The 106708-nt window shown below is 34.1% G+C and overlaps 5 protein-coding genes, 3 long non-coding RNA genes and 3 pseudogenes across 8 annotated transcripts; 8 read left to right on the top strand and 3 right to left on the bottom strand.

Annotated features, from left to right (window-relative positions):
• The first annotated feature begins 313 nt into the window (after positions 1-313).
• LOC126701223 (disease resistance protein RUN1-like) lies at positions 314-8586 on the top strand (annotated as a pseudogene).
• A 7465-nt stretch (positions 8587-16051) lies between these two features.
• On the top strand, positions 16052-17227 carry LOC126701222 (putative pentatricopeptide repeat-containing protein At3g25060, mitochondrial). Its single transcript, XM_050399331.1, has one exon. The coding sequence runs from the start codon at positions 16052-16054 to the stop codon at positions 16664-16666; it is 615 nt and encodes a 204-aa protein (XP_050255288.1). The 3' UTR covers positions 16667-17227.
• Positions 17228-28587: 11360 nt separating this feature from the next.
• LOC126701221 (uncharacterized) lies at positions 28588-29643 on the bottom strand. Its single transcript, XM_050399330.1, has one exon. It carries the CDS (start codon positions 29641-29643, stop codon positions 28588-28590), a length of 1056 nt encoding a protein of 351 aa, XP_050255287.1.
• A 7390-nt stretch (positions 29644-37033) lies between these two features.
• LOC126700121 (TMV resistance protein N-like) lies at positions 37034-37626 on the top strand. Its single transcript, XM_050398141.1, has one exon. It carries the CDS (start codon positions 37049-37051, stop codon positions 37556-37558), a length of 510 nt encoding a protein of 169 aa, XP_050254098.1. The 5' UTR covers positions 37034-37048; the 3' UTR covers positions 37559-37626.
• Positions 37627-38018: 392 nt separating this feature from the next.
• Positions 38019-39564, top strand: LOC126701220 (disease resistance protein RUN1-like). The gene is made up of 3 exons (XM_050399329.1): positions 38019-39026; positions 39169-39510; positions 39559-39564. The coding sequence occupies exons 1-3, from the start codon at positions 38019-38021 to the stop codon at positions 39562-39564; spliced, it is 1356 nt and encodes a 451-aa protein (XP_050255286.1).
• Positions 39565-39613: 49 nt separating this feature from the next.
• Positions 39614-40070, bottom strand: LOC126700136 (uncharacterized). The gene is made up of 2 exons (XR_007647043.1): positions 39992-40070; positions 39614-39781 (listed from the first exon to the last, which is right to left on the bottom strand). It is a non-coding gene; the product is annotated as an uncharacterized LOC126700136 (long non-coding RNA).
• A 6469-nt stretch (positions 40071-46539) lies between these two features.
• Positions 46540-48587, top strand: LOC126700132 (uncharacterized). The gene is made up of 4 exons (XR_007647031.1): positions 46540-46684; positions 46819-47087; positions 47480-47600; positions 48330-48587. It is a non-coding gene; the product is annotated as an uncharacterized LOC126700132 (long non-coding RNA).
• Positions 48588-49875: 1288 nt separating this feature from the next.
• On the bottom strand, positions 49876-50583 carry LOC126700128 (uncharacterized; annotated as a pseudogene).
• Positions 50584-66779: 16196 nt separating this feature from the next.
• On the top strand, positions 66780-70181 carry LOC126700114 (receptor-like protein 33). The gene has a single exon (XM_050398130.1). The coding sequence runs from the start codon at positions 66870-66872 to the stop codon at positions 70038-70040; it is 3171 nt and encodes a 1056-aa protein (XP_050254087.1). The 5' UTR covers positions 66780-66869; the 3' UTR covers positions 70041-70181.
• Positions 70182-90884: 20703 nt separating this feature from the next.
• On the top strand, positions 90885-95011 carry LOC126701219 (putative pentatricopeptide repeat-containing protein At3g25060, mitochondrial; annotated as a pseudogene).
• Positions 95012-96041: 1030 nt separating this feature from the next.
• LOC126700142 (uncharacterized) lies at positions 96042-100289 on the top strand. The gene is made up of 2 exons (XR_007647047.1): positions 96042-96527; positions 100118-100289. It is a non-coding gene; the product is annotated as an uncharacterized LOC126700142 (long non-coding RNA).
• The last annotated feature ends 6419 nt before the right edge of the window (positions 100290-106708 follow it).

Below are 106708 nucleotides of genomic sequence, written 5' to 3'. Positions count from 1 at the left end.
CATGCGATATTGCACAAAAATTCTATATGCCTGTCCCCCATTATAAACCAAATAATACATTTTAACAATTTACTTTTAAATTTACGTAGTTGTTGGGCCAGGAAGATAACTGGAAGATGAGGACGGCCACTTACACATAGAAAATGAATTGTTGACTCATGATTCATGAATGCCGGAAACTTAATTTGTCTCACTTAGTTACAGTCCACTCCACTGCCCAGTGTTATTTCAACAAGCTTTCTTCAGTCATAGCTACAATTTTCTGTATCTGTAAACTAAAAGCGCTCACGGTTCAAGCTCATCCATTTATTTCATGGCTTGTACTTCATCATTACCATCTTCTTCTTTTACCCCTAGGTGGGCACACGATGTGTTTCTTAGTTTCAAAGGTGAGAGCACTTATTTTACAAACGATCTATATTTTGGTTTGAAACAAAAATGCATATCCACTTTTAGGGTTGATGAAAAACTCAAGCAGGGAGCAATCAATACTTCAGAACTCTTGAAAGCAATAGAAGAATCAAGAGTTGCTATCGTTATTCTCTCAAAAGACTATGCCTTTTCGAAGTGGTGCTTGATTGAACTAGCAAAGATTGTTGAGTGCATGGAGAAGATGGGGTTGGTAGTTTTGCCAGTTTTCCACTATGTAGATCCTAATGACGTGCATCATCAGAGGGGGACTTTTGCAAATGCCTTTGTAAAATATGAAGTGCACCTCCAAGATAATATAGGGAATGTGCAAATGTGGAAAACTGCTTTGACAAAAATTGGTGATCTCGCTGGATGGGATTTAAAGGAAAAGTAAGAATTTCTTTTAGAATAATTCTATCCATCGTTAATATCTTTGTTCCATCCATATTACAAAATTAGGAAATTATAAGCTCAAATTGAACTTTGGTTGAAGAACCACATGGTAGTCACTTACTAAATCACCCAATATGGACAAACATAGACACAAAATTGGTTAATCCACATTCTACAAATGACTTGTCGAATCTATAAAGCCTTCCTCCTTTTTATAGTTTTAGTTTCCTTAAGAATTGTTATGATAAGCAAGTTAGAATGTCCAAGGTGGGTGAAAATGGCCAAATACCACCATTTTCAGAAATTTGTAGCAAAAAAGCACTGTTTTGGAACTTATTAGGAAAATACCACTTTTATGGTACTCGAGTTTGGCAAAATCGAGTACCATTTGGAACTCGAGTTCCTAGAAGTTTTGCCACCGTGGCATTGTTGAGGTGGAAATTAGGCGATTAAAAAAAATAATGTGGTACTCGAGCTTGGTATACTCAAGTACCATGCAACACAATACTCGAGTATACCAGGCTCGAGTACCTTTTATAAATAAAATGCTGTTTATTTTATTTCTACAGTACTCGAGCTCACCAAGCTTGAGTACCTTGTAACTTTTTTTTTTTTTTGGATTATCGACAAATAAACATAAACATAAAATGCTGTTTATTTTATTTCTACAGTACTCGAGCTCACTAAGCTCGAGTACCTTGTAAATTTTTTTTTTTTGGATTATCAACAAATAAACATAAAAATAAAAATAAGTAGCTTGTTTATGTTCTTATTTATTCAAATAGAAGCATTGTAAAATATAGAGATTTTAATTTCAAAATATTAATTTAATTTCTACATTAAGTAAAACTTTTCACTGTTTTCTCATAAAAATTGTTCACTATTTTCTGCATAAACTATTTCTAGCATTCTGCATAAAAATATTTTCTGTTCAACATTATTTAAAAAATTGTTCACTCTCTTTTCTACGTAAATTATTTTCTATTCACTATTTAAAAAATTGTTCACTGTTTTCTCATAAAACACCTAGTGAAATCATGTTTTCTAAATTTAAACGCCAAATCTAAATGCTTTTTCATGTTGAATTTCACAATAATCGAATCTATTTTTCTGCATTGATAAAATCTGTTTCTACATTAATAAAATTTGCACTCTGCACATCATGTTTACTGTATATTCGAATCTGCTTACTGCATTCATAAAATCTATTTTTTGCATTAAGTAAAACAGTTCACTGTTTTCTCATAAAAATTGTTCACTTTTTTCTGCATAAACTATTTCTAACATTCTGCATAAAATTATTTTATGTTTAGCATTATTTAAAAAATTGTTCACTCTCTTTTCTGCGAAAATTATTTTTTGTTCACTATTTAAAAAATTGTTCCCTATTTTCTCATAAAACACCTAGTGAAATCGTGTTTTCTAAATTTAAACGCCAAATCTGAATGCTTTTTCATGTTTGAATTTCACAAAAATCGAATCTATTTTTCTGTATTGATAAAATCTGTTTCTACATTAATAAAATTTGCTCTCTGCACATCATGTTTACTATTCGAATCTGCTTACTGCATTCATAAAATCTGTTTTCTGTATTAATTAAAACTGTTCATTGTTTTCTCATAAAAATTGTTCACACATAAACTATTTCTACGATTTTGCATGAAATTATTTTCTGTTCAGCATTAATTAAAAAAATGTTCACTCTCTTTTCTGCATAAATTATTTTTTGTTCACTATTTAAAAAATTGTTCACTGTTTTCTCATAAAACACCTAGTGAAATCGTGTTTTCTAAATTTAAAAGCCAAATCTGAATGCTTTTTCATGTTTAAATTTCACTATAATCAAATTTGTTTTTCTGCATTGATAAAATCTACTTTTAGCCATATAGTCTACCTTTCTAGAGCATCAAGTAGCTAAATGATTGTGTCTGTCTATTTGCCTACCTTCAAGCTTTGCAAGTAACAAATCTACTTTTATAGGGATGCATACACCTCCCATTGTAGTCTTTTGAAGCTGGCCAGCTTGCAGATTGTGCAGCCACTTCTTTCATACTCATGGCCTGGGTACCTAATCATTAGTATTGCACAACTGCATTGTACAAACACTACAAATTGCACATTTTTAATTACATTATTATGCCATTCTCATAATTTTTTTAAAGTATTTTTCATGTGTATTATTTTCATACTAAGCTACATTGTATTTCTACAAAATTTAATGCAACACAAGTGCTAAATGTCTCTTTTAGATTTCTACTGCCTATTGCTTCCATGCTTTAGAAACCTAAAGGTTTTCTAGCTGATTGCTGAATGGGGAACAGTACAATATCTGGTCCAATCAGAGTCCACTCACATAGGCTTAATTTATGCAATAATCTTCCAATCAAAAGTACGAGTTGACATTAGAACGTAACCATTAGTAGAGGAAAGTCAATTAAATTTGAAACAAGAGGTATAGAAAAAGTCATGTTTCTTTAGCAATTTTATGAAACAAAGTCTAACAAGATACATAGCTATAGTTAACACTGAATTAAATAAACTGTCTATTACACGTGGAACAAGAACTTGGAGACAATGTCACTTTGCAAGAAATAGAAGTGGTATCAACTAAAAACATAACAAAAGTGAAATGTCCTATGATATTTAAAAGATTTTTTGTTTAAAAGAATTTTGTTTTTCATTAAAAAAAAATGATATTTGTTTTGTGATACGTTTGGATGGCTATCAAACTATCTATCATTTTTCCATTTTGGAAGGAATGTAATAGAAAGATTATATATATAGAAGGATTCTTTCAAAATTTAAATTGAAAGAAATGAATCAAATGATATCCTTAAAGTGTGGATGAAATGTTTTATAATGTTGAAATTTATAAAAGATACTTGTGAAAGTTCCATGCATTGCATGGCTTTAATCCTGAATTTTCTTTATATATATTTTTGAGAAATTATAACTAAATGAGTTATTATTACATAATTTTAAGTTCCAAGTTTTGGAAAGCCTTTTGTAATAGCCTTCCCTCTCCCTCGGAAAGAATTTTGTACTCTCTCCCCATCTTGTAATCTTGTAACATTTCTCTTCAGACAGTTTTATTTTCAAGCTTGTATCAAAGATAGCAGTTTGTTTTCAAGTTTATCAAAGACTGAAGTTTTTATTCAAGTAAGATTTTACTAGTTTCTATTTTCATATTCCATACTTCATTTTAACCTTATTTTGAATATATCTATTTTGCTATTTTCTTCTTTAGTATCAACTTTATCATTGTTTATGCTTCCATATTACTACTGTGCTCTCTCCTGGGTAGTCATTGGTATTAGAGCATCCGAATCATAAAACACCTAATGAACAGTGAATAATTTATGCAGAAAAAACAGTGAACAATTTTTCAAGTAATGCTGAATAGAAAATAATTTTATGCAAATGCTAAAGATAATTTAAGTAGAAAACAGTGAACAATTTTTATGAGAAAACAATGAACAATTTTAATTAATGCAGAAAACAAATTTTATGAATGCAGTAAGTAGATTTGAATATAGAGTAACATGATGTAGCACCAACTGTGGCATGAGTAGTTTTTTGAAGACACATCACCAGCCGCTGCTGTAGCACCAACTGTAGTCATACGAACCACATGCGCCAACAAACGCCACTGTTTCACACGTGCTGCTCACCAGCTAGGCACGATTTCACACACCGTCCAGTCATATCATCCACATTCATGAGAATACTTAAATATATGAATAATCATACCCTGATGCCAGGGACATAGTACTGTGTCAATTAAATATGATGCCCTGTTCAAGAACACTACAACTACCGCCCACATCTTCAAATCTCACTGTGACATTGGGAACATTTAAAATCCTATTCATGTAGTGTTTTTCCAGCTTGTATTGACATGACAAACCCTAATAATTGAAATTATAATGCTTGGAACATGAAATGAGGTTATAAATGCACCACAATAATGATCTTATTTCTACCCCACTAACTTCGTAGATTGACTAAGCTATGAGTCGCAACACATCAACATCAAATCATACAATGCGAAACAAGTTTGGATCTACTTCAACAAATGGATTATCACAAGTTCCAGCAGATCAATAACTACAGACATACACAAACCACTATGGAGGGAAATGGGTTGGAAAGAAGAGAGATTTCCTTAATATGCCAATATACACGTACGAGAGTCTTGGAAGAGTCGGGCACATCATGGTCGGCAAACCTACAAAACTAAGTATAGATATCTCCGCAATAGAGTTCACCGTAGCAGAACCACCATGGTCAACCCTATACGAGAAGAGGTGTAAGTTAGAGGTGTATTGTCGATGGCATGGGTTACGAGTTCCTAAGGCATGCTCAACCGAGTTACCTAGAGTTGAATCTGCCAACATACTTGCTCGTCTTGAATAAGAAAATAATCAAATGCAAAGGTGATTAGACCGTTTTCATGTAATCCAAAAGGCTAGGAAGCATCTAAAGGGGAAGGCACAAGAGCGAGCCGTCAAGTCTATAATGCAAAAAACAGATTTTATGAATGCAGTAAGTAGATTCAAATATACAGTAAACATGATGTGTAGAGTGCAAATTTTATTAATGTAGAAATAGATTTTATCAATGCAAAAAAACAAATTCGTTCATTGTGAAATTTAAACATGAAAAAGCATTCAGATTTGGCTTTTAAATTTAGAAAACACGATTTCACTAGGTGTTTTATGAGAAAACAGCGAACAAAAAATAATTTACGTAGAAAAGAGAGTGAACAATTTTTTAAATAATGCTGAACAGAAAATAATTTTATGCAGAATGCTAGAAATAGTTTATGTAGAAAATAGTGAACAATTTTTATGAGAAAACAGTAAATAGTTTTACTTAATGCAAAAAACAGATTTTATGAATGCAGTAAGCAGATTCGAATATACAGTAAACATGATGTGCAGAGAGCAAATTTTATTAATGTAGAAATAGATTTTATCAATGCAGAAAAACAAATTCGTTCATTGTGAAATTTAAACATGAAAAAGCATTCAGATTTAGCTTTTAAATTTAGAAAACACGATTTCACTAGGTGTTTTATGAGAAAACAGCGAACAATTTTTTAAATAGTGAACAGAAAATAATTTACGCAGAAAAGAGAGTGAACAATTTTTTAAATAATGCTGAACATAAAATAATTTTATGCAGAATGCTAGAAATAGTTTATGCAGAAAACAGTGAACAATTTTTATGAGAAAACAGTGAACAGTTTTACTTAATGCAAAAAACAGATTTTATGAATGCAGTAAGCAGATTCGAATATACAGTAAACATGATGTGCAGAGTGCAAATTTTATTAATGTAGAAATAGATTTTATCAATGCAGAAAAATAGATTCGATTATTATGAAATTCAAACATGAAAAAGCATTCAGATTTGGCGTTTAAATTTAGAAAACACGATTTCACTAGGTGGTTTATGAGAAAACAGTGAACAATTTTTTAAATAGTGAACAGAAAATAATTTACGCAGAAAAGAGAGTGAACAATTTTTTAAATATTGCTGAACATAAAATAATTTTATGCAGAATGCTAGAAATAGTTTATGCAGAAAACAGTGAACAATTTTTATGAGAAAATAGTGAACAGTTTTACTTAATGTAGAAATTAAATTCATATTTTGAAATTAAAATATCTATATTTTACAATGCTTCTATTTAAATAGATAAAAACATAAAAAAGCTACTTGTTTTTATGTTTATGTTTATCTATCGATAATCCCCCCCCCCCCCAAAAAAATGTTACAAGGTACTCGAGCTTAGTGAGCTTAAGTATTGTAGAAATAAAATAAACAGCATTTTATGTTTATGTTTATTTGTCGATAATCCCAAGAAAAAAAAAAAGTTACATGGTACTTGAGTACTGTAGAAATAAAATAAACAACATTTTATTTATAAAAGGTACTCGAGCCTGGTATACTCGAGTATTGTGTTGCATGGTACTCGAGTATACCAAGCTTGAGTACCACATTTTTTTTTTAATCGCCCAATTTCCACCTCAGTAGTGCCACGGTGGCAAAACTTTTAGGAACTCGAGTTTCTTAAAGTCGAGTTCCAAATGCTACTCGATTTTGCCAGACTCGAGTACCATAAAAGTGGTATTTCCCTAATAAGTTCCGAAACAGTGCTTTTTTGCTACAAATTTATGAAAATGGTGGTATCTGGCCATTTCACCGTCCAAGGTGTCTTATTTTACACTTTTAAAAGATTCCTTTTACTAGTGAACGTAGCTAAGATTGTACTTATGTTGAATGTTTTGTCTCTAAATGTGACTTTACTCTATCTCAACAAAATTATTGTTCTGCTCTCTTGTTTATAGGCATGACTCAATAGTTATCCATGAAATCCTCATAAAGATATTTAGTGAGTTGAATCATGAATTTCCGAGTGTTTGCGAGGAACTTGTTGGAATAGACTCCTGTGTGAAGGAAGTGTTGGATTTATATTTAGGTGAAGGGTTGGGTGATGTTCGCTTTGTTGGGATTTGCGGGATGGGTGGAATGGGCAAAACGACTCTTGCAAAAGAAATTTATATAAGAATTTCAGGTAATTTTGAAGCTAGCAGCTTTATTGCAAATGTTAAAGAAAAAACTAAAAATCAAGGTCTAGTTTTTTTACAAAAGCAGCTTCTATCTACGATCCTCGTGGAAAGCGAAATAGATATATGGAATTTTTATGAGGGAATCAATGTTATAGGGACTATACTACATAATAAAAAGGTTTTGATTGTCCTCGATGATGTGGATGGAGATGAACATCTAAAAGCATTAGCTGGGAGGCATGATTGGTTTGGTCTAGGGAGTAGAATCATTGTAACTAGTAGAGATAGTCATTTATTGAGAAGATGCGGTGTGAATGATATATATATATATATATATATACACAATTAAGGGGTTGAATAAAGATGATGCCTTGCAACTTTTTAGTTGGAGAGCTTTTAAGAAACCTCGTCCTGAAGAAAACTTTATGGATTTGTCTAGGAAATTTATGCGTTACGCCAAAGGCCTTCCTTTAGCTCTTAAAGTTTTAGGTTCTTCTTTGTTTGATAAGAAGATTAATGAATGGGAAAATGTCTTACAAAAACTAAAAGTAGAACCTAATGAAAACATTTTGGATATACTTCAAATAAGTTATAATGGGCTAACGGATATGCAGCAAAAATTATTTTTAGATATTGCATGTATTTTCAAAGGAGAGAGCAATGATTGCATTAGAGATATACTAAAAGGTTTTGGTTACCATCTGGACTACAATATTGGTGTTCTTATGGAAAAATCTCTCATAACTGTTGATGACAATAGAAATTTGTGGATGCATGATTTGCTACAAAAAATGGGTCAAGAAATTGTTCTTCGTGAATCCCCTAAAGAGCCTAGTGGGCGTAGTAGGTTGTGGTTCTGTGAGGATGTTCATCATGTATTGAATAATAATAGTGTAAGTTGACTAGTCTAAACTTGAACTTAGAAATACATATATTCTTACAGTTTTTCTAAGAAATTGCCAATTATTCTAATTTCATTACTTTTTGTTATTAGGGAATAGAGGTAGTTGAAGGCATAGCCCTAATAATACCTGTTCATAAAGAGGAACAATTGAATGCTGAAGCATTCTCAAAGATGAAAAATTTAGATTTCTCAAAATTGGGAAAGCATTCTCAGACGTGCAACCTCCAGAAGACCTCATTAGATGTAATGTGCAACTTCTGCATGGTCTCAACTATCTTTCTAATGAGTTACATGTTATAAATTGGCATGGATATCCTTTAAATTACATCCCAACTAGTTTTCAACCAAACAAACTTGTTGAATTGAGAATGGTCTGCAGTGGCATTAAACAATTATGGAAAGGGATTTTGGTAAGTTTTTCACTTTTGCAAATGTGTATTTTCTTCGTTTTCATTAAGGCTTAAGTTTATCTAACTAAATATTATTTTATAACAGATTTTAGATGAGTTAAAACTCATTGACCTAAGTGAGTCTCAAAATAGATATTTCCATAAGAACACGTGAAAGTATTGTATAATCTACCTTGAATAGATATTTCCAAACCTTCACCACGTTGATTGCATGAAGGAGAAAGTTGGTAAGAAAAGGCTTTTAGTTCATTAGAACGGTTTACTGGCATTGGTACTATCTGTTATTTGATTTCTTTTTTAGTAAGGATAATGGGAGATTCATTTTAATCAGCGATGATATTATGTCACAAAACTTTGTAGTGTTGAAAGCTCACGCTGAACGCATTCTAACAGGAATCAAGCCATGAAGGCTGGTCGGTTGACTTGACTGCTTAAGGAACAAAAGAAAAAAAAAATGTTTGAAGCAATGATATACTTTTTATATTAAGAAGGAAAAGACCTCAAGGTTTAATATATTTTGTAAATAGCAAATTGTGATTGTAAAATCACTTTTATATGTACTTACCACTTATAAAGTTTTTTTTTTTTTATTTGTTACCATTACCACTTATAAAGTTACACTATCATTATTTTGCACCAATCGTACAATAGATCATATTAGTATGTATGAAAAAAGTTGTGCCCATTAACTTATTGTTTTGTAAAAACAAAAACCAATCATCATATTCCAAGCAATACTCAATTAGATGAATATGGATAGGTCATTTGCCTCAAGTCTTTTAACTTTTTAATTATAGTTTTACTGCCTTGGAAATTTCTTGCTGCACCCATGACCCATCTAACAAATTTCAAAACAAATACATTCTGTGACTAAGTGTTTGATGGTGCATTTGTCATTCATTCAATTCATTAGTGATTTGTCAAATGTTTTCACTTATTTTTACCATTCTTTGAACAAATAGAAAAATTATTCGGTCCTCATGGTGGACCACGTCACTTGTTCACCATTCTACTAAAATACTCCTTATTTAAAATTCTTGAGTCAGTAATCAGTTTTTGTTTTAATTTTTTTTTTGACTCAACAATTCTAAATAGATGGAAGTTTTTTATTAGTAGAATGATTGGCCACATTAGTTCTCCACCATGAGGACTTTATTTCTCGAACAAATGAACTTGGAGTCAAAATGGACTTTATTTCCCCCTTTAAAATGTGTGTATATATATAGTTAAAAATTAATAGGTTAGATTTCCTACTCCTCTCTTAAGATTTTATTTACTTACTAGCTTCATCACTTGCGCTCCACATATGTGATGAGCCTCTTTTTTTTTTTTTTTTTTTTTTTTTTTTTTTGAGTTTAATTTCAATTTGAATTTATCTATTTGTTAGTGAGGTTACACAGGAAAGGATTGTTATAAAACTAAAATTTAGGATTTAAAATGAAGTAATCTGTTGAGTTTAATGTGTGCTAGTTTTTAGGGAAAAAAAAAATGTATCAAACATACATATCTATAGAGAGTATGCTAATTTTTAGGAAAAAGTTTGTCAAGTAGTTCTTTTTACTTTTCTTTTTTAATTTTTTTGAATTACAAATTTAACTATATTTTTTATTTTTTAAGAATAAAAATTATCTAATTAGATTAGGGGTATTTTTGACATTTTTTAAAGTTATAACTTTCTGAGTCTTTTTAATATATAGAGATTATAACCCCCTCCTAAAAAGTACTGTATTTAGGAAAAATTACAATTTAAATCCTAGAGTTTAGGGATGTAACAAATTAAACTCTACAATTTCAAAAACTACAATTTAAAGCTAAAGTTTTAAAAAGTAGTAGATTATAAAATCTTAATAAAGTTTCAAAAGTAAAAAAAATAAAGATATGGAGGTAATGTGCAGAATAACTGTGTAAAGGGGTTGTATATAGTTAGTTAAGCAACGTTTGAAATAATAAAGGAAAGTAGCATCTCGAGTTTTAGAAACTCGAGATCCATATTAAAACTTGAGTCCAAAAGACTCGCTTTGCAAGTGTGAAAATGCCACATAGATCTCGAGTCTTTAAGACTCGAGTTTCATGCAAAAAAATTTCACCTATAGTGGCGTTTTAAGCCTTACAGTGATGTTTTAAAGCCCTATAGCGGCGTTTTCCTGTAAAATTTTTTTTAGTGGTTTAGGGAGCTCTATAGTAGCGTTTTTAATCCCTATAGTGACGTTTTAAAGCCCTATAGCGGCGTTTATACGTCAATTTTTTCTCAGTTTATACCTGATCCTCTTACAAATCGAGACTTAAAAACTCGAGTTTTATCTTGGAAATCGAGTTTTAGACACTCGAGATGCTAGTTTTCAACATTGTTTTGAAACGTAACAACTAATTAAATTTTTTAATATTTATTGTTATTTAGAAAAAAATTTATATGGGCTTCTTCGACTTTTACTTGGAGAGGTCAATCACACCAAATTGTTTGACAGGAAAATTTATCATGTGTGTTGTATAATGAAGAAGCCGTATCTTGTAATCACCTATTTTGGGACTGTAAACACAAAGCACCCATTTGCTAAAACCCATGCACTCATGCTCTTGACCGGTCTCTTCAAGCACGGAATCTCCAATGGTGGACTCATCGCGTTCTTTGTAAATATGGGCAACATTGAAACTGCCCGAAAAGTGTTTGATGTATTGCCTCAAAGAGGCATAGACGCATAGAATGCCATGATCATTGTGTATTCGCGTAAAGAGTACCCAGTTGAAGTTCCATGTCTCTATCATCGGATAATCTTGGACGGTGTAAGACCTGATAGCTCAACTTTCACTGTGGCCCTCAAATTTTTTCGGTTTTAACTAGCTTTTTTTTCTACTCATGCCATTTGTTCTGGCATGTGCGGGATGTGAAGAAAATTTATCGTAGAGGCTTTGGGTTTGTGACCTTTGCAAATAATTCTTCAGCTGCCTGGGTTGCCTGACGCAAAAATTTAATACAAGGTCAAGAGGTATCCTTCACTAGTTCTTTGGGCTTTGCCCATATCTTTGCTTTGTGTGTGTATGTGTGTGTTGGAAGGGTGGTGGGGAATATAGTACCATTGTTTTCTTTATTGGTAGGTTACTCACACACCTTGTGAATCTTGAACCCACAACTTCCCCTCCACCTTATTCTAACTAGTTGAGGAAGTGCCATTCAAGTCGGAGCTTGTTGATGTTGATCTACTGGTTTATGTATATACAGAAGCCAATCAGTATAGAAAGGAAAGAAGTAAAATTTTCTGCTTTACACAGATTTTCATAGCTCATTTATTATGTACTAGTTGTCAACCTTGATGGTCACATTAAAAATTTAAGAAAATGAAAAGGAACATTTGGATTTCCCAGTCTAAACTAAACTTAAAAAATGGTTAATATTTAGAATTTGTTCTGATAAATTCTTGAAGCATATATATCTTGATTTACTGTTAGGTTTCATGAATTTATTCCACTTTTTAACAGCAATCATTGATTGGTATTGGTAATGTTTAAGAATTGCTTTCTCAATAGACTTCCACTTTCAGGATTCGACACCGTTAATGCATGATGGTGATGTTTATATTAATTTTCTTGAATCTTTACACTTTCTTTTAAAACTAAATTACCATTTTTGATAATATGACCAACTCCTTCTATGATCTTAACCCTCTAAAAGTGCAGTTATTGAGTTCTATTTTCAACCTGTGGGAGGAGAGGGAATCGCTGAACCATTGTCCCTTTGTCACATTTTTTATTATAAAATAAGTAAGAGAGAGTTGATAGCACATTTGAGCCTGGAATTTAAAAGGGTCAGGATTAGCATTTTGGGTGTGGGTGAAGTTTCGAAAACATGGCTGATCTAGTCTACAGACACCGTGTTCTGTGAATATGGCACTTGTATTGTGATAGTTATAAATACTTCTCCACAATCCCTATACCAAGTTGCTGTATTTGATTGCAACTCTTAAATTGACTTAAGAAAGACAACTTGTGATTGAAGACTCATCATAGTTCTAGTAGTGGAAGCAGAATCTTAGAAATCAACTGGCCTAATTGGCTAGTCCCAGTTGGTTGGAATGTGAAATATAAGAAAGAAGTAGTCTGACTTAATTAATCTAGTGAAAGCTTTTGTAAATTCCTATTGCGTTTTTCTTTGTGCAATCTCTGTTGGGTTCGAATTTCACTTTAATTTGAAGAAAACTCTATTAATCTAATTGAACATGTGAAGTATACAGGTCCTATACTAGATGGAATGTCATTACATTGAAGACAATAATAAAACAACTTGTTCTCATTTTATTGTTGGTGCACTAGTTTTTTTATCAATTCTGTTTCTTGCAGATTGTATTAGAGAATGCTGCTCCTATTGTGAATGACATGGTGGCTGCAAATCCCTCTTCCACTGTGGTGCATTCTTTGAGAAAGAAACAAAGTTATCTTCATTTACAGTTCCAAATCAATCAAGTTTTAAATGGTAGCATGCATTACTTTTTTTTTTTGAAAAGTTTGAATGTCTGCCATGTGTCCTGCTTATTTAAAAAGGAATCAGAATGCTTCTCATTTAGCTTGTTGGTACCAGTACACATTTAGGCTTTTTGTCTTCATCCTCACACGTGACTTTTTCACTACCTGACTCCTATTCTCATTCTTCTTCACTTCTTCTATTAGTGCTAGATTACGTATACAAAAGCAATAGCGTGAACCTATCAAAAACACGGAAGCAATAGCATGAAGAAGGCATGGTTAAACTCAAAGTTCACTGCTCTACTAGAAGATTCTATTCTCGCTGATGTCCTAATGAATCCAAACTTATCAGATGTGGACACTCTCCTCAGCCAAATCAGTCACCACCATGGACATCTTTAACCTTGACTTGAATGGCACTACCTATGGTATTTTTTTTTTCTCCCTCCTTTCTTTCATTCTTTCACATTTTTTCATGAATTGGCACTTGCATAGAGTTATTTGTATAAACTTTGAAAGCTTTCCTTGTGTTAATATTTTTTTTTGGAGAAGAACTTGTGTTAAGGTTAATTGACTACAATGTACACATTGTACATTAAAAAACACAAATTTAGAATCTTCAAAGGAACGACGATTACGTTCTGTCCAAATAGTCCACATCAAACAACCTAGAATTAAATTCCAAATATTTGAATTATGTTTCCCAAGCCAATAACTCCAACAAAATAATAATTCCGCCACAGAGCCAAGCAAGACCCACTGAATACCGAGAGCCTGAAGCATAAATACCCATAAAGAATGTGCTACATGAGATTGAAGAAGGAGATTATCCACAAATTCCCCACTGCACCGGCACATGCAACACCGATTTGCCAAAGAGTGACCCCTAAGCATGAGATTGTCCAAAATAAGAATGTGATCATGGGCTGCTATTCACGATAAAAAGCCACCCTTTTGGGAACCTTTGCTTTCCAAATGCCCTTCCAAGGGAAAATAGAGTTGGGGGCCTCCCTTAACTCATTATAAAAGGAATGAGTATCAAACCTACCACTTCCATTAAGGTCCCAACACAAAGAATCACAACCTACTCCCTGGAAGATGAGCTTGAATAAAATCAAGTAGAGAAAAAGATGCAGCATGCTACCAGTCTTGAAAATCCCTATAAAATCTCAAGTTCCAATATCTAACATTTTCCCCTCCTATTGACACAAAACATCAGAGATACAAACTTCCTTGTCTGCCGAAATCACATAGAACTCAAGGTAGAGGTTTTTATGGGGATCAACCCCAACCCATCAATCATGCCAGAAGAGGATTCGAGTACCATCACCCACAAAAAAAGAAAAACTCGTAGAGAAGCTCTCCCACCCTTCACTAATACTACGCCACAAACCACACCCATGAGCCCTCCTACAAACTTTAGTTACCCCTTTACCCTCCCCATATTTAGTGGATATAACCCTCCGCCAAAGATGAGTAACTTCATGCCCGTACCTCCACAACCACTTCCTTAATAAATCTTGATTAAAGGACACTACATTTCTTATCCCCAATCCACCCATTTCAATAGGTGAACAAACCTTGTCCCAAGCCACCAAAGGGTATTTGAAACTCCCTTCAGAAGATCCCCATAAAAAGTTTCTCTGGATTCTTTCTAATCTAGCAGCCACAACTTTAGGAATAATAAATAATGATAAAAAATAAGTTGGAAAACTAGAAAGAGTGCTCTTCAATAAAGTGAGCCTACCACCCTTTGATAAATAGAGGCATTTCCATGCCGATAATTTCTTTTCCATCTTCTCTAGAGTGGGATTCCAAAAAGAAGCTATCTTAAATGAAGTACCAAGTGGCATCCCCAAGTATTTCATAGGCAAATTGCCCACCTTGCAACTAAGGATATTAGCCAAAGCATCCAGATTATTCTCCTTCCTAATGGGGACAATCTCACTTTTCCCCACATTAACCTTCAAACCTGTAAAAGCTTGAAAACATGACAAGGCCAACCTTATAGAAAGCAGAAGCATTACAAAATAAAATAGTGTCGTCTGCAAACAACAAATGAAAAATGCGCACACCAATAGAGTTCACCGGTCCCACATGAAAACCATGAGTCAGATCACATTCCTTAGTCTTTCTCAGAATCCTACTTAAGACCTCCATAATCAAAAGGAAAAGGAGAGGGGATAAAGGATCACCTTGTCTCAAACTCCATGAGCTTCCAAAAAAACCTTCAAGGGATCCATTCACTAGAATAAAAATCAAACAGAGGTGACACATGCCTTAATCCACCCACTCCATTTCACCCTTACACCCATCCTATCCAACAGATAGAACAAGGCATTCCAATTAACATGATCGTAGGCTTTTTCATGGGTATTTGATTTGGTAAAACCTTCAAATGGACGTTGTAGTTCAAACTAACCTTGTGGCTATGTATGCCAAGAGTGGAAGTTTGAAGCTTGCTTGTCATGTTTTCAAGAAGATGCCTTATAAGAGATGCAGGGTTATGGAAACAGACAAGATTTAGTGTGTCTTTTGAGTGCACTTCTAGCATGTTCACAAGTTGGGTTTTCAAAATTGGGTAAATCTACACAAATATATTGTGATAAGGCTTGATTTTGATGAAGTTTTTGGTACCGCAGTGATTAACATGTATTCAAAATGTGGAGCCCTTTCTTGGGCACGCACTCTGTTTGATCAGATAAATTGCAAAGGCTTCAATCTCTTGGAATGCAATGATAACCAGCTATGGAATTCATGGGCATGGAAAAGAAGCTCTATCACTCTTCGTAGAGATGACAAAAACAATTTGAAAACCAGATCATGCTACTTTTTCTTCCATTCTCTCAGCCTTCAGTCACTCAGATCTTGTGGAAGAAGGGCAATACTGGTTTAATCACATGGTTAGTGAATATAAGGTCCCTCGAACTGAAAAACATTATGTTTGTATGGTTGATCTTTTGGCTTGCACAGGTCAAGTTGAAGAGGCTTGCGAGCTAATAGATTCCATGAATGCTGAATTGGGGCTTGCTGTTTGGGTTGCTCTCCTGGCAGGTTGCTGCAAAAATAACATGTTGTTTATTGGAGAGATGGCAGCAAAGAAGGTTCTTGAGTTAAATCCGGATGACTTGGGAATTTATTCTTTGGTCTCAAACTACTATGCAAAGGCGAGGAAGTGGGATGATGTAGCTAGTGTTAGAAAAATCATGAAAAAGACAGGGATGAAGAAAGTGCCAGGGTATAGTGTAGTAGAAGTGGAAGAGAAACTTCATGCTCTTCTTATGGAAGATAAGAGCCATTATCAATATGAAAATATGATGCAACTTTTGGATAAGTTGGATCATGAAATAAGAGCTATTGGATATGTCCCAAAGATTGAATTTGTGTTGCATTCCCTTGATGAGGAAGTCAAAAAAAAAAAAAAAAAAAAAAGTTATGTAATCACAGTGGAGGCTTGCTATTACTTATGGTCTCTTAAACACAGGGCCAGGAACCAAATTATTGATCATAAATAACCTTAGGGTGTTTGGGGATTACCATGAAGCAAGTTCATTACGAAAATTTTGAACAAAGATATTGTTGTGAGGGATGTGAAGTGATTTCATCACTTCAAAAATGGGATCTGCTCATGTGGTGACTACTAGTGAAGCTGATGTGCATAGAATTCCTTTCCCTTTTCTGGATTTGTCACAGCTTATGTGTTGAAATATGAGGGTAAGATCTGAAATCTCTTCAGGGAAGTAAGTTCCAAATATTATAATGGCGGAAATGGAAGAGATAAGCAAGCTAACGTCTCTATTGCATACTACAATCTTTAAGGAGTGTATAGATGCAGCTTGGTAACCAATACAGTGCTTCCAGATGGTCCCATCCAACATATCCATATCCAGCTGGGTTTCTGGCAGAATTTGGGTGTTGATATACATCCACCACTTTATCAATTTCCCCATTATACTATATACTTCAGCCAAGTTCAAAGAGCTTTTGTCAAAAATTATACACTTTCTTTATTGCTCACGGTAGATGCAGATTGTTCGAAAGGATTTATCTATGATTGAAATGCCAAAAAGAAGGACTTGGGGGATTTTTTTAATCCGAATGTCTTCCTGCATGCTTTGCATCAGCAAGCATGATTTGCCTCTAACAGCTCCAGTATTTAATCCTTTTGAAACTTTTTTTTTTTTCCATTTCTCTAGCTCCTAGTGTCAAAGGCGACACTTTTTTTGTTTCATCTCATAAATCATAATATGGTGGGTTTTATTTCTGCTGCATGAAAATCCAAAATTTTTGAGGATATTATTTGGTTTGACATTTAAAACATGGATTCTCTGACAAAAGAAAAATTGGGAGTATAAACACATATTAGGGGGTTTCATGTGTTTCTTATTTCAAGATACAATTCACATCCTCAGTATCTACTTGAGAATATAGACCATTATAGAAATGGTTCAAAAAGCAGCCCTTTTCCAATTGTGTCTGGTAACCCATTTTAGTGCATCACTTGTCACACTTTGGCTACATACATACAAACACATATAATTGTATAATTGATGGTAGTTGCTAATTGAGGTTGTGAGCTCTTCAGATGAAAACTCTCTGTATTTTCTTCCTTGTTCTGAGGAAGAATGCCGGAGTTTTGTGCTTCTGCAAGGGGTACAATTCCCTTCTCCTCTTGTTGTTATGGACTGAAGGATAAGTGAGGAATGGCATATGCTCAAGTTTCTAGACATGTTCATTGAAATTCTGCGCAACATCAAGAAGTTCTTTTGGAACACTTGATGGTTGATTGTTCATACGATTTGTCATTTCAGGGATGCTAAGGGTTTGTTTTCACTTTTCCTCTACTTTTGTTGTGTTTATTCTGCTGAATAAGATCTTCTGAAGTAACTGTGACAGCATGGACAGAGGGCTGGGTCGGTGTACTGCAATTTCCTAAATCTGTGAATTACATTTCAAGAACCTCATAAAATTCTTGCACTTTTCAGTTACCGCTTCTATTTCCTTTTCCTAAATCTCTCAACTCACTTTTCAAAATCGCATCCCTCTCCTTAATTTCATTATTGTCATTCTCAAGAGATAACACTTCATCAAGTGGGTGCTTGATTGAACTAACAAAGATCATTTCTGGATGGGATTTACACGCTAAGAAAGATTTTATTTTTGAAAAATGAAACTTATCGTTAGCTTAATTTCTTCATAGTCCAAAGTTGGTATTTTCTGGAACCTAATAGGTTAATAATACAGAGCAAAAGCAAACTTAGGTGTCAACGAGCTTAACCATTTATTTTTCATTTTTTATTTTTTTGAGTTGGGAATAATGAGTGTACATTTTAATGCAATAGAAAAACAAGCAGCTTAAGCTGCAGAAAGTAATTATAAAAATAAGAGACAAAGCCGAATCTTATGGCATCCTTTATGAATTCAAAAATGGCTTCTTCATCTTTGAAATTTTGAGAATGGCATCTCTGATTTTCTTCTATATACGATAGATTTTAGCTAGGTAGGCTACTTTTAGAAGTGTTGGTGTAAAGCCGCTTCCTTGCATGGCTTTTATAGCACATTTGAACTCTGCTTCCCAATGATCAATCTGTCTACATTTATTGAAAATGTAGGTACAAAAAAATGTTCTCTGCATTTTGGAAAATTATTCATTACACAGTATTTCTGTAATATCCCCTCTAAACTTGGCTGTACTTGGTAGTTGATTTTTAAAAAAGTTATGGTCAACTAAGCTATAAAAGAATTCTTTTGCATTTGAAATTTAAAAAAAAAACCAATCTAGGACTGGAAGAGAATTTTTGATTGCATACTAAGAACCTTTAAAAATGTCTTTGTAGTAATGAAGTAGTCCAAACGAGAAAATATATTTGTTGATATATTTGGAAACCTTTACGCATCTCTAGTGATTCCAACTTGATTCTTTGATCTAGTATGTGGTGTTCAACTTCAAGGCTATGTTCTCCTGCAGGGTAATACAATTGTATAATTTTGACGGTTTTAACTAACTTTTTTTTCTACTCATGCCTTTTGTTTTGGTATGTGCAGGATGTGAAGAAAATTTGTCATAGAGGCTTTGGGTTTGTGACCTTTGCAGATGATTCTCACCTACCTGGGTTGCCTGACATAAACATTTGATACATGGTCAAGAGGTATCCTTCACATGTTCTTTGGGCTTTGCCCATATGTTTTGGCTTCAAACTAATATCATGATGCATTTTGCTTCAAGTTGAAAGAAAAACTTGTCATAGAGGGTTTGGTTATATGACATTTGCTGATGAAATTTCAGCCCAATATGCTTCTCAAAAAGTACATAGGATGCTTGGGCAGGTGTGTTGCCATTACTGCTGGTAATGTCAGCTATGCCTCCATGTCAGTTCTCATCTCCAATTAGGTGGAGCCAGGTATTTTCCTTGCTTTGTGTGTGTAGGTGGAGCCAGGAGTTTTCTTTATTGGTAGGTTACTCACACACCTGGTGGATATTAAACCCACAACTTACCCCTACTCCTTACTCTAACTCGGTGAGGAACTGCCATTAAAGTCGGAGCTTGTAGATGTGGATCTTCAATATAAAAAGAAAAGAAGTTAAATTCTCTGCATTACACAGATTTTCATAGCTCAGTTATTATGCACAAGTTGTCAACCTTGATAGGCACATTAAAAAATGAGCACCAAAGAAAATGAAAAAGAACATTTTGGATTTCCAAATCTAAACTCTAACTTTAAAAATGGTTAATATTTTGAATTTGTTTTGATAAATTCTTGAAGCATAAATATCTTGATTTATTTTAACAGCAATCATTAATTAGTACTGGTAAAATCTCATAGGATACCTGCAATGTAGTTGGCACTTCTTTATTAAATCTATAAACTTAGCGGTAGGATAATGTTTAAGAGTTGCTTTCTCGACAGACTTCCACTTTCAGGATTCCACACCGTATATGTAGACACCTTAATGCATGATGGTGATGTTTATATTAATTTTCTTGAATCTTTACACTTTCTTTAAAACTAAATTACCATGTTTGATAATATGATGAACTCCTTTTATGATCTTAGCCCTTTAAAAGTGCAGGTATTGGGTTCTAGTTATCATAATGTGGGAGGATGGGGAATTCGCTACCCCATTGTCCCTTAATGACATTTTTTATTTTAAAAAAAGTCAGAAAGAGATAGCAAGTTTGAGCCTGTAATTTAAAAGGGTCGGGACTAACATTTTGAGTGTGGGTGAAGTTTTGAAAACAGGGTTGATCTACTCTATGGACCCCACGTTCTGTGGATATTGCATTTGTAATATGATAGCTATAAATACTTCACCACCATCCTTATACCAATTTGCTGTATTGATTGCAACTCTTGAATTGACTTAAAAAATACAAAAACTTGTGATTGAAGACTCATTGTAGTTCTAGTAGTGCCAGCAGAAACTTAGAACTCAACTGGCCTAATTGGCTAGTCCCAGTTGGTTGGAACTTGAAATATAAGAAAGAAGAAGCAGTTTAACATAATTAATCTAGTTAAAGCTTTCATAAATTCCTGTTGCGTTTTCCTTTGTGCAATCTCTGTTGGGTTTGAAATTCATTTTAATTTTAAGAAAACTCTATTAATCTAATTGAACATGTGAAGTATACATGACGTATACTGGATGGAATGTCATTACATTGAAGACAATTATAAAACAACTTGTTCTCATTTTATTGTTGGTGCCCTAGTAATCTTGAATTCTGTTTCTTGCAGATTGTATTAGAGAATGCTGCTCCTATCGCGAATGATATGGGGGCTGCAAACAAAATTCTCTTCAGTTCACATTCCAAATCAGCTATGTTTTATATGGTAGCATGCATCTTCTTATTTTTTCCCCTGTAAAGGTTGAATTTCTGCCAGGTGTCCTGCTTATTTAAAAAGGAATCAAAATGCTTTTCATTTAGCTTGTAGGTTTTGTGTCCTCACCCTCACACGTGATTGTAGCACTGCCTTACTCCTATTCTCATCATTCTTCTATTAGTATTAGATTATGAATACAAAAGAAATAGCGTGAACCTATCAAAAAAAAAAACACAAAAGCAATAGCGTGAAGAAGGTATGGCTAAATTCAAAGCTCACTGCTCTACTCGAAAATTCTATTCTCGCTGATGTCCTAAAGAAACCAAACTTATTGGACATGGACACTCCTCAGCCTCGAATCGGGCACCCTCACGCACATCTTTAACCTTGACTTGAATGGCAATACCTATGGTATTCTTTCTCTCTCTTTCACTTTCTCACGTTAGCATTTTGACAAGCTTTGAGTGTAACTAAATGTATATTGAAAGCTACTACTCATTTTGATGAGATGATATTGTTTTTTTTTCCTCCTTCCTTTCTTTCATTTGTTCTCATTTTGGTTATGAATTGGCACTTATCAAGCATACAGAGTTATTTGTATAAACCTTGAAAGTTTTGCTTGTGTTAAGATTTTTTTTTGGTGAAGAACTTGTGTTAAGGTTAATTGACTACAATGTACACATTGTACATTAAAAAGCACCTATTCAGAATTTAAAGTCAATAAAGAATACTTGCTAGATGAATCAAACATTGCCTGTCTGCAAAGATCAATCTGAATAATTGACCATTTATTTTGGATTAATTAGAGTTAGTGAATTGAAGTCAGAACATGCAGAAATAAAAGTGAAGTAAAAAAAAAAAAAAAAAATCTTAATTGAATGGAGTTAGCATGGGGATGAGGGAACCTGTAATGGAAGAGTAATATCAGTACATGCTACATAATTAGTTGAAAATAACAACTAGTTTGAGGAAAATTCTAACATTAAAATGATCTATTTTAATGTTAGACAGATTTCTTACTATGTTTTCTCTTTATCTCTAATTTTTGTTTCAATGAAAAAGTTTTCTCAATTCTCCAACCTTCACACACACAGATAGAGAGAGAACTTCGTACATACCTAAATGAAAGTTAGGCATTATGTTAGAACTATAGTTAAGTGATTAAATATATCATTTTTAATTGCTTAAGCTTTTTGGAGAATTGGCAATTTAACACTCTAAAATGGTAATTTAACGCTCTAAGATGATAATGACTAAAATAAAAGAATCATTGAACAGGTTTTCTCTCTTACGGTTGTTTGATTATTGTATTTTGAATTGATTGTACTTCTCTCTTAGTACACTGCCCGTTATACTAGGTTTTTGTTTATTTGTTTTTTTTTTCTAATAAATTTTTTCTTTGCTTAAAAAAAAAAAAAAAAAGGTTTTTAAGTTAGGCGGAGACTGAAACCGAAAATCCTTATTCAAGAATAAAAGGTTGAGAAGAATGGCATGTTAAATAATGTGATGTAACACAACTATGGTTAGTGCATGTGGTTAGCAGATTTCTTTTAACGGCATGGACTGAATAAAATATATTAATTATCTTCTACAAAATGCTTATACTTTTATAGTTTAATTTGTTTTTGCAAACGATTTGAGATCGACAAAAAAAATTGATATTCGGTGCTTGCAAATGCCATTGAGGGCAAATCAATGTGTTGCTAGTAGTGGTTGGTGGTGACCCAACACGCGCAAAGGCGCAATAACTTGGCCTCGTGTCAATGGAGGTATTATTCGTCGAGACAATATTGAGTGGCCTCAGTACTTAAAACATATTCAAACTTGTTTCAATTGCATTATGGTGGTAATCATAGGGTTTTAGAAATTGCCTATCATTCATAGGATTTGTCTTTTTGTATTTTTATTAAAGAAGAAATTATTTAGAATTTGTGACAATTAACTTTTGGTCTCATGTATAATATTTGTAACATATTATAATTGATTATATTATCTTCTCTACACATTTGAGTTCCAAAGCATAGTATTTCATCATTTGGTATTCTTCCTATGTAAGCCTTCCTTGATTGTGATCACAACAATAATTACCAATAGTTGTTATTTGGGGTTAGCGAAAGCACATTTATACAAAAAATAATATAAAATAACCATACAAAACAAAAATATTTAATGTAATTTGGCCAATTTCAAGCCTATGTCCACGAGTAATGCTTAACAAAATTCACTATCAACAATATGGATTACAACTACATTCAAAGAAATGTGAGTTTTTAGCTATATATATAGTTATCATCGTGCTAGTTTGACTAGTCTGATGCGAATGCTCTTACCAGAAAAACTTAATAGCGAAACCAAAATACAAATAGGATATATATATATATATATATATAAGTTGAAGCGTAGCATTTAATGTTACTGTGCTTCTATTGAGCCACATTAGCTTTACATCATCAACCTATTTTCAATATTTTCTCTCTTTTTTAATTATCTTTTTCCTTATTAATTTACCACTTTACAATTACGTATTCTCCAACATTTACTTAATTTTACCTTTTTTTTTCTCCTCACTACTCTATACCTTAATCTTACAATTTCTCCATCCCTTCATCTTCCTTTTATTTTGACCCTTCTTCTCCTCATTTTTTTTACTATAAAAATTTGTTATTTTCTCTTCCATTCAATCCATATTTTGCTTACACAAAATGGTGAATACTCTCTCTCTCTCTCTCTCTCTCTCTCTCTCTATATATATATATATATATATATATTATTTCTTTTGGTGGATGTTTAATTCTTTAGATTGATGAATTTTTATGTTTAACTCAACTTTAGGTTGATATGATTTGGTTATATTTTTATTTTTTTATCTTTTTAATTTTATTTTCTTTGTTTGTTACATGTGATCCTATGAAATTACAAAATGATTTAAAGTTATTTTATTACATAACATGACTTGGATAATTTGATGTTTACAACTATACATTTTTTTTTAATATTCTTCAACTCATCTTCTTTTATATAATCTTGTTATTTGTCTCACATTCTCTTCCAAGAAATGTAATTGCTCTCTCTCTCTCTCTCTCTCTCTCTCTCTCTCTCTCTTATTAATTCTTTCTCGCAACTCTTTTTTTTTTTTTTTTTTTTCTACTTTTGGATGATACACTTTGGTGGTGTGTTTTTTTTTTTTTTGAGTTATTTAGCACATGTACTCTCTATCCCTCTTATAGTTTTGGTTTGGGTTAATTTTTAGATATTTTAGAAGTGAGATGATTATGTATTTGAATGTCTCTATAAATTATTTGAGTAATATCAATTATAAATTTGTGACGAGGTCTGGTTATCATGATAATCTTCTTAAGAGAATGAGAAATTCAAATAATTAATTTTGGAACTTAAAAATTTTAGTTGTAGAAAAAAAAAAAACCATAACACAACATACAAAAAGTTTGAAAAATATAGATCACTTGAAAAAAGAATGGTATATCTATCTTTTACCTATAAAAAAGGGAATAATATCAATCAAATGCACCTAAGTTCTTCAAAAAATAAAAAAATCAAAATAATAGAACGATATATTTGTAGAGATGGAGAGATGAAAAATAATTTTAGAAATAATATATCCAGTATGTTTTAGAGAATAAATCATACATTATTCCACGTTACAAAATAGTTGTATATTCCCACGCATCGCGTGGGTCTGCAACTAGTTTGAGATAATTTCTAACACCCTAAACCTATAGGGATCTGTATTCTCTTGGGCATTCATAGCTGGAAGAGGAGGAGGGCTAGTTGACTTGTAGCCCTCCTGTTCCATATGCTTATAATTGTTAAGACTAAGCACATGCGCAGTTCCATATGCTTGTTTATTGTTGATTTTCAAACAAAGATCTTCTGTTCCCAATCAGCTGCTCTAAACATAGACTTCCATATTTTTTGAGTAAAGTCAACAATTCAATTTTTGAACAGTGTAGGCATGCACCTTGGCCTCTCATCTTCAAGGCAAAACAAATATTTGAAATTATCAATTGGATAGTGTTATTACACATTTCATTTTTTGAACTAAAATTGCAACTTGAAGCCATGATTTTAGCTCAAAAAATAAATTGAAGGTATGATGTATGCAACAAAGTGCGTGTGAACTAACAATTACCCTTATCAAATTACATAGGATAAAATAAAGAGGAAGATAATTATGGTCAAAGGAGAACAATGACTATTGGAATCAATGAAGGAGGAAGATAATTATGCTCAACTACTGATTGTTGAAACAAAGTAGGTGCTCGTGCAAGTGGCAAAACAACGACCAAAAGTATTCAACTAAGAATAAAAAAAATAAAATAAAAAAGGAATATAATCATGACAGCTGGTAGCAAAGTCGTGCAATAGAAGAGGATTTGTTTTCTAATTGATGAATTGTTGACCTGTGCATGCCGGCCTTTTGAGCTTTTTCATTCACATCTGCAATTTCCTGAATCTAAGGTCTCTTCTTGTTATTCCTATATTCCTCCAATTCTGCTACATCTTTTTACAAGCTAGCAAATTTCCAGTTGCTTCCATGGCCACTCAAATTATTTAGAATTTGTGACAGTTTTTTTTTTTTTTTTTTTTTTGAAAATGGAATCAAATTTCATTCATTGCCCGAGGCCAAGAGAGTCAAGGTACAAAGGTTCTAAAGCTGGCTGTGGACACTCTTCCAGCCAAACTAGTTCATCATCAATTAGTCTAGCATACTTAGCCAACGCATGAGCCACTGTATTAGCGCTGCGTTTGACAAAACTAACTGCAAAACGATGAAGACCTGCTGATATACATTGAATCTCTTCAAATATATGACCCAAGCGCGACCTATTAGGCTTTAGAGAAATGAGAGACTTCATGACCGTCAAGTTGTCCCCTTCCAGAATCAGCTCCGAGAAGCCTGCTTCCACAGCGAACTCTAATGCTCTCCAGCATGCCAGCGTCTCCGCTTCATCACTGTCTCTCACCGGCGGACCTCTGGCTGCTAGAGAGGCCATAACTTCTCCCTTATCGTTACGCACAACCATCCCAACACCCGAAGCATCCAAGTCCGCAAATACTGCTGCGTCAAAACTCACTTTGTACATTAACCCCCCTGGAGGCTCCCATTTCTGCACCCACCTGGTATTGTTATGAACGGCCAAACGCTCCTGTGCTCCTCTAAACTCTTCCACCATATCCATTGCACGCTTGACAAGTTGGGCTGGTTCTTGGAGCACGCCACCATGCAAAACAGAGTTCCTCTGGTTCCATATAACCCAGCACTGAACCAGAAATATTTCTAACTCTTCCCTTGCTACTTTAGCCATCAGCTCCTCCACCAATTGTACAAAATCAACTTGACCTCCCCCACACTTCTGTAACCGTCTGTGACTGTCAGCCCACACTCCCCGAGCCACCCCACAACCCCACAAAACATGCAACACCGACTCTGTTTCTTGCTTACAGAAGTCGCACAGCCCATCTTTGATGATTCGTCGACGAGCCAAGTTTTCTTTCGTAGGCAGAATATCCTGGCACGCCCTCCATCCAAAAACCTTTATTTTACTTGGCAAATGGAGCTTCCATAACTTTGACCATAACAATCCTCTGTTCCTTAAACCCAAACTCTCCACCCTTCCATCCAACTCACTTTCCAACTCCCTTGCAGTGAAGTAGCCCGACTTTACCGTGTATTCGCCATCTTTATTAGGCAGCCACACAATCGAATCAGGTATGTTTCTACAACTCAAGGGAATCCGAAGAATGGCCTCCGCATCCTCTCTATGAAACTTCACCCCTACCAATCCACGGTCCCATCCATGTCCATCCCCATCCAGCAACTCGCAGACACGCCACTCTTCCTCTGCATCCAAAGGCCGATGAAGAACTTGATTAGTGTGGTAATTTGGAATCCACTTATCCTGCATAACCCGGATTGAACGGCCATCTCCAACCCTCCAGCAACACCCTTTTTTCAAAATGTTTTTGGCTGCCAGCAAACTCTTCCACACATAAGAGCTATTAGGTATGTCAACTGCTTCCAAAAAACAACTACGAGGGAAATACTTAGCCTTGAAGCATCCATACAGCAAGGAATCTTTCTCCTGTAATAATCTCCATCCCTGTTTGGCCAACATAGCAAGGTTGAAATTTCTTAAGTCACGAAACCCCATTCCGCCTTCATTCTTTGGTTTAGTTAACACCTTCCAACTTTTCCAATGGATCTTTCTTTCATTACCCATCTGCCCCCACCAAAACCTTGCGCACATCGCGTTAAGCTCATCACAAAGCTTCACTGGCAACTGGAATACCCCCATAGTATAAGTTGGAATGGATTGTGCCACTGCTTTGATAAGAATTTCCTTCCCTGCTCGAGACAATAATTGCCCCTTCCACCCTTGAATTTTCTTCCAAACTCTATCCTTAAGAAAAGAAAAGGTTTGGTATTTGGCCCGGCCAATCAAAGTCGGTAATCCCAAATAGGAATCAAACCGCTCCACCTCTCCCACTCCCAAAATCTCCTTAATTCTCTCCCTCGATTCCGTTGTTATGTTGCTACTAAAGAAAACTGAGGACTTCTCAAAATTAATACATTGGCCTGAAGCTGCTGCATATGTCTGTAGGGTCTCTAAAATAACCTGCACCTCCTCTTGATTAGCCCTACAAAATAAGAGCGAATCATCTGCAAATAATAAATGGGATATGCATGGTGCTCTTCTACATATAGAAACCCCGTGGAGCCGCCCACCATCCTGTGCTTTGGCTAACAAAGAAGAGAACCCTTCTGCACATAAGAGAAACAGATAAGGTGATAGTGGGTCTCCTTGACGAAGCCCACGGGTAGGTAGAATATTACCAAATGCCTTACCATTAATACGGACAGAAAAAGAAGTGGAAGTCACACAACTCATAACTCGATCAATCCATCTTTCAGGCAAACCCAGCTTAGTCATAATCCCCTTCAGAAAATCCCATTCAACCCTGTCATAAGCTTTACTAACATCCAACTTCAACGCTAAAGAACCCCTTTTACCCACTCTCTTACTATGCATAGCATGTAATGTTTCATAAGCAACCAACACATTATCCGTAATCAAACGGCCAGGAACAAAGGCACTCTGTGATGGGGATATCAACTTGGGAAGAATTAGTTTTAATTTGTTGGCCAACGCTTTAGAAATAATTTTGTAAATTACATTGCAAAGACTAATAGGCCTATAATCTGTAATTCTCTCCGGTGACTTTATTTTTGGTATCAGGACAATATGTGTATAGTTTATTTCAGGCAACATCCTACCCGAATTTAAAAATTCTAACACAGCAACAATCACATCATTCCCAACAATATGCCAAAATTTTTGATAAAAAAGAGCATTCATACCATCAGGTCCAGGCGCCTTTGTTGGTCCCATTTGAAACAGGGCTGCTTTAATCTCTTCTTCATCAAACTCCCTAGACAACAGTTCCACCATATCCCCAGTCACTTTACAAGGCACTGCATCAATACATTCCTCCAACTGGTCACAGCCACCTGAGCTATAAATAGATTCAAAGTATGAAGTTGCCACCTTAGCCATGCCATTAATCTCCTCCACCCAATTCTGCTGCCCATCTCTTAGGCCATGAATAAAGTTTCTCCTTCGTCTCTGTGAAGCCTTAGAATGAAAAAACTTGGTGTTTTTGTCACATGTTTGAGCCAAGAAATCCTGGATCGTTGATGCCAATAAACTTCCTGCTTAAGAAGCATATCATCTAGCTTCTTACTTGCCTCCAAAAATTCAGCCTTAGTCTCTTCCGTAGGCACACATATGCTTAAATTCTCTACCAACTTTTGTAATTTTTTAATTTCTTCTGTCTCCGGGTTTGTTCTGGATGTGCCCCATGCAAGGAGTTCTCCCCCACAAGTCAATATCCTCTCCTTAACTCTAGCCATGGCCGAACCTGCTTCCTCCCCCTTAGCCTTCCACGCTTCCTCAACCATCTTCTCACAATCCGCATTCAATAGCCAAGCCTCCTCAAACTTAAACCCACGAACACCTCTAGCCCGCAAACCACTATCATTCTTGGTTTGTAATACAATGGGGCGATGATCTGAAGCATGAGAAAACAAGTGAAATATTGTACTCGCAGGATATTTTTCTCTCCAACCCGAGTTCGCAACCGCCCGATCCAATCGTTCCTTAGTATTGGCCCTCCCTGGACGTTTGTTGTTCCAAGTGAATGGATAGACGCCAAACCCCAAGTCGGTCAGATTACATGACTCCAAAGCCAAGCCAAACTCTTCCATTTGTTTGTATGGTGGTGGGTACGTGCTCTGTTTCTCAGAGGATAGTAATATTGCATTAAAATCTCCTATACAACACCAAGGCCCATCCACAAAGCTTGATAAGTGAGACATTAGAGCCCATGATTTTGGTTTTTGACTAGCCTCAGCCCACCCATAAAAGCCTGTAAGATACCACTCAAACCCATCTTCTTCGACAACCTTGGCCAAAATATGATGCTCTGTATAATTAATAACGTCTAAGTGCACTTCTGGCTTCCATAAAAGCGCCAATCCCCCTCCTGCATCTGGTTTCTTCACTATCAATTTATTCTTAAAAGGTAGCTTCTTACAATGTTTATCAAACCCTTTCCTGTCCAGCCTAGTTTCCATAAGGAAACACACCATGGGAGCTTGGTCCTTCACAAGCTTGCGAAGGCTTCGAACTGTCTAAGGGTTCCCAAGCCCTTGGCAGTTCCAACTTAACAGCCTCATTGTGCTCGGCAAGGGTGTTCATGCACCCCTGCCGTTTTGCTTTCAAGACCATCAACCTGCATCTTCTCCCGCTTGCTCGTTCTTTCTTCAGTCTCCTTTCCTCTGTTTTCATCACGTTGCTGCACTCTACGTTTGCCCAGTAAAACATTAGACTCAATTATGCTTGAAGAGTCATGCCCATCAGTCATACGGGCTAGCCTAGTCCATTTGGGCCTTGTTTTAAAGTCTTTAGGCCCATCACTTACCCCTTCCACGTGCTCAAGACCCCCATGCATCACGTGCCGCTTCTCATGCACCGTTATATCCTCCTTACTAACATTAAAAGACATGTTTCCCTCCCAATTGTTATTACGTTCACAACTCTGCTCTAGCCCATCCACGCCCGTTTCAATTTGCGCGGAAATTCCGGTATCATTAACTCCATCATCATGACTGTTCCCGGATTTACCGCCCTGTCCATTTCCGTTACCTTCTTGCACCTTAGGGTTTGCTTGGTTGTAACTATCCGCCGCCTCCGCCCCACCACCACCAAGTTTCTCCCCTTCATCCCCCACCGCCATAGCACGGCGAGAAAATCTCCCCTATCCTTGTCCCAAACGACTCCCATTAGCTTTCAACCACTCACCGTACTGGAGAGGAGCATCCTTGCCATTCTTCGTTAAGGCGAAGTAGCTCGCACAGTGCCTAAGATCGTGTCCCAGCAAGCCACAATGGTGACAAAACATCGGTAGTCTCTCGTACTTAAAGGTAGTCCAAGCCTTTTCCCCCTCTGAGCCGGCAAGAAATCCTCCCTGTCTCAACGGTTTGGATATTGGGATAGCCACCTTTACTCTCATAAAGAAATTTTGTTGATCCTGCCTTCGCCTCCTCTCGACTTCTTCCACTACTCCTAACCTCTTCCCAACCTCCTCGGCTACTTTGGGGCAGACCATATCAAACGGAGCTCCCCATATTTGCACCCACAGCGAGACCGCCTCGAACTGGACATTCTTTGCCGTCATCCCGGACTGCCATCTACGCAGCATTAGGACTTGTTGTCAAAAGTCCAAGGTCCTCCTTTCCACACCTGCTCCAACTCATACTCAGATTTAAACTTAAATTGGAACAGGTTTGATCCAACCTTGATAATTTGCAGCCCATCACTCAGACCCCATGCTCTTCTCAACGTATTCTGCGCTGCTTTCTTGTTAAATGTTTTGCATGTCAAGAACTTACCAATTAGACTTAAGGAGCAGCTTTTAATCTCTTCCTTCCGCCCCTCATCTGATATAGCAATTACCTCTTCTTCTTCTGTTGTTAGCTTCATATTCTGAAGACAATTTTCTAGACTATTGATTACTTCCTCCGCCATCGTAATTGTGGACGTAGAATGCTAAACAAAAAGCAAAAGACAAAAGACAAACCCCCAGGCGAACTGAGGGAGATAGAGAGCTCGTAGTCACACGAGAGAGAGGGCTCCTAATACAGGAGAGTTTTATCTTCACTTGCTTTAACTCGAAATAAAAGTTTTTTGTGACAGTTAACTTTTGGTCTCATGTATAATGTATGTAACATATTATAATTGATTATATTATCTTCTCTACATTTTTAAGTTCTAAAGCATAGTATTTCATCATTTGGTATTTTTCCTATGTAAAAACTCTTCGCCTTCCTTGATTGTGATCACATAATGAATTAATTACCAATAGTTGTTATTTGGGGCTAAAGCACATTTACATGAAAAATAATATAAAACAACGACACAAAATAATAATATTTAATGTAATTTGGCCAATTCTAAATTTATGTCCACGAGCAATGCTTAACAAAATTCACTATCAACAATATGGATTACAACTACACTCAATCTAACCTCAAACCAACTCCTAGACTCACAAACAACGCTCACATACCTTACAAAAACAATCATAAACAAAATCTCTCAGAAAAAAAAAAAATGTCATAAACCTCACACACACAAAGTAAATAGATAAAGCACTCAAATTACTTTTCAAAGAAACCTACTCTATGTTCCTCTAAAAGAGTCATTTCTTCTCTCAATGCGAAAGGACCCTTATCTAAAAGTCACTCAATCCTTTCCAACAATATTGACAATACCTATATATAAGGCTCAAATTCTATTCATTGATGGACAAAGAATATCCAATTATTTTTTTAATAGGGAACATTTTTTCATTCTATACCAAGGAGAATTGTTTTCTTCTACAATAAGGAAAATCTTTCCTGCTCTCACCAAAGAAACCTAATAGCGAAACCAAAATCCAAATAGAAATTTGAGATAATTTCTAACACCTTAAACCTCTAGGAAATCTATACTCTCTTGGGCATTCACAGCTAGAAGAGAAGGAGGGCTAGTTGATTAGCAGCCCTCCTGTTCCATATGCTTATAATTGTTAAGACTAAGCACGTATATAGTTCCATATGCTTTTTTTTTTTTGTTGATTTTCAAACAAAGATCTCTTGTTCACAATCAATTGCTCCAAACATAGACTTCCATATTTTTTGAGTAAAGTCAACAATTCAATTTTTGAACAGTGTAGGCATGCACCTTGCCCTCTCCTCTTCAAGGCAAAACAAAGACTTGAAATTATCAATGGGGTAGTGTTTGTTACACCCATTTCATTTTTTGAACTCAAATCATAACTTGAAGTTACGATTTTAGTTCAAAAAATAAATCAAAGGTATGATGTATGCAACAAAGTGTGTGTGAACTAACAATTACCCTTATCAAATTACATAGGATAAAATAAAGAGAAAGATAAGTATGGTCAAAGGATAACAATGAGTATTGGAATCAATCAAGGAGGAAGATAATTATGCTCAATTTGCACTGAGGCCAACTACTGATTATTGAAACTTAAAACAAAGTAGGTGTGCGTGCAAGTGGCAAAACAATGACCAAAATTATTCAACTATAATAGAAATAAAATAAAAGGGAAGATAATCATGACAGCTGGTAGCAAAAGCAAAGTCATGCAATAGAAATGGTCATGTGTAATTTTACAATGAAAGAAGGAGGAGACTTCATTGTAAAGACTAAGCATATTACTTACTTGTATTCAACTGTAAAATATTATATTGAAGAGCTACAATGTAAATGACTAAAATTCAGATAAAATCCATTTTATTTTTATTTTTTTATCATCCTGAAATAACTTGTACTTTTGAATGGGTGCAATGAGATGGAGGGATTAAAATTCACAAGTAATTCATTCAAATAAATCCAAGAATACATTCAATTGTATACTCAATTTTAAAACATGTTTAAATGGTATGGTGGAGACTTTCTATTCCCAACTTTTTTATGAACTTATCATTTTTTCCACAACTCACATAAATTATTTTAACTAGTTGTGGACCTTGCGCGTTGCATGTGATAATATTTTTAGGATAGTCTCATCAATATATATATATATATATATATTAATTTGGACTAATTTAATAAATAGTAATGTGATTCATAATCATATTTTCATTTATTATAGAAACAATCACAAATGTAATATATAAAATATTTATTGTACCAAAATTAAAACAATACAATTTTTCTTAAGAATTCAAAAGGTAAGTTAGTTAAATTTTTAATTTTTAATATAAGTTATTTATAATATTTTGTGTTTCATTAAAAATATATAATATTTGGAAATTATTCTTTTAGTTTTTTGAAAAAAAGAAGAAGTATTGTGTTAATGCTGTCACAATCTAATCTAACATTAATATGTGAAAAATAAATAGATAAATAAATAATTTAAAACACAAAATTGAATTTGTTTTCACTATTACATCAATTTATAAATTTTTTGTATTAAAATTTGTAGTACTTTTAACACTTTTTAAAAAATAAAGATATTGTTGTTCAATTAAGTATCTCCAAATTACAAAGTGACATTATTGTTCGATAAGAATAAATAGAAATACTACGTCAATGAATTAATATGGTAAAATTCTCTTTACTATAATCCAATTTGTTGTCTTTTCTACGAGGAATTATCTTATTACGATCACCTCACATATTAGCACAATAACATATTTGCATTTACTTTCATTTGCTATCACCATTGTCTTTAGATTGGCCAAGTGAAATTTCACAATGGGAGAGGCGGGGACTTCATTGTAATGACTAAGCAAATCACTCACTTGTATTCAACTTTGGATTCTTGTATTGAATAAATTATAGCTACAGTGTGGATGACCACTTCATTAATAGAGAAGTACATATATCATTTCATCTTTATAGTTTTGTCTTGTTAATCATTTCTTTTTTCTTTTAAGACAAAGTTTGTCAATGGCTATAACTTCACTAATTATCTTTTTATTATATGTGAATTTTGACTAATCTACTATTGGATTATATTTTCTTCTTATATCCTTCAAGCTTGCAAAATTTTCAAAAGATAAAAAATCAATAGATATGTCATCAATCAAATACTTAAATTTCAAGTTTTTGTAGACTAAAATTAAACATAAAAAATAATTCTATGGATTGAATAGTAAATAACATCTAATTGACATAAAATTTGATATGTTTGTTAAGAACATTAAGAACACATAATCTAGTGGTTAGATTTTTAAAAAATATATATATATTTTTTAGAGAGATTTTTAAAATATATAACCATATTAATTTTTTTTAGTGGGAGTTGCAGCCATTGGATATCACTAAACCTTGTCCTTTATTTTTGGAAAAAAGAGAGAATTATTTAGCAAAAATAACCTATAGAGGGACTAATATTCACAAGTAATCCATTTAAATAAATCTATGTATAAATCAATTTTATACTCAATTTTACAACATGTTTAAGGTGATTGACTATAAGTGATATGGTACAAACTTGTTCGCTATTTTTTATATTGCCTTATCACCTTTTATTTTCTTTAAATAAAAAAAAAAAAACTAATAACTTTTTTTTTTACTACTCACGGTAGACCATTTTAATTAGGGTTTTACTAATATATATGCTTAGGGCATACATTAGTAAACCATTTTATGAAACATTTTATTAGAAAAATAAATGATTAATATATACCATAAGGGTAGATATTAATGACAGCAGTTTGAAAATAACTTATCTAGTTTTTATTGAAAACATTTACTGAAAATATACTATAATATACTTGTATCTTGAAATAAATTTAAAAAACTAAAAAAAAATGCATAAAAAATAAGGTTTAAAAAAATTTATAAAAAAACTACTGAAAATAAAAATAAATAAATAAGCTTACATGTGAATCAAACACGGAGTGCACTTCTCATCCAATCGTTTTCCTTTTATTTTATTTTGGATAGCTTCCACGAATTTTCCTGTGCATGCGGAGGTTTGCGCCGATGGAGCCTACGTTCCCGTGAAAAAAGCAAAAGTTTGTTGGACAATATTTAAGGAAGAAAGACTTTATTGGACAACCTATAGTGGGTGCCCTGCCCACTTGCCCACCGACTCTAATAAAAGACTAATTGATGGGTCATAGAAAATGAACGGTTGACCCATCTTCTCACTCTTATCACAAGTAACAAATACATCTAGATGCGTTCACCAAGAGGCTTTTTTGAGTGTTTTCAATCAAACTCGCAATTTCGGGAATCTGTAACCTCACTGTTTAAGCTCATCCATTTTTCTTATGGCTCTTCTTTCATTAGCATCTTCTTCTTCCTTCAAGAGATAGAAATACGATGTGTTTCTTAGTTTTAGAGGTGAAGACACCCGTAAAAAATTTACAGATCATCTATATATTGGTTTAAAACAAAAATGCATATCCACTTTTAAGGACGATGAAAAACTCAAGCAGAGAACATCTATTGCCTTAGAGCTTTTGAATATAATTAAATTCTCCTCAATATAATTCAATATTTTGTCTTTTCTATGCAATACTTATTAAATTAAAACCACCTCACATATTGGTACTGCAACATAATTGCATCTACTCCCAATTGCCATCACCATTGTCTTTAGAAATGGTCATGTGTAATTTTACAATGAGAGAAGGAGGAGACTTTATCGTAAAGAATAAGCAGATTACTTACTTGTATTCAACTGTAAAATCTTGTATTGAAGAACTTATAGCTACAATGTCGATTACCAAAATTCACATATAATCCATTTTTTTTTTATTGTACATCATCCTGAAATAACTTGTATTTTGAATGGGCACAATGAGATGGAGGAATCAAAATTCACAAGTAATTCATTCATATAAATCCAAGAATACATTTAATTGTATACTCAATTTTATAACATGTTTTAGTGGTTGACTATATATGGTATAATGGAGACTTTTTGTTCACAATTTTTTATATGAACTTATCATTTTTTTTTTCTATAACTCACATAAATTATTTTAATAAATCTTGAAATTGAGTGTGCAATTTTTTATTTTTTGGGTAAAAAAACGCATATATTAAAGAAACTAATTCCTTACAAAACGACTCCAAAGAGCATTAGAGTTTTCAAACTCTATAAAAAAATTTAAAAAAAAAAATTAAAGATGAGGATGAGATTCCTCATACAAAATTGAGTGTTTTCCTCTTTCTTTCTTTTATTTGATAGCTTCCAGGCATTTTCTTATGCATATGGAGGTCTCCACATATGAAGCCCACTTGGGAAAAAGCAGCTAAAGTTGGGTTTGATGGTCAAAGAAAACAGAAGAAAAAGAAAGTTAGAGAAAAAGGAGAAAAGAGTGAAGCATATAATCTTACAAATTACTGATCACAATTTTTTTTTTTCAAATACTCATTTATTATCTCGTTAAATTAGCATAAATTACATTCATTATCATATTTTAATAATAATTTTTTAAATAAAATTTGTATTATTTTTAATACTTTTTTAAAAAAATAAAGATATTATTGTTCAACTTCAATTAAGTATTTCCAGATTACAAAGTGATTATTGTTCAATTTTAATAAATGGTGAGATTGAGTGCATTTTGACTTTTGTATTAGATTCCGTGTGCAATTGGCCCTTCCATTATGGTTGTTTTCCTGTGCATACGAAGGTTTGCCCAAATGGAGCCCACGTCCACGTGAAAACTTAAAAAAAAAAAAAAATAAAAAAAAAAAAAAAAAAGTTGGTTTGACAATAAAACAAAGAAGAAAGACTTTATGCAACAATTTATGGTAGGTCGTGCCCACTTGCCCACCGACTAAAATAAAAAAATTAATTGATGGGTCATAGAAAATGAACTTTTGACCCACTCTTGTTACAACTTTCAAACACATACTTCCATATGTGTTCACCAAGACGCTTTTTTGAGGGTTTTTTTTTGTCGAACTTGCAGTTTCATGAATCTGTAACCTCATTGTTTTAGATCATCCATTTCCTTCATGGCTCTTCTTTCATCTGCATCTTCCTCTTCTTCTTCCAAGAGATGGAAATACGATGTATTTCTCAGTTTCAGAGGCGAAGACACTCGCAAAAAATTTACAGACCATCTATATGCTGGTTTGAAACAAAAAGGCATATTCACTTTTAGGGATGATGAAAAACTCAAGCAGGGAACATCTATTGCCTCGGAGCTCTTGAAAGCAATAGAAGAATCGAGATTTGCTATCGTTATTCTATCAAGAGACTACGCTTCTTCAAAGTGGTGCTTGATTGAACTAACAAAGATCGTTGAATGCATGGAAAAGACAGGATTGGTAGTTCTACCTGTTTTTCATTATGTAGATCCTAGTGATGTGCGAAATCATAGGGGGACTTTTGGAGAAGCCTTTGCCAAACATGAAGAGAATTTCAAGGATAACATAGAAAATGTACAAACATGGAAGGCTGCTCTGACTAAAGTTGCTAATCTTGCTGGATGGGATTTAAAGGATAAATATGAATTTCTTTAGAATAATGCTATATATTGTCAAATTTTTTTCTTTTTCAGAATTTATTTACTACTCATTACTTACCATTTTATACTTGGCCACCTGATAAGAGTGTATTTAACTATTTGTAGAATAACCTAGACTAACCCTATTCTAATTCTAGTAGGACTAAATTCTAGTCATGCAAGTTTAAACTTTACATAGACCTTGCAAAAAATTTGGCCCCTAATATCTCTTAAATTGCCCCCACAATACATCTCGTAATGAATTTTGAAATATAATTAGGCACTGGTTAAAGAAAGCTAAGATTAAGTTTAATATGAATGTTTTGCCTCTAAATGTGGTTAGCTCTATGTCATCAAAATTATAGTTTTGCTATTTTCTTTGTAGGCATGAAACAATAGTTATTCAAAAAATCATTAAAAGGATATTTAGTGAGTTGTATCACAAGCTCCCAGGTGTTTCTGAGGACCTTGTTGGAATGGACTCTTGTGTGGGGGAAATGTTAGATTCATACTTAGGTGAAGGATTGGGTGGAGTACGCTTTGTTGGGATATGTGGGATGGGCGGAATGGGCAAAACAACTCTTGCATTGGAAATTTATAGAAGAATTTCTGATAACTTTGAAGCTAGTAGTTTTATTGCTAATGTTAGAGATGCAACTAAAAATCAAGGTCTAGTTTCTTTACAAAAACAACTTCTTTCTAAAATCCTCATGGAAAGTGAAATAAATATATGGGATCTTTATGAGGGAATCAATGTTATAAGGAATACATTATGTAATAAAAATGTTTTTATTGTTCTTGATGATGTGGATGGAGATGAACAACTAAAAGCATTAGCGGGGAGACATGATTGGTTTGGTCCAGGGAGTAGAATTATTTTAACAAGTAGAGATAGTCATTTCTTGCAAAGAAATGAAGTGGATGATGTATATAAAATTAAAGGGTTGAATGATGATGAAGCTTTGAAGCTTTTTAGTTGGAGTGCTTTTAAGAAACCCCATCCTAAAGAAAATTACGTGGATTTGTCTAAGTACTTTGTGAACTATGCTAAAGGCCTTCCTTTAGCTCTTAAAGTTGTAGGTTCTTCGTTGTATGCTAAAGGAAGGAAGGAATGGAAAAGTGCCCTAGATAAACTAAAAGAAGAACCTAATAGAACCATTTTGGATATACTTCAAATAAGTTTTGATGGGCTTACAAATTCTGAAAAAGGACTGTTTCTAGATATTGCATGTTTTTTCAATGGAGAAAAAAAGGATTGCATAAGTGATATACTGGAAAGTTTTGGTTATTATCCAGACTACAATATTGGTGTTCTTAAGGACAAATCTCTCATAACCATTGATGACCATGGAATTTTGTGGATGCATGATTTGCTGCAAGATATGGGTCAAGAAATCGTTCGTCGCGAATCCCCTAAAGAGCCTGGTGGACGTAGTAGATTGTGGATTTATAAGGATGTCATTCATGTATTGAAGAATAATACTGTAAGTTGATTAGTATAAATCTGAACTTAAAGATATGTATGTGTGTGTGTGTGTGTGTGTGTGTGTGTGTGTGTGTGTGTGTGTCTATTAAATTTTCTAAGAATTTACCAATTATTTCAAATTCATTGTTTTTGTTTATTAGGGAACAGAGGTAGTTGAAGGGATAATGCTAAACCTACCAATTCAAAAAGTGGAACACTTGAGTCCTGAAGCCTTCTCAAAGATGAAAAATTTGAGATTGCTTAAAATTGGTAATGAGAAACTTCCAGAAGACTTCATAAATGGTATTGTGAAACTTCCAAAAGACCTCAATAGGGGTAAGGTGCAATTTCCAGAAGGCCTCAGCTATCTTTCTAATGAGTTACGTGTTATTGAATGGCATGGATATCATTTAAAATGCCTACCAACCAATTTCCAACCAAACAAACTTGTTGAATTGAGAATGCATTGTAGCGGCATCAAACAACTATGGAAAGGAAATATGGTAAGATTATTACTTATGCAAATGTGTATTATATTCCTTTTCATTAAGGCTTGACTTTATCTAATTATTTATTGGTTTACAATAGATTTTTGATGAGTTAAAGCTTATAGATCTCAGTGACTCTCAAAACTTGATCAAGACCTTGGACTTCAGTAGAGTCCCAAATTTGAAGCAGTTGATTCTTCAACGTTGTATAAGACTATCTAAGATTCATGCATCTCTTGGAAATCTCAAATGGCTTACTCGATTGGATCTAAATGGTTGCAAGTGCCTTGAGAGCCTTCCACCCAAGATCAACTTGGAATCTCTTGAAATTTTTATTCTTTCTGGTTGTTCAAGACTAAAGCAGTTTCCAGAGGTTGTGGGAAATATGTCAAATTTGTCAGAACTTTATTTGAACAACACTGCCATAAAAGAACTACCATTGTCAGTGGAGCATTTAACTGGCCTTATTAAACTAGATCTAAGAGACTACAAAAACCTTTCAAGTCTTCCAAATGTTTGTTGTTGTTTGATGTCTCTAAAAATTCTCACTTTGTCTGGTTGCTCAAAAATTAATGAACTACCAGAGAATTTGGGGAATATCAAAGGCCTTGAGAAGTTAGATGTGAGTAAAACTGCTATAACAAAATTACCTTCTTCGTTAGTTCTCTTAAAAAATCTCAGAGCACTGTCTCTTCATGAATGTGAAGGCTTATCATCTATATCATCAAATAAGCTCATCGGTTTTCCTTTAATGCGAAAAAGAAGAGAAGACCCCACGGGCATGTTAGGGCGTTCTCTTTCTAATTTATGGTCTTTGACTGAATTGAATCTAAGTTATTGCCATCTTCAGGCAATCCCTGATGGTCTTGGTTGTTTGTCCTCTTTAGAATATTTAGATCTTGGTGGAAATAATTTTGTATGCCTTCCTGAGAGTACCACTCGACTATCTAATATGAGTTTTCTTCTTCTGAGTGGTTGCACACATCTTCGATCTTTGCCAGAGCTTCCATTAAATATTAGGCTTGTTAATGCAGATGGTTGTACCTCACTAGAAATATTACCATTAAGGCCTGAAAATGGTCCTTATCAGGTCCTCCGTCTTCTCAATTGTGTTAAATTGATTAACAATGAAGACTACAATGACATGTTATTAACAGCGCTAAGACATCACATTCAATTTACGGTCTCTCTCTCTCTCTCTCTCTCTCTCTCTCTCTCTCTCTCTCTCTCTCTCTCTCTCTCTCTCTCTCTCTCTCTCTCTCTCTCTCTCTCTCTCTTGCTTGTGAGGTTCTAAATATAATGATTTTGTAATTTTGTATGTTTCAGGGAGATGAACCCATTTATGAATTTATAATTCCTGGAAGAGAAATTCCGAAATGGTTTAGGCATCAAAGTGTGGGGACTTCAGTGAATTTGCAAGTGCCTTCTTCAGATTTATTATGTAATAAATTGAGAGGAGTCGCTGTGTGTGCTGTTTTTTTACTCCGCCAACTTCATTCAGGTTATAGATTTACGCATGAGCTTGGGTGGTACTTGAAAGCCAACGGGTATGAAAACAAATCGATATCCGGTGGCTTTCGTTTTTCGGAACAATTTGGTGAGATTGATTTGTATCATCTTTACCTAGGTTACTATCCCTATAAATCATTCAATTAGAAATTGAAAGAAAATTGGAGTCAAGTAGATGCTAATGGATTGGGTCAAATTGAGATTGGATTTAAAACCGACGGTCCAAGATTAGAGGTTACAAAATGTGGGGCCCGTTTGATATTCGAACAAGAAATTGAAGATCTGAACCAAACTATGAGTGGGTGCAGCAGCAGCAGCAGGTGTAGCATCACTCCTTATGAGGATGATTTGGAAGATTCAGCAAAAGATACCAAAACTGAGTGAAAGCCATGATGAGTATGATAGGGATGACAATGGAACCAGTGGAGAAGGTATCTCTAATCTAATTGAAAGATTCATTCCATGTTTGGGAAATTGGATTGTGAATTTAAGCACACAAGGAAAATGTAACTTTGATTGAGAGGAAGAGAAATCCCAGTGAAAGTGGTGGCTTTGATGAATTTGTACAGCTGATAATCTTTTTCCCCTGAATTTTTTGTAAGTCACTGATATCTTTCTCCATTTTACGCATCTTTTTTTGTAGCTATATATCTCTTTTTTAAATTCATTGGCATATGCTTTCATTTGAGTTCAACCATTAGCATTTTTTGATTTTTTGTTCACTTATGTAGTGGGAAAAAGAAATCACATGGCTAGCCTGAGAAAAGGTGACCTCTCTGGTGAAAAATGGCCCAAATTTACTTCTTTCCATTTGATTTTACAACAATACTGGAATTGGAAAAATTTAGTAAATGCCATAAAGAGAAAACACACCCCATTTAATTCTTTTTGATTTTTGATTTTTTAATGAATAAGAATAGTGTTACAATGCGAATGCTTTTAACTCTTAAGCCATCTTAGTGGAAAGATTTTGTGGACGAGGGTGTTCTTGTATAAGGAAAAGGAAGTGGAGGAACACATAGACTTGAAGTTGGAGACAGTGAGAGGGGTGAGGTGGCAATAGAGGCCAAGAATGAGACGGCCGAAGAGGAAGGATTCGGTGCAGAGAGGAGTGGAGGGGTCAGGGGAGAGAGTTGGCTTGGTGTTAGGGAGGAATGTGGTGGGGCAGAGGCTAAAGTCCGTGAAGATACGATCGGTGATGGTGGTGTTAAGTGGAGGAGAGGCTAGTGAGGGTGGTGGAGGAGTGGTGATGGTGAGTGAGAGTGAAGTGGTGGAGAGGAGAAGGGAGCGGCGGGTGATTATGGGGTTGAGGTGGAGAGGAGGAGGAGGAGGGTGGTGGGAGAGGAGGAGTTGGGGTTGGGATGTTAAAGAGCGGGCCATGATGGTGGAGTGAACATGTTGATTTTTGTTTGTGGATGGGAATCATGAGGGAGGGAGGGAGGGAGAGTGAGATTGGTTTTTGCTGGAGGCTTGGGGTCTACTCATTTACAATTTGGATAGAATATGAGCTGTTCTAAACTTCTAAAAATTACACTTTTTTTTTTCTATTCAAGTGTGGCATTGTTTTAATTTTTGGTTTAATTTTTGTCCATAAAATCTGATTCTGTTTTCAAAATATTCTTTTTGTTCGTATCAATAACTAATATAGCTTAAGAGTTAAGAGTATTTGCATTGCGGTTCCAAAAATTTCTATCCATCTAAAGAACCCTTGTTTTATTTTCATGTTTGCTGTATTAAGAAATATAGAGCCTAAGGTATTTTTTGTTGACAATTTGGAATTATAAACTTTTCATCGTCTTACTTGTCTGTCACTAGGAACTGATGTCATGCTGTTCCATCTAGGTGAATGGATGTGGGTGTCCTATATATCGTATATATGGTGTGCATCACTTTCAGATTGGTTAAATCAATATAGCTTTCAGTTGCCAGCATTTGCCCAAGCTTTGCAGTAAAGAAGTGTGGGCTTTGTCTCATAAGTCATAACAACATGATGATATGCAGAGTTCTAGCAAACAGTAAGGCGTTGCATGGCTTCTTTATCTTACAAATGGGGTCTCATTTATTATTTTATAATTCATATTAGGGAAAGAAATAAGCAAAACTGTAATGGTGTAATAAGACCAAGTAGAACTAGAAGTTGTAATCGAGAATTATAACCTGAAAGACTGAAGATATCTGTTGATCCCATGCTTAGGGAAAAAGGGAAAACAAGAATAATTTTTCCTCTACTTTCACTATTTCCTTTGTGACTTTTGAGCTATTCTTAAGTTAATGGTATGTCATCCACCTCCTAGTCTTCTGTCAATAGACTTATTTAAAAGAGTTTTTATTTTTTATTTTTATTTTTTTTTTAGTAGAATGGTAAGATTTTACAGCTTTTCTCTGTGACATGCTACAAACAAAAAACTGGTTGTTGTGGCTTTTCCAAAAAGTGTATAGAGCACCCTAATCTAATTGAAAATTGGCTTGGGAATTTATGCACAGAAGGTAGTTCTATTTGTGATGAAGAGGAATCACAGTGAACTTGGTAGCTTTGATGAAGTTACTGGACTTTGTTGGGGAGGAAAAATTGTCAAACTACTAGCAGACAAGAAGAGTGCAACAAATTGTGTGCTAATCATTTTTGTTCAATTATGTTGGTGAGTAAAATCTGCACTCTTGTTACTCTCGCAATGCCTATATATATATAAATAATGAAATTTGCGTTTGCTCAATTCAATTTTCTTGTCAATCAAAATTTTCAAAGTTGAAAACTGTCCTACATGATCTGTTATTTTCTGTTTTGATTAGATCTTATATGTGTGCTCTTCTGTTATGGACATCACAATTTGATTTTTGATCATAGACTCCAGCACTTTGCCTTATCGATTAATCATTGGTAGGATATGGATGTTGGTTACCAAAGATAAGAAGTTTAATAAAATGGGAAATTTTATTGCAAAATGGGTAACCAAACTAGATAGATTAATATTGGCTATATTTATATATTTTCTATTCTTTTGGATAAACATTGAAAACTTAAAGAGGTTTGAGATCATTGTTATTTGTAGGTTATAGTTGAATTAGATTTGCACAAACATAAAAGAAAATGAATTTAGAATACATGATTACTAGCACTTCACTTTATTTTGAGTGGTCATAGGAAGTAACAAATGAGAGAAGCATACCATTTTTGTATATGATCTGTGTGAGAGAAGCATACTGCTTGCGTATATGATCTGTGTGATACTGTCCACAGACATTTTATGGGACAATATCCCAATTTGGATTGATTGATCTCATGTGCATGATTTATACTGTTCTCTGTATGTCAACCTATTCCAAGGACAGAGTCAGGATTTTAAGCTAATGGGGGCCGAAGTATAAAGGAAAAAAAAGATCCAAATAAGTATCCATATAGTATTAAAAAATTATAAATACACAAAATAGTTATTTCTAAATACATTAAGATGCAATCATCTACCAAAAAAGACAAAAACAAAACAAAATAATGTTTTATTTTTTTAATACTAGGTTGGCTAGGAGTTCTATTTTTTTATCACTTCATTTAAAATAATATAAACAACTCATTAAAATAATAAAGGAAGAGAGAGAATTTGAGTTTTTTAATAGAAGGAAGAGATATAATTTTAATAAAATATTGTATTTTATTTTTAACAACTTGCTACAGTCAACTGGTATTTATACCAGTTTACTATAGTTGCAAAAAATTTAGCTTTAGCTTCCCCTATAACACATGTTTTATTGGTTCTTTGGTCGTAAAATATATATATATATATATATATATATATATATATATTCTTTTGCTAAAATACAATCACCATTGTGAATGTTTTTATTGTTTTTGTTAACTTTTTGGGTTGAATAGTTGCTATCTGGGTTAGACTAGCTAGGTTGATTCGTGAGAAGAGAGGCCTAAAGTTTTGGAAGGGGATCAACTACAGTAATAAAATATATAATAACTATATATATATATATATAAATAAATAATTGGACCCAGGGGGGGTTTATGCCCCACTTAGGTCCGTCCCTAACCTGTTCTATATGTCCACCTGCACTAGAAAATATATCCTTAAGATTTAAATTAGCCCTTAATATTCCTTAATTTTCTTAAACTTAAACAATGATTTTTTCTAGTAAGTAAAAAAGTATATATAATGAGGAGCTTTATACTAGCCTTGATGCTAGTAAAACTATTGTTCTTAATATTCTTAATGTTTTGTTTCTTTCATGGTTTATTGAACATACTTCAGTAAATGAATGATAAGTAGGGTGGTTATTTTGGCTTGGTGGATTAATTAGGATGCAAGTTGATTAGAGAAGCTTATAGGTGGATAACACCTATGCAAAAAACACCTAGTTCTCTCAAATAGCACTCAAGGCTACATATTTCATTAACTTCAAAACTACCTGATTACAGCAGAAGGTTAAATGCCTATTTATAAAGGCTGTATCAGAGTGCAGCCAAAAAATCAACCTGATATGATCTTATCTACTGTTGAACTAGACTAAATAACCACTTAACATCCTGACTAACGTATTACAAAAAGTTCTCAATGTTTACTTTTCTCTAGCAACCTTTAGCCTACTGTTTGGTTACAAGTCTAAACAACTTGCCTCTAACTTGACTGTTACAGCTGAGACTTCCAGCCCTCCAAGCTCCTTCCAACTGCTTCCATATGAATTGGCAAAGACTCAGACACTCAGTTAATCTCCTTAAGTGATCACCAGCTGGCTGCTGCAAATAACAAGTTTCATTAGGCTAGGCTGCTGGCTGACTGAATGTACTGTTGAACTAACCTTCCTGCTGGATTATTGTTGCTACTGCTGTAATTGAAATCGGACCTTTTGATGCTCCTGCATCAATGAAAAAGCCAAAGAAACTTTGTTGCATATATATATATATATATATATATATATATATATATTCTAACTACAATTAATTTCCCAAGCATCTTTGTGTTTTCTGCTTTGGTGCTCCATTTTACAGGACATCGAATGGTTCTACTTGCTGTCATTATTGATGTCCATGTTGTAAATTAGAAAATATTTACAATGTTATTCTAATATATTGGCTCTTAAGCTGTCAATTGTTTTTGGTTTGGGGCGGGGCTGTGAAGATTGCTGTTGACACTGCCTCTACTTTAGATCATGCTCATGTCCATTTTGTATAAGCAAGAGGAGTGAAAAACCATACTTGAGGCAGGGAATCCTCTTCCTCTAGCCACTAGTATTACTAACATTGGAAAAGGGTGAACCATGAATCATTTGTTCATGGATGCTAATGGATTCGGTCAAATTGAGATTGGATTTGAAACCGAAGGTCCAGGATTAGAGGTTACAAAATGCGGGGCCTGTTGGGCATACGAGCAAGACATTGAAGATCTAAACCAAACAATGCATGGGTGCAGCAGCAGCAGCTATAGCATCACTCCTTATGAAAATGATTTGGAAGATTTAGCAAAAGATACCAAAACTAAGTGAAAGCCATGATGAGTATGATAGGGATGAGAATGGAACTAATGGAGAAGGTACCTCTAATCTAATTGAAAGATTCATTCCACGTTTGGGAAATTGGATTGGAAATTTAATCACACAAGGACAATGTAACATTGATTGAGAGGAAGAGAAATCCCAGTGAAAGTGGTGGCTTTGATGAATCTGTACAGCTAAATTTTTTGTAAGTCATTGATATCTTTCTCCCTTTTACATATTTTTTTTTTTGTAGCTTTATATTTCATTTTTCGTTTTAAAATTCATTGGCATATATGCTTTCATTTGAGTTCAGTAATTTGTGATTCTTATTTCTGCTAGTGTCCCCGTACTGGATACGATGAAGTTGTTGGACTTTGTAGTTTATTGGTAAGGAGAAACTGTGGCATTGTCTGGATCAAAGAAGATATGTGCAACAGATAGCACACTCATGATTATTAATTTTGTAGGGTAAAGTAGATGCTCTTGTTGCTCTCTTGGTATTCAAAAGGAAAGAAGAAAATTAGGGCTGTTTTTCACCAGAGGTTGCCTTCTCTCAAGCCAACCATGTGTGTGTTATTTTTTTCCTCACTTCATCAATCATTTCAAAGGTAGATTCAAGAGATTTTTCCTTTTGCTTCTTCTAATTAGTTTTTATAGAAATAGGTAGATTCAGGCGATGAAATTATTTGCAAAGTTTTCTTGTTGAATACAATAGACCTTGATTCATTATGCTGTTATATTTGAATACATATGTGAAGTAAAGATGCACTTAAACCAATAGTTAAACTAATGCAACTTTTTGGTTTGATGAATAAGAATAATGTATTAAGAAACAGGGGGAAGGGAAAGGGACCCAACTTTTTTGTTTGATTTATTTTTAAGTTTGTTGTATTAAGAAAAATAGAGCCTAAGGTATTTCTTGATGACAGTTTGGAATTAGAAACTTTTCATTGTCTTATTTGTCTGTCACTTAGAAATTGATATCATGTGTTCCATCTAGGTGAATGGATGTGGCTGTTACATTGAAGCTGAAAGGTGCAAGTTGTTGCCTAAGCTTGGTAGTGCAGAAGTGTGGGCTTTGTCTCATAACAGCATGATAATACTCAGAGTTCAAGCAAACAGTAAGGCACTACATGGCTTCTTTATTAATTGATGATTGATAGTATTGAGGAAAGAAATAAGCAAAGTTGTAATTGAAAAGGTTACATGTGTAAATATAACATTAGGCTATTGATTGTTGAACTAATATACCATCCTCCACACCATAGCGTTACAGCCCTTCTTTGTGACATGCTACAAACTAAAACTGCCTATATTCTTAGTTCATTAGCCCCATCATATCAGGACAACCAGTTGGGTTTATCACAGCTGGCCTCGCATGTTGGCTTGCTGGGAGCCTTTCAGTAAACTCAGTCCCACTTCTAGAATTTCCCGCAATGGCGTCTGCGTTGGCAGATCTATGTTAGGGCCAGGGGGGCAAAATTCTAATAAAATCTTATGTGTGTGTGTGTGTATATATTAAGTATTTAGAATTTTTTTCAAAATTTTGATGGACAAATACTTCTAGTAGTTACCAAAAATTTATCATATCCAAATTGATGTATTTGCTCTATTTAACTTTCTTTTCAATCAAAATTTCCAAAGTCTACATACTATCCTTAGTATCCTATATTACCTTGGACTAAACATTGGTTGATTTCATATGTATGTCATTTTAATTAAGAAGTGGTTTTGGCTGAGTCAATATGCATTTGAGTTTTTATTCAATCTAAACTTGATGTTTGTAATTAGATATAAGTCCATTTCTAGACCCACTTTTATTTATTAACTTGTGTTATTTCTTTCTGCAGGTTTGCAATAGGGAGGATTGAAGTTGTAGTAGTTATTGGTGTTGCTGGCAAGGACTAGACACACAGAAAGCATTGTCATTGATTATGAACAATATACTTCTTCCCTTGTAATCAAATCTATTGGGATGGACCATGATAAATTTAGAGTGATGTAGTTTGTATTTTTCTTCTGTTTGTTGTCAAATGCATGCTAATCATGTAATCACTTGAAAGAGTTGTATAATACTATAATCTATCTTGGGACAGATATTTCCTACCCTTTACCACATTGAAGTTATACATAGCTGTAATTAATTAGAAGAATAGAGTATTTTAATGTAAAATTAAATTGAATTTTTCAAAATCTCACTTGATCAAGATTTAAATTTTCTCTGGCAAAATTTAGTTTTGCTCAAGTGATTTAAGTTCTGCTCTAGCAAAGGACAATCAACTTTCTGTAAAGATCTTGCTTGAGTGAGAGATAAGTGAGACTTTTAGTCTAAATTTTTTTTTCTATTATTGAAGAATTTACTCGAGTAAGAAGGGTCGTTCACTCAAGAAACAATTGCAAAAAAAAAAAAAAAAAAAAAAAAAAAAAGTTTACTAGAAAATTTTGTAGAAAAACAAGAGGGCCTTGGCAACATTTTAGAGTATTTGTTTCAGCATAAGTGACCTTTCAAATGTGCATTTTCTTTGGCAATGAAGGTATAAGTCACGTTTCAAATTTTTTATTTATTTATTTTTTATTATTACAACTCTTCATTGCTTATAAATAAACAACCATATTTAGGGGATCAAATTTTGCTTTCCATATAATTAAATTGAAAAAATTCCCCAATTTTGTTATTTGTAGAATCTTGTTGTCTTGAGATGCTAGGATGCATGATACATAACACCTAGACATGCTAATATGCTATAAATATCTTGGTCTCCTAAGAGAAGTTAAGGGAGTTATAAGGCCTTTGGCCTGATATATACTATATAACTGAAGATAAACTACTCATATTTTTCATAATTTCATGATTGTAAGTTAGTAACAACAACTTTGATAAGATGATTTTGTGGAAAATCATATTACAAAAATGAGAGAGAGAACACATTAAGCTTTAAGCATCATCAAAACAATTTTTCTCTTATATCTCCATCTACTCATCAGGAGGCTCTTTGATGGTACCTATGACTATGAGAGGTAGGGTGCCCAATTTGTTCAAAAACGTTATTTCAGGTTCTTAGCCTTAATTTTTTTTTTTTAAATATTTATAAAGATGTGATAAAAATTAAAACATTTGAAAATATATCATACCCTCAAAAAACACAAAAAAATAAAAAATAAAAAATACCAAAGATGTTTCTTTTATCAAAGGAATAAGTCTGGTGGCATAGATTTTCAAGTACTTTTGCGTTCTACACTTGGATACCGATAGGTCCAAGCACAAAATCTACCATAATCACTTCTTCCATTGATGCAAGTGAATTCATTCTTTTCAATTGTTTAATTACATTTCTCTTTCATTTTTTGTTCCTTCTATTTGCATTTGTTGTGTTAAATCACTAACACACTTTTAACTGATACATGACCAAACCTCAGACTAGTAACATTTATCTCACAGAAAAAAATTAGTAAACAAAATTATGATATCTGTTCCAGAAAACTGAAAGAGAAGAATAGTGGCTATCAACTAGAACAACATTGAGGTGGACTAACTAAAATTTCAAGAAAAGTGGACCAAAAAACAAACCTATTCCATCCACTTTTCCCAATGGCAGGGCCGAATAAATAAAAGACCATTTCCTTGAAACATGGGACTTTTCATCAACGTCACTAGTGACCAAAATTAACTGCCAAGACTAAACCTTGGTGTCTTTTAGAATTAAGTCCTATCTATATCCCACAGCCTGAGTCCGAAGATTTTGGTTGTCTTCTAATTGACGGTCGTATTCAAGAAGTTGGTCTGCGGCTTGTTTTTGAAGGGCAGCAACATGGCTTTCAGCAGATTCAACTCTCTTATCTTTCTCTTCAGATTCTAGCTTCACCTTCTTCAAATTCTCTGATAGAGAAGCTATTTCTTCTTGCACCCGCTTTATCTCCTTGGAAGCTCTCTTCTTTTTCTTTGAGTTCCGTCTTTTCTTTCTGAAGCCTTTCAACTTCCTCTTTTGAAGCTCCCACGCTACTCCTCAATCCAATAAGCTTTTGGAGAATCCAAGATATAGGGTAAAACCTGCAAATCAAATTCAGGCTTTCAGAAAACACTGGTCGGACCAATCTGAAAGGAAATTAAAGCATACATCACCGCAAGAGAAGCATTTCTTTCTAATGAAGGAAAATTTACAATCAGCTTATTGCTCAATGTATTTTGGTCAATAAGAACAGTGTGCTCCAAAACATGTGCTATGCTCTGATTGGTGATTGTACAAAACCAGAGAAGCTCAAATTGGCAAACAGCGCTCAAAACTAAGAACAGTTGCCTCTAACCACAACTTATGTTTTACGGATGTTAAGCAGGGACGGACCCACTAAGGGGCAGGGGGGGGGGTTCGAAAAAATTTAGTATATTGGAAGACTCATATTTTAGAATTTATAGTTGGCCCCCCTCAAATTTTTGGATTGGTCCAAATAGCCCAAAAGAAACTAATCACCTAACCCTTTCTTTGGGCTTGTGGCCCCTCCATAGTCTAAATACAACACAATAAAAAATCTACAAATCACCAATATCATAATTCAATTATTCATAACCAAAAAAATCTCATAGAAAAAAAATTCCCTTACGGGGGTGACAATAATTTATATGACTTTTTAATTGATTTATAAATTATGGGAAAGTCAATTACAATATTTAAATTTTTTTCAAAAGATAAAATGCAAAATTCTTTTAGAAGCCAATATTAATGATGTAGCATTGCCAACTCTTAATATTAATATCCAATTTTTTAAAATCCTCAAAAAAAGTTTTGAAAACTTCATTAGTATGATTTTTAGTTGCATTCAAAAGTATGGGTTTATCATATTGGTGAGTTGGTCAACGTGATAAAATCAACATTTTTATTCAAATTACCCAAAATTTGGTGATCCGAAATCCTCTTCTTTTTTTATTCTTCTTCTTTGAAAAGGTTAGAATATCATATTGTAACTTTCAACTTTTTTTATTCATATTATTTCCTTCTTGACTTAAATATTTATGGTAATAAAATGCAATTGTTTTGCCTACCATGATTTTTTTTTTTTAATAAACCATGTCACTTAAAATTTTTTTGGTTCATGCTTTGCCCCCCCGGGTTCAAATCCTGGTTTCGTCCCTGATGTTAAGAAATTACATTAACAGATGTAATGGAACTGCATTATTCAGTCACTTAGCCAATGGCGAAAGAAAACATCCATCATTATTCAAACAAGATTTTAGTTATGTAAACCTCATAAATTTTGAGGAATGCAATCATCCAAAAGTAAGCAGTAGACAGTAACTTCAATGAAACTAGTCATTTCCTAAAGCCAAATAATAGTTTGCATAAATCAGAAGCCACCAGCAATCAATTTGTAATCTAGATGAGCATATGGTCATATAGGTAGCCACCTAATTTAAATCCTCACAAGTAGATGTGGCTAGTCCCTCCCTGTATAGCTTTTATAATATTAGAATGTCAAACAAGACATCCCACCTAGCTCCAACTTTTGTCTTTACTATATATATTTTTGAGATCATTAGATTGCATATGTAGGGTAGTATCTTCACTATCAATTTATTTTTGCACCAAATGACTATTGACTCCTTAGTCATATGCATATATGCACACATATGCCTTATATACAAACATGCAAATGAACGAATAGCATTAAACTAACATTTAGCATTTACATTCTTGTAAATGTTTATTGGCCTTTCATATTGTGACCACAGAACCCTCACATCAAACTGATGGAAGTAAGATAAATAACTTTTCCTTTTTAAGTTAATTATCAACCAAAAAAAAAGGGTATGAAATTTCTGGTGGAATCCTTTGAAGGAACATTTAATGAGTGAGGTCATGGGTTCAACACCCACTGCATGACTGTGTAATGCGCTGATAAAAAATTTATGGTTGACACCTCCCAAACAACATGTGTGGCCATCTTGCTAAGATGTTAGAATAATGATGTATTAACATTTATTTTAGAGTGTCACAAAAAGGACTCCTCATAATCGCTTATATAAATCTACCTAGCACATGCCCGATAGGGGACTCACCACACATCCACACAACACACTGATACAAATCAATCTAGACAATTCAAACAATCTAGGATATCACAATCTCCCCTCACTTAAAATCCATGGCATTCTAGTCAGGGCTCACGTCATGTTGTGGTTCAACCAAGCCACATAGCATTATTAGGTTCATTCTGCTACCATTTGTCACTATTCTAGGAAAATATTAACATCTGTGCTATATCCTAAAAGAACTAGTCAAATTACAATTGAGACCCCTCGTAATCACTTATATAGCCTAGATCCACTTAATACAAGCCTAATGTGAAACTTAATACACACACTCAAACAATTAAATACAATATAAGCAATCCAGGGTATCACATTAGCCATATATGATAGGTGTTATGTGGCCTTTCAACCAATTAGTCATACACTCTAGCTTTCATGACCATGACTAAAACGCATTTTCAAAATAGTACATACACGCTGCAATTCCACCATAAAGTTAACAATTATTTTTTTAATCATGACTTTTAGACTGATCTAGCATCACTGCAGGTTGTAACCATTTACAGTTAAGAGTTCCTTTGACATGGTTAGACATGAATGAAAGAACATCAATGCTTTGGAGATGAAAGCATTAAGTGGGAAATGTAAGTCAAGGTGCAGCTACTTTAGCTGGTATGGACTCTTTGTTATTAGAGACCTGCATTAAATTCCCATTTTTACCAATGGTCCCACAGGGGCGGCGCGGGGGGGGGGGGGGGGGGGCGGGGGGTGGGGGGTGTGGTGGAGGGGAGGTTGATGGGGGGCTTAAGGTTTCCTTGGATTACAGGTACATAGAAGTAGTTTAAGACAATCATAGAAACAATAGTTACTCTTTGAATTTCAGTGTCCGAGAGAGAAAATAAAGTAAAATAAAAAGAATGACAGGTAATTTATATAATAATTGGGGAACAACAGATAATACTAAGAAATTGCAATCAAATTTACATAGTTGAGAAAAGATTTTTCTTTTCCTTTTTTAGAAAGTTCAAATAATTATAAGGAATAAATTGATCCTAAATTACTCATTAATTTTCCTCTTAAAAATAAAATCACTTGTTAATTTAGTGCAGTGATATTTGCTTGAAGTGAATATAAAACAATCATATATTTACTTGAGAAGCTTATTTTTGGCTTGCCTTAATGATATAAAATAAAATAGAGTTTGATTATCTCATAGGGTTTTAAGTTTAACTCAAGCTTCGTGGGTTCAGTTAGCTCAATTGGTAAAATCTCTGATGGTTGTATAAGAGATCTGGGGTTCAATCCCCGCCTACACAAAAAACTGATTGGTGTCTTGGTCTGATGATAAAGAGCAATCATCAGGAGCGGATGCCATAGGTTAAAACTCTCTCTACAAAAAAAAAAAAAAAAAGTTTAACTCAAGCTTCTCCATTTATGCAACACAGGAACACTACCTACAAAAGTGGAAAATACAAAGTATATCCTCATGTAGTCATGGTTACATCACCATTTCTACCTACAAAAGTGGAAAATACGAAGTATATCCTCATGTATTCATGGTTACATCACCATTTCTAATCAATTATCAATTGTATTAAAAACTTAAGCTGTTAGAAAATAGTGAATTAATCATTTAATCTAACGCTCCCCCTTTGTGTGGCCTAAACTGAACTTATTAAATGGGGGCCAAACACATGAGAATTCTATAAATGGGATTTAAGATGGAGACAGGATTTGAATCCAAAACCTCTTGTTTTGATACCATGATAAAAAATTTTGATAAGTAATAAACTTCATTGAAATTGAAAAAGGTCAAAAAGAAAAAGAGGAACAGGGCACACAGGCAGTGTGCTAAGAGACAACAAAGAAAAAATCTAAACAATAATGAAGGTACAAGAATCAAGCATGTCAGGAAGAGACATGAAGGTAACAAAACCCGAAGCATTTTGCCCATCCTAACAAAGTCTGAAGGAAGAAAAGCTTCAACTCATGAATTCACCTTTCACCCCCTTTAAAAGTACGTGTATTCCTCTCCCTCCATATGACCCACATAAGAAAATGAGGAATCATACTCCAAATCAACTTAGTTTTGAGTCTACAACTCTTGCCTGACCAACTTGCTGTAAGATCCACAACCCCACATGGCATGACCCAATGATACCATGACAAATTACCAATTTTCTTAAATAATTAAACTAGTACAAAATGGTGAATTTGGTCATTCAATCTAAAAAAAATTCATTAATACATAATAGCGTACTGCACATGTGACATAACATAACATAACGTGCAAGTACAAGGGAGCATTACATGGACAAATTCATGACTTACGTTAGTCTGGTTACCGCTTTTGGCCTCTATTTCCAAATCATAAAATTAATATTAACTAAATTTCTAAAACATAGAACAAAAACACCCATGTCCTGCCAAAAAAACATGGAAATCAAGAGAATTCAACAAAATAGGAACACTTATAAGAAACAAAACACATGGTATACGTGTTTCACTTAACAAATCCATGGACAAAGATACCAACCAATTCACTATTCACGAAGATTCAAACAAAAACCAAGCTTAGATGGATAAGAAAAAGGATTAAGCATAAAGCCAATTCCAACCAATTAAATCCATCATCGAGCAGACATTAAGAGAACCGGGCTAGTGCAAATTTCACAGGAGGTACAAGCTGTTGCTACTGCAATTAAAAAGAAAAAACCAAATAGTTTTGCTTTAATTGTTTTTGGTTAGAAATTAGAATGCTTTACTAATTTTATAATAGTTTAGGAACAAAGCATTAGTACTAGACCTGTTTCTTTTTCTTTTCCAGACTTCCAGTTAAAATATCCGTCTTGCCCTTGGAATATAGCCCATGCCATATTTTCATCCTTAAAATTTAAAATGTTCTACATTTCATCCTTCCATCCACTCTCATTAAGTTTTTTGCCAACATGTTTGACAGAAGGGATAAAATTATAACCTTGATGATATTTCAGGGTCAAAAATAAAACCTAAATTATATTCATTTTGTTCATTTTCTTTTTCCATCTCTAAAACATGTATTCTGTTGGCCACGATAACAAAAACCTTAACAAAAGTGGACAAAATGACAAAATCACAGGCATTTTAATTTTTCAAGGACATAAATAGAAATTTTTAAATTTTAGAGATGAAAAAAATTGATTATATTTCAAAGATGAAAAGAATTTTCTGCCTTTTTTTTATAAGTAACTAAATTTCATTTAAAAAGTGCAAAAAGGGTACCATTCTAATACGTTGGAAATATAGAACTAAATCTTAGGGCATGTTTGGTAAGAGCAATAAATTGAAAATAGTAGACCTCACAAATTTGTCCAAAGTCTTCTATCTCTTAAATTAAAGAGTTTATCTTTATCACAAAAATATTGTCACACTTTAAATTTGAAACTTATCATTATTAAAAAAAAAGGTACATGAGCTCTATTCTCTTATCATTATCATAAAAAAAAAAAAAGTAATCTATAGATTCTATAAATTACTTTTTAAATTTTTTTTAAAAAATCTCAAAAATAGAAATAATCTTCCTAACATTTTTTTTTAAATTGTTTTTAAAAATGAGAACCAAACATGTGTAATGTAAAATTTATTATCTAAAAACTAGTTTTAATTTCAATTGTTTTCATACTGTTTTGAAAATAAAAACAAAAATCCTCCAACCAAATAGGCCCTTATCAAAAAAAAAAATAGGCCCTTATTATTTCTACTATTAGAATTTTGGAACTAAAACATTGCTGCAAATTTATAAAACATTATTCTAATTAGGTAAATATAAGGGCTCAGTATTTTTCCTCTCAGCTTCTCATGTATGGAGTTGGTAATTATGAGGGCCCAGTTTCAAGAATTAGGAAATTGACTACCAATTTAAGTATCCATGACTTAATTTCCCGTCTCTTACGCTTAATAAATTTCAGCCCAGTCATGATGCCTCCAAAACCCCACCAATTAAGACAACTGAAGAATCTCCTAAAGAGAAAGGAGCTTGTCATTGGATGGAGGTTTGTATGGATATAAGGCCGAGAGGGAGGATAAAAATTGACAGGGGAAGAAAATTGAGCAGGGGTTTCATTACATTCACTAAACCTTTTGTCAAGAGGACTTGCAGACAAGCTAGTTAGTCTTTAAAGTCAATATATTACCTGTCAAAATTAAGGCACTGCAAATTGTTGATGAGAGATGCAATAATTGAGTCATTCTTTCTAGGAAAAAGTTTTACTTTTGTGTAGTGTTGTTCGCTTCACGCTACTTCCAATATTATCAATTCACTATTTATTCTTTTTTGACGAAATGAGACTGAGGAAAGATAAGTAAGACGAAACTTTCCACTAATTTTTTCTTTTCTTTTTTTGAAAAAAATATTATTATTATTATTATTATTTGCTGTTTGTTTTTGATGGAGTGAGAATGTTGGTACTTGGTATAGGTATAGCTTATAATTATTTAAGTAGTATTCATGGTGCATGTAGTAGCTTGCTAGGATATAAAACGAATCATTTCCTAAATCTACATGTTGCCTTAGAATACAATCAGAGCAGGGGCGGCCCAACATAATTTGGGGCCTAAGGCGAAAAATTTATATGGGGCCTTTAATATGTAAATATTAATTAAACAAAATTATTTAATACTAATCAAATTAAGGTTAATTTGATACATTAAATACATAAATAATACCAACTAGACTAATGTTAATTTCATATAGAGAATTGAATATCATAGTTGAATTATAAATATTAATAAAAAGAAATAAAAATATATTATGATTGAAAAAGATACTTTTTTTGGATATAAGACGATGCATAGTTAAATAAAGTTGTAATCTAATTTTTAATTTTATATTTTGATTTTAAGAGAGAGAGAGAGATAAATATTATTTGGTGTATGGTTTTGTAGGATATTAATTTACAAAAATCAAAGTCTCAAACTCTTAGGGGAGATTAATCTATAATTGATGATTTAACACATTTGCAACATCTTTTTGAAATATTTTAGGATTTCAGTTGACTTAAGGTTCTATTGGTCTCGTACTTTGAGAGTCTTAATAGAAATGAAAAAGAAAAATGCGCTAATTAAAAGCACTATAAAATGTTCAAAATATAATGTGATATTGTCTCTCATTGATAAACTTCATCAATTTAACTAATGAATGTTTATATCACGTTTTTTGTGATTAATAACATGGCAATTTGTAAGCCAATAGTAAAATTTGTATATCACTAATAAAAAAAATGTACAACATTTAGAAAATATATATGATTGTATAAAAATTTGGGCTTTTAACTATGAAAAGTGGGGCCATTTTTTCCTAAGGAATTTTTTTTTTTTTTGGGTGGGGCCTTAGGCCTAGGCCTTGAGCCGGCCCTGAATCAGAGGCGGGATTTGTGGAAGAGATTGATTTATGTACTCAATCCCGCGACCACTGAGAAAACATCTAAGTTTTTTTTTTTTAGAATACTAAGTATTTTTAACACACATACACGAAAAGAGAGAAGAAGGTTTTTTTTAAAAACTTACAATGGTATATATCCAAAAAAACCTAACTCTTGGATACACAGCACAGGCTTTAAATTTCTTTTACTCATACTCATTTTCCAATGTGGGATTAACCCACTATTTTTTCTTTTGAGAATATTAAGTATTTTTAACACACACACACAGAGGGGAGAAGGTTTTTAAAAAAAACTTAAAGTGGTGTATATCTAAAATGGCCTAACTCTTGAATACACAGTACAAACTTTAAACCTTTTTTACTCACACTCATTTTCCAACGTAGGATTAACCCACTATTTAAGTTAGTATGTTTACCAAATATATATATATATATACAAGTTGAAGGGTAGATTTTGTTGTTGCTACGTTTTTATTTAGTTACATCAGCAACTACATCATCTACCTATTTTCAACACTCTCTTATATTTTAAAATTTTTTCTCTTTATTAATTTATCACCCTATAATTACACTTCCTTCAACATTTTCACTCGACTTTTACCTTTTCATCTCCCCACTACTCTATACCTCTTTTTTTTTTTCTTTTTTATGTGAACTACTCTATACCTTTTTTTTTTTTTTTTTTTTTTTTTTTTGAGAAGAAATATAGAACCACTTTATTGATCAATGAAAAATTAAGAAGTTACATCAACATAAACTAAGTAGGAAATGTCCGGTGGAACAGATTCCATCCAAACCGATAACGGGGAAGAATTTCTCGCTCTCCGAGCTAAAGCATGAGCTACACTATTGCTTTGCCGCCTAACATGAGAGAAAGTGCAGATTTGAAACAAACCCATTAAAGGCTTGCAGTCTTTTACAATATGTCCAATGCTAGACCGGACTGAAACATCACCCATTAAGGCTTTGACAACGAGTTCCGAATCTCCTTCAAAAATGGCCTGTCTCAAGCCCAGCTCCATAAAAATCATTGCTCTTCGTGCAGCCAACGCCTCAAGAACTTCCACTGTTGAAGGCATTTCAATTTTTTCTGCTAGTGAGCCCATTACTTGGCCCAACTCGTTTCTTATCACAACTCCAATCCCAGCCTTTTCCTCTTCCACAAAATATGCTCCGTCGTAGTTCGCCTTGTAAACGCCCTGTTCAGGTGGTGTCCAGCGCTGAGGCTGTATTTTTTTCCTCCCGGGTTTCACTTCAGTTCTTCCTTGAAATTCTGCTAGTAAAGCTGCTGCTGCTTCATAAAGCTTCTCAGGTGGCAAGCTTGGCTCATTAAAATGGCATTTGTTTCTTCTGCCCCAGATGAACCACGCTAATACCGTGACCAGCTCAACATTCTCCTCTTGCTGCCTTACGAAGAACATCAAGTCTGCAAATGATCTGAACGGAAGGTGTTGGTCCCTTAATTTCTTAAAACCGAGATCCCAGCACTGTCTTACGTTATCACACTCCCAAATAGCATGAATGACCGTTTCGTTTGCTCTCCCACAGCTGCTACACAGAGGTGAGTCAACAACTTTCCGCCGATATAAATTTGCTAAGGTTGGGAGGGACTCCATGCAAGCTCTCCAGCTGAAATGCTTCACTTTATTCGGAATCCGCAAACTCCAAACTCCCTTCCAGAAGTTCTTCAACTCATTTTTGTTTGACCCCGATGCAACCCCACTATTCTCCACTTCACTAAGCAGCTGATAACCCGTTTTTACCGAGTAACAACCATCTCGAGTCCGCGACCATACCAGGCAATCACTCTGCACCGTTCTGCATAAAGGAATGGCCTTGATTCTGTGAGTTATAAATGGAGCAATTTTTTGGTCAATCATTTGCTTATTCATTCTTTTGTTGTCTGATCAATGAGTGAATAAACAGTTAAATCATCTTCAATGCCTTGTGTGTGTGGAACTGCCTTTGCTGGAAAATACCCAGGAATCCAGTTGTCATGGAACACCTTAATCTTGGACCCATCACCCACTCTCCACAACATCCCTTTCTCAATAACATGCCTTGCTTTGAGGATGCTCTACCAAGCGAATGATCCCTTCTTGCTTCTTGCTTCAAACACCGAACCTGTGGGGAAGTATTTTGTGCTAAAAACTTTATACAATAGAGAAGTTTGGTCTATTTGTAGCTTCCACACTTGTTTAGCAAGCATAGCGTCATTAAATCTCACCAAATCTTTAAAACCCATTCCGCCTTCTAACTTCGGTTTGCATAAAACTTCCCAACTCTTCCAATGGATTTTTCTTTGACTACCACGTTCACCCCACCAAAATTTTCTAATTTGCATCTCTATTTCCTTGCACAAACCCACTGGCAATTTGAAACAACTCATTGCAAATGTAAGGATTGCTTGAACCACCGCCTTGAGCAAGATCTCTCTCCCCGCTTGAGATAGGATTTTTTCTTTCCAACCTTGGAGCTTGGCCCACACCCTTTCCTTAATAAAATTGAGGCTCTCCTTCTTCTTTTTTCCCACAACAGCCGGCAACCCAAGGTATTTTTCATACTCCTTAATTTCTGGAACCCCTAAGAAATTTAGAATCTCCTCCTTCTTGTCCTCTGTCACTGCTCTGCTAAAAAAGAGAGTTGTCTTTCCACGGTTTATTTGTTGACCGGATGCCCCTTCATATAGTGATAAAATGTGTTGGATAGCTTGCAAATCCTCCATCCTTGCCCAGCAAAATAATAAGCTATCATCTGCAAAAAATAGGTGAGTAATCTTTGGTCCATTACTGTTACAATTTCTTCATCTTTTCACATTACTTTTACCTTGACTCCTCTTCTCCTTATTTTATTTACTATAAAATTTGTTTTTCTTTCTTTTATTCAATCCATATTTTGATCACACAAAAAAGTGAATAATCTCTCTCTCTCTCTCTCTCTCTCTCTCTCTCTCTCTCTCTCTCTCTTCTTTTTTATTTGTGGATTTTTAGTTCTTTATTGCATCTCTACTTTAGATTGATAAGTTTTTTGTGTTGAGCTCTATTTTGGGTTGATGTGATTTAGTTGTGTTTTAATTTGTTATATTTACTTTTCTTTTTCTTTGATTAATAGATGTTATCCTATGACATTATATAATGTATAATGATATAATGTTATTCTATTACATAGCATGACTTGGATAATTTGGTATTTGCAACTATACATATTCTTTGGAGTATTCTTCTATTCAATTTCTTTTATATAAATTTCCTATTTCTCTCACGTTCTTTCCAAAAAAAAACTGATTATTCTCTCTCCCTCCCTCTTTCTCTCTTATTTATTCATTCTTGAAACTTTACTTTAGATATTAATAATGAGACAGTAATGAAGGTACAAAAATCAAGCATGTCAAGTAGAGACATGAAGGTAACGAAACTCGAACCATTTGCCTATTCTAACAAAGTCTGAAGAAAGAAAAGCTTTTAACTCATGAATTCACCTTTTGTCTCCTTCAAAAGTATGTGTATTCCTCTCCCTCCATATGACCCACATCTTATGTGGGATCATACTCCAAAGCAACTTAGTTTTGAGTCTACAACTCCAGCCTGACCAACTTGCTATACGATCCACAACCCCACACAGCATGACCCAATGATACCATGATAAATTACCAATTGTCTTAAATAATTAAGCTAGTACAAAATGGTGAATTTGGTCATTTAATCTAAAACAATTTCATTAATACAACATAGCGTACTGCACATGTGACATGACATAGCATAACAAGGGAGTATCACATGGTCAAAGTCATGACTTTCGTTACTCAGGTTACGGCTTCTGGCCTCTATTTCCAAATCATACAATTAATATTAACTAAATTTCTAAAACATAGAGCAAAAACATCCATGTCCTGCCAGAAAAAGCATGGAAATCAAGAGAATTCAACAAAATAGGAACACATAAGAAACATAACACATGGTATACGTTGTTCACTTAACAAATCCATGGACAAAGATACCAACCATTTCACTATTCACGAAGATTCAAACAAAAACCAAGCTTGGATGGATAAGAAAAAGGATTAAGCATTAGGCCAATTCCAACCAATTAAATACATCACCGAGCAGAACTTATAAATGAATCACATTAAGAGGGGAAGGGCTTGTGTCCAGTGGAAGTTTCCATTGGACACGTCAGGATTCTGACACGTGTCCGTAATCCAACGTGTACAGCGGAAATTTCCATTGGACACAAGCCGCAACCCATTAAGAGAACCGGGCTAGTCAAGATCCCAAACTCGACAACATTGAAGCCACTGTACTATGGGGAACGAATATTCCTAGGATTTACTACAAACATCAAGGGAGGTACAAACTGTTGCTACTGCAGATACACTCCAACCAAAAGGCTCACTTAACACACTCCCTATGCCATTGAGCCCTTGTAGCTTTTGACTAAAACCCATATATATAGCTTCAATAATACTACCCTAGGAACTTGAGACCAATTTCCAACACTATGGATACAGGAGGTTATAAACAAATTGATCTGATCATATAAATTTAGAAACAACCCCAGTTTTTTCACAATTAAAAAGAAAAAACCAAATTGATGCGCTTTAATTGTTTTAGTTAGAAAAATTAGAATGCTTTACTAATCTTATAATAGTTTAGGAACAAAGCATTAGTACTAGACCTGTTTCTTTTTCTTTTCCAGTTAAAATATCCGTCTTGTCCTTGGAATATAGCCCATGCTATATTTTCATCCTTAAATTTTAAAATGTTCTACATTTCATCCTTTGGTCCATTCTCATTAAGTTTTTTGCCAACATGTTTAACAGAGGGGATAAAATTATAACCTTGATGATATTCCAGGGTCAAAAATAAAACCTAAATTATATTCATTCTGTCTCTGAAATTTAGTTCATTTTCTATTTCCATCCCTAAAACATGTTAGCCACACTAATAAAAACTAAGTAACAAAAGTGGATGAAATTACAAAATCACGGGCATTTTAAATTTTCAAGGACATAAATAGAAGTTCTTAAATTTTAGAGATGAAAAACATTGATTATATTTCAAAGATGAAAAGAATTTTTGCCTTTTTAAAAAAAGTAACTAAATTTCATTTAAAAGGTGTAAAGAGGGGTACCATTCCAATACATTGGAAATATAGAACTAAATCTTAGGGCATGTTTGTAAGAGTAATAAATTGAAAATGTGGACCCCTCTCTTAAATTAAAGAGCTTATCTTTATCACAAAAATATAGTTTCACTTCAAATTTCATTATTAAAAAAAAAAAGGTACATAAACTCTATTATCTTATCATTAAAAAAAAAGGTCATCTACAAATTCTATACTTTTTGATTTTTTTTTTTTAAATCTCAAAAATAGAAATGGTCTCCCAAATAATTTTTTTAATTTTTTAATTTTATTAATTTGAAAATTATTTTTAAAAGTGAGAGCCAAACTGTATAATGTAAAATTTATTATCTTAAAGCTAGTTTTAATTTCAATTGTTTTCATACTATTTTGAAAATAAAAACAAAAATCCTCCAACCAAATAGGCCCTTATCATTTCTACTATTGGAATGTTGGAACTAAAACATTGCTGCAAATTTATAAAACATTATTCTGATTAGGTAAATATGAGGACCCAATATTTTCCCTCTCAGCTTCTCATGATGGATTTGGTAAATATGAGGGCCCAGTATCAAGAATTAGGAAATTGACTACCAATTTAAGTATCCATGACTTAATTTCCCGTCTCCTACGCTTAATAAATTTCAGCCCAGTCATGATACCTACAAAACCCCACCAATTAAGACAACTGAAGAATCTCCTAAAGAGAAAGGAGTTTGTCATTGGAGGTATGTATGGATATAAGGCCGAGAGGGAGGATGAAAATTGACAGGGGAAGAAAATTGAGCAGGGGTTTCATTACATTCACAAAGACTTTTGTCAACAGGACTTGCAGACAAGCTAGTTAGACTTTAAAGTCAATATATTCTGTGTCAAAATCAAGGCACTGCAAATTGTTGATGGGAGATGCATTAATTGACTCAAGGAAAAAGTTTTACTTTTGTGTAGTGTTGTTCACTTCACGATACTTCCAATATTATCAATTCACTATTTATTCTTTTTTGACGAAATGATGAGACTGAGGAAAGATAAGTAAGACGAAACTTTCCACTAATTTTTTCTTTTCTTTTCTTTTTTTTGAAAAAAAAATTATTATTATTATTTGCTGTTTGTTTTTGCTGGAGTGAGAATGTTGGTACTTGGTATAGGTATAGCTTATAATTATTTAAGTAATATTCATGGTGCACGTAGTAGCTTGCTAGGATATAAAACGAATAATTTCCTAAATCTACATGTTGCTTTAAAATACAATCAGAGGCGGGATTTTTCGAAACTAAAAATCATAAAGATCATTGTATTATATGATTTTGAAATGCATCTTCATATATCACGTATAATAAGTTATAACCCTAAGAATACCATCTTAAATACTTCCAATTTATGGAAGAGATTGATTTCTGTGCTCAATCTCACGACCAATTGCTTTTGGTGGATGGCACTTGCCATAACACTAAGCTGACATCTAAGTTAGTATGTTTACCAAATGTATATATATATAAGTTGAAGTGTAAATTTTCTTGTTACTACATTTTTATTAAGCCACATTAGCAGTTACATCATCCATATATTTTCAACACTTTCTCTCTCATTTTTTAATTTTTTTTCTCTTTATTAATTTATCACATTACAATTACACTTCCTTCAACATTTTTCCCTCACTTTTACCTTTTCATCTCCCCACTACTCTATACCTTTTTTTTTTTTTCTTATGTGAACTACTCTATACCTTAATGTTACAATTCCTTCATCTTTTCGCACTACTTTTATTTTGACCCCTCTTCTCCTTATTTTATTTACTATAAAATTTTGTTATTCTTTGTTTTATTCAATCCATATTTTGATCACACAAAAAAGTGAATACTCTCTCTCTCTCTCTCTCTCTCTCTCTCTCTCTCTCTCTCTCTTATTTGTGGATTTTTAATTCTTTTATTGCATCTCTACTTTAGGTTGATAAGTTTTTGTGTTGAGCTCTATTTTGGGTTTCTGTGATTTAGTTTTATTTTAATTTGTTATCTTTTCTTTTCTTTTTCTTTGATTGATAGATGTTATCCTATGACATTATATAGTGTATAATAATATAATATTATTCTATTACATAGCATGACTTGGATAATTTGGTATTTACAACTATACATATTCTTTGGAGTATTCTTCTACTCAATTTCTTTTATATACATTTCCTATTTCTCTCACATTCTTTCCCAAAAAACTAATTATTCTCTCTCCGTCCCTCTTTCTCTCTTATTTATTCTTTCTTGAAACTTTACTTTAGATATTGATAATTTTTTGTAGTTTTTTTTATCTCTACCTTGGGTATGTTTTTTGAGTTCCCCATCACATATACTCTTCCGCTCTTATAATTTTGGTTTGAGTTAATTCTTATATACCTTTTTTTTTTCTTATGTGAACTACTCTATACCTTAATGTTACAATCTCTTCATCTTTTCGCATTACTTTTATTTTGACCCCTCTTCTCCTTATTTTATTTACTATAAAATTTTGTTATTCTTTCTTTCATTCAATCCATATTTTGATCACACAAAAAAGTGAATAATCTCTCTCTCTCTCTCTCTCTCTTCTTTTTTATTTGCAGATTTTTAATTCTTTATTGCATTTCTACTTTAGCTTGATAAGCTTTTGTGTTGAGCTCTATTTTGGGTTGATGTGATTTAGTTGTATTTTAATTTGTTATCTTTTCTTTTCTTTTTCTTTGATTGATAGATGCTATCCTATGGCATTATATAGTGTATAATAATATAATGTTATTCTATTACATAGCATGACCTGGATAATTTGGTATTTACAACTATATATATATTCTTTGGAGTATTCTTCTACTCATTTTTTTTTTTTTTTATAAATTTCCTATTTCTCTCAAATACTCTCTCCCTCCCTCTTTCTCTCTTATTTATTCTTTCTTGAAACTTTACTTTAGATATTGATAATTTTTTGTATTTTTTTTTATCTCTACCTTGGGTATGTTTTTTGAGTTCCCCATCACATATACTCTTCCGCTCTTATAATTTTGGTTTGAGTTAATTCTTATATAGTTTTGGTTTGGGTAATATCAATCGATGAAATTTGATTATCATGATAATTTCCTTAAGAGAATAACAAATTTGAACCAAGAATTTGAAAATTAAAAAAGTTTAGTTGTACCCAGAAAGAAGAAAAGAAAGGAAAACATAGCACACTATAAGAAATGTTTAAAGAATATAGATCAATTCTAAAAAGAATAATATCAATCATACACACCCGAGTTTCTAGAAGAAAAAAACACCAAAATAATATAATGATATATTTGTAGAGATAAAGAGATGAAAAATACATTTAGAAATAGTTCAATTTTTAAGGAGAACAAATTATCTTCAATAAATTCAGATAGTCAATTATACATTATTCCACATTACAAACATTTATTTATTCTTTTGCATTGCTTGGTTTTGCGACTTATAAAAATTAATAGTAAAACAAAACTTGAACGGTTTATGCAATTGCTATATCAGCCCTTTCTTCTTCAATTTTTTTTTTTAATAATTATTTATATCAAGTCCTTTAAATTCAAGAAACCGACAGCATCTATAATATCCATTGAGGGTCCCAAAATCTGTTAATGGAATCGCACGTTCACAACCATGTATGGAAAGAAATTCCAGTCAATACTGACGGCTCTTAAGATTCAATCATAGCCCTTGAAAATCCAATTCGATTAAGGCCACATAAAAAAAAAGGGTGACTCCCACTATCTGCATTACTTCTTTGTGATTATAAACATCCTCTCATATCGATAGTTCTTCATCTGCTAATAAGATATTCAGCATTTGAAATATGAATCAATTCCTCCCGTTATTGCTTGCCTCTTGTTTGTTTTTCATTTCTCATTCTCAAATTACTTCTAATACTTCCTCTCAGCATGCTTGCCTCCCTGACCAAAGCTCTGCTTTGCTGCAACTAAGGCAAGAATTTATTGAAAAGAGAATTTCATTTGATCACGTTCGTTACTTTGATCACTCTGATTACATAAATTACTACAGTATTTCATATCCGAAGATGAAGTTTTGGAAGTCAGATACCGATTGTTGTAGCTGGGATGGGGTCACTTGCGATGCAGAAAATGGTCAGGTGATTGGCTTAGACCTGAGCAACAGTTGGCTTTGTGGGTCTCTAAAGTCTAACAGTAGCCTGTTCAGCTTGCCTCACCTTCAGAAACTCAACCTTGCTGTCAACAACTTCTCCTCCTCCACAATCCCATCTGAATTTGGCCAGCTTGTAAGGTTAACACACCTTAACCTCTCTCATTCCTTCTTATCCGGCCAAATCCCGTCCGAAATTTCATGGCTATCCAATTTGGTTTCACTTGATCTCTCTTTCAATTATAATTTTCTTGGTTATTTTTATTTGAATTTCAGAGTGATTGATCTTCAAGAATTTGTCCAGAACATTACAAATCTAAGAGAACTTCATCTGGATAAAGTGGAATTTTTATCGCCACTACCTCATTCCCTCACAAACTTGTCTTCCTTGACATCTCTTTCTCTCCTTGATTGCTTTTTGTTAGGCGAATTTCCCTCAAATATATTCTTGTTGCCCAAGATTGAAGTCATTGATGTGTCATATAACTTCATGCTCTCTGGTTTCCTTCCCAAATTTCAACATGGTAGTTCCCTAAAGCAATTGCATCTTTCCTTCACAAATTTTTCTGGAGAACTGCCCAATTCAATTGGCAACCTTAAGTGGTTGAGTGTTTTAGATCTTTCTCAGGCAAAATTTTCGAGAAAACTTCCCAATTCAATCGGCAATCTCAAGTCTTTGAAATATTTAGATCTTGATTTAAATAATTTTTCAGGGGCAATTCCACCTTCTATTGGGAACCTATCACAACTTACTTATCTTTCACTCCAATCTAACAGTTTTCATGGTCCACTCCCGTTTACATTGGCAAACTTTGCAAAACTCATTTCTCTGAAACTTGGCAGGAACCTTTTTCATGGGAAAATTCCATCATTCCTAGGAAATCTTACACAACTAGAGGTGTTAGACATTAAATTTAACAATTTTGAAGCCGGATTTCCAATTTCACTAACAAATATTACTCAACTCCATGCTATAAATTTTAAAGGAAATAAGTTGGAAGGATCAATCCCATCTGCAATAACTAGACTTTCTAATTTATCTTTTCTTGGCTTGTCATATAACTCACTCACAGGGGCCATCCCCTTGGTTTTGTATACAATGCCTTCATTGTTTGAACTTTCTCTAGATCAAAATCAACTTTCTGGCCCTCTCAAATTCCAAAATATCTCTTCATCACCATTAAAAGTCCTGAGATTGAGTGGAAACAAATTGAATGGACCGATTCCAAGGTCAATTACCAATTTCACAAAGCTACAAATTCTATATCTTTCTTCGAACAACTTAAAGGGCAAGATGGAGTTCAACATTTTCTTTGAGCTTAAAGAGCTTCAAGTTCTCGATCTTTCAGGTAACAATTTATTTGTTTCAACAAGAAATATTAATTCAACCCTCCCCAAGTTTTCAAATTTGCACTTGTCTTCTTGCAATTTGCATGAATTTCCTCATTTCCTACAAGCCCAAAATGAATTGCAATATTTGGACCTTTCCTACAATAACATTAGAGGTAAAATACCCAAATGGTTCTGGAATGTTGGAAAAGACACATTGCAATACCTGAATCTGTCTTTTAACCTTCTAAGCAGTTTTGAGCAACCACCAATAGTTCTTCCTTGGAAAAAATTGTTACTTTTAGACTTGAGATCCAATATATTGCAAGAGTCATTTTTTATTCCCCCATTGTCTACCGTTTACCTTTTTGCCTCAAAAAATAAGATGACTGGAAATATTTCTCCAATGATTTGTAAGTTGAATCATTTGCAAGTCCTTGATCTGTCTAACAACCAGTTCATAGGTCACATTCCACAATGTGTAGGTAACTTTAGCCGTTCTCTTTCAGTATTAGCTATGAGAAACAACAACTTTCAAGGAAACATTCCTGAAACATTTGTGAATGGATGTAGTTTGAGGACATTAGACTTGAGCAACAACCAAATACAAGGGAAGATTCCACGATCATTAGTTCGATGTAGAATGCTAGAAGTTCTGAATATTGCAAAAAACAAATTGAACGATACATTCCCTTTCTGGTTGGAGTCTTTGCCAGAGTTACAAATTCTTGTCTTGCGAGAAAATGGATTTTATGGTCCTATATGGGATCCTCATACCAAGTTTGGCTTTTCCAAGTTGCGTGTCATATGCCTTTCTCAAAACAATTTCTCTGGCAAGTTACCAACAGAATACTTCAGAACTTGGAATGCAATGTTAATGGACCCTGGCAAAAACAAGTCGCAATTTGTATATATGGGAACTAAGTCCATTTATTACAAAGACTCATTGACTTTAGTGGCTAAGGGAAGAGAAATGGAATTGGTAAAGATCTTGACTGCCTTCATAGCTATTGATCTCTCCAACAACAGGTTTTATGGAGAAATTCCATATAGTGTGGGGAATCTAAAGGGGCTAATTGTACTCAATTTATCCAACAATAGCTTTGTGAGCCACATTCCGTCATCATTGGGGAACCTAATTTTGCTTGAATCGTTGGATTTGTCTCAAAATGGACTCTCAGGTAAAATCCCTCAACAGCTAACAAGTCTGACATTTCTTGAATATTTAAACTTGTCTCAAAACCAACTTATTGGTCCCATTCCACAAGGTGGACAGTTTTTGACATTTCAAAGTTCCTCTTTTGAGGGAAACTTAGGATTGTGTGGCTTTCAATTGTCAAAGGAATGTGAAAATAATGAGACACCAACTTCTCAACCGAGCCATGAGTCATCATTTGGAGAAGGTTTTAATTGGAAAGTCGTAGTGATAGGATATACCTGTGGATTGGTAATTGGACTGGTTATTGGACATGTTGTCATCTCAAGGAGACCAAGCTGGTTTATGAGAACTTTTAGAGTGAATCTACATATGTGGTAATGTGAATTGACTGATAACTACACTTTTTTCTTTCTTTCTTTTTCTTTTTCTTTTTCCTTTTTTACCTTACTTGTTTTGGATTTATACCTATTGCAATAATTATATCTTTTGTGTCCAATAAGATAATCATAAGTTGTTTTAGTGAAATAATTAAATAATTACATTGATTGTAATAATTGGATTGCATTGTACAATAAGATGAGCATGCAGACTATAATCAATATTTTACTCAAGTATCTTCTCAAAAAATAAAAATAAAAAAGGTTACCACAGTTTAATAAAAATCACTAATTCTTAGGATAAAACTTAAGGTAACTTAAATGCAATATATTACATTCTCCAGTTAAAATTAAACACATCAATGTATTGAATTTAATTGTTATTGAAAAAAAATAACATTTATATTTTATGTTAGGACAAGTGTCCTAAAATCCAATTGTATGACATTATTTTATAAATAACAAAAGTTGTTTTATTTTCCAGGGTTATTTTTACATGAATATTTTTACATTATATTGCAATCCATGATATGCTTTGTATGTGATCTAGGTATGGGAACAAGATTCGCATACAAAATGTCTAAATTACAATTTTTTTGTAAACTCATGAACCCTAGTTCATAGTTGGTGATGAAATTAGGAATTTAATCTGTGAAGACTATAACGTATTTGAAATATGCTATATTATCCCTAGCAAGTATATAGAGCCCTTAACACAAAGTTTTACAGCTAAGTTGATTTTAACACTAAACTAATCAACATAGTCCAATTGTAAATGACTTAGCAAATTTCCAAACTAACTACACTACACAAACATAGTAGTATAGTAAGGTAAAGGAAATATAGAGGAAAGGAAGCAAACCACATATAACACCACAAAGTGTTATGGAAGAGGAAAACCCGAGCCTTGGGCACAAAAACCTCTCCCTCGACCACCCATCAAAAAACTCCACTAAAATGAATAGTTGCAGTACATGGATGACTATAAACCCTCTAAGCCTATATCTCCATGTGTACTTTAGCCCTCCAAGTTTTAGCTAGCAACAAACTCCCTAAGTCTTTTCTTCACCTAGCTTCCTAGAGTCACCACCGTTGAGCCGCCAACAGACAACCACCAAAGGATTAAGATTTGGATATGACTTCTCATATTTCCAATGCCATTCTCTCACTCACAAGGTCTATGTTTGTGAATGAGGAAGGTTTTTACAAAATCTCTATCAATGCAATGAAAGAGATGGAAAAGAAAGGTGGGAACTTGGTTTTTCTTAAGGAAAAAGCTCTCTCTTTTCATACATAGGCTTGCTTCAATTTCTCCCTCTTTTCTCATTTTTAGGGTTTGTTCAAACCTTATTTGAAGCCCCTTACCACGCCTCACAGCTGTGTGTGTGTGTGTGCTGGTAGATTGACAGTGGATAGTTTCAGTGTAGAGTACAGAGATCACGCAACTCACGACTTGGTCATCCCCTAAGGTTGTGTGCTAGTAGATTGACAGTGGATAGTTTCAGTGTAGAGTACAGAGATCACGCAACTTGCGACTTGGTCATCCGCTAAGGTCGCAAGATGGTTGTGAGGTGTATGATTGCACTCTCAGCCAAAACCCAGCCACATGGATTTCGTAGGCAGTCTGGGTCGCGAGATGGTTGCCTCTAGGCCACGAAATCTCTATCTAATGCTACTTCCAATCTTCAAGGAGAGGCTCAAGTACTCTACCCTAATTAACATGTAAACCCAGGAAATAGTATATTAACAATAAAAACATTACAAACAACTTAGGTAAATTTTGAGCCAATTAATCCATTGGATTGGATTAAGGACTTATATAAATTAAGTTACCAAATGATGCTCCTTGGGTGGAGAAAATACACCAAGTTTTGGGTGTATGTTTCTCTCCACTCAAAGCTAGTGAGACCCACAATTGATGGGACACACTAACTGTGAGGGGAAGGAAGCATACACTCGAAACAAGGTATACTTCCTCCCTTAGGTGGGTCCTTGGATTCTAGGTAAACAAACGGGCCTAGGCCCACTTGGAATCCTAACCACAGGCCACAAACAAACAAACACACCAACTGAATTTTATTTTAATTTTTGTATTTTGGGAAAACAAAGATGAGCCTTTCATTAAAGGGGTTTTGAAAAAGATGTTGGCCTTTTATTAAAAAGATTTAGGAAAATTTTTAAATTGGACTTTTTGGGAGAAAAAAAAAAAAAGGCTTTAATTTGAATAAAATCATGCTTGCACATAATTGTTCATGTATCTATATATCACCGTCTATGTGCATCTGTGTGTATATGCATATTTAGCCAATCAATGAGATAATTACCATGACATCAATTAAACATATGGCATAATCAAAGGATAACCACATTAAGCTTATGACCTAATCCGAAGAATAACCACATCAATCCTATGATATAATCAAAGAATAATCACACCTATCATATCCCGTAGTCATAGGATAATAACATCAAGCAGAAGACATAATCAATGATAATCACATCAAGCATATGACATAATAGATTTAGACGCATTAAAAAGATATATTCAAATTAGCCAAACAAGCATAGATAATTGTCACATATCTCAAACAAATATGTGATATGAACATGAAACTAAAATGGAATTTCATAAATCAAGGTGTGTATATATATATATATATATGCAATCAAAATTCAAAGCATTAAATCCATAGCATAAAACATTTCAATTCACCATTCAAAGCATTGATCCTAATAGCTACAATGGCTAATCAAAGAATTTGAACATCCAAACCCATTTGTTGTTGGGTTCTTGGATTTCCACGTTGATGAAGGAATCATTATGAGAAATCCTACCCACAATTATAACCAAGAAGTAATCCATTGGTAATTTTAATCAACAATCATGGAATCACAACTTTTTTTTTTTTTTTTGTTGAGAAAGATGGAATCACAACTTCATTTAATAGAAAAAAGAAAGAAGTTAATGAATACCCTAAGGGCACTGGTTTAGGGAATCTATAATCTACATCTACATATATCTAAAAGCTAAAGCGTAATATTTATTGTTGCTACGCTCCTGTTAAGCCATATTAGCGGCCATATCATCCACTTATTTTCTACCTCTTTTTAAACTTTTATTCTCCCTATTCTATAAAAAAATTAAAAAATTAAAAAAAAAAAAAAAAAAAAAAAAAAAAACTCTATTAGTCCACATTTACTATTACATTTCCTCTAACCTTTCCCTTCCATCTTTACCTTTTTATCTCCTCACTGGAAAATTATTAGGTACTCCCGGAGTACCATAAATACATACTCCCCCCTCTCATATGAATGGTGGGTCCCACCATGAATTTAATTAGTGGGACCCATCATTTATGTGAGAGGAGGGAGCACGCATTTATGATACTCCGGGAGTACACAATAATTTCCCCTCCCCACTACTCCCTATTTTACCATTACACTTCCTTCATCATTTTCTCTTTCTTATAGTTTGAATATTCCTCTCCCCATTTTATTTTATATAAATTCGATATCATTTATCTTATTCAATCCATATCTTTCATACAAAAAAACTGTGATTACTCTCTCTCTCTCTCTCTCTCTCTCTCTTTTGGGTGGATTTTTTTTCTTTCTTATTAATCTGAAAAAATATGTGCTTTGGTAGTTTTTTTTTTTTTAATTTCCCATCACAAACTCTTCTCTCTCCCTTTTATATCTTTGATTGAATTTTGGTTTGAGTTAATACTTAGTTTTTTTGGGAAATAGAAATGTGAGTTTATATCAAAACACAATTTGTATATGGCTATGAATTTGAATATGCCTACCAATTGTTTGAGTAATAAATTATTATAAAGTATGTCTTTTATTCCTTTGGTTTCAATTTAATTTTGGTTAAGATAACATTGTAATTTTGTAATGAATTTTTTATTATTATAATAATCTCTTAATTCCTTAGACGATGAGAAATTTGAATAATAAATTTGAAACTTATAAAGTTTAGTTTTATATTAGGCAAATATAACACACAATAATAGAAGTTGAAAGAATATGATTCACCTTAAAAAAATATTAATCAAACATACAAAAAATAATAGTATGATATATTTGTAGAGATAATTAAAAGATAATAAAAATACTTGCAGATTTTTTTTTTTAAATAGATAATACTTAAAATAATTGTTACTTTTTATATATTACTCCCCATTACATAATATTTATATATTCCCACGTATCGTGTGAGCTGCGGCTAGTATATTATAAAAGTTGGATCATCAAACTGAAGGATGCACACAAAGGTGACACGTGTCCTTTTGAAAATGCCCATACACCCCTTGAACTTTCAACCACTAGCCAAAACACCCCCAAACTTTTTATTGGCCAATTTACTCCATAAACTATTCACATTTACCAAATCCATACCTCTATTAGTTTGGTGTTAAAAAAAAAAAAAAAAAAAAAAAAAAAAAAAAAAAACATAATAAAATCATGTGAGATGCATTTGTCCTTAAAAATTAACTAAACCACACATGATAGAAAGAAGAGAGATGAGAGACCAGAGGTCTAACCGAGAGAGAGAGAGAGAGACGGTAGAACTAGAGCCACCGTAGAGCGTCTTTCTGTCATCTCACCGTCCATATACTATCATCGCTTTTGTTTCATTTGTAAATTCTATTAACTTCTATGAAACAAACAAGCTCACAGAAACCTAACCCTAAAAAATTAAACCAAACCAAGAAATTCCAATAAAAATTCACACATGGTAAAAAAAAAAAAAAAAACAACTGAGGGTTCTATGTGGATTTATATAACAATGCCAGTAAAAAAAGAGAAGAAGAAGAAAAAAAAAAACATATCAGGTGGTGGCTGTCAAACGGTGGTGGAAGCACAAACTATCATCGAGACACTGGCGGCGATATGATGGGGTTACCAGTCATGGTGGCTCTGGTTCTATCGTCTCTCTCCACTCTCTGGTGCTCAGACTTAGCTTTCTCTTCTTTCCATCACTCAAATTGAGTTTGCTAATTTTTAAATCTCACATGCATTTATTTTGTTAGTTTTCTAACACCAAACTAACAGAGGTATTGATTTGGCATATGTATATAGTTTATGGAGTAAAATGGCTAATAAAAAAGTTCTATGGGTGTCTTGGCCAATAGTTGAAAGTTTAGGGGGTGTATGGGCATTTTTCCCACAATAACACATATAACATTAGAAAGATAATGCCACGTAGCAGACAATTATTGGTACATATCAATTTTATTTGCCATGTGTCAATAATAAATTCCACCATTGTAATAAATATCCACCACAAGCTCTTTTAAACACTCTAAATTGTCCTTAAATACACATTATAAATTCCACCTTTATAATAAATTCTTAAATAATATGTAGTTAAATATTCACTATTAGCTCCTTTAAATACTCAATCAATATTTTTTTTCCAAAAAACTTTACAAAGAATTTTTATTAAAGTGGGTATTACTATTACACATCATTTAGGGGGGATTCTAGATTTAAATACGCTACTCTTACACCTTTGTGTTACACACCTATTCATTACCATTTATATTTAAGTTTCAGGAGAAAAAATTGTAAATTTGAATTTATTCAACTATGTGTTAGCTTTATTCCGTACCAAATTTGCTTGTAATTCAGTATTTAGAAACCTTGTATTCAGGTGGGAATAATGTAAGATTTGTGTGTGAGAGAGTATGAAGTGTACGTTTTTAGACCCCTTAAAACACAACCAGATTAACCTAGTTATTTAGCCAAGTGATTAACTTAGGTAAATTATGCAGATCTAGGTTAACAAAATATCATATCAATGTAAAGTGCGGAAAATAAAGAACACAGAGATATGATGACCCAGGAAAACCAAACCGGTAAAAAACCTAGGGAGGATTTAACCTAGCTATCCTCAAGGTAAAACGAATTCACTATGAAAGAATTGAAGTTTACACAATAGCGACTTAGACCACTAACATCCTATTGCTACCTCGAGTAGGAAACTTATTACCACGACCACGTGATAGCTCCGAGTCCATGGACTACTTCTTTCTTGAATTCCCAGCAAGCACAAGCATTCCCGCTTGTATATCTTTAAGCTCTTGAATCTGCAACTGAATTGATCACCAAGTTGTTGACATAATCTTGAACCTTGGAAACCCTAAGTATGTGTGAGGCAACCACCTCTAGATCTCATAGAAGATTCACACACACAACATAAAGAGCAACCTCAAAACAACGCTAGGGTTTTCCCTTTTATACTTAAGACAAAACATAAAACCCTACACGTCAAACGGGCTTGGGTTGAGTTGGAAAATTCTGCAAAAAAACAATCTGCATGAGCTTCGATTGATCGAGCCTAATTTTTGATCGATCGAGCCAAGCAGATTTACACAGTAAATCCTGCAGCAACTCGATTCCAACTTTATATAAAAAGCATATACTTTGAGCAAGTTTAAACAAGACTAAAACGTTTTGATCATGGTTTGCCAACATTACAAAATGAATTTCTAATACATTAGTTCCTAATTCCTTAGAACCTAATAAACTCCCCCTTGGCAATCCGTGACAAAACACAAACTAACAAAATGCTCAAAGTGTACAAAAAAACAGCCCATTACAAAAACAGTGTCCAACAAAACAAATTCAACCTAACTACTATCTATCAGTTGCAAGTGTAGACAGTAGCACGATTGAATCAACCTGTATATTTCCTGAAACACTTAACAAACGCATAAACGCATGTGTGGAAAATACAAGTAAAACAAAATAACTTCTTGATTTCACATAACACAAAATAAAGACATATATCATGAATAACTCATAAATATAAATCAATATGCAATGTGAAACAAGAAACATATATAATCAATGTATCTCCCCCTATCATGGACAACCCAAACAAAATACATCAAGAGCCAAAAATGTAAGTACAATATGAAGCACCTAGATACAATCTAAAAGCTCCACAAGCTCCATAAATACAAAAATCTCCCCCTAACAACAAAAACTCATCTACAAATGTACTCCCCCTTTTTGTGAAGGAATGCCAAAGGGCAATCAGAATCCATCATCAAAAGGAGGTGGTGGAGGCAATCGTCTCAAATGCTCCAAATTCGCTCGCAAAGCATGAAGCTCATCAAGCATGTCCACCAAAATTTGACCATGAGTCACCTAAACGGTCATGATAACGTCAAATGTCTGAATCATCCGAAGTAGAAGGTGGAGGAACAGCAATAGCAGTAGCAGCATCAACAGATGCCTCAACAAAAGTAGCACCTACAGAAGAGGGAGGAGGAGGTGCGACACTGGAAGGCTCAACCCTAAGACGTTTAAAGCTTGCTCTCATCTGAGCAGCCCTCTGCCTGAGAAAAATGGCACCTATTGGAGCGATAATGTGAACAAGCTCAGACGCCGGAAACTCATCTAAACCTAGATGTAACAAAATCCGGTGAATAAAAATGGGGAAGAAAAGAGCGTGAGCAACAGAACTACTCCTATGAACCTCAATCAAGGAACGAATAAAAAGATGAAGAAAGCTCATAGGAGCATCAGAAACAAGGGCAAACAAAAACGCATAACGCTCCAAAGGAATGGTGTGCAGATGAGAGATAGGCCACAAGGAATGACAAGCAATCCTAAAGAAGAGATAGTGAATCTCAGTGGGCTCAACAGTAGTGATCCGAGAATTAGAACCCTACTGGATAGAAGACCCAGTGATGTAAGACATGATGTCGTTTACGGGAGGAGACTCATCATAAGGGTAAACAGGATGCTGGACCAATGGCACCCCAAGAGTAGTAGCCACTATTGAAGGAGTAATGGTGTACTCATCACCTCGTATCCAACTCCTCACAAGAGTGTTGGAATCATAGGAGTGGATAGAAAGGTTCGAATAGAACTCTCTTATTAAGGTAGCCGGAGGAGGATGACCAACATCCAACAGAGGTAACCAGCCCCGACGCTCAAAGTTACGCCTAATCTCAGGATCAAGCTCATCTAAAAGAACCTTTTTCTCAGCCCAAATGTTTCTACGCAGGTTCAGCTTCTCATAAGCTTCATAGTTTTTCTCACTCAAAAACCTCTGACTATCAAAGGAGGGGGAAGAAGTGGTGGTGGATGTCCTATGGGCTTTAGTCTTCCTAACCATGATCTAAGGTTGGAATAGGACAAATAGAAAAGAACCAAGGAAAGAGAAAATAAGAAAACCTAAGGGCAGACTGCAAGTTAGCACAAAAAAAAAATATAGAAATAATAATTCTATATGATGCATGAACAGTAAAAGCAAATGATGCATGCTCTAATGCAGTGAGAATAAGTTCAATTGAACTTTAAATTCACAAAATTGGCTTGAGCATAGAATTTATATCAAAAACCCCAAAATTTGAAAAACTACTTGTACAATTTTCAAGAAATTTGACCAATTGATCATTCAACAAGATAGATAACAGATTAAAACGACCAAATCAATCAATCAAACAAGCCAAGAACTTGGCAAGTTTCTGAAGTTCTTCGCAAGGTAAGATCTCTATAACAAAGAGCTCATCATCAAATCCACTCATATCAACATCATCAACAGACTTAAAAGCCATTGATTTGGATTTGCTAGTCTTAGGTAGGTCCAACTCATAGCACTGAAAAGATCCTACAAGTTCATCAACAGGGATGGAGTCCACATCCTTGCTTTCAGTGATGGCAGTCACTTTGGGTCTGAAATCTTCAGTCAAAGATCTAAGTATCTTCCTAACAATTTTAGGTTGATCATAGATTTCACTCAAATTATAAGTAGAATTAACAATGTCATTAAACTTAGCATAGAATTCATCAAAAGATTCATCATTAGACATCCTAATACTTTCAAATCTAGTAGTCAATTGCTGCAACTTATTGATTTTAACATCCTTTGTGCCTTCATGCACAGTCTGGAGGATATTCAAAGCAGTATGAGCAATCTCGACATTAGAAATTCTCTTAAATTACTCCATGGAAACAGCATTAAAGATAGCATTCATAACTTTGCCATTAAAAGCGGCTGCTTCTTTCTGAGAAGTTTGCCACTCACTCATAAGAGTAGTGGGCTTCTCAAATCCGTACTCAACAGAGTTCCAAACTCTCTCATCAATGGATTCCAGGAATGCTTTCATCCTTACTTTCCAATAAGCATAATTGTTCCCATCAAAGTGTGGAGGAATAACTAGAGAGTGTCTGTGTTCCATGACAACCGGGGTCAAGGATCACCTCTTAGATCAAAAGATCTACAACAAGAGAGCTACCTGCTCTGATACCACTTGTACATTTTTAGACCCCTTAAAACACAACCAGATTGCCCTACTTATTTAGCCAAGTGATTAACTTAGGTAAATTATGCAGATCTAGGTTAACACAAATATCATATCAATGTAAAGTGCGGAAAATAAAGAACACAAAGATATGATGACTTAGGAAAACCAAACCGGTAAAAAATCTGGGAAGGATTTAACCTAGCTATCCTCAAGGTAAAACGAATTCACTATGAAAGAATTGAAATTTACACAATAGCGACTTAGACCACTAACATCCTCTTGCTACCTCGAGTAGGAAACTTACTACCACGACCACGTGACAGCTCCGAGTTTACGGACTACTTCTTTCTTAAATTCCCAGCAAGCACAAGCACTCCCGCTTGTATATCTTTAAGCTCTTGAATCTGCAACTGAATTGATCACCAAGTTCTTAACATAATCTTGAACCTTGGAAACCCTAAGTATGTGTGAAGGCAACCACCTCTAGATCTCACAGAAGATTCACACACACAGCATAAAGAGCAACCTCAAAACGTGGCTAGGGCTTTCCCTTTTATACTTAAGACAAAACATAAAACCCTACACGTCAAACGGGCTTGGGCTGAGTTGGAAATTTCTGTAGAAAAATAATCTGCACAAGCTTCGATCAATTGAGCCTAATTTTCGATCGATCAAGCCAGGCAGATTTACACAGTAAATCTTGCAGCAACTCGATTCCAACTTTACATAAAAAACATATACTTTGAGCAAGTATAAACAAGACTAAAACGTTTTGATCATGGTTTGCCAACATTACAAAATGAAGTTCTAATACATTAGTTCCTATTCCTTAGAATCTAACATGAAGAATTGATCAAGTATGTACAATCAAGAGGCAACTCGCGACTGGTGACTTGCCAGAATTTGTCATACGTGTGGAGCATGCAGGAAGTTGAAGAGTCAAGATAGCTGGATCACTACAGGACAAAAAGTATAGTCTGGCCATTTTGTTAACTAGCGACTGGAACTCGTGACTTGTCCCAATCGCGAGTGACTTGCCAGTGCACCTTATTTTGTAGAAAATGACTTTTCACATACCTTCTCATACCTACTATAAATACCCTTATACCCATGAAATGTAGAGAGCTTCTAGAGATAATTTTGAGAGATAAACCCTAGAGAACAACAAGATTGATTCATTCACAATCTTATACCTTTGATTTTCCAAATTCCTCTACTCTCACCATTTTCATTTTCATACCCTTGAGAGGATCTTTAGCCAAATCCTTACCTCACCATATTCATATCAATGAAAAGATTTTTGGTGTTTGGGAAGCAGTTCAAGAGAGAACCAATTCATTTTGGTTGATGCAATGGGCTTATTGCGGGATCCGGTAAGCTAGAGAAGACAAGGTTAGGCATAACCCTGTTAGAGCAAGAAGCTTGGAGGGCTTAGGAGCATCAGGTAGATTAGGCTTAGAGGGTCTATTGCTATTCATGTATCCTAACTGATTTTCTAGTAGATCATTTTACCTCTTGGAGGGCAATAGAGAGGTTTTTCGCCGAGTTCTTCAGTTTCCTCTTCGATAACACGTGTCGGTGTTATCTTGCGTTTGCTTCTCTCTAACCCTTACTCTTTGCTTTTAATTACTATTTTGTTATGATTAAATTTTGGCTTAGAGTAGTTTGCGGTATACCTTATATCTATCATTCTGCACATATATTGTTTGAGTATAAGCTTGTGTTGGTAATTTTGTAATTGAGGGTCTAAACATTCACTAGTGTTTTACACACTAAGTGAGCTTTCAATTGGTATCAGAGCGGGTACACTTTGACGGATTTCTATATCCTAAGTGTGATCTTAGACCCCTTGTATCTATGGATGAAGCTCTTGAAAAGGCTCTATTAAATTATGGTGCAAATGTTTGTGATAATGACTCTATGAGTATTTTTAAAGATTGTCCTAACAATGAACTCCTATAGTTTTTATAAACAAAGAAACATGCTAGAATATTTGTTCATATGCTAAAGTATTTTGAACACAAGAACCATGTCTTACACAATAGTCTATGTGAGTTAAATTCATTGATTGAGAAGCATAAAAGAAGAAATAGAATTTTGTGTGACAAATGTTTGTGATAATGACTCTATGAGTATTTTTAAAGAGTGTCCTAACAATGAACTCCTAGAGTTATTATAAACAAAGAAACATGCTAGAATTTTTGTTCATATGCTAAAGTATTTTGAACACAAGAACCATGTCTTACACAATAGTCTATTTGAGTTAAATTCATTGATTGAGAAGTATAAAAGAAGAAATAGAATTTTGTGTGACAAGGTTGATCACCTTAAAAAAAGAATTCAATCTAGTAAGAGAATAGAAAATGAAGATGATTTTCATTTTAAAGGTCAAGAGTGCTTATCTCATGCTTGCTTGTTTGTGCACACCTCTTTGAAAGTATTCAATTCTTGTTTATGGTATCTTGATAGTGGATACTCTCATCATATGACAGGAGATGAATCACTATTTAAGTCTCTCAAAGAGAAGGTTGGTAACTATGTGACATTTGGGGATGGAAGACATGCTCAAGTTCTTGGCAAAGGGACTATTGAGATATTGGGGCTACCTCTATTGAAAGATTTTCTATATATCAAAGGGCTTAAGGCGAATCTTTTGAGCATCACTCAGATATGTGATGAGGACTTTCTTGTTTAATTTTCAAAGAAGGGGTGTGTGATCATCTATGAAGTAGGGATTCAAGTCTTGGAGGGATATAGGACTACCGACAATTGCTATGGAGTAGTTCCTACATCAAATATCTCTTGTAGGAGTGCTCGAGTCAACATGTTGAAACTTTGGCATCAAAAATTTGGCCATGCAAACTTCAAACAAGTGGCGAAAGTGTCCAAACTTGAAGCCGTTGTAGGGCTCCCAAAATTTGGAAAGGTGGAGAAGACCATTTGTGGCGCTTGTCAAATGGGAAAATAAACAAAGGCGAATCATCAAAAGGTGAATGTGATCTCTACATCATGTTGCTTGGAGCTTCTCCATGTTGATTTAATGGGGCCCACAAGAATCGAAAGCTTAGGGGGAAAACGGTATATTATGGTCATTGTTGATGATTTCTCAAGATACACATGGGTGGAATTTCTTAGAGAAAAATCGGAAGCATGTAAGAAGATGGAGAATTTTTGCAAGAGGCTTTAAAATGAGAAAGGTATACCAATTGTCAAGATAAGAAGTGACAATGGCAAGGAGTTTGAGAATGCAAGGTTTGAGTCTTTTTGTGAGAAGAATGGGATCTAGAAAGAGTTTTCAGCCCCTAAAACTCCTCAACAAAATGGGGTGGTTGAAAGGAAGAACCGGGTGATTCAAGAAATAGCAAGAGTTATGCTACTCAACAAGCAAATTCCTCAAAAATTTTGGAACCAGGTGAACACTTCATGTCACATTGGCAATAGAATATTCTTCCGAGTGAGAACAAAGAAGACCACATATGAAATTTGGAATGGGAAGAAGCCAAAAGTGAAATACTTCCGAGTCTTTGGGAGTAAGTGTTACATTCTAAATGAATGGGAGAACCTTGGAAAATTTGATGCAAAAAATGATGAAGGTATCTCTTTTGGGTACTTAACCACTAGCCGGGCATATAAAGTCTTCAACAAGAGAACAAAAACGGTGATGGAGTCCATCAATGTGGTCATTGATGATGACATAACAAAAGTAGCTATTAATGATAGTGGAGAATGAACAATCTCCAAAGAAACTATCGTTGAGAATGAAGCCCAAGAGGTTGAAGTGGAAGAATGTTCACCGAAAAGAGAATCCACTCTCGTGAATTCTAGAATGGAGATAAGATCATTGTTTAGATCCTCAAGCCCTCTCACCCCTCCGGAAGTTCATCCTCCTATCTCCCAGAATGATGAAGTGTCCACCTCAAAGAAGCCATCATCTAGAGTGTTTAAAAATCATCCAGAAAGTAACATTATCGGTTCTCTAGATGAAGGTCTTCACCTTAGGAAGGGAAGCAAATTTATTGCAAACCATGTGGCTTATCATTGCTACGTTGCTCAATTTGAGCCAAAAAGTGTAGAAGAAGCTCTTCAAGATAAGAATTGGATGGATTCAATGCATGAAGAACTGAATCAATTTGTGAGGAATGATGTATGGAAACTTGTTCCAAGGCCCAAAGACACTCATGTCATCGGTACCAAATGGATCTTCAAAAATAAGACCGATGAGGACGGTGAGATAATAAGGAATAAGTCTCGGTTGGTGGTTCAAGGTTACACTAAAGTAGAAGGAGTAGATTTTGATGAATCCTTTGCTCCTTTAGCTAGACTTGAGTCTATTCGCATTCTTTTGTCAATTGCATGTACTATGGATTTCAATCTCACCAAATGGATGTGAAATGTGCCTTTCTCAATGGGTACCTTAATGAAGAAGTCTTTGTTGAACAACCCAAAGGTTTCCAAGATCCTTACTTCCCGGATCATGTTTTGATATTGAAGAAGGCAATCTATGGTTTGAAACAAGCACCCAGAGCATGGTATGATCAGCTTACAAATTATCTTTTGGATAGAGGATTTAAAAGAGGGTATGCCTACCGGACCTTATTTGTAAAACGGATGAGAACTATCTTCTTGAAGCTCAAGTGTATGTTGATGACATAGTATTTGGAGCCACCATAGACGCCCGTGCTATAGAGTTTTTTGAAGAAATGAAGAAAGAATTTGAAATGAATATGGTGGGGGAGCTTACATTTTTCTTGGGTCTTCAAGTTAAACAAAGGAAGGATAGTATATGCATCTCTTAAGAAAAATATGCTAGAAATCTTGTTAAGAAGTTTGGACTAGATTCCAAAAAGCATGCCTCCACTCCCATGAGTTCATCTACCAAGATTTATCTTGATTCTTCCTGGGTAGAAGTGAGTCCAACTTTGTATAGGAGCATCATTGGAAGTCTCCTATATCTCGCGACAAGCGGGCCGGACATTGTATTTATTGTGGGAGTTTGTGCTCGTTATCAAGTAGCTCCGAAGGAGTCTCACTTGACAGTTGTGAAGAGAATCATACGCTATATTAATGGCACTCCCGAGTATGGTCTATGGTACTCAAAAGACTCTAAGGATTGTCTAGCCAGTTACTTGGATGCGGATTGGGTAGGAAGTCTTGATGACTGAAAGAGCACTTTGGGCGGATGTTTCTATCTAGGAAACAATCTTGTATCATGGATGAGTAAGAAACAAAACTTGATATCTCTATCTACAGCTGAAGCCGAGTACATAGCTGCTGGAATTTGTTGTACTCAACTTCTTTGGATGAAGAAACTTCTTCATGACTATGGGATTCCTCAAGAAACAATGAGTGTGTTTTGTGACAAAACTAGTGCCATAAATCTTCCCAAGAATCTTGTTCAGCACTCAAAGTCCAAGCGCATAGTGATTCGCTATCACTTCATCCGTTATTTGGTATAAGATAAAATAGTATGTCTTGAATTCATCCACACGGACAACCAAAAGGCTGGCATCTTCACCAACCCTTTCGATGGTCCACTATTCGAATCGCTCCGTAAGACCATTGGTGTTGGTACCATTCCTTGAATCTCATGTGTGTTGTGTGTTTTACATATCTATCTTGATTTGGTCTCATTTGAGTAAAGCACACACTACTTTGATGGTAGCATGTTTTTACTGTTTTTGTTGTCTAAAAGCTTTGAATGTTTGTTTGTTTTTTTATCATTCTTTACTTGCTTTGTGTCAAAAATCCAAAAACACATAAAAAGAATAAAATCCAAAAAGTTTGATAGGCATTATTGTGTATTGTCACACGCATGTTTAGTCTTGTACCTCCGTACTAATGGCTTTGTGCATTAATGAGCTTAGCTTGTTCTCTATGCACTTGTATCTTTGTGAGAAACATCTTCACATCTATGTGATTGTTGTAAATAGATTTTCAAACTTGTCATGAATGATTAGTCAATAGTTTTGTTGATCTTGAGACATGCATAGACTTGTGCCTATATCTCTTCCCACTCATTTATGTTTTTTTTTAAGAGCTCAACCAATGTCAAATCTCAAAAAGAGATAATGAGCTGCAAAAGCCATCGCACATACTAGTATTTGATTAGGGAAAAGGGAAAGTGGCTTATGTTGAAATGTATGGTGCCCAAAAGCCAAAGGCTTACTCATCAAATTGAAATATTAAAAATTTCAGGCATCAATCTCAAAAAGAGATGTAAAGTTATAAAGTGATCAGATGTTATGAATTGTAAGAAGTCAAATGAAAAGTATCTATCTCTATGTATTCAAGTTTATGTGGGAGGTCATATATGCTCATTTCTCTAATTGAGATTGGTCACTCTACTTAGTGCTAATTGTGTATGTCTTGGTTGAATTGATCATTGAAACTTTATGTTAGACTAAGGACTATCTCACATTTGATACCCACCCACATCACACTTGTCCATGTTCAATGAATGCCTTATTCATTTGTGTGATTGTACTTGATTAAATGTATTGTACATAACTCAAGCATATGTTGATCAAACCCAAAAAGATTTTTGAGTATTTTAGTTATTTTTGGAAAGTGTTTTGTTTTGAAAATTTTCAAAAATTCCAAAAAAAATTTCGACTTTGCCTTTTGGCGACTCACTCGTGAGTTGCAAGTTTTCAAGGCCCAGTTGTGAGTTTACTCAGAATGATTCGCAACTTACTGGTGAGTAAGACTTCCAGTCGCGAAAAACACTTAGAAAATTTTTCAAAATTTTGGGTTTTTGAATTTTTGGCTACTTATTTTCGTGACTCATTCACAAGTCACGAGTTTACTTAGAGGCGTTTGAGACTCACTGGCGAGTGGAAGTCCCAGTCGCGAAAAAGACTTAGAGAAATTTTTCAAAATCTTGTTCAAGGGATTTTGGCGATTCAGTTTAGCGACTCACTCATGAGTCAGTTGAGTTGCAAAAAATGCATGTTTTGCACAAATAGGGTTAAAACTCAGATAGTTTTTCAAAAACTTTTCAGTTTCCCTCGCATCACGTGCATACCTCTTTGTCTTCTCCGCCTTTCCCTCTCCCAAAACCGCCATTTTCACTCCAAAAACCTCCATTTTCATCTTCAATCTTCACTTCAAATCTTTGAAAAGGTATGGGTTTTCACTTATTTTCACTCTATTTCAAGTTTAAAGCCTTAGTTTTCATGGATTTGTTGTTTATATTAAGATATTGATATATGGTTGATGAATATGGGTTTTGATGTTTTTGTTGAGATTGATATATGGGTTTTGATGAGAATGATGGTATAATGCTTGTTTTACATGTTTATTCTGCATGCCCATGCATTATGCTATGTTTTGTGTAGTGTTGTGCATACCGTGTTGATGATAAAATGTCTTTTAGATGTTTTTGTGTGTATTTTTGGACTCCATTGAGTACAAAGATTTTGGGGATAGTCATGTTTCCTTGTTTTGAAACATTATATGATTATGTGTTTTCACACTTTGCCCCTTGCATGTTTTCATGCCCTATTTGCACATTTTTGCATATGATGCACACACACACAACCTTTGACATGTTGTGTGAATAATGCCAATGATTATATCACGCTTTGATGATTAGTATCTTCACATGTCAATTTTCTTTGAATTACTCTTTAAATTTCAGTTTTTAGGGTTTAATTCGTAGTTTATTTCTTTTGGTACTAACTTGTTACTTATCAAGTTTGTTACCGGCTATCGTGCTCTATTTTTGTGGTATTTGCTATTGTATTTTGCAGATGGCTCCATGAAAAACCACTGCTCAGCATGGTGACAAGAGAAAACGCTTTGACAATAGTGTATTTTGCACCCCTTAACACTATGAGCGATATTCCCATCATTTCGAAATAGCTCCGATCATTCATGAGAGATTCGTAAATCTTGCTGAACTCAAGGATTCCTTCATCCCTAGTTGTTTTGAAGGAAGAGGCTGGGAAAAACTCCTTGGTGATCTCCCTGGAGTTTGTAAACCTTTGATCAGAAAGTTCTACTCAAATGCATCACTCAAGGAAGATCACATAGAATGCTGGGTTAGAAGTCGTGCATTCACTCTTGACATGGATGTCATTGATGGTTTACTTGGAAATGGAGAACTAGATCATGAAGGGTTCATTCCGTTCAAGGACAGAATGGTCTCTATAGAATCGGTGCAACTCCGCCTTGGTGGCCATAGGGAAGGAAAATGCCTCAACACAACCTCCTTTCCTCCGGATTTGAGATGCCTTGCGTATATCATGATGTTCAACCTGTATCCGGTAAGGAAGTTGACCACCATCAACAATGCTAGAGCCATCTTCCTCATGGAGCTTTGTGAGAAAATCTACATTGACATTGGTGCACATTTGTACTACATTATTGCCAAAGCTACAAGGACAACCACAAGTGCAAAGCTTGTTCTCCCAAGTCTGATAATGAGGATTCTTCATGAAAATGGTGTGGAGACTCCACAAGACATAAGCCTAATGACTTCACCTCCTTCCATCAACTCTCAAACAATCCTAAAAAGTAGGGTTCGACTTCCTAGAAAGGAACAAGCTGAAGAGCCTAAAGAAGCACCTCCTGCGGATACAGAAACTGAAGCTGAAGGACAACAACCTCCTCCAAGAAAAGGTAGTGGTCGAGGTAGGAGTAGAGCATCATCGTCTTCATCAGTGCCTCCAGACGCTTTTCAAATCATTCTTGAGAGGATTGATGGTCTAAGAGATGTACAAACTGAGCACTCCAACAACCTTGCAGCTATCCAGGATCAAATCAACTTGTTGGCAGCCAAGTTTGATAGCTTCACTCACCAACCTTAGCCCTTTGGCCATTTCGGTCAAAAAGGGGGAGTAGTATTGGGATAACTCTTGAGGGGGAGCTTATCTTGGGGGGGGGGGGGGGGGGCGCGGAGAACATTTTATAGTTTTTATAGCACTTATGGTTTTACAGTTTTCTTTATGGTTTTCATAGCACCTTATTTTAATACTTTATGGTTTTAGTACTTTGGTTTTTAAATGCTTGGATATTTTGTGTTATGGATACTTGGATGTTTTAGCTATTTAAACTATGCTTGTTTCGTACATTTGCTTATGTAGCTTAGTACTTTTAGATAATGTTTTACATTCTCTTTAGTACTCTTGTGCCCTTGTTGTATCTTGTATCCTTGATGCAATTGCTTTAGTGGTATTGCATCGGTTGAGTGTTGGACATGCAAATGATACTTTGCATTGAGCTTATTAGCTTGCATGTCCAGATGTTCATTCACTGTGTGAATGTTCATTGTAGTCACTATTTATAGTGATTGTTCTTGTATGGTCAAGTTATGCTTTATTGTTATATTCATACTTACTTGATCGTATTGTGCTTGCTCCATATACATTCTAAGATTTCGCTTACAATGAACTTAATGAGTGCATTTTGTGATATTGTTTTTAGGAAACTTGTTTGTATGATTCAAGAGCTTCACAGATCTAGAATTTGGTGCGAGTGAGTTTTGGCAACTGTTCCCAACTCACATTTTTAAGTCTAGAGTCTGTTTTAGGGTTTTGTCATGGAATAGCCAAAGGGGCAGATTGTAAAGTTGAATTCATTCAACTATGTGTTGGCTTTATTCCATGCCAAATTTTCTTGTAATTCAGTATTTAGAAACCCTGTATTTAGGTGGGAATAATGTAAGGATTGTGTGGGAGAGAGTGTGAAGAATTGATCAAGTGTGTGCAATCAAAAGGAAACTTGCAACTGGATCTTGCGAATGACTCGTGAGTGGTGACTCACCAGAATTTGTCACACGTGTGGAGCATGCAGGAAGTTGAAAGGTCAGGACAACTGGATCACTATAGGATAAAAAGTACAGTCTGGCCATTTTGTTAACTGGCAATTGGAACTCACAACTTGTCCCAGTCGTGAGTGACTTGCCAATGCACCCTGTTTTGCAGAAAAATGACTTTTCACGTTCCTTCTCATACTCTACTATAAATACCCTTATACCCACGAAATATAGAGAGCTTCCAGAGAGAATTTTGAGAGATAAACCCTAGAGAACAACAAGATTGATTCATCCACAATCTTATACCATTGATTCTCCAAATTCCTCTACTCTCACTCTCTCCATTGTCATACCCTTGAGAGGATCTTTAGCCAAATCCTTACCTCACCATATTCATATTGGTGTTTGGGAAGCAGTTCAAGAGAGAACCAATTCATTTTGGTTGATGCAATGGGCTTATTGCGAGATTCGGTAAGCTAGAGAAGACAAGGTTAGGCGTAACCCTGTTGAAGCAAGAAGCTTGGAGGGCTTAGGTGCATCGAGTAGATTAGGCTTGGAGGGTCTATTGCTATTCATATATCCCAACTGATTTTCTTGTGGATCATTTTACTACTTAGAGGGCGGCGGAGAGGTTTTTCGCCAAGTTCTTTGGTTTCCTCTTCGATAACACATGCCTGTTATCTTACGTTTGCTTCTCTCTAACCCTTACTCTTTGCTTTTAATTACTGTTGTGTTGTGATTAAATTTTGGCTTAGAGTAGTTTGCAATATTTGGCTATAGCTTATATTTATCATTCCGCACATATATTGTTTGAGTATAAGCTTTTGTTGGTAATTTTGTAATTGGGGGTCTAAACATTAACAAGTGTTTTACACAATAAGTGAGCTTTCAAAAATGAATACAGAATAAAAAAATATAGTGATTTACATCCTTTTGAGAAAAAAAAAAAAGTTAGTGGATTATTATATCAACATTTGTTACTCATAACTCTTCAATTTCTTACATCTGTGTAACTTATAGCTACTTATATCCTATATTTTTTAAAATTTCATTAATAAATGATAATTGCACTATATATAACAAACTACATTATAAATTCCACTTGCAACAAAAGTATTCTCACAAAGGTACGAGAACTTATATCTTTTGTTAACTTTTCCTCTCTTTTTTCTTTCAAGTTATTTAATCTTTTCTCTGTATTCTACCAATCTTCTTTTCATTTTTGAAGTAATTTTTCTATTTTATTTGTCTTAGAAATTGAATAGAAAGTAGATAATCTCAAGGTTTTTTTGATGATGTTCTTCAGATATAGAAAGTCACTGAGAAATTAAACAAATCTTGAAGTCAGGTAATAAAGAGAGACATGAAAACTGTGGGATTTCACTTCTCTTGATGCGGATGAAATTCTATTGTTTGTTGATGTTCTCGATAGATAAGCTTTCAAGTACTTTTTTTTTGGGGGGGGGGGGGGGGGGGTTAAATAGCAAATTTGATGCAATTGATGTTATTAACTATCAACATGTACACTTTTTTTTTTTTTTTTTGAAGTATATAGCTCAATTGGATTTCTCATTTTATTATTTACAATTTATGCTTTCAAAGGGTAGAAAATAAAGTAATCAAATTTGTCACAAATTAAAAGAATACAATGTTCTAGGCTGGGAGGTTACTAAATGTGGGGCTCGTTTGGTATATGAGCAAGACATGGAAGATTTCAAGCAAACTAAGGTTGGGTGTAGCAATTGCGTCATCACTCCATATGAGGATGATTTTGAAGATTCAGTAAAAGATACCAAAACTAAGTGAAGAAGTAATCGTGATGACTCTGATGGAGATATGGCTGGACCTAGTGGAGAAGGTATACCTCTAGTGAAGTAGATGTACCACACCTAAAGAGGACACGAGTACTCCTTGAAATAATTGAGAGATTCATTCCACTTTTGAGAAGTTGGATTGGGAATTCAAGCAAACATGAACAATGTGACTATGATTGCAAGCAGGGCCGGCCCAACAAAATTTGGGGCCTAAGGCAAAAAGTTTATATGAGGCATTTTTATATGTAAATCCTTTGACAAAATGCACTTTACTTGTATTTAGGTAAATCTAAGAAAGTTCAAGATGATCATTACAAGTGGTTAAATTGAAGATATGAAGATTACTCAAGAACTGCTGAAGAAAAGTGCAATTTGCAGGTCTCGATACTTCCTCGATAGAAGCTCGATCTATCGAGATTCATTAAAGCTCGACAAATGTCTCGATCTATCGAGCTTACGGGTTTCAGACTATAGCCAGTAACGTTTTTATTCTAAAAGGCTATTTGTTTATGGGTTTGTATAATCCTCATAGGATTAGGAAAACCCAAAGTTTGTGGGTTTGTATAATCCTTATTGGACTAGGAAAGCCCAAGGTTTGTATAAACCTATTTGGAATAGGAGAGCCCATTAAGCTCCTATTTAAAGGAGGTGGAAAAAGAAAAACCTAACCCTAGAGAACTTCATAAGATTTTCTTTTTGAAACCCTAGCCTCCTACAAAAGAAAGAGTTCTTACTGCGTTTCTTGTATGCCTTTGGGTTCTGTAACCACGAAAAGTCTCTTGCACCAACATTGAAAATCTTATTGGTGTTTCTTTGTGAAGCTGCTGCAAATCAACTACAACAAACAAAGGATTGCTGTGGAGTTAGTCATGTACTTGGATTCGTGCAAAAGAGTAAAGCACATACTGGGATCCGCACATCAGATTGGTTAGTCACGTACTGGAAGCCGTGCATCAAAAGAAGAGATTGTCACTACAAAACAAGTCCAATTGTGTATTAGGGTAAAGGTTCAACTGTAGGTTGGTATAAGGTATTGTGATTCCTTTACTTGTAACCGCTTGTTTTAATAATAGTGGATTCTTGGAGTGGTGACCTTAAAATCACTTGGTAGGGTTTTTTTCGTGTAGGTTTACCCCATTCGTAAACAAATCACCGTGTCAACTTTATTTTCCGCTGCACTTTATTTTAGTTGGTGATTTGTTTGTGTTGCCACGTACATTGCATATTAATTTAATTAATTAATAAACTTGGCTAATTAATCAATTAATATATCACAAATGGTCAATACATTCTTGGCCTATCAAATACTAATTAAATTAAGACTAATTTGATGTAAATACAGAAATTGATGAATAATACTAGCTAAACTAAGGTTAATTTCATATAGAAGATTGAATATCATTGTTGAATCATAAATTTAAATAAAAAGAACTAAAAAAATATTATTTAAAAAAAAAAAAACTTACTTTAACTTGAATATATGACTATGCATAGCTAAGTAAAGTTGTAATCTAAATTTTAATTTTGTATATTCTTTTTAAGAGAAAGAAATAGATGTATATTATTTGGTGTGTGGCTTAGTAAGAGATTAGTTTACAAAAATTAAGCTCTCAAACCATTAGAGGAGATTAGTCCTCATTGATGATTTATCACATTTGCAGCATTTTTTTTTTTTTTTTGGGAAACATTTTAGGGTTACAATTGGTTTAAATTTTTATTGGTCTCTTATTTTGGAAGCCTTGTTAGAAATGAAAAAGAAAAATACTAAAGATGCTACAAAATGTTCACAATATAACATGATAATGACTGTAATTGATGAATTTCAACAACTTAATTTATTTGTGTTTGAATTACTTTTTTTTTTTTTATGTGATTGGTGAAATGTCAATTAAACATATAGTAAAATTTGTGATATTTTTAGCATCACTCTTAAAAAAAGTACCAATTATTTAAAAAATGTAATATTTAAAAAAACTTTTAGGCCTTTTACTAAGGAAGATGAGGCTTTTTTTTAGTAGAGAAATTTTTTTTGGTTGTGGGGCCTTGGGCCGGCCCTGAGCAAGGAAGAGGAAGTGAAATCCTGGTGAATTTGGATTTGGTAGCTTTCATGAATATGCATGGCTGATAAATTATTTATTTATTTATTTTATGCAAGTCCCCTCTTTCTCCCCCTTATGGATCTTGTTTGTTTGTTTGTAGTGGCACATTTATTTATTTATTTATTTATTCTTTTTTAAATATTCATTTGGCATATGCTTGCATTTTTTTTTTTTAATCTGTGACAAGGGCCATATATATGGGTTAACAAATTTGTGATCCAATTTCTACTAGTTGATACCAAGAAGTTATTACACTCGAGTAGGCGAGGACAAAAAGTGTCACAACCGATTGTATGGAGGGTAAATTTGGCACTCTGGTTTGTTGCTCTCTTTTTATAGAATTTACTACAGCTTCCCATGCAATAGTTGCGTGCCATTCCTTTTGCTTCTTTTACGTGTGAGGTGAAATTGCAGCAAAGGTGATAAAATTGCTTCTTTAACCGATTGTACAGAACTTTTATTTATTTATTTATTTATTTATTCCTGTTATCTACGCACTTCTTTATTTGAGTCTTCTAGCACCCAGCTACCATCCTTGACTCTTTGGAATTTGGAAACCCATGTCATGTTGTTCCATCGAGGTTAATTGATGTGGCTCTCTTATATATTGTGTGGGTGAGTGGGTTACTTCCAAATGCTCGTAGCTCCACATACCCATAATGGAATGGAAGGATACTTGAGGTTCAAGTTGCTACCCAAAGCCAAGTTCTGTTCCTAGCTATTTCATTTCTTCTTGGATGCTTTCTCTTCTTTTTCTTTGTGTTGCGTCTTTTCTTTTCTTTCTAAAAGCCTTTCAACTTCCTCTTTTGAACTTCAGGTTTCGGAGATAATGGTGCATACGGTCAATTATCAACCCAAGAAATAGGGTAAAACCTGCAAATCAAGTTCAGGCTTTCAGAATATACACGCCGGACCAATCTGAAAGGAAAATTAAAGCAGACAATCATGACGCATTACATCACCACAAGAGAAGCATTTCTTGTTAGTTGATGAAGGAAAATTTACAGTCAACTTACAAGTTACATGCTTACTGTAATTTCGTAAATAACAGCAGTGTGCTCTGAAAAGTGTAAATATAGGCAACATTGAAGCTGCCCGGAAAGTGTTTGATGTATTGCCTCAAAGAGGCATAGATGCATGGAATGCCATGATAATAGCCTATCACGTAATGAGTACCCAGATGAAGTTCTAAATCTATATCGTCGGATAATCTTTGAAGGTGTTAGACCCGATAAAGATAACATGACTTTCACTGTGGCACTCAAGGAATGTTCGAGGTTGTCGGATTTGAAAACAAGAGAGGAACTTTGGTGTAAAGCAATGGATTGTATAGGTGAATGCAAAAGGAGAGAATGGAAGAAGATGGGGTTGTGATGGTGGGGTTCACACAGGTTTGTGCAAATCTTGGGGACTTAAACTGGGCCTTTCTGTTCATTGGTATTTGATGCAGAAAGATCTTCCTATGAATGTTGTAGTTCAAACTAGCTTGCGGATATTTATGCCAGGAATGGGCATTTGAAGCTTGCTTGTCATGCCTTCAGGATGATGCCTTACAAGAATGTCATATCTTGGAGTGCATTTATTTCTGGCTTTGCTCAATATGGTTTTGCAGAATGGAAGAGATGCAGGGTTGTGGATACAAACCAGATTTAGTGTCTCTTGTGAGTGCACTTCTAGGATGTTCCCAAGTTGGGATTTGGAAATTGAGCAAATCTATACACGGATATATTGTGAGAAGGCTCAACTTTGATTGAATAGTAGGTACTGCAGTGTTTGACATGTATTCAAAATGTGGAGCCCTTTCTTGGGCATACAGTCTCTTTGATCAGACAAATTCCAAAGACTCAATATCTTCAAATACAATGATTACCAGCTATAAAATTCATGGGTATGGAAAAGAAGCACTGTCTCAAACTACTATACAAAGGCGGGGGGGGGGGAGGGGGGGGGGTGGGGTGGGGAAGTGGGAAAGTGCCAGTGTAGAGTGTAGTGGAAGTGAAAGGAAAACTACAAGCTTTTCTTATGGAAGATAAGAGCCATTATCAATATGAATATATGATGCAACTTTTGGATAAGTTGGCTCACGAAATGAGAGCTATTGGATATGTCCCAAAGACTGAATTTGTGTTGCATTCCCTTGAAGAGGAAGTCAAAGAAAAAATGTTATGTAATCAGAGTGAGAGGCTTGCTATTGCTTTTGGTCTCTTAAACACAGGGCCTGGAACCAGATTACTGATCATAAAGAACCTTAGGGTGTTGTGAGGGATGTGAAGTGATTTCATCACTTCAAGAATGGGATCTGCTTAGGTGGTGACCACTGGTGAAGCTGATGTGCATGTATATCCTTTCTCTTTGCTGGATTTGTCACAGCTGAGGTGTTGAAATATCAGGGTAGGATCTGACATAGGAAACCAAGTTGCTAATATTATAATGGGGTAATGGAAGAGACAAGCAAGCTAACATCTCAATTGCATACTACAACCTCCAAGAAGTGTAAAGATGAAGCTTGGTAACCAGTACAGTCCTTTGAGATGGTCCCATCCAACATATCCATATCCAACTGGGTAGCTGGCAGAATTTGGTTGTTGATATACATCCACCACCAGGGGCGGAGGCACGTTATGCCTTGGGGGGGCCATGGCCCCCCCAAAATTTTTTAAAACCCTTATAATAGTAGGAAGAAATAGGTCTCACACTTTCTCATTTAAGAGCTGGCCCCCCTATGAGAAAAACTTGGCCCCTCCTCCAATACGTAGCCATAAAAATGCCCCATCCCAAATTCCTACTTTTCATCTGTTTGACTTTTCGTTTCATTCTCTAAGACATGTCAGCCATATCCCACATTTTTTTTCTTGAGTGAGGCTATGTCCCATAGCTATTCAAAGTCCTGGTGTGGTGTGGGAATTATCATTAGAGAGTAGAGAGAGGATACAGTATTAGAATATTAGTAGGAATGAAATTGATTTTGAATTTAGTTGAGATGAATGAAATTGATTTTGAATTTATTTTTGACCATAGTAGTCTAATTTGGTTGAGTTTAACTGCTATGTATTCTATAGTTGCTTATAGTGACTTTGTTATATTTAATTTCTATAAATATTATTTCTTGTAAATGTAGTCTAATTTTGGTTAGATTTTATGTTTTTTTTTCTACAACTAATGCAAGAAGATATGTATATATGTATATATGTCATACTTTGTATTTTTCTTGAATTGCAAATCAATATGATAATATTACCTCGGCCCCCCCAACCAAAAATTTCTGGCTACGCCCCTGTCCACCACTTTTTCAATTTCACCTTTATACTATATACTCCAGCCAAGTTCAAATAGATTTTGTCAAAAATGATACACTTTCTTTAATGCTCACGGTAGATGCAGATTGTTGAAAGGATTTATCTCTGATTGCAATGCCAAAGAAAAAGATTGTTGAAAGGATTTATCTCTGATTGCAATGCCAAAGAAAAGGACTGGCGGGATTTTTTTTTAATCCAAATGTCTTCCTGGGTGCTTAGCTTCTACAAGACTGATTTACCTCTGACAGCTCAGGTAATTAATCCCTTTGAACTCTTAATTATTATTTTTCTCTTGCTTTCTAGTGTCAAAGGGGATACATTTTTTTCATCTCATAATATCGTGGCTTTTACTTCTGCCACATGAAAATTCAAAATTTTTGAGGATATTATTTGGTTTGACTTTTAGAACATGGATTCTCTAACAAAAGCAAAATTGGGAGTATAGCCACAACTTAGAGAATTTTATATGTTTATTATTTCTGGATACAGTTCACATGTTCTAGTATTTAGTTGATAATATAGACCATTACAAAAATGGTCTGAAGAGCAGCCCCTTTCCAATTGTAATTCGTTTTAGTACATCACTTGTGGCTACATACATACAAACACATATATGTATAATATAATTGATTGTAGTGGCTAATTGAGGTTGTGAGCTCTTTAGATTAGATTCAGTGTATTTCATTCCCTGTTTTGGGGGAAGAATGCCAGAGTTCTGAGCTTATGTAAAGGGTACAATTCCCTTTCGTTCTTGTAGCCATGGACTAAAGGATAAGTGAGAATGACATATGCTCAAATGGCCTCTAAACGTGCTCACTGAAATGCTGGGCAACATAAAGAAGTTCTTGTGGAACTATTGCTTGATGGCTAATTGTGCATACCTTTTGTCATTTTGGGGATGTTAAGGGTTATTTTCACCTTTCCTCTACTTTAGAAAATATTTTTGTACTATATTCACAGCCAATAAGGATTCAGCATTTGTAAGGGGTCCATCTCCTCCCTTGGGGAGGGGGATTGACCTCCATAAAGAACATAATTCACCACTCTGAGATACTTCATTGTTCACTCTTTTCCAATATCAGTAATACTAGTGGCTAGAAGTAGAGGATTCCCTGCCTCACCTATGGTTTTTCACTCTCCTTGCTCCTTCAGAAGGGTTTTCCATGTAAATATTATGTTATTCTATTTACATTCTCATCATTTAAACCTCTACCACACAAAATCCCATTGTTGTTACAATAATGAAAACCAAATGTATGGTAGTAGCTTCCCTATACTTTTTGATCTTCTCTGGTGGCATTGAAATTGAAGGCCATAGGTTTACTTTATGCTGGACCCAACTGGTTTAACGGCCAACACAACCAAGTTGTTGGCACTCAGCAAAAGCAGTGGAGAGGGAGGAGGAGGAGGAGGAGGAGGAGGTGAGCTTAGAGAGAGAAGGTGATAACTTTCGGTATCAGAGAGAGAATCTGTTAAATTTTGGAAATATATATATATTGTCAGCAGGGAGCTTGTTTATGGACAAGAATAGTAGTTTTTTACCATTAGATTTTATGAAAATATATGTTTTAAAAAGAGTGTAACTTGAACCTATCTTTTATACATGTGTGTGTGTGTGTGTATAGGTAAAGTAAAGAGTCAATTAATTAATATTTAAACCTATGCAACTTGGTCTTTTATGTCTAAGGTAATTTGATTGTTATTCTAGCAATGAAATTTACCTTACATGTTGAAAGACTTGGAAAGGATTTTGCTCTCAAATATGTGTTTGGGATTGTAGCCTTTAAATGATTGGTCTTGTAGTACAACATAAACACCTGGACTTTGAAATTTTCCAAGGTCTGAAACCTAATCAATTATTTTAATGATTATATTGTTGATGATCTCTGAGGTAGTTACAAATTTTGCTGATTTTGTTCCGTTTTCTTGATTAGAAATATGTGGAAATTTTGCTTTTAGGTATTTGGAGTTCTTGTTGAGTTTGCCCTGAAATTGGGCTTGTAATAGTTAAATTAGGCTCCCTCTAATGCAAGCCTCCTTGTTTTTCTGGGTCCCAAAATAAGAGATTGAATTAATACCATTATTTTCTGTTTTCATTGAAAATTAGATTCTAGAAATGAAATGTTGTCAACTCCTGATGTGTGTCTCTGTATGACAGGTTAGCTCTGTTGAGTTTATTATGTAAAGCAATAATATTGATTTCTTTCTTTGAAATTTGCAGTAGATTGATTCTCTGCTATTAATTGAATATCATTAATTGTGTTAAGGCTGCCTACCATGACCTCTTCCAAACTCTGCAAAAAGTGGAAGCTTTGCGCACTAGCTACAACTTTATCTATGCACTTCTTTTTCAGTCTATGAGCATCCAGCTACCATCCTTGAAAATTTGGAATTGAAATCATCTTATTAGTCATTTGGAAACCAATGTCATGTTGTTCCATCCTGGTGAATTGACATGGTTCTCCTATATAATATGTGGGTCATTTCCAGATTGGTTTAATCAATACAGTTGCATAGAAGCTTCAACTGCTAGCTGTGCCCAAGCTTGATAGTGCAGAAGCGTGGGCTTTGTCAATACATGGTGTTTTTATTAGATAATTGGGGTCTTGTTTGTCAATTGATGTTTGATAATAGAGAAAGAAATAAGCAAAATTGTAATGGTAAAGCAAGACCCAGTAGAACTAGTAGCTGTGATGGATATTTCAAAATAAAGAGAATACCATTGATCCCATTCTTAAAGACAAGGGAAACTGAGTTGTAGAATAACCTCTCCTCTGCTTGCACTGCTACCTTCAATATTTTTGAGCTCTTCATTTCTATGTTATTGGTGTGTCATCCACCCTCTAGTCCTCTATCAAAGATTTATTTAAAATAGCTCATTTATTTCCTCTTTTCTTTGTGATTTGACTTTACCATGGGTAACTTCAACTCAAATTAGCACTGCCTCATTTTTTTTCTCTTCCAAATTTCTGTGGACGAGTACTTCAACAGCTAGTAGAAATTTATACCAAATTTACGTATTTCTTCTATTTAAGTTTCTTGTGAATCAAATTTTCCAAAGTTGCATGCCTACATGATATTGTACCCAGTTTTCCTTTTTTGGATGAATGAAAATATATTGTGAAGAAAAGACACAGTACAAAGCCATGCACAACACAATTGTATCAACAACTAAATAACTAGACATGATACAGATAAATTAAAAGAAGAACAAAACTTTTGTCACAAATCCTAGCTTGTCCTAAGTACATCTTGACTCTTACTAGGACATCAAATACAATCACACCAGCATCCAACATAGACATAACAGATGTAGTAGGACATGCCAGTGAAGAAGGTAGCTCTAATAACCTACCTTATCCAAATATGATATAGCTTTTTAATAATATTGAAAGATTCATGCCAAGTTTGGGAAATTTGATTGGGAGTTTAAGCACACAAGGTGACTCTGATTATGGGAAATACCTGTGAAAATGGTAGCTTTGGCAAATCCAGAAGGCTAATAAACTTTCATCTCTGAATTTTTTGTAAGTCACCATCTTGCCTCCTTTCACAGATCATGGTGCACATGAAACACCCACCACTCAAATGGAACAAGACAAACCTTGGCTGGCATGATAGATTGCCGGAATACAAGCTGATCAAATGTGTATATATATATATATATATATCATTCATTGGCATATACTTGAACTTCTTTTACGTGCCATTCTCTTTCGTTATTTCTGAGCCTAGTTGTTATGACAAGTGAAGTCCAAAAATTGATAGTATTTGTATCTTCAAACCTTAGGACATGTTCTTCTTGTTAATAATATATCCTTTTCTTGATGTGGTTTTTTACAGGTTCTGGGAAGGATTTAGGTAGTACATGAGGGAGTTCGGTGAATTGGAAAATGTAATAATGGTGAAGGTACTGTGAACAATTCCTGTATTTGATTAAGGATACTGAAATTTTTGGTTTCTGTGTTCAATATTCGTCCCCTGATCATGCAAAATAATTTTTTTTGCTATTTAATTCTCTCATTTCTTGCTAAAAGGCTTAACTATTTATAAAATTTTACCTTCCTAGCCTGCAAAAACATAAATTTGCCAAGTTTTGGTAAAATTCTTCCATAGCAATGAGAATTAAAGGTTGATGATTTCCTAAGTTCCTTCCTCCTTCACTAAGCTGGAAACTAATATTTTACAGGCATTGGTTTGATGAGCAATTATTGTTTGACCTCACTTTTAGTGTTAGTTTCTATCATGCATTAGATGGTATACTTTCATTGTGTTTCTAGATTTTTTGTTAATTGGATGGTGGGTTTCTGCGGCTTGGTGACTAATTGGTTTCTGCTATGGTAGCAAAATCGCAGAACAAGATGTTCTAATTGATTTGGCTTTGTCATATTTTGCTCTTCAGAAGATCCTTAGGTATTGAGCAGCTAGAAAATTAAATTCAATCATGGTAGGTTGAGCAAGTGGACATTCTTTCAAATTAAATTATCTAATATTCATGCTGTCAAAAAAATTGAAATAGCCAACCACCTCAAGATGATGTTAAAAGCTGTAAAACAAATTAGGCAATCTATAGTTTTACAGCTTTATGTTCCCATTGTCTTGTGATATTAGTACAAATTGACGTTAAAATATCTTATCATCTCACTTGTATACCATATGCAACAAAGCTTACCCAATATCATCTTATCGTAGCACAACCTATGACCATAGTTTTGTACTAAATTATCTTCGCATTAACCTAAATCAATGCATTTGTGTTTAAATTTGATTGGTCTGTTATTTTGCTTCCAAGTTTTCTTTTTTCATATGTAACTTATATTTATTAGCTATAGAAAGGGAAAAAAAATCTTAGGCAGACAAAAGCTATAACTGCTTTGAAATTGAAAGTTAATTGGTTGTGTACTTCAAATAATTGTAAATCATGTTGCCTGGTTTTTGTAATTGAATTTTAAGAGTTATATCTACATGTATGAAGTATTGCCTAATTGTCTTCACTTCCACTATGCTGATATATTGTGAGAAGCTCAAGTTTCTTTCAAAATATAGTAATTTTGGTAGAACAACCATAATAACCCATGTTAGCATATAAAATTAACCCTCCATCCTCTTGATGCTGACTCATAGGTATCCCTCATGACCAATTTGTTACAAAGATCAACAAGCTACCTCTTACCAGAGAACTTTCTCTATTTATATTTTAATATTGTAATATATAACTCTATGACACAAAGTTTATTTAAAAGGAGTATAAAAGATACAAAACTTTTAATATTTATTTATTATCTTGAACTAGCACCAACCATATTTATTATCATATCTATTAATAAATTTTTTTGTATAAAATTTGTATTATTTTTAATAATTTTTTTTAAAAAATTAAATATTTTTGTTCAATTAAGTATCCCCATATTACAAAGTGACATTACTGTTCAATTTTAATAAATTGTGATATTGAGTGAGTGCATTTTGTATTAGATTCTGTGTGCAAGTGGCCTCTACCTTCCAGGTGTTTTCCAAGCATTTTCCGTTTTCCTTTTCTTTTTCTTTTCTTTTTTCTTTTTTCAGCTTAAGGTATTTTTCCTGTGCATATAGAGGTATTTTCCTGTGAAAAAAATGCAAAAGTTGGCTTGATAAAGAAGAAAGACTTTATGCGACAATTTATAGTGGGATGCCCACTCTAATAAAAAATTAATTGATGGGTCATATAAAATCAGCTTTTGACCCATCTTCCACGTGAGGAAGGGTTCCTCATACAATTTTTTTTTTTTTGAAAAAAAAGAAAAAAAAAAAGAAGAAGAAGAAGAAGAAGAAGTTAGAGTCCATATGCACGGGGCCATCCACTTCCCCATGTTTTCCAATTTACTATAATCCACTTTGTCTTCTTTTCTACGAGTTATTATTATTAAGATCACCACACTTATCTATATATCTATATATATAATAATAAGTAAACCTGAGAAAAAATCCAATTAGATTTTAAATTGGAATTAAATTAGAGCTTAATTTTACGCCATGTGTCCTATCTAATCTAAGTTTTTAAATTTTTGTGCCAAGTAAGTTAATTCAATGCAAAAATTGGATTTCAATTAGAATTTAATTTTGTGCCATGTGTCCTATTTAATCTAAGTTTTTTTAATTTTTGTGTTAAATGAGTTAATTTAGTGTAAAAAACGAGGAGTCCAATATTAGTAAACCATGAAAAATATAATTTTTGAATGATTTTATATTTATGAGCCTTTTTTTGTACAACTAAAAACAATTCAATTTTATAAGTTATATATATATATTTATTAATAGCCGAAACTAAGAGAAAATCCAATAAAATTCTAAACTAGAGTCTAATTTTGCGCCACGTGTCTCATCTAATTTTTAAATTTGTGTGTCAAGTGAATTATTAGGTGCAAAATTTAAAAAGTCTAAATTCAATTAGATTCTAAATTGAATTTTAATTGGAGTTCAATTTTACGCATGTATTCCATCTAATTTTTTAATTTTTGTGGCAAGTAAATTATTGAATACAAAAACAGAATAGTCTAGATCTAATTAGATTCTAAATTATATATATGTAATTGTGATTATTTTTAAATGTATTTGTGCATATGTACAGGGTTATACACTAGTTGGTATAATAGCATTATTGCCTTATTGTATTGAAGAAATTATAGCTACAGAGTGGATGGCCACTTGATTAATAGAGAAGTACATATATCATTTCATCTTTATAGTTTTGTCTTACTAACCATTTCCTTTTTATTTTAGGACAAAGTTCGCCAAAGGCTATAACTCCACTAATTATTATTTTATTAGATGTGAATTTTGAATAATGCGTGGTTGGATTACATTTTCTTCTTATATGCTTCATGTTTGCAAAATTTTCAAAAAAAATAAAGATCAATAGCTATATTATTAATCAAATGTTTAAATTTCAAGTTTTTGTAATCTAAAATTATGCATTAAAAATAAATTTATAAATCAAATAATAAATAACATTTGATTGACATAAAATTTATTGTACATGTTAAGAACATGAAGAACAGGCACTCCAATAGTTAGATTTCCAAAATATATAAACATGTTATTTTTTCAGTAGGAGTTGTAGCCATTAGCTACAAACAAACTTTGTCCTTTATTTTTTTTAAAGAGTATTATACTATTATTTAACAAAAATAACCTAGAGAGGGACTGGCATTCACAAGTAATCCATTCAAATAAATATAAGTATAAATTCAATTTTATACTCAATTTTACAATATATTTAAGTGGTCGATAGGGTAGAAACTTGTTCACCATTTTTTACATCAACTTATCACCCTTTTTTTCCATTTTGATAAATTGTGATATTTTGAGTGAGTGCAATTGTGAAAGTGGCCCTGTCTTCCTCTTCCATATGTGTGAGTGTTTTCTTTTCTTTTATTTTGGATAGCTTCCGGGTATTTTCTTGCGCAAGCACATGGAAGTCTGCACAAATGGAGCCCACGTGAAAATAGCTACAACTGAAAAAACAGCAAATTTAGTTGGGTTTGAAAGTCCAAAAAACAATGACAAATGTGAAATGTCACTAACTTAACTTGTCCGGCACGGTCAGAACAAGAACGAAAAAGCCAGACTTTATGGTGTGAAAATGGCCAACTTGATAGACAAAACAAAAGCAAGTGGGAAACTTCATTGCTGGTCTTCAACCAAAAAGAAGTTCATAGTTGGTCACCTGGAAGTTCACTTGTTTTGACTACTTGTTCGGGACGTGGAAAGCAGGGAAACGATTGCATATATCACCAACCATAGCCTTGCTACAGAAACTTAAAGTCTCTTATTGTTGCTCCCATTCTCTAAGTCTGCAACACTCTCTGGTACATATCGCTTTACAAGCTAGAAAGTTACCAATTGCTTCCATGGCCACTCAAGCAACTTCCTCCTCCCCCTCTTCAACTTCTTCATCATCTTCTTCTTCTAACCCTCGATGGAACTACGATGTGTTCCTCAGTTTTTGCGGTGTTGACACCTGCAAGAATTTCACAGATCATCTCTATACTGCTTTAAAACAAAAGGGTATTATCACCTTCAGGGATGATGAAAAACTTGAGCGAGGAAAGTATATTTCTCTAGAGCTCTTGAAAGCAATAAAAGAGTCCAAATATGCTATCATCATTCTCTCAACAAACTATGCTTTTTCAAAGTGGTGCTTGATTGAACTAGCAAAAATTGTTGAATGCATGAAGATGACTAGATTGACAGTTTTGCCTATCTTTTATCATGTGGAACCCTCTGATGTAAGAAACCAGAGTGGCAATCTTGCTAAAGCCTTTGTTAAACATGAGGAAGATACCAAAGTTAACACAGAAGATGTGCAAGCATGGAAAGCTGCTTTGAAAGATGTGGGTCATATATCCGGATGGCATGTGCATGATAGGTAACATTTGTCTTTTTTTAGAGTAATTTTGTTCATACTAATATCAAAATCATAATTTTTTACGCTAAAACTTTGCCGACTTTCCCATGGATTAACATGACAAATTTTATTTACTTTTTCTAGCCCAATCAAATTAGAGAAACTTTTGTCAGTGCCTTCTTTCGTGCGATACAACTCTTTCTTCAAGCATATAATCGATTTGTCAATGACTAAACATATATTCTTTCTACAACTTTTTCCAAAACGCTTGGGGGAAAGGTCCCATTTAACATGCTAGACTTTATCTAAGGGGTAAGACATGATTACATGAACAAATAGTTTTTACTCCTTTCATCTCAATATCTTCCCATTTATCATCTGTTTGGCTACTTTGACTTTCCATACATCGCCTTAATTAATCCTTGTGCCCCAAGATGTCTTTCACAGTACTTTGCCACAAATTAAAATTATTTTTCCCATAAAAAAGCTCCAGCTCAAACTTTATGCTCACCAGAATTCGAAGCAATAGCTCAGCTTGTAACTCTCAAATATTACGAATTACAACAACACAAAAACTCCCAAAATATAAACTAACATGAAACCTCAATACATTTAAAGGTGCCCTCACATTAACTCATTAGGCAAAACTTAGTTGTTGTCTCTCTCACAAGACAAAACTTTGCTTCTAACTATTACACACACACTCAACAAAGTTACATCACCACTCTATTTATAGGGACTAACACACCTTCCTACTTCTTTTAATTTCACTGTAGGATTACTTCTTTTAATATAAATAGTCGCAAATTCATGCAATGCTTGAGAATAGATAATTATTTTATAATTGTAATATAATGTATTAATTATTATGTTTTCTAAAATTTGTTGAAAATAATTTGTTTTCCCTAAAAATTAAACAATTTCTAAAATTATTTTTCATCTTTCTATCTCTACCAATATATCATTCTATTATTTTTGGCATGTTTAATTAACATTATTCCTTTATGAGTTGATCCATATTCTTTGAAATTATATTATAGTGTCTATGTTTTTTTTTTTTTTTTTTTTTTGTACAACTAAAATTTTTAAGATTCAAATAAATTATTTAAATTCCTCATTCTCTTAAAGGAGATTATCATGACAATCATAACTCATAACAAAATTACTTTTTTTATATTACTCAAATAATTGATAGGCACATTCAAATGTGTAGCCAATATTATGTTTTGATATAAATTCAAACTCCCACTTCCAAAATAACTAAGTATTAACTCAAACAAAAATCAACCAAAGATATAAAAGGAAGAAAGACTACTTGTGATGGGGAACTCAAAAATACAAAACTAAAACGTATTAACCCAAGGTAGTGTTATAAAAAAAATTTAAAAAAAAAAAAAAAAAGCACAATGATTCGTCAACCTAAATTAAAGTTATAAGAAAGAATAAAAAATTGAGAGAGAGAGAGAGAGAGAGAGAGAGAGAGAGAAATTATTTTTTCCACAAGAGAATGTGAGAGATGATAACAAATTTATAGAAAATAAAATTAGAAGAAACAGAGTAAAATTAAAAGATAGTAATAAATACCAAATTATCTAAGTCATGTTATAAAATAGACTAAATTTATATTCGTATAAACTATCTTTATAATGCAATAGGATAATATTTATGAAATCAAATAAAAGAAAAAAAGGTAACAACTTAAAAACACAAAACTAAATCACATCAATCCAAAGTAAAGTTCCAAAGAATAAAAAAATAAATCAACCAAAAGTATATATGTAAGAAATAAAATTCCACCAAAAAATGAAAAAAAAAGTTGAGAGAGAGAGAGAGAGAGAGAGAGAGAGAGAGAGAGAGAGAGAGAAATAACATTTTTGAGTGGGCAAGCTATGTATAGAGGAAGAGTGATATTAAGGTAGATAGTAGCGGGAAGATGAAAAGGTAAAAGAGAGGGGAAAGGTTAGAGAAAGTATAACAATAAATTGGAAATTAATAAGAAGAAAAGAATTAAAAATAAGAAAGAGAGAGTTGGAAATATGTGGATGATG

The sequence above is a fragment of the Quercus robur genome, chromosome 9 (assembly GCF_932294415.1).
Source record: "Quercus robur chromosome 9, dhQueRobu3.1, whole genome shotgun sequence".
In the NCBI taxonomy this organism is placed as follows: Eukaryota; Viridiplantae; Streptophyta; class Magnoliopsida; order Fagales; family Fagaceae; genus Quercus; species Quercus robur.
The sequence above is the reverse complement of the archived record's forward strand: the minus strand, read 5'-3'. Positions and strand labels throughout refer to the sequence as shown.

Coding starts and splice junctions, on each gene's coding strand:
- LOC126701222 (XM_050399331.1), top strand. CDS start 16,052: ATGGTTAGTGAATATAAGGTCCCTCGAACTGAAAAACATTATGTTTGT.
- LOC126701221 (XM_050399330.1), bottom strand. CDS start 29,643: ATGGTGTGTTTCCTTATGGAAACTAGGCTGGACAGGAAAGGGTTTGAT.
- LOC126700121 (XM_050398141.1), top strand. CDS start 37,049: ATGGCTCTTCTTTCATCTGCATCTTCCTCTTCTTCTTCCAAGAGATGG.
- LOC126701220 (XM_050399329.1), top strand. CDS start 38,019: ATGGACTCTTGTGTGGGGGAAATGTTAGATTCATACTTAGGTGAAGGA. Junction 39,027..39,168: donor ATGTATTGAAGAATAATACT/GTAAGTTGATTA, acceptor TTTGTTTATTAG/GGAACAGAGGTAGTTGAAGG.
- LOC126700114 (XM_050398130.1), top strand. CDS start 66,870: ATGAATCAATTCCTCCCGTTATTGCTTGCCTCTTGTTTGTTTTTCATT.